We start from the raw sequence: 144,179 nt of genomic DNA on the forward strand, positions 1-144,179 counted from the left end.
ATACTGTATTAAATACTTGAAAGCTGCTAAGAGAGGAAATCTTAAATGTTCTCACTTGAAGAAAGAATAGTAATTAGGTAACATGATGAAAGTGTAGGCTAACCCCTGGTGGTAATCATTTTGCAATGTATCAAGTCAACATGTGTATACCTTAAACTTACCTAATGTTAATGTTATATGTCAGTTGTAGCTCAATAAAGCTGGGAGAAGAAAGAAATTTGTTTGACAAAGGAAGGCCCAGTAGCTAAAGCCCGATGTAGGGAAGAGTAGGAACACGTTTATATTTTAAGATCAAGAACAAGCAGAGTGAAAAGTTTGAAAATAAGAGATGGACTAGAATTTGGAGAAGTTTTAGGGGGAAACTGCACAGAAGTGACTTAAAACTGAGTTACAGAAACTAGCCTGAGAAAAAGAGACGGGATTTCCCTTCCTCTGACAAAGTAGAGAGGAGGAGACAAGGTTGAAAATAGCTACCGGGAGGAAGGGGAGAGAGAGCAGACCCGAGACTGGATGAGGCCTCCTACACATGGTTTACTGTCAAAGAGAGATTGTTCCAGCACCAATTTGCGAGAAAAGGGTAAATGGCTAGAGTGGCCTAGGATTGGGATCTGGTCAGCTGGTGTGGCAAGAAAACAGACTTTGGGCTTGCCCAGCCAAAACCACACAGTCGTGTAATTCCTTGAAAGAAATCTCTGTGTGTGGGGGTGTGGGGGTGTATCTCCTAGTGGTTCTGTTTCTCTAGTAGAACCCTGACTGATACAGACAGTAGGTAGCTTATTCTAGGCACACTGCTGGCAAGTGGTAGAGCCACTATCCTGACCTGGGTGGTTTGGGTCTGGAACCAATGCTCTTAACCTACAACACCACACAGCCCCTCCGGTAAATTCCAGTCATTAGCAGTCTAATTGAATATTCACAATATTCAGGACTTGACTCTGTGGGAGAAAGCAAAGAGAAAGAAAAACCAAACAAACATGAATGAAAATACAGTCTATAGGAGATCATTGTGTGTAGGGATATGCAGAATAAAGAGAATAGCAATAGTCCCTATAGTCTCAAAAGAGATTTTGAGTTACGTTAGGGAACAAAAATGAAGAATGCGTATTTCCTCAGAAGAAGAGCACTCCAAGTGAAATATATGACACGTGCAGAAGCCAAAGAAAACCACGTAGAATTTGAACATGGTGAGCCTCCAAAATGAAAGTCAGTGAGCAAAGAACTTGAAATCTGTTATTCCTTACCAGTTGCTGCATAACAAAGTGAGGGCTGGAATCAGCTTAAAACTCACTCATATGTCTGGCAGTAATGCTGGCTGTTGGGGTTGATGGCTTCTTTATGTGGTCTCCTCACATTTAATCTTCAAACTATGGTGGCTAGGTTGACAGATGAACGGATAAAGAAGATGTGGGGGCTTCCCTGGTGGCACAGTGGTTGAGAGTCCGCCTGCCGATGCAGGGGACACGGGTTCGTGCCCCGGTCTGGGAAGATCCCACATGCCGCGGAGCGGCTGGTCCCGTGAGCCATGGCCGCTGAGCCTGCGCATCCGGAGCCTGTGCTCCGCAGCGGGAGAGGCCACAACAGTGAGAGGCCCACGTACCAAAAAAAAAAAAAAAAAAAAAAAAGAAGATGTGGTACAGGTATACAATGGAATACTACTCAGCCATAAAAAAGAACGAAATAATGCCATTTGCAGCAACATGGATGCAACTAGAGTTTACCAGTGAAATAAGTCAGAAAGAGAAAGACAAATACCATGATATCACTTATATGTAGAATCTAAAATATGACAAAAATGAACCTATCTACAAAATAGAAACAGACTCACAGACATAGAGAACAGACTTGTGGTTGCCAAGGGTGGGGGGGAAAGGCATAGATGTGAGTTTGGGGTTAGTAGATGCAAACTAATATTTACAAAATGAATAAACAATAAGGTCCTACTGTATAGCACAGGGAACTATATTCAATATCCTGAGATAAACCTTGTGTGTATGTATTTATAACTGAGTCACTTTTCTGTACAGCAGAAATTAACACAACATTGTAAATCAACTACACCTCAATTAAAAAAAAAACATGGTGGCTAGATTCCAAGGCCTAGTATTGAGAGAGAGCGGGGGTGGGGATGGGAGGGACTGACTGTATCACCTTTTTATAATGTAGCTTCAGATGTTGGCCAACATCTCCTTGGATTCTATTTCCAATTTCAAGCAGAAAAGAATTACCCCTTTTCTTGGTGGGGAAAGGCAAAGTTCTGAAAAGCATGTGGAACTGGAGATACAGTCTGCCATACAATAGCTCATGGCAGGAGGCTCCCATTGTGAGCCAGGCCAGTGTCGCTTTGAAAAGCTTACTGGGGGAGGGAGAAGGGTGTATCACCCTTTTTTTTTTTCTTTTTTTTTCTTTTTTTTTTTTTTGCGGTACACGGGCCTCTCACTGTTGCGGCCTCTCCCGTTGCGGAGCATAGGCTCCGGATGCACAGGCTCAGCGGCCATGGCTTACGGGCACAGCCACTCCGCGGCATGTGGGATCTTCCCGGACCGAGGGACGAACCTGTATCCCCTGCACCGGCAGGCGGACTCTCAACCACTGTGCCACCAGGGAAGCCCTCACCCTCCCTTTTGCTTACAGCGCCTTTATTCAACATTCTTCTGTGGTCTGGCTTTTAAACCAAACCATTTAGCTTCACACCTCAAAACCTCGGAGATTTGTCAAATACACATGAGTAGTTTCTGTCGATGTTTTGTCATATCCTGAATAAAGGAGCGGAAAGCTGAGAGCTGAGCAAGTGAGCACAGCCCATTCCGTCAATACCCAGTTCTCAGCGGCTGGAATAGGAGCTACGATGAGGCAGGTAAGAGTGTTTTCATTCAAATGGAAAAAACAAAAACACTAATTCAAAAAGATACATGCACCCCAATGTTCTTAGCAGCATCATTTACAGTTGCCAAGATATGGAACCAACCTAAGTGTTCATCAACAGATGAATGGATAAAGATGTGGTACATATACACAATGGAATAGTACTCAGTCATAAAAAGGAATGACATTTTGCTATTTGCAGCAACATGGATGGACTTGGAGGGCATTATGCTATGTGAAGTAAGTCAGACAAGAAAGACAAATACCATATGATATAACCCGCACATGGAATCTAAAAAATACAACAAACTAATGACTGTAAGGAAAAAGAAGCAGACTCACAGATATAGAGAAAAAACTAGTAGTTACCAGTGGGGAGAGGGAAGGGAGGGAAGGGCAATATAGGGTTAGGGGAGGAAGAGGTACAAACTATTAGGTATAAAAATAAGTTACAAGGATATATTGTATGACACAGGGAATGTAGCCAATATTTTATAATAACTATAAATGGAGTATAACCTTTGAAAATAGTGAATCACTATATTGTACACCTGTAACTTCGATAATATTGCAGAGCAACTATACTCCAATTTTTTAAAAATATTGTTTTCATTCAACCTAGAAGATGACTTCCATTCACGGCAGAAGCATAAATAGAATCTGAACACACATATTAATTATTCTTGCTGTTGAGAGCATGTGAGCCCAGGTTTTCTACTCTCATTAAGTGGCACCATGATGGAGCGAGCTATTATCACCTTCATACAAGAGAGGCATAAAAACAGGACAGATTTTCCAATCTAAGGATGCGTGACTTTTCACTCTGGTTTGATGCTGTTGTCTAATGATTCACAAGTTTTCCCCTAAAAGCAGCTTCTTTACCTTCCACTAATTGAATCCGAGCTCACTGAGTCACTCTGTTCTACATCTGTACACCTTATGCTACCTTGATTCCAGAAGGACTGGGATAAAATCCTTTCTTCCAATCTGCCTTCTCTCACTGCAGCCACTGACTTTAAAAAATTTTCATTGGAGTATAGTTGCTTTACAATATTGTGTTACTTTATACTGTACAGCAAAGTGAATCAGCTATACGTATACATATATCCCCTTCTCATTTAGGTCACCACAGAGCACTGAGTAGAGTTCTCTGTGCTATACAGTAGGTTTTCATTAGTTATCGATTTTATTTTTTAATTTAATTTTATTTTTTAATATTTATTTATTTATTTGGTTGCATTGGGTCTTAGTTGCAGCACGTGGGATCTTTCATTGCAGCACATGGGCTCTTTGTTGCAGCACATGGGCTTCTCTCTGGTTGTGGCACATGGGCTCCAGAGTGCGTGGGCTCAGTAGTTGTGGTGTATGGGCTCTCTATTTGTGGTGTGCAGGCTCAATAGTTGCAGTGCTCGGGCTTAGTTGCCCCGTGGTATGTGGGATCTTAGTTTCCCCACCAGGGATCAAACCCACATCCCTTTCATTAGAAGACGGACTCTTAACCACTAGACCACCAGGGAAGTCCCAGTTATCTATTTTATACATAGTATCAATAGTGTATATATGTCAGTCTCAATCTCCCAATTCATCTCACCCACCCCTTTCCCCCTTGGTATCCATACGTTTGTTCTCTACTTCTGTGTCTCTATTTCTGCTTTGTAAATAAGATTGCCTATACCAATTTTTTTCAAATTCCACATATATTCATCAATATATGATATTTGTTTTTCTCTTTCTGATTTACTTCACTCTGTATGACAGTCTCTAGGTCCATCCATATCTCTACAAATGACCAAATTTCATTTCTTTTTATGGCTGAGTAATATTCCATTGTATATATGTACCACATCTTCCTTATCCATTCCTCTTGATGAACATTTAGGTTGCTTCCATGTCCTGGTTATTGTAAACAGTGCTGCAATGAGCATTGGGGTTCATGTGCCTTTTTGCCTCTTTGATTTCTTGTGATCTCTTGGTTATTTAGTAGTATATTGTTTAGTCTCCATGTGTTTGTGTTTTTTACAGTTTTTTTCCTGTAATTGATTTCTAATCTCACAGCATTGTGGTTGGAAAAGATGTTTGATACTATTTCAATTTTCTTAAATTTACCAAGGCTTGATTTGTGACCCAAGATGTGATCTATCCTGGAGAATGTTCCATGTGCACTTGAGAAGAAAATGTATTCTGCTGCTTTCAGATCGAATGTCCTATAAATATCATTTAAGTCTATCTGCTCTAATGTATCATTTAAGGCTTGTGTTTCCTAATTAATTTTCTGCCCAGATGACCTGTCCATTGGTGTAAGTGGAGTGCTAAGGTCCCCCACTATTATTGTGTTACTGTCAATTTCCCCTTTTATGACTGTTAGCATTTGCCTTATGTATTGAGGTGCTCCTATGTTGGGTGCATATATATTTACAATTGTTATATCTTCTTCTTGGATTGACCCCTTGATCACTATGTAGTGTCCTTCCTTGTCACTTATGACAGTCTTTATTTTAAAGTCTATTTTGTCTGATATGAGTATTGCTACTACTCCAGCTTTCTTTTGACTTCCATTTGCATGGAATATCATTTTCCATCCCCTCACTTTCATTCTGTATGTGTCCCTGGGTCTGAAGTGCCACTGACTTTTTCATGTATTTCCTGACAGCAAATAAACACGCTTTTCCCATCTTTTGCTGTACTTTTTCAGTGGCACCAACATGCCACACTGATTCACTCGTTTACACTATCAATTAATTCTACTGAAAGTAATTGATATACTTTATATATCAATATATTAATAATCTAATATCAAGTATAGGAGAGTTTTTAGAAAACTGGTAGAAACTGATAGAAAGTTTCTGGAAACAAGATAGAAATCAAAAAAAAAAGGTAAAGGTACTTTGAAAACTATAAAGCACTGCTATTTAAATAATTATATATATATATGTACACCTATATATATATTTTTTGTAGACCTGTATAAATACTTATGAAACACTGAACAAGAGATATTGTAGCCACCTTAAAGCAGAGGAAGCTGGGATGTCTGGGAGACAGCGGTAAGAACTGCCATCCGAGAGGGTGGAAGGGGACAATTCATAAAGAATCTTGCAGGAATTTAATTGCATTCTAAATGAATGAGACTTCAAGGCAGAGTGATGGGGTTAATGGAGAGAGCTTGACTTGAAATGCTCTGTTTTCTAGGTGTCACTAATACAGTCGTGCCTGGTTTGCTATTATTGTTGAAGTTTTCTCTATGGTCGTTCTGTATGTGATAATATGTCAGGCCTTCCCAGGGTTTTTGAACACTTATACATGAGATGAGTTTTGAATATCCTTCCCTAAAAGCTGTAGCAAAGAATAAACTTAATGGACAGCAGACTGGTCTGGGTACAGTAAGTCCCCTACATAGGAACAAGTCCCATCCTGAGAGCAGGTTCGTAAGTCCAATTTGTTTGTTAAGTCCAACAAAGTTAGCCTAGATACCCAACTAACACAGTCAGCTATATAGTACTGTACCGTAGTAGGTTTATAATACTTTTCACACAAATAATACATAAAAAACAAACAAACACAAAAAATAAAGAAAACATTTTTAATCTTACAGCACAGTACCTTGAAAAGTACAGCAGTACAGTCCAACAGCTGGCATACAGGGGCTGGCATCGAGTGAACAGGCAGGAAGAGTTACTGACTGGAGGAGGGAGAGGAGGCGGGAGATGGTAGAGCTGAAGGATCGTCAGCAACAGGAGACGGAGGGCAGGCTGCAATTTCACTCACGCCTGACGTTGATGGCACAGGGTCTGGTTCCTCGCTGGATTGAATTCTATCTACCCTCGTGAAAAAATGATCCAGTGATGTCTGGGTAGTAGCTCTTTTTTTCTCGTCACAGATGACATGGTAGCACTGGATTGCATTCTGAACGGCTGCTGCAACCTTCATGTACAGTTCTGTGTTCCGGTCCTGTGCCTCAAATACTAACAGTGCCTCCTCAAATAAAGAAAATCCCCTTGCCATTTCCTGCACTGTGAATCTCTTCAGTTCTTCAGTTACTTCTTCCTCTTGTCTCTCTTCATCCTTTCTCTGGGCCTCCAGTTCCATCAGGTCTTCATTAGTTATCTCCTCGTGTTGCACACAAGGAGTTCAGTGAAGTCGTCCTCTTGCAGATCTAGCTCCAGCTACTCGCTGAGGGTCACTGAGTTGCTGAAGACCTCTTTGGACTCCTCATCCACCTTCTCAAATCCACAAAAATCGTGAACAAACAGCAAGGAAAGGTTCTTCCAAACCCCATTCACGGTGATGGCCGTAACCTCATGCCAAGCAAAGTCAATGTTTTTTATGGCATTGTAGATGTTATAGTCCTTCCAAAACTGTCAAAATGTTGTTCCTGATTCGTCACTTGCGTTTACTGCCTGATGAAAAGTGTGACATAAATATTTCTTGAAAGTCGCTATAATTCCCTGGTCCATAGGTCGGATGAGGGACATAGTATTCGGTGGCAGACGCACTACTTTGATATTGGGATGAAAGTCGTCCTTGAGCGGGGAGTGGTCCAGAGCACTGTCGAGCAGCAAAAGAATGTTGAATGGGATGTCATTCTCCAAGCAATATTTCTCTACCTCTGGGATAAAGTGGTGGAAAAACCAGTACTGGAAACTGGTCTGTGTAACTCAGGTTTTGGGGTTACTCTTCCACTCAACAGGAAGAGAGCCCTTGGCTATGATTTTAAGGGTCCTTGTGTTCTCTGAAAAACTGAGAGGCTTCAGCTTCATATCGCCGGAAGCATTGCCACCAAGCAAGAGTTAGCCTATCCTTTGTTGCTTTATAGCCTGGCATCAACTTTTCCTCCTTACTGATGTAACTTCGGTTTGGCATCCTCTTCCAGTATAGTCCTGTCTCAACCACATTAAAAACCTGCTTAGGGGCTTCCCTGGTGGCGCAGTGGTTGAGAGTCCGCCTGCCGATTCAGGGGACACGGGTTCGTGCCCCGGTCCGGGAAGATCCCACATGCCGCGGAGCGGCTGGGCCCGTGAGCCATGGCCGCTGAGCTTGCGCGTCCGGAGCCTGTGCTCCGCAACGGGAGAGGCCACAGCAGTGAGAGGCCCGCGTACCGGAAAAAAAAAAAAAAAAAAAAAAACTGCTCAGGTAAATACGTGCCTTCACCAATAATTTCTCAAAGCATTTCAGGAAATTCCCAGGCAGCTACCGTATCTGCAGTCTCTGCCTCACCACTCACTTTTACATTGCGAAGGCTGGCTCTAGCCTTGAACCAATGAAACCAGCCATGGCTGGCATTAAAAGATGAGCCCTCTGATTCTTGGCCATGTTCCTTCTTCAAGTCTTCATAAAGGCTTTTAGCTTTCTCTTGAATCAGCATTAAGCTGAGCGGGACTCGATGCTGATGCTGACCCTGCATCCACACACTGAGAAGTTTCTCCATCTCCTCCCTCACTTTCCCATGCTTCTTCAATATTACTGTCGACATCATTGGCACAGGAGACTTCACATGTTCCATGATTTTGTCTTTAGAATCGTGCTGATGGTTGAACAATTCTTGCTATAAGCAACGTCTACCTCTTTTAGCCTCGCCCCACTCTCTCGATTATTTCCACTTTTGCTTCCATTGTTATCGCTTGGCGCTTCTTAGCAGCACCAGCTACATCACGGCTGCTTTTACGCTTGCTTCCAGACATCCTGGCCTTGAGATAAAGACATTGTACTACTGTACTCTATACAGTCCTGTACAGTAAATACACAAAAGCACAACCATTTGTAGAGGATGCACGCATGTGAAAATGCACGCCAGACACGCGAGCTAACTTAACGTGATTGGACATGTTGAACGCACGTTCGCATCTTTGAAATTTCGAAACTTGAAGGTGCGTATGTAGGGGACTTACTGTAAACCCAAATTTACCATGCATATAATTCCATATACTATCCTTTGGGAAGCTTCCTTGTACGGGCAGCAGGGCACCTAGAAAAAGCATCCTACCTCATCCTCTCCGAGGTGTTGCCTGCAAACGGACAAGTGGTGTCTTTCACATCCTCAATAGGTAGACACATCTCTTATCACCTCCATTTCAGGCCTTAGCATCTGTACAGAATCATAAAGCAATAAAGACTTATATTTAAACAGTTGGCCCAGAACATAAATTTCTTACCCATCTTCCATTATACTTGTTTATCATGCATCTAATAATGAATTCTGTCAAATTCTTCGCTAGTCAAATTTCCCTAATTTTTTTAAGCTTTACCAAAAAATGTTCAGTGCCTTTATTATTAAAAAAATAAATAAATAAATAGTTGACCTGGAGTGAAAGATTGTTCAAAATGCTCATAATGTAAATTAGCATACGTGTGGTTTAAAATGTAGCAGGTAATTAGTTTTCTATAATGTAGGATTCTTGAGAGCTAGTCTATAATGAATAATATATCTGGAAGAGTGTGGCCATTATAGTCTGAACCTCTGGGGCTTTGCAGTTTCAAAGGAGAAAATATATTCTGTATATAATTACTTGGCATTTTCAGTGGCTACAGAAGTACCAATAACTAAATACTTTTGATTATAATATTAAGAAAAAATTTGGCAGGGTACTTAAAAAATTTTAGTAAATGTAATATATTCATAACTGGCAGGATATTATAAGTATTCTTGAAGTGGTCTTTAAATGTTGAAATGGACTTCTTTCTAATCCTTCTCTGATTCTGACCTGGAAGGAGAATTTCCAATTACGCTGAGAAGGAAGAAATCCCACGGCAGTAGGAGGCGTTAGCACCATGCCAAGTATATGAAGGTGTCTGTGAGGCAAGTTTAAGACAGCCTCTTTCTGTGTCTTGTAACCAAAATGGAATGTTTCCTGAGGCATCAAACTACGATAAATTATCTATTCCAGGATGGTAAAAAAATAAAAAAAAAAAGGAATGTGCTGATTTTAGTTAATAATGTACTTCTTTGTTGTTCCTCAGTTCTCTGGGGAGTATCTCATAACCTAGGGAAAGAAACAGGCAGGAAGCAATTAATTACAATAGTCGGATACTTTCAGTAATAGAAGAAACAAAGGAGAAACCAATCCCAGCTTTTCTTATTCTAGTTTCAATCCTCTCACTGATGTGCAGGAGGTCACTGTGTCTAAGATAGGATCTCCTGAAACATAGCGAGGTATACAGCAAGTTCAAGGCCATAGAGATTAATTGGTGTAGGTAGTCATGCCGGGCAGCGCCTATAGACATTTTTAGCTGGATGTTGTGCATACCTACATGGGTTATCTGGTGGTTCATGGAGTTGCTCCCCCAATTTGTAGGCATTGACTTCAGGCTTATAGAGAATTTTTTTTTTTTTTTTTTTGCAGTACGCAGGCCTCTCACTGCTGTGGCCTCTCCCGTTGCGGAGCACAGGCTCCGGACGCGCAGGCTCAGCGGCCATGGCTCACGGGCCCAGCCGCTCCGCGGCATGTGGGATCTTCCCAGACCGGGGCACGAACCCGTGTCCCCTGCATCGGCAGGCGGACTCTCAACCACTGCGCCACCAGGGAAGCCCTGACTTCAGGCTTATAAAGGAACAATTCTGTATCCACAAAGTGTCCATTCAGCCACATCTGGAGATACAAGACTCTGAGGGCTGTGTATAGAGAAAACCAAGACAAAACTTGACAACCAAGATTTTTAAAATTCTGCCCAATTGGGTCACCTGCAGTCGGGCCAGATAGTCCTCTTACCACAGCTGCAACCTGAGTCCTGCTCTCTGCTTGGCCCCTCCAAGTACTTTCTAACCTTGGCAAAGGGTCCAGAGGTCATCCCTTCCTTACATCTTAGGCCATGTAGAGGTTAAGCATACATTTATTTCTTCCTGTCTGTAAATCCTCTCAATGATTAGTTTTTCTCTCTAATGGCAGTACTCTGTGTGCTGTATACTCACTCACCAGCCACAACCAGGCACATAAAGGAAGGGGCCAGGGCTTCCCTGGTGGCGCAGTGGTTGGGGGTCCGCCTGCCGATGCAGGGGACACGGGTTCGCGCCCCGGTCCAGGAAGATCCCACATGCCGCGGAGCGGCTGGGCCCGTGAGCCATGGCCGCTGAGCCTGCGCTCCGCAACGGGAGAGGCGGCAGCAGTGAGAGGCCCGCATACCACAGGGAAGGAAGAAAGAAAAAAAAAAGAAAGAAAGGGGCCAGCTAAGTGTGGTGAGAATGCCCACACTCCACATACCTTATACCTTCTGAGCTGAGCTCTTGCATCGCCCATCAATTATCTGAAAGGACAGATAGGTGGGATTCTTACTGTTTGAACTGAAACCTCGAACCTTTGAAGACCATGTTGGACAGAGTATTTTTTAATGGTTCACCAACACTATACTGTCTTATACAGCTACAGCCCCTTACAAAGCACTTAACAATTTTTCTTTTAGCAAAAATGATCTTAGGGGGCTTCTAGTCTAACACCTTAATTTTCTAAATGAGAAAAATAAGGCTCAAGGAATAAACTGGCTTGCCCAAGGACAGAGAGAGTTGCCAAGAGTCATTTCTTTAAGTATTCAAAAATCATTTATTTATTGAGTATCTACAACCCTATTCTTGCAATGCATGGATGTACAGTTTCTCACATTTTGACCTCTCTGAAATCTGGGTGAGTCTTAGAGTTGCTGTCTGCCAGGCATTGACTTTCCACAAGCATCAAAACTTGCAGAGCGAGTGTCACCATCTGGGAAAAAAATCACGAAGACAATAATGGAGCAATCTTTTAAGAAATACTGCTTCACTGATGCACTTGATGACACAGACCATGATATTGTGTGGAAAAATGTATGTACTGGCAACTTTCACTGAAAATTTATACTGGAGATCTGGATTCTGAGTGAGAAGTTGTTTCAGGAATAGCTCAAGCAATTTATTTTTGCTATGTATGATAAATTTATGTTCTTTCTAAACAAATCTAAAAGAGCTCTTCTATATATTAAAATTAAACGCCTAAAGTGACAAGAAGGCATTGTCCCATAGCATAAATGGTGGCATTTTTTTTCATACGTATGTAAAATGATGGTGTATCTTACAGTTGATGTCATGCTAGTCAATGAGATATGGTATATTCCTGGCTCTCTTCTAGATGCCAGATCTTCAGCAAAGAAAAAAAGACATAAAGCTTCTGAAGCTTAAATTCCAGGAGGATAATCAAAAGAAACAAACAAGGAAAATATCAAGTAGTGGGTAGTAAGGGCTATGTGGAGAATTAGCATTAGGTGATGTTCAAGAGAGAGATTGGGTGGCTTCTTTAAGTGATCAAGTTTCTCACCCCATGGAGGTGACTTTAAGCGGAAGAAGTAATGATACTAGGTGGGTGGAAGATCCAGGACTAGAAGAGTCTCCTGAACACCAGCACCTTTGCCAACAAACCTCTGCAGGCTGATAGTATAATTACAGTGACAAAGCCTATTCACAGTTCTTTTTCACTCTGGAGGCACAATTCTTATTTCAAAGTGAATGTGGACTTTAGAGCAAACTACTCCTTCTTCTCGTCATTTTAAATGGAACTGTCTTAGATGGCTGGTGTTTTATGCATTAAAATACACTGGGAACTTCCCTCGTGGTCCAGTGGTTAAGACTCCGTACTCCCAATGCAGGGGGCCCAGGTTCGATTCCTGGTCGGGGAACTAGATCCCCCATGCATGCCACAACTAAAGGAGCCGCATGCCACAACTAAGACCCGACACAGCCAAATAAATAAATAAATATTTTAAAAATAATAATAAAATAAATACATTGAACTTTTTATGTAATAAGTGACCTTAGGAGAATGAATCTTGAAAATCCCTGTGAAATGCAAGAAGAAAGGAGGGAAGGAAAGAAGGAAGGAAGAATGGTGGGAGATGGAGAGAGAAAGAGAAGGAAAGAAAAAGAGGGAGGGAGGGAGGAAGGGAGAATAACACACTTAACATCAAATGTCCTGTCAAAACATTTGCCAAAGCTTTAAATAATTAGACAAAACCGATATCAGAATTGAAGACTATCAATTTGGAGTTTGGAAAGAAGAATAATTGACCTCATTGGCTTTTTATTCTTTTCTTGATTGATTGCTGTTTAGATGGTAGGTATTTAAAACCAGAATGTTTATAAAAGAATGACTGAAAGGTTCTTGGCCAGTAATTTAGTTTTAAAATATCAGAGATTCCAAAAACTGAAATCCCAAAAACAAGCCTACAAAAAAAAAGTGATAAAATAAAAGCTCCTGAAACATTGGGATTAAAAAATAATAAAATGTTAATAAAAAAGACAAACAAAGTAACTCCTAGGATAGATTAAAATTCAGACAGCATGACACTAAAATGGTAAAAGCTATTAGAGATACGTAAGCACTAAGAGAATTAACTGGTTTTTATCTTAAATAGCTTTATGCTTAAAAGTTTATCTTGAACCCTAAACAATGGCATTTCAATTTTTTTAAAGAAAAAACAAAAGTTTCATTCATTTTACCTGTAATAAATATTTACTCTGCCTTTATTATGTACTAAGAACTCTTTGTAATATGCCAAGAACTCTTGGTTGGTTGTAGAACTCATTGTAATATGCCAAGTTCAGCTGACACAAAATAAAAGCAATTGCAAACAGGTTATTAATAATTTAAGACCTAAAATCTGAGGGATAAAGTGGTACCTATGTCCTTCCCATTGAGCATCCAAGAAAATTGGTCTCGAGTTTCCCAACTACAGACATTAAGTGGCAGTCCCTTAGGTTCATGCCTCTGAAACATGATAAGAATAAATATGAAAGGGCTTTCTGGAAAATGCCCAAGGGTACAAACAGCAATCAATCCACTGAACACAGCTGCTCCCCACCTCCTTCCACCCATTACAAATTGATGCTTCAGCTTTTATTTCCATCATTATAACCACTTTGGTGAATGAGATATTTGTGCCAATGTGCGGAGGACAACCTTACGGGCTAATAAATGTTTCTGGGAGCCAGTGATGGCTGAGTACTTCATTTCAAAGCGGAGGACTAGGAGACTGATCAATTTATATTCTGGTGAAGGCCCATCAAACATAACTGTGTCCAAGCAAACACAGAAAGGACTCTTCCTCAATTTCCTCGATTTCAGAGAGTGAGAAAGAGATGGGAGTGTCTGTAAATAGACCCATTTCTCTAAATACACCTAGCAAATATCACCCAAGGCAGACAAGAATAATTCAACTAGATGACTCTGTTGTTAAAACATATATGTGTGCCTCTGTCTTATAAGGTATGAAATAGTTACCTTCATCCTTATGCCAAAAAGAATCCTTCTTGTTCCCTCAATCTGAAGCCTAGCAGTTTCCTTGAAAATCTTACCTGTGAGAATAAAATGCTGTGTGTGACTGACTGCAATGTAAATGGAGAAAAAGTGTTCTAACCACTGTCTGGGTCATCATTCATTCTAAGCTTCATCTGTCATCTTCTCTACAGATCTAATCAATTCCCTTAATCTCAGATAAATAATCTCCCGTCAAGAAAACATTACTGCTAGGAGTATCAAGTTTTCCAATTAACCTTGTATATGTAAAGTTACTTCAAAAACCATCACAATGAAAGCGCTACATTGATATACTGGAGGAGAATCTTCAACTATATAATATTTTTTGCTGTGGCAGTATACTTTTTGCTAATTGAGGTAATTAAATCTCACAGGTAAAAGTTACATCTGAGAGACATAATAAAATGATTCTCTTGTTTAGCAATGAAAAATAAACCAACCTTATCAAAACTTCTGAATCATTTGCAAGAGACATTATCAAGCTCAATAAGTGGATATAGATTTAAATCAGCATTTGGAAATGTTTCTCAATTGATATTAATTCTTTTACAATAAATAATTGATTGCTCAGAAACTGTAAAATTTTGTAATTAACAAAGATCTTAATTATTCCCACCACAAAAAAGAAATGGTGTTAGTTAACAGTATGGTGCTATTTCCTATTGCAATATATAAATGTATCAAATCAACATGTTGTACACCTTGAAGTTACACAAGGTTACATGTCAATTATATCAATAAATTAAATTAATTAATTAATTAATAATAAATATTTTAAAATTTAAAAAGCCAAACTCATAAAAAACGGAGCAGAATGGTGGTTACCAGGGCTTGGGATGAAGATGGGGTGGGCATTGGCAGGATGTTTTTTAAGGGTACAAACTTGCAAAGAGTAGATATGTAAGTCTTAGAGCTCTAACGCACAGCATGGTGACTATGGTCAACAATACTGTATTACAAGCTTCAAAGTTGCTAAGAGACTAGATCTTGTTATCACCACAAAAATATAACTGGAAAAATCCCTAAACAACACTCTTATAAATAACCCATTAGTCCGGAAGGAAATAAAACGGAAAATTGTAAAATACTTTGAATTTAATGAAAACAACATCTCAAAATTTGGGGAGCCTCTTAAAGTAGTGTATGTAGAGAAATGTGTCACATTCACTTTTTTTTTTTTTTTTTTGCGGTACGCGGGCCTCTCACTGTTGTGGCCTCTCCCGTTGTGGAGCACAGGCTCTGGACGCACAGGCTCAGCAGCCATGGCTCACGGGCCCAGCCGCTCCGCGGCATGTGGGATCTTCCCAGACTGGGGCACGAACCCATGTCCCCTGCATCGGCAGGCGGACTCTCAACTACTGCGCCACCAGGGAAGCCCCACATTCACTTTTATATATTAGAAAAGAAGAAAGGCCTCAAATCAATGATCTAAGCTTCCACCTTAGAAGAAACTAGAAAAATAAGAGCAAATTAAACCAAAACAAGTGTCAGGAAGGAAATATAAAGATAAGAGCAGACTCAAATAGCATTGACAACAGAGGAAAAAACAATAGAGAAAAATCAATAAAACCAAAAGCGGGTTCTTTGAAAAAGTCAATTAATGACATAAACTTCCAGCCAAGCTTATCAAGAAAAGAAGTGAGGAGCCGCAAATTACCGATATCAGGAATTAAAGAGGATACATCACTACAGTTCCCACAAATATTACAAAGATAAATAAGGAGCTAGTATTAATAACTTTATAGCAATAAACCACAAATCAGAAAAAACAAATTACTTAGACACAAACTACCAATGCTTACACAAGAAGAAAAAGATAACCTGAACAGCCCCATATCTATTAATAAATTCAATAAAATCAATTTATAGTTAAAGATATTTGAACAAAGAAAACTCAAGACTTAGATGGCTTCATAGGCAAATTCTATCACACATTTATGGAAAAAAATAGCATCAATTTTAGACAAACTTCTGGAAAATAAAAAAGGAGGGAACATTTTGTTTAACATTTGAAAATTTGGTTTTAACGTTTGAAAATCAATGTGTAATTCACCATATCAGGAAACTGAAGAAGAAAATTCATCTGATCATCTCAGTAGATGGAGAGTAAGCACTTGATAATATTCGGAGCATGTTGGAAAAACCCACAGATAACATCATACTTAATAGTGAATGCCTTCCCCCTGAGGTCTGGAACAGGCTAGAATATCCACCCTTATCACTCTACCTTATATTTACTTAATAATTTAATAAGGTAATAATTAATACGGCCAATTTAGTAAGGAACAAGGAAAATAAATATAAGCTATTTAGATTCAAAGGAATAAATAAAACTGTCCCCATGTACAATTATAAAATGACTGTCTACATGAAAACTCCAAAGAAACACGGAAAAATCTACTAGAATCAATACATGGCTGCAGGATGCAAGATCAATGTAAAAAATCAATTATACTTGTATATACTAAAAATCAATTTTCAACAAAGATGCCATGTCAATCCAATGTAGAAAAGCTAGTCAACATTGTCCATTGCTGGAGAAATTGGACATCCATATGCAAGCAAATGAATGAATGAATCCTTGACCCCTACCTCACACCATATAAAAATGTAACTTGAAATGATCATGTACCCAAATGTAAAGCCAAAAACTGTGAAATTTCTAGAAAATGTTTGTGAGGTTCATCAGGCAAAAATTTCTTAGATAGAACACAGCACAAACCAAAAAAGAAAAAAAAAGAATTAGACTTCATCAAAATTAAACACTTCTTTTCCTCAAAAGATAATGTTTAAGGAACACAAAATAAGCCACAGACTGAGGGGAAATATTTGCAAAATACGTATTTTTAAAAAAAACCTGACATCTAGAATATATAGCTCTCACAACTCAATTGACAGCTGCTGAGCACTAGGAACTGAAACTTGGCAGCCTTCCTCGAATGGAGTAGGCATGGAGGAAATTACCTGCTAAAGAATCCTGGAAACCTGTATGGGAGTCTTGGCCGGTTTGGCACCCTTGCTGCAGAAGACCATCTTCTACTGTGTGGAACCCATTCCAACAGCGACACCATGTGGCAGTGAGAAGCAAATGCAAACCAAAGAGGTTCTGGAAGCTGATTGAATATCTGGGGGACTGTTTCAAGCCCCCAGAATTGACGATGACTTCAAAGACTGGAGATTATGGATTTCTGCTAATTATTCAGATGTGTATTCCAATTAAAAAATTAATTGGAAAATAAAAGTTACAATTGTACCTTGAGTCTGCGAAGCATTTCATATTAGATGTTACCGTAAGTGGCATAACTATGGTAACTTGATACTTGAACTATATCTCTACAATTTAAACTTATGAGAACTTGTATTAGTTTTCCATTGCTACCATAACAAATGATCACAAACCGAGTGACTTAAGTTTATCTTACAGTTCCACAGGTCATAAGTCTGACGTGGGTCTCACCAGGCTAAAACCAAGCTGTTGGCTTCAGCCCTGTTCCTTTCTAGAGGCTCGAGGGGAGAATCTGTTTCCTCACCCATTTAAGCTGTTGGCAAAATTCAGTTCCTTGCAGTTGTAGAACTGAGAACCCCGTTTCCTTGCTGGCTGTCAGCATCCAGATGCCACCCACATTCCTTGGTTTGTAGCTCCCTTCTTCCTTCTTGAAAGCCAGCAGGTTGAGTTCACCTCTCATCGAATCTCTCTGACCTACTCTTCTACCCCTCCTTTCCACTTTTAAGGATTCAACTGATTAGATTCGAGGACCCTCGAAGATAACCTTGGATAATTTCCCCATCTCAAGGTCTTTAGCTTTGATCCTAACTTCAAAGTCCCTTTTGTCATCTAAGGTAATAGATTCACAGGCCCTGGAGATTCAGCTTTGCAGAGGGTGGCAGGAGGGCCATTATTCTGCCTACTATAAATATGTATTTTTTAAAGTTTAAAAGTCTAATCTTAAAAATGTCTTGACATTTCTACTGGAGAAAAGTCAAAACTTTTTAGGATAGGATTTACCCAATCCTTCCCAATATTTCCTTCAGCCTGGTTCCTTATTCCCCTCCATTCAGCCTATACTAGATTTAACTTGAGGTCAACGAAGGGTTTTTGATAAACCTCCTGAAGTAGTGGGCAAAATTTTACATGTATGCTTATTCTTCTGGAGACAAGGTACAGAGCTTAGATCAGATTCTCAAAGTACTCGTTGAAAGACCCTCCCCCTGAAAAAAGAAAAAGCTACAAAAGTGTTTGACAATAAATATGTTGCTTTCGCATAACATACATTTTCATGCTTCCACATTTTTCTGCATCTCGTTCAGTGTGGCTGGGGGCTATCGTGGGAAGACTGTGAATCTCTCAGGCGTCTGACTCAAGCTAAAACTGGTCAAGTGGTGATGGCATTTATCTAATAACAAATAATGAAGGTAGCAAGTCTGATGGGGAGCCACCAAGACGAAAGCAATTCAGGACAAGTTGCATGAACCCGCAAGACAGCCAAAAACTCGAGGGGAGGTCATCTTAACTCAGGGAATCTAAGGAACGAAAGTCATACTATCTATAATAAAATTACAAGTTTGGATATGATCAAAGTTGCCATAAGCTACATGGATGGACAGCAAAATCAGGGGAAGTTTTGTCACACATATGGCAGATTATCTATCAATAAGAAGAAGTCAACCCCATAGAACAGAAATCCTATTTTCACAGGAAAGTGTGAACTTAAATAAAAAGGTTTTATTCATAATAGGCAAAAATGTCCAAATGGGGATGCATCTAGAAAGTATTATACTAAGTGAAATTTACCAAGCACAAGATCCTATTTACATGGAAGGGGAAGTGAACTGACTGCAAAAGGGAACAGGGTGTGCTCTTCGGGGGACGAAATGTTCTTTATCTTGGTTACGCAACTGAACCTATTTGTCAAAACTTGTACACTTAAATTTTATTGAATGTAAATTATACCTTATTAGCATACTTTAATATGTAAGAAGGATACATACTAAGTTATTAACATGGATTGGGAGGGATGATATGGGGGAAGAGAAAGCTAGGTGTAAAGGTAAAAAATAAAACCACTTTTTAAAAATTATGTACATGATCCAATTTACGCATTTATGAAAAATTATATGTGTATGCATGAAAAAGCCTGTCAGCTATCTGACGCTGCAATATTGAAATCCAACACTTGCATCCTTGGCATGTTCAAATTTAGGGGTGGATCAGGTGATGGAAGCCAGATGGTGATGGATTACAGCAGAGTAGGAGGTGGAGGAAGTGGGACAGTGAGTCTAGCAAACTAACAAAGTATTGGTTAAATTGTGTAGTTAAGCTTTGTAATAAAGAATGAAAGAGAATAAATAATAAAGAATGAAATAAAGAATAAAGAATGAAAGAGATACTGTGAGGTGTGCTGTTAGATCCCATAACTGGCCTCAATATTTCCAAAAGATTAAGTCCCAGCACGTCTAAAATGATGTTTCTGAGGGAATCCACACACAGGGAACAGCAGCAACTCTTGGGGCATCAGGTAACATCAGCTTTTCTGGAAGGAGCCAATCTTGGCATGGGCTGACTGTACTTCACAGGTAACCCACACCGAGCAAACAGCCTGGGTCTGCAGACAGCAAGCCTGAGTACTGTAACTCTGGCTTTTCTAGAAATCAGCCTGTGCCTCTGTTGAGTATCCAAATATTCGGACCAAAATGGAGATAACGTCACCCAGCTAGTTTTATGTTTTAAGAATTAGTAACAATGCATATGCACAGGATGTGGCACAAAACAGGTACTCAATTAGTGATAATTACATTATGAATCCCCTGCCAAGAAAGGACTCAGAAACATACTCAGGAATCCCAAAATAGCTGCTGGCTGGCTGGCTGGATAAATAAAACTATGAATAAGTCAGTCAATTCCAGGGACCTGCCTATTTTTCTAGACTGAGCTTAAGTATCATTTCCTTGGGGAAGCTACCTTCACCCCAAGCTACACACATTTTCTCACTTAATAGTGTAGGTTTCCTACCAAAGGCAATGAGAGTAGCACAATTACATATGTATTTTTCCCCCAAATTAAGAACAGGGCCTTGCATATAGTATACGCACAACAGATGACTGTTGACTAAAGAAATGAATGGAGATGATCAGATGGAAAGTGATTTCTGACCACTGACAGTACTACATCAAAGAGGCAAAAAAAGAGATTTAGGAATATTCCAGTTTATAAACTTTTTATTTAAAAAATAAAATTATAAACAAGGTACAGAAAAATATTGACACCTGTGATAACAAGGAAATGACTCCTAATCTTTAGGGCAGTTGTTATCCTGGAAGCGCAAAATCATGAGTTTTATAAAGAAATTTTGTTGTGCAAAGGAGGAATGTACTTTTAAAGGTTCACTTGTAATAGGTATTTGGCATTGACAAAAAAAGTATTTCTATCCATATATTCAACATTCTGCAGCATATTTACATTCAAGTTACATTTCCAAACTCTATGCCAAATACAGTCTAACTCACCATCAAAAATCCCTAAGATATTACTAAAATTCTGTTTATTTGGTGGGAGTGCAGTATGACTTTATTAGAAAATAATTTTGTGTTCCTTCTAGATCAATTATATTTTAACTACTTCAACAAAATTCACTGGCCTTTTCTTCCCAGTTGAAGCCAAGCCTCTTCCAGACAAATTAAACACAAATTGAAACTTGGCTAGAGACGAAGTTATATAGTAATGTTTTTCCTCCTTCCTTATTTAAACTTCCAATGGAAGGACACTGGCTCTGATAAATTACTTTTCTTTTCCAGTAGTTAGGACATATTATGGATACAAGCTGCAGAATTTTAACTTCTTTTTCAAAGATGGCTGAAGCAATTTTCCCTTTCAGTTGTTACCAAATTCCTCATCAAAATAACATACTAAGAAACCCACATAGTTTTCTGAAAACTTTTCTCCATTTTCCCCATACATTCCTAGAATCAGATGACTTACTCATTAACAATTTGTTCATTTCTTGCATAGTTTCTCTAAATTACACTAGGAGAGCTATCCTAATTTCCTGATAATCTTACCATTTAATTTTCTAAATTATGATTTTATTAAAATCAACATAAATTATACATAGCTTCCATCTTTACTACAGTTCTCAGAGAAGTTTATCCGAACTTCCTGGGGGGGAGGTGCGGTCAAGGCTCCATGGGGCCTGTCCGTCTAGGCTGGCCAAACTAAAATGTCAAGATTTGAACATTCTCAGGCCTCCAAGTGATCCCAGACAAATCCAATATACTCATAATGTATCAATTCTTCCTCAATTCTCTCAAGTCCATTTTTTACATCTAGTAAGATAAATGAATGACAAAACAAAGGAGACCCATGAATGTCATTTAGTGAAGCTCATTCTTTCTAACTGACTTCAGGTTGTAACTTCTCCTCCAGTACATGAGGGCTGGCAGGTGGCAGCAGGTTGCTGAGTTGACACCACTTCTAATTCAGATTCACGAACAAAAACCACTGCATCACCACTTACGTTTATAAGACACTGTGCCTATAAGAACAACAGGACATGTTCAGTCACAAACTCAGCAACACGCTCATACTCTTCTGGCTACCCTGGGGGCAGTGCCATAGAGCTGAAGAAGCGTACAACCCAAGAGAAAAATGAGCAAAGGATAAGAAAGCAATTCACAGGAAACAAACAAACTCATTAATATAGTTATTTAATTTTTAAAGGGATTTTTAACAATTGTGAGTTATTAAAAAACTGATAAAAGAAATTTATTCTAAGATTTAACCTAAGCAACATTCCCTTGTCCCCATTAACAGAATTATATTACTTATTAGAAATAAACAAACAGTGTGGCCCCATCATGATGTACTCTTCACCAGCAGGGCGGTTAGAACTGGACAGCATCACATTCCAAACCAGAGGGCGTCTTTAACTGTCCTCCGTTAGCCATCACTGGATCCCAAAGACCCACCAAGAAGGTGGAGGAAACAGTAATTTAGGAGCAAAACTTCCAGAGGTATTTAAGAGTAATAACTAGTCACTGGGGATGTGAAAACAGCATCTGACCTATGCAAGACCATGGTTACCAACATATTCATTAAAACATGTTTTAAGCCTCTAGAATCAAAGAGCTTTGAAGAGCAATTCTCTTTTTCGGGGGAGGGTGGGAGGTGAAAAGGCCATGGGATACATTCACAGGTTCCCGCCATCAGAGGTTTTTAACCCTATCTCACCTGGTTTTTATTTGGATTCTCCATGAAGACACACTGCTTCATTATGTAGGAGACAACAGCGTTCCCTCCCAGCGCAGCCACGTGAGCTCTCACCATCGCAAACACTTCAGCAATAAAAGCATGGAGAAAACCACTGACACCTCCTTCCTAAATGATGACGCGCAAAAAACCAAACTGGATACATGTGTAAACTAATGTACATAAAACATCAAAGAATACATATTAAAACATCTTAGGTGATCTTAATATAACGGACGATCATTTTAATTCCCTCCATAACGGGGATTTGTTGCACGAATGAACAAACCAACCTTTACTGAGCACATGTCTACGACAGGGATCACTATCTTCGTTTTACAGGTGATGAAACTGAAGCTCAGCGAATCTGTGACGTGCCCATGACGAGCCAGGACCACAGAGCTAGTGGACAGACGGCTGAGCAAGAGTTCTAACTGTCCCTCCATCTTCAGCACCTCCCTCTACCAAGTCATTCCCATCATCATTCAAATAAACTGATGGTAAATAAAAACAATGAGACTTCCCGGCTATCCATATCTCCTATTCTGAAAATGAACCAGGTTCCAGTCGCACTTGTCTTTTTCAGTTTCTCAAAGGGGTGACATCTTTTCCTGCCTCGGGGTCATTGCACATGTAGGTTCCACACCCAATTTTCCACCAGGGTAACTTTTACTCAATTCTTCAGGTCCTGGTTTACATGTGACTTCCTCAGAGAAACCTTCCTTATCAGATCTAAATTAAGTTCTCCCATTATATTCTCTGACAGGCCCTGTTTTATTTCTTTATATGACTTACTATTACTAGGAGTTACCTATTAATCACATGATTATTTATTTACTGTCCACCATGCCCGAGTTCCACTAGACTAAATCCCATCAGGTCGGGAACTGACTCTGCTGTGCTCACAACTACATACGCTAACACTTACTTCAACAGATGTACGTACTAAGTGGTCCGTACATATTAGTTAGGGAATGAAATCCAATAGTTTGGGGAACTTTTTCAGTGTTCAAAAACAAACAAAACAGAAACCAAAGGCTAAATGAGAGCTTAAAATGCTTCTCAACCTAAGTTTTCCACAAATTTTACTGGATGTTATTTATAGTCTAGGAAGAAATTTCCAACTTTAAACTGGAGGTTAAGGGCAAAATTTAACACACTGTTAGAAGAACCACTCATCCAGGTCACATCTTTCTGAAAAGTCACAGGATGGTACATAAAGTTTTGTACAGGTATCTCTCTTTGTAATTAAGGAATTAAGTGAGTTGTGTCAGCCTGCCTCTGACTCAATCATCACCCGGGACAGTTTTTTCTTGTACTTTTATCAGTTTTCCTCCTCCATCTCAAATCAAGAAATTCTGATAGCAGAGTAAAAGAGACTACAGAGGGGTAATTTCTAAAAGACTATATAATTGTAAGCAAATAATTCATCAAGCAATGAATAAATTTGGGATATTATACCATACAGTTAATATTACAAATCTCTGTTGAAAGGAAATCTACTGTGAAGTAACATTTTGGGGTATGGTTGCTTAAGCAGTAGAGAAGGCACTTAGGAAATAAAAGTGTATGGATTCAATAGTACAATATCCATGTGCTAGTAAGAGCAACCGGAAAAGGCCAATTCACCAATCTATGCCAGCTTCTCACACCCAAATTTCTTCGTCAAACTTAACAAAAGTGTCTCCTATTTTAATTCTACACTAAAAGGTTTTTGAGAGCATCTTAAGATAGTTTCTTTCCCATCTCAACACAATTAGAATATGATTTTAAAAGTAATTTATCTTAAAGGAAACATCTATCTAATTAATCTGTCAGAAGTCACTCCCTCACTTACACAAAAACAACTTATGTTTACTCTGCACCAGGCACTGTGCTAGGTGCAGGAGGGTGAGCATGATATCAAAAATTAATAAGCAAGCTGTTATTTCCAAGAAAGTACAGAAACATTGCTAGTGAAGCAATGGGGAAAAAGCACAGTTAAGTCATGTTTATAATGAACACACTTTTTAAAAATACAAACTACCGCTGAAGTAAATTTTGAAGAGTTTATTGGGTTTCACACCTAAATAATTAAAAATTTTCCCCATTCACAGTAATTTGCTTAGCAGTCCTGCTCCAAAACATAAGACAAATAGAAATATAATCTTTTCTTGAGTTTAAATTCCTCTGTAATGCAAAATATAATAGGCTGACTCTGATTCTTAACTTTGACTACATCAAGTAGAAGATTAGAACTGCTGTTACTTAAAAAAACAAATTAAAGTTTAATGATACCCAGCCAGTGTGAGGTAAGAACTTGAACATTTTTACACACTGACGGCGAGAGGGGAAGAAAACAAGCGGCCTCAGTTTTTTTCAGAGGAAGAAAACGATAGAGCTAAATGACATAAACAATCCCCAAGACATCTCTCCATGATACAGTCCCTTACTATTTCTAAATGTAAACCCTTAAAAATTGCTATTTAAATATATCTCAGGCAAATACCTACTGAGAAGACTAAGCTGTTCTTTCAGGGCTGTTTTAAACCTCTAATCAAACACAGATACATTTATTTGTTTTAGTTACCACATGATAAGGACCTGGAGTTTCTAATAATAAATGGGATTAAACACAACACAACTCTTGTGATAATACTAGCTGCTAGAGACAATCCAGACAGGTTATGAAAAAAAGGGTGTGTGTGTGTGTGTGTGTGTGTGTGTGTGTGTGTGTGTGTGTGTGACTTCTGGCAAATAAACAACCAATTTGAAACTTGTTTGGTTTTGATACTAATATCTTCAACCACAGAAAACGCACAAAAACAATTAAATAACAACTATAAAATTACCTCACGAAGAGAAGTGGTTTCCCGAATAAAAAACATGTTAATTATCCCAAGATATTTCGTTATTTTTGCTCCAGGAATGAAGGAAAGAGGTGTCATCTTAACCACGCCAACTGTAGAATTTGCACAAGGTGGAGAAGAACGATTCCGGAAATTTCCTTCACCCACTGGACTTGCTTTTTCGACTGTCACAGCTAAAATTGGAGAAAGAAGAGAAAGCATCAAGATCATATGCTGGTGACTCAATTATTCCCTAAGGTTTCCAAATAAGTGGTGACAACATTCAGCTGTCTGTGAGGCTAAGCCATGTCATGAAAGAAAAGAAATTATCATGCACTGCATGCAATTAAAAATAGAGAGAGAAAGAAAAACATAAGAGGAAATGCTGGAATGGAATCTTTTGGAAGAAAAATGGCATTCCTGCAAAAGAAAATGTTGATGAGGTGGAGCTACACACACAATGATCGTTATAAAGTGAAGAAAAAGCGGTAGAGCATTAAAAATTATCTGCTGTAGGAACAAATTATTACAAGGAGAGTGTGAAAGTTGTTACATTTCCCAGTGCAGCTTTTTCCATCTTTTTTTCAGACAACTTCATCATTGTCAACTTGTAGATAAACCATATCTTAACTAGTTGTAGTAGGTTTCTTTTCCAAACCTTCTCGATCAAACTCATAATTTAAAAAATTCAACAAATGACCTTGGCTGTCTAAAAGTTGTTTGTTCATAAAATAACAAATAATAGCTACCACTTATCAAATAACTACTATAAACCAGACATATATACATATATATACACACACACACATATATGTATATATATAATCCTTACAACAACCCAGCAACGTAGGTGTTATCTCCATTTTACACGTGAGGAAACTGAGGTTCACAAAACTTAAATAACTTGCCCAAGGTCACACAGCTATTAAAATGGCACTACTAGGATTCAAAACCAGATCTGGCTGGTTCCATATCTTGTGATCTTCCCCCTAAAACACAGTTCCTTCCCTTTAATGTAAAATCTTTCACTCAAATACCTCAAAGTCTACCAAAACACATGGAGTATAGATAAAGAACATGTAAGTACTGATCCTGAGTCTAGCAGTGAGATAAGAGTTGACCACTTTCTCTCTGGAAATACCTCATTCTTTTATCACTCTGGATATCGCTCTTAGTAAACTGACAAATACCATACACTACCTAGTACCTTTGGTCCTGGAAGAGTGTCTCTTCAATAAGAGAGCTCATCATTTCCTTACACTAGATGATATAATATCTATATACTTTCAAGAATACCTTCACAAAAATAAAATACTAAAAACACAACCCTACAGTTAAAGTTAAAAAAATCTAAAGGCCCTTCAATAGCTTTTGCTAAATGACCTTTAGAGTCTGCAGCTTTCACACTCCAATGCATGATTGATTGGCAATGTTATTACTGAGTAGTCAGGTCTAGCCTTCACCACTGGGAAATCAAGGATATGCTTCTCAGATTGTAACATGGTAGAAACATCCGCCTACTTGTCTTAATTGATCCACGCCTTATGGTCTGAGCTTTCAGTTTAATGAGCTCTATCCAGCTGCTGCATCTGTCTGCAAAGGAACTGTAATCAACTGACGTTGCTGAAAACACAGACAGAAAACAAAAGAAAAAACAAAGAAAAAATATGGATGACGTCTCTTACTCGTCAAAACACTCCTTCCGATGACGTAATTTAACTGTAACTTAGGGGAAAAAGTGGTCCTTTTCAAGTCAGGTAAGAGAGATAGTAAAGAGTCAAGCTTTAGACACTGATTTGTCCAAAACCAAGTTCTTGGCTGGCTGAGCATCTTTGGTGATGTCACAGCTGTGTGGTCTCTTAGGGGGAATGGAAGCGGGTCTAACAGAGAGATCAGGGAAAGGACCATACGCTGTGTTTTAACTCACTTCATTTCCCATTCTTTTTACTTCACACTGTTTTAGCTGTTTACATTCAGGGCTTTAATTTACAATCAGAACTTTGTGAATAATTCCTTGCCCTAATTTTACCCTGAAATCAAAAATAAAAATAATGAGAATCAAACGGTGAAGAATACATGAAAAAAAATCACTAGTTAACTTATCTTTTATTAAAATATCTTCTTTCTACCAATAGCAACAGGAAAGCCAAAGGGTCATTTTTGTCAATATTCTATTTCCATGTCTGATTTTGGCGACAAAGCTTCTGATAACATGGGGTGAGGGGCAAGTGTGAGCCTAACAAGTTCTCATTTTAAAAAGAATAACTTTTACCACTGCTGAGCTAAAAAACAATGTTAAAAAGCTAAAGCTTTAGTTTTAGAAAGTGGGACACTATTAAAATGCTAAAAATGTGAATATTTGTTTAATTACTATTTTGTAAGACACATTCTAACTACAATAAAGCCACATTTTGGTGTCTATTCCATCGTCCATGTAGTGCATTTCTCTGATGTCTGTACGCTCATGAATCACCACACTAGAATTTCACACCTTTGGAGACTATTTGCTTGATTAGACAAACTCACCTCTCTGTGCAGCTGGTATACCTGAGTTAGAACTTGCACTCTCCAGGTGTTCTAATAAGACAATATGAACAACATTAGCTTGGGTGCTAAGTATAAGCCAGTATCTCTTCTTTGCTCTTGGTTAATACTCTCTAAAAGCCAGACAAATAGGAGGGAATCTTTATGGCTTCATTATAAAAGTAAACCAAATAGAAGTATTTAGGTTTAAAACACAGTTTCTATTGATATATGAAAACTAGCTTCATTAATAAATACCATGCCAAGAAAGACTACTTGTTACTATAACACAAAAAAGGTTTCAGAAACTCTACACACAAAATATCAACACAGTAACAAATGTTAGTGGGATGGAAGCGGGACGTGAGAAAACTGAACAGAGAAAAGGGTCAACCTACTGGGAAGAAAATCTGAAATGAAAAACAGAAGGGAAATGTTTGTGGCGGAAGAGCCAGTAAGATTAAAAATTACAGACAAGGCAATGACCTATGTCTCACAGATAAACATAAACCTCAGCCTGACCTGCCCCCTCACCACCAACCCCTTCATTCAAGGCCTTCGCTTTCAACAGCTCCTTCTGGAGCTATCAAGACTTTGTGGAACTAAAAGGTGACCGCTCTCCACGGAAATAACTAGGAATCCCAAACTAGAATCCCCTTTACAGTAAGCTCATAAAAGCAGCATCCTGCATTCTCCCTGATAGTTTATATTTTTACTATAGATATTTAAGTCATTGTACAAATTTAAACAGTACTATAAAAAAAAGAAAACTTCATAATCCATTTCTAATGTTCAGGCTCTATCCACACTGGCATTATCTGAATTTTTGTTTCAAAGAATTTCAGAACTGAGAATATAGTGTGGCCAAGATAGAAATAACACATAAAGACACTAAGAATAACTTGGGTCAGCCAGTCTTTTTTTTAATTATAAACTAAGTAAATATATGTATTTTTGTCTCTGCTTAATGTGTTGACCTTCTGGTAATATTCTTAAATTAGCAAAAGTTATACTTTTCAAAAATTGGATTTATAGAATGTTTCTGTTAATTGGGTGCAATGGAAGTATCTCCCGCACCCACCCCACCCCCCAGTTTTTAAGGCAATGACCACAAGCTAATACTGGAGAGTGTACAGTGGCTGACAATCCTCTTACAATACAGAACTGTCCGATAAAAGGGATCACTAGGTGAGGTCCATACAATGGCTATGAGGAGATCACGCTGGATGCGCCCTGACCATCATGCCCTCAGACTGTAGTTCTAGAGGGAGTATCCTCCTGATTCAGGATCCTGAGGGGCAATGGAAGCCCAGGAAGCGACGGGACCTACAGGAGGAAGACCAGAACAGAACTGACATTCAGAGGCTTACCAGATCTCTAGGGACAGCTCAGCCTGGAAACAGACCCAGTGCAGAAGCTGGGACAGTAAATAGCCCACCCCAGGCTCATACATCCCAGGAGTGTCCTAGAGCTCTCGTATGTCCTGTGCAGTATAGCCTCGGTAAGTATAGACACAGAAAATATAGTCGGCATTAGGTATTCTGTGAAAGTTTTTAAAATGTGCGGATGGGAAGGAAACTAAAAGAAAAAGTGAAAATTACTAAAATTGTCCTCTATACCTTGATATTATCTTGGTAATACGGAATTCTCCAGTAGCAACTGTATATAATTTAATGGCAAGTACCCATGAAAAGAGCTTAAACATGTAGAAGGTATCTGTTCCCATCTCTAAATATGTCAGGTGGAAAAAAACAGAGGTATACAATGATCTGTAGAATATTAGTGTTTTTAAAAAAGGATAGAGTATCTTTGTAAAGACAGACAGTAACCTGTTAAAGAGTATCTGCCTCTTGGGAAGGAAAACGAAGGGAGAAGGAAGCTTTATTTTGGACAATGTGATTTTTTTTGTAGTATTTGAATTTTTCACCATGTACACTTAGTACACTTACTACTTTTCCAAAAAAAATTTTATGAAAGGTAGGGAAGAGGAGAAACAAGTGAGGGAAAATATTTATTCCCTGCCCTCAAATATGAATGTGTTTGAATTAAAATTTTAAAAGAACAAAACTTTTAAATTAGAGACATGGCTGAGCGACAAGATTTTTGACCTCACTGAAGGAGAGCAGGTTCGTCTCCTAACATGCTTGCCAGGATGCTCATGTTTTCTCTCAGAGAAAAGGCCCAAGAGGAGCTGGTCCTGGCAGCAGCTGGACGTCAGCAACTCGGACTGGTCTGAACACCTCAAATATCTAATGACCTCAGATTCTCGGTCACTCTGCTCCTTCCAATTACAGTTTGGCTTCCCAGGTAATAACAGGCTTTTCACAAGAGAAGGAACTGCAGATATTAGCTGTCTGGCTCACTGACAAAGCAGTAATTCTGCTTAAGAATAAATAAATCCGTATGCAATCTCTAAGCCAATACTTAAAAAAAGACAACATATTTCATACTCAGGGGTAAAAACCTTATTAAAAGTCCTTTGGGCTTTGTCGAGGGGCTGGCACCCAGTTCTGGCTATTTGCACATCTCTGTGGAAGAGTTTGACACAAATACTTCGTATGCGAGGCCCCACTGTAGCTGCAAAGACAGTCTACAGCAAGCCACCCAGCAGCCCACTTCTCTTAGCATTTCCTTCCCCACTGAATACAATTTTGCTTTTTTAAAAAGTCACCAGTTACTGATAATCCCGCTATCCCTCAAAAAACAACCCTAGAAAGTTACTGAGGCAAACAGAACATGCAGATTGACTATTTTCTTACTACACTTGAGCAATTTTTAACAGGCCTTAGCGGAGTGGGGAGGGGGATTAACCTAGATTAAAGCAGTTTAGTGGAAATGAGCATATAGATGAAAAACAGAAAAAGAAATGTTGCAAGAATTCCTCCTCCCTCAATTATACACCTGCCAGTGCTTCCGAAGTTTGAGATGCTTCCATTCTCCTAAATAACCAATGACAAAGGTATGGGTTAGCTATGATAAAGTTTTACACTGACTAGTCTTCTAACAACTTACTTTCTACCATTAAAATTTACAGATCACCTTTGCTTTGAATAACTAAAAAGTATTTGAGATAATCTTTTCCAGTCACCCTAAGAAAATTACAAAATTTGAAAAACCTCCTGCAAATTCTGAAAAGGTTCTCTGGCAGATTAAAATATATGCAATCTGGAGTCTCTAAACTGTATGTTTTATTTTCCTGTTTAACTATTCTTAGTTTTAAATGATTATGATCAAAATTTGGTTTTATGTCCCTTTAAGCACTTCCATCAATCTATAATGCATGGATCAGCTATGTCTTGTAACTATAAAATCTGGCTTAATGACTGAGTTAAACAAATGATGTACATAAACATTCAGTATAAATCTGGTCCATAATGGTCTTTAAATATTGGTGGATTGATAATGAAATTGCCGTATTAGTTAAAAATTACTAAGGCATACAGAAAGACACAAATTGCTTCGATCTGGATATTCCACTAGTAAAAAAAAAAATTCAACTACATAGCTACACAGGTAATACGTACAGTAGATGACAAAAGCCAATTAGCTGCCCTATTTGAGTCATTAAAGCTTCCAACCCCAGGTGTGCAACATTCTAACTCACTTGCTTTTCTTCTTCAATCCCCATCATTCACTCTTCCTCTCACTCCCATCCTTTGTATCCTTTTTTCCAAATAATCCTTGTTTTGGGTCAGTAACCCAATTCAATTTTCTTTGCTTTTCACTCCCTCTTCCTCTGACTCTGGATTTCACTGCCCCCGAGCTCTTGGAGAAGCTAAGATTCCTTATCTCTACTTCTCCATCAACTCTTTCTCTCCTTCCCACTTCTTGGATGAGGTTTTCACATTTTCCACTCTTTAGTTTCTGTTTTCCTCTCATTCTCCTTCCCCTCAGCATTTTTCTCCTTTCAGGAGCCCTCACTCACTGCTGTGGCCACAGATAACATGAAGAACTTCAGCATTTTTTATAGTTGCTACCATTTGGTCACAGTGACAAAATATATCTTAAAAAAAATAAGAGAGAAAACAGACATGGAATGAACTCTTAATACATAAAAACATTTTTAGTTAGCATAAAGAATTATATATACTTGTAAGAATTCAGAACCATTAGTTGGCAGGAAAAAGGAAGAGCTAACTTTTGTAGGTCTTATAGATTTATATTTCTAATTACAAGTTAAAATAATGTGAGGCAAGTCATTTAAGTTTAAAAAATTAAACTATCTTTTAAAATCAAATTTGGTTTAACAAAAAGTAATTCTGATAGCCTACCATAAAAATAAAGAAAAAAGCTTCAAATGTGGATACCTAATTATGGAGTATAATATATTGAGGGTGTAAGCAAACTTGTTTTCTTTTTTACTGAAATCCAGAATTTGACCTATATTTGTCTTATTCATCAGCAACTGCTCAGTGAAAAAAGAACTTCTCCCAGGCTACAGCTAATGCCACTGAACATGAGGATACCACCATCACCCCGGCATAAAGCAAAATGGGACACAGAAACAAGGGTGACATAAAAAACTTTTCCTCTATACAGTTTCATCCAACAGTATATAAATACTAAAACTGACTTAATTAAACCCTTTTATAGCCTTAAACTCTCAGAATTTTAATGAAAGCAATTATCCTATTATAGATTAGATTTATAAAGCATTTGAGATCTATTTATAGTGGTATATAATTCAAACACTTTTGTCTAATATAAGTTCTTAAGTCCCTCAATATGGTTTCAAATATCTCAAGATTCAGGTCTTTACACATGTATCTAAAGTAACATGCCAACCTTTTATAAAAAGTACATGCATAAAATTTTTAAGATTAATTACAGTTCATGAGAAATATCTTATTGATTTTTTAAAAATTTTCACCCAGATTACATTCACTCAGATTCCCTATTTTTACTATATTTGCTCCATCTTTTTTCATTTTCATTTCATAAAAATATATATCATTTTTAAAGCCTCTTAAAAAACCATTTCAGAGTGAAGTGACAGATATTCAGAAAGCTGACATGTAGATATTAATGAGGAGGAAAAAACATTATGAAAGTGGTATAAAAAATTTGCTATAGTCCTCTTTTTTAACACAGCTTCATTAAAAAAAGGAATTTATACTGATGCCACATCATCTCTGTTCCTCACAGTATTCATCAAAGAATTTTGATGACCTTCACATGATAATGTCCTTTAAGAAATTACTTAGGCTCAGCACGTTTTAATATTTCAAATCGGAAAAATCATGGTAACTATCAAGGTAACACCAAATCAACCACAAATTTGAGACATACATCAAAGTATTCTGTTACCTTGAGAAAAAAAATATGTAACAAATGTAACAAAAGATGGAAGGAAAAAAAATTAAGCATGGATGGACAATTCAGGCCCAAGCTTACTCTACACTGTCAATTAGGAAACATGTTATTGAAGCATCTTTTCTTCACATAATACTCACTCATTTTCAATAACACAAAAAGATAAGGAAAGGTTTATCTACAAGTGAAAAGATGGAAGTGTTAATAAACACTGTGCATAGCTCTTGAGACTACTCTGTCAACATAAAAGGAAATAAAAAATTTTAATAAATTATCCCATTTGTGATAAGAACATGAAAAATAAATTAGTATTCAAAGTTTTCAGAATTAAAAAAGATAAATCTCGATCAGCTTAGCTAACTAACCTAACAAAACTATAAAAACTATATATTTATTTACTTATCAGTATTAGTAGTTAACTTTTAAACCTCTTGTGGTTGCAGATAAGAAAGTAGAGAAGTTCTCTGAGCATTTATTCCTCACCCTCACCTTTCTCTCCCACCTATTTCCTCTAAACTGCTAAGCTTAGCTTTTCCCAGATATTTCTATTCTCTATTCAAAGCCTTCCTTCATGTTACAATGTTCAATTACTACATTCATGATATAACACTCTATTATTACACTTTTCAGACCTTTTCAAAACCCGTCCTATCCTCAAATTATCCAAAACACTTCGAGATAACTTTTTCTAATATATACATCATAGCCCATGTTCTCCTGGCAAGACATGAGGACGCAAAGACAATACATAAGGATGCAACGTAAACCACAATTTACACGACTTTAAAAAAAGTAAACAGATAAACTTTTTAGTGTTCACTGATGATTTTAAAATGTAACATTCAAGGAGAGGCACATAGGTTTTATAGTTAAGCACTTAGTATTAAAGTTTTATATATATTAGTATTAGACGTGATGATATTGATCATTATGAAGCTGACAATGGTGACGGTGACGATGATGATAAGGGTGGCATGATCTGATTCAGTGATTTTCAAACTTTTTGAAACCCTTTCTTCCAACAAAATCATATATAGAAAGCTGATACATAAAGCGTAGTGCATTGAAGCTGCTCTAGTTCAGAAGTAGGGGGTCTAGAGACCTATCTTCTCACCCCGCCGGCACCTTGCCTCCTGGAAGGCCATGAGGCACCTCTGAAGAAACTCTATGGTCTGGAGGAACAGAGTTTAAAAATCATTGGTTTAACTGATTTGAAGTTATTTGGAAAATTAATTAACAGAAGCTCAGTGAGACCTCAGGCATAATTTAGCTTTTACGTTTTTAATAATAGAGACATGTTAATAATTGAAGAACCATAAACTATAGAAACTCAAGAAATCAGAGAAATTTAAAGGCTAGAGAGAATCTTAATCCTTTCACATTTTACAAATGAGGAACTAAAAGTGGCTTAATTAGAGGTTACCTGGCCCAAGTTCTCACACTTTATCAGTAGCAGAACTGAGAAGAAAAGCCAGGTCTCTTGGTTTATTACTCCACCTATGGCCCCTCTCCATGCTCCTTAAAATAAATTGCAAATATTTTAGGGACTGTTCAGATATGACTTATTCTACTCAAATTCTTCTTTCCTTGTTTTTAAGTTCAGAGTATCATCTGTACAAAATATACTAGTGACTTCAAAAAGCACTAGTTCTCACTACCTTTGAAAATATTTTGAAAGCTATCGCAGAAACTGTAAGTTATCAATATAGATATGGCCAATTTACAGAGTTTATATCTAATCTTCTGCAGAATTCAGTAGCTATTAACAACATGGTAAAGTTGGGCTAACAGGGACCCCAAATCCACAAATAAGTATCTGTATAGGTTAGCAATTGATCAAACCTTTTCGTCATTGCTGACTGGGTTTTTGGTTTTGGTTTCCCCCTAGCCACCACTGCTGGGTAAGGATAAATGAAGTGATACCTAAAAGTGGTTTGGAACTAACCCTGTGTTAAATATAAGTTTCTGTAGAAAATACGTGTTTAAAAAAAAATCCTATCTAGTCAGTTCAAGGAAGATTCTAGATTGTTCGGCTTTTTGTTCTGAAAGCTATGTTTAAGTTATAAATCTGAACTCAGATTGTCTTTGGATTTGATTTTTCCTCTCTATTCTTTCAAGAAATTCTCTATGGAGTTCTAAATTAGAATTTTAATTTAGACAAAAAGGAAAAAGAGCCACAGTTACCATGTTAGAAAGTTCAGAATCTGAAAGTAGCTTCTTTTCAGCTTCAAAATATGAGACAATATCTATTTATCTACACAGGCCTTGCACTGATTTAGTACTCTATGGACATATAGGCAATGTGAATATAAAACTATGCTGTATTATAACTAATACGGTATCAGATAAAGTAACTGATAAGTAGAAACCATAAAATAATGTCACTTGTATTATAAAACAGAAAAATTAGAAATGCCAATTTGGTTTTAAATAACAAAAGCATCATTTCTAAGAATAAAGAACTTAGGAAAAAACAAACTACATTTATTGTGTATGTAATGCTACAAGATAAGGTACAGTAATTCTGAAATTTTTATAATAAAAATTACACTGAAATCAGAAGAGAAATGGAAAAAACCACCTCCCACTTTTCTCCAAAGATTGTACAGATCTAAGTAGATCTACTGCTATTGAATTAAGGGACAATCATTTTGCATTTGAAAAAATGTTCCTCAAATATAACCAAGACACCCAAAAGACAGAAAGCTCATCCCTTTCTCACTTGTACTAACCTCCACCCAAAACCTCTCCACATAGCTTCTGAAGAAAATAAGTATTCTGTTTGTCTATGAAAATCTAAAAATTTTTGCAGAAGGTTAGTGTTGCTAGAAAAAAATTTACCAGATATAATATAAATATCAAAATATACCATATGTGAATAGTTACTTTGGGAAATCCAAATCTCTGAAAATAAAACTTTAATACATTTGAGTTACAAGAATGGAATATCACACAAAAAATTACCTTAATAAGTCATGATGAGATTACTTGAGAAATTAAAATAAAAGGAACATTACTCTCTCGCCTTTATGAACATGAAGAAACATACAATGAGGAAATGAAGAATAAATCTCCATCTCAAAATTAAGTTAAGATTACCTACAGTGAAGAGGCAAGTAAAAGGATCTAGAAACTAGTATTTGTGCTTGCATTTCCCTTACTTAACCAACCTTTAGCCGGTGGAAAAGGATGAGAAGGAAGTGAATCTGAACAGAGTTCGAGGGGAAACTGCAGAAGTTCTTCATTATCTGTAGAGGCTTGAGAGGCAGGAAAAACACAAGTTAATTAGTAATGATCTCTTACTAATTTTTTAAAAATTACTCTGGGATAACATATAAATTTCCCCCCAACTCAGTTAATTCTGGTTGTTTTGTCCTTGCTTTCTTCCATGGGGGTCCTTCACCTGCAGACATTGAGAGTGGTTGCTATCTTCTCTGGTGGGGCTGTTGTGAGATTTAGAAAGAGTAATGTATATAAATCTCTTAGCACAGTGCCTGGCAAAGAATAAGCACTCACTAATGATTATTATTATCCTACTTTTTGTACTATACTAGTTCTGTGACACTTAAACCAGTTATTATCTATATTTTTTGATAAATATCTGAACACATAATCATTTAATACATCTATCTGACATTAATTCAATGCTATATGTAGGATATATTCAACTTAAAAAATATTAATCATGAATATTTATTTAGCCAGTAAGTCATTAAACTTTAGAAAGTATACTATTTCCCTCTTCTTTTTTTTCAGAACACACAAATGGTTTCTAAGATTTTGCATTTCTTTGGAATATATTAAGCATGGTACTTCCTAGATTTTACTGGATAAAGAACAACTCTGAAAATCTGCTGAACACTATGGGACCTTTCCTGAGAAAAATCCATGGTGCTTGCTACATCAGTTGGTTCTCAGATGCCTTGAGGACCTCCCCAGAGTTCCTAGGATAGGAGCCTCTAAATTACTGCAGAACTAATGTTATAAGCTAACTCTAAAAAACAGCAGCATTTTCTATGTAAATAGCAGCCAACCACCTATTCATGTGTGAAAAATATCGTCAGCCATATGCTTATCCACACAGCTATCTTGATAAAGAAAACAGAAAAAGTGACAGTATCTTGTCAAGAAACACGTCATTTATTTATTCTACCTATCCTCTATATTTTATCACTGAATTATAACACAGACAAACATGAACTATGCTGCCATCTACCATAGGTTTACCTCTTTGCAATGACTTCTCAGCATGTGTTTTTGTGGTCTGTAAAGCCTGATTTTTGTCAAAAGTTATTGCAACTGCTGTGACTGTAACCTAGAATCACAGAAACAATATGATTAGAAAAACAATCATTCCCCAAAAAAGTTTCTTATAATTCTTTTTCAGTACCATGGAACAACTTATGCAAACTGGCTAATTTGCCTTTCCTGGTTAAGATTCTCAACCAGAACTGCACCTAAACTCAGACATTCAGACTACAACTAAGCCCAACATGTATACCTAAACGTACGTATTCCAGAAAGAGCTCAAAAACCTTCTCTAAAAGATGGGGTCTAGAGAAGTCGCACAGAAGCACACCTTCTAGTGTACATACGCTGGAACACACATATGAGTACACCTTCAGATAACTAGAGTTCACAAAAGTGAAACAGACAGACAAGGTCTGCCTCATACTAGTACATTTAAAAATATTTTGAAGTAAAGCAGCTTATACTTCTTTAATTATGGCAAATGTATAATATTAAAACAGACCAAAGTTAGAAATCTTCTTTAATAACAGACTGAACCTTAGTTACCTGAATTAATTCATCTTCAGGGAGAGATACTGTAAAATTTACATGGCAAAGGCAGCAGGGGATCATAGACCGTAGTTTAAAATACAGGCTCTACACAAAAGAAAATATTAGTAATATCATTTCTTTTAATTTAAAAATTTATAAAAACTGATCTTTTAATGTATATTATACTATGGCAAATAAAGTTGAGAAGATTAAAACACTTCTGTTTCATCTATTCTTTCATTAAGAATACATTTTTAATATCTAAGCAGACAATAAGATTTAATCATACTTCTAAGTCATAAAAAAATAAGGCGTTTTTTAAATTTACAAATATAGATTTTTATGAAGTTTAACGCTATGAAATAACTTAAAATATATTCCTTTTATAGTGTGGCATATTAAGATGGAGAGGACATCTTTAGCATTTTACTTGATGGCAGGTTAAGACTGATAAGTAAATTAAAATAATTCGGCCTGCAACTGTGTAAGGTATTCCAGACAATATAAATACTTTTCTTCTTTAATTTCATGATCCTGAGGAGTTTTAGCTAAAGTATAGTTAGTCAAAAGGTTCCTACCTTGAGCAAGTTTTCACAGAGATCATTAAAATTCTTATTGAGGGCTTGATTAGTTAGATTAAGGCTGCTTAATCGGATTACTCTTACTGATGTAAACATCTAAATATGGGGAGATATAATGGCATGTCATTTCATTATTTTGAACTAAATACTGTAACAAAATAAACAATCATAACTACTGTGGCATTTTTTTTAAAGATAAGATTTTAACTGCAGTAAAGAGGCCGAAAAGAAAACATATATTAAGAAAAAACTTGCTAAAATCACATATGCTATATTTGCTTAAAATAAAGAATAAAAGGTTTACCTGTATTTCAGATGTCCAATTATTTATACCAGGCATAATTTCTGTATTACAACTATAAAAGCCTGTCAAAATAAATTATAGGGAAAACATATGATAACATTTCATTTATTTTTGTGTTAAAGAATAACATTTTTCGGGGCTTCCCTGATGACACAGTGGTTAAGAGTCTGCCTGCCAACGCAGGGGACACGGGTTCGAGCCCTGGTCTGGGAAGATCCTACATGCTGTGGAGCAACTAAGCCCGTGCACCACAAGTACTGAGCCTGCACTCTAGAGCCGTGAGCCACAACTACTGAAGCCCACGTGCCTAGAGCCCGAGCTCCGCAACAAGAGAAGCCACCGCAATGAGAACCCCATGCACTGCAACGACGAGTAGCCCCCACTCGCTGCAACTAGAGAAAGCCACGTGCAGCAACGAAGACCCAATGCAGCCAAAAATGAATAATAAATAAAGTTTTTAAAAAAAGAATAACATTTTTCAATTATTACATGAAGTTCTAACTAAGATCCATTCATTCTTTTTTTCTAAAACTCTATACCTCTGGGAAATTTTAGACCATGTTAATAAATTACCATGTTTTTTTTGTAATGCATAAACAAAAAGATTAAAAATCAGTTCACCTAAGTTCTAATGTAAATATTTTTAAACGATGTTTTCAATCTTGGAGCAGCAAAGAACGTGACACAAAGTAACACTGATAAAGCTGTTAAAATAAAGTTAGTGCTATAATAATTATGAACTGAAATACTGATATGCAAAACTAGTCTCATCTCCAGGTAATTTTTCTCTGTTCACCTGAAGGAGGCGGAACATCAGTGAGTAGAGAATGTACGTCTTCCATAGCATCTGTGTCATCGATCTGAAAATGAAAGATTGAACCTATCACATAAGTAGTAAATATATAATTGTTTCAAATTTTTAAAAATCGTTTTTATTATTTATTAAATAGAAAACATAAGAGTCAAGGAAAAGTAGGGCCATTTTTCCCTAAGTTAAAATATAAAACTTGAAAAAATTTTTGTAGTATCTATAAATTTTTCCACAATAATTATAAATACTTCTAAATGAAATATTTTACATTATAAAGTATATTGAGTTTAAAAAAAATCGAGCCTTTTCTCAAGTCTTTATGAGGGCATGTTCCAAAAGATTTACAAAGATAACAAGCAATCATTATCTCTATTTGTTTAAATTAATAAAGTGCAATTTAAAAAAACCTTTTGACGAAATACAGAACTGCTTTAAAGTAAAATTACATAGGGGTAAATTTAAAGGCATGTCTTAAAAGAATAAGTACAAATTACATTTTTCCTACATCACAATATTCTGTTGTGAATTATAAGTAATGAACATATCCAACTGGACATATATTGACATTCATCTGTACATTGGGGATCTAAGTCCTGACTTACACCCGAGATGTCAAGAACCACTTTCACTTCCACTTTGCTTTAGCCATTCACAGTCATGGCCATAACTCGATTGTGGTATTCCCCAAAACATTCTACACTCAGATCTCCAGCATTCTCCAACTATAACCCCCATCTCTCTTACTGAATCTACACCTTGCCCTCTTCTGCCCATACTCCAAGCACTTCTGTTCTCTACTTAGCCAGGATCCCTGGATCAGAAAATATGAAAAATGCTCTGGATCGAAGTGAAAGTAACGCTCATCTGGAGGGTTTGTTAAGCAGATTCCTGGGCCCCACTTTGAAATTTTCATTTACTAGGTCTGAAGTAGGGGCCCCAGAGTTTGCATTTCTTACAAGCTCCCAGCTGTTGCTGATGCCACCATCACAGGGCACTTTGAGTACAACTGCTCTAAACTGTACCCTGGAACTTTTTACTCCTTAACCTTTTACCAACCTCCATTTTTTTCCTCCATTCTCAGACTGTAGAGATTATGAGAAAGAGGCACAAATTCATATGGTTTGAGTTTTCTACAAGGTAACAGTCTCACCTCAGTTAAGCCTTGAGCATCTCCCACAGCTGACATCCTGATCACATTCAAGGGCAATATTCTAGACTCTTCAAACCTCCAATCCCATCCCAATACAACTCTACTGTCACCTTCCTGCTTTACTGAGATCCAGGCATCTGATTTTTTCTCTTAGCTGGCACCTTACCAGAAAACATTTCTAAGTATCCTCATTTATTTTCCTTTCCTTCAATATCAAAGGAAGATCGTCTATCCTTTCAAAGCTAACCATTCTACAGGGGAGTGCATGGGAAGAAGATCTGTGAGGGCACAGGCTCCATAAACCTTTCATGTCACATTTATTCTCCAAGAAAGTTATTAGTTCATTCTGGATGCGTTTTTACAATGAAAGTTCAATTACACCCTCTGAATTCAGTAAAAAAAACACTACACTCAGAATTCACAGTGCTTATATTATTGTGTTACATGTAAAAATGTTATAATTATAGTAACATGTTATGACATATAAAGCAGGTAATAATTATAGTAAGTGAAAGAAGAGAACCTTATTGAAATTAATCCAAGTTTACCAAAAAAGCTCCAACAGTTTAATATTTTAATTATATTTCAACCCAAACACTAATTTTTCCGAAACTAATTTTCCAAAACAAAGTTTTCCAAAACTTTTTTAACTTTTGTTAAACAAAAGATATGTTACCAAGTCTGTTGTAATTTCTATAATAAAATATTCTTTTGATATTTTTAACAGTTGTAATGATACAAAAATATTACACCAATTTAGGACCTGACTGTAAAAATATATATCTTATCTTCCAAAAACGTTAAGAAATTAGTCCAATGTAATAATACCTCCAAAACAAATGCATCTTTTTTCCCATGTGAAAGGTCCAATTCTGTAACTTCATCAGAGCTTTCTGATTGAGATCTCAAAAGTCTTGAGCGTTGTCTAGGTTCTGGAATAGGTGATCCTATAATCTCTTCACATATCTCCTAAAAGAAATATAATTGCTTTATATCATATGACTGTCTTTTTCTGTTTGGGGGTTTTTTGTAAACTGCAGTCTTTTCTTTTTTTATTGAGGTACAACTGACATGTAACCTATTAGTTTCAGGTGTTCAACATAATGATTTGATATTGTATGCTTCAGTCTGGTTTTACATTTTTATATTAACAGAAAACTACCAGGGGGGGGAGTGGAGTATGTAAAATGTATTCATAGTCCATATTTAATTATCACCTTTATGACTAATTAACCTTTTATAGAGTACATAGCTATTTCCTTTAATTGATAATAGCAACCTTCATACACTAATCCAGAAACTGTCACAGACACAGCAAGACAACACTGACATCTAGTGTAAAAAGAGGACACAACAATTAGTAGGGAATTGGCGGTCCTTCCAGCTCAGAAGGTATTTTCTACTCAGCATTTAGAAGTCCTAACAACCTATGAAGAATTAAAGATTTATGTACCCAAATAAGATTCTAATCTTTTATATCTTATGCAGTGGTAATTTTTCAAAGCCTCACGTAGTAAAATGTGGAATATGATATATGTATCTATGTATGTGTATATTTATATAATACACATATCATACATGTATTTGCTATGCAACTTATTTAGCTAAATAAACTTTGATAGTTACAATAATGATCTTTTTGAGGTCAGTGTAGGCTACAATCTTGTATGGGTTAGTAAGCTTTCACCCATTTTTTAGCCAAAGATCACAGCTAATCAGAGGTTCTAAATATCCGCTGGCCACAAGGAATATCAAGAGAATGTGGGTATGTAAGCACAAATGTAAAAGACACAGCCTGTTGTTGGTGTAACGGAACTATCTTTAAAAAAAAAAAGGATTATTTTAAAAAAGGTTTTTCAAAAATGTTTTCAATGTTCATTGCTAGGGCATACCTTGCGTAAGGCTGCAACCACACAGTTTCATAACACAGCTACCTCTGCAGCACCTTCACATCCATTTATCTTACTTACACTCCACATTAACCTGCCCTAGATAAATCTGACAGGGTACCTATTACAGTGACTACAAAATGAGAAAGAAAAGACTCTGTATTCTTGAACATATTTACCACAGATAAGCAATCTTTCTTTTTACTAAAAAAGAACATTTTAGGCCATTTCTTTAGGCATTCAACAAGTATTTATCAGGTGGCTACTACCAGGAGGAACTGGTCTAGCCATTAGGAATACAGCCCTGATGGAGCTTCATTCTATTGGGAGTATCAAGCAGTAGACAAAAATCAAAAACATATTTCACACACAAAGATACACACAGGTAAGAGAAACAGAAAACAATAAAACACAGAAGGAGGATAGGAAGTACCAAAAACTGACAGGAGAGTTAATTTTTTAAATAGGGTGGTCAAAGTCAGCCTCCCTAAAAAATAAGACATTTGAGCATGGATGTAAAGGGAGGTGAAAGAATGAGCAATGAGGAGAGCAAATCTAGACAGTGGCGGAAAAATCTTTAAGAGAACCTAAAAATATACTAAAATCTAAACAGCAACTTATATATTCACAGTGGAGATGTATTTCACTTACCGGAGGATTGATTTCATATAATTCTTTATTCTTAGCAATCGTGTCATTTATCTTCTTCTGCATATGAGATATATGCTGCTCGTATGAGCCATCATTAGGAGTCTTCCCAGCAATCTGAATACCACCAGGCGTTGGTAAAGCTGCTAAATACACACCTGTGGCTGACTGGTAAAAATAATGGGGAAATAATCAGAAAAAAATACCTAAAGAATAATAGCCCTTAAGTTTTCATATTCAGGAATGTGGTCCTTGCCCTGAAGGAAAAAGATAATTAGCATCAGTGCTTGCATAGGACATATGTGGAAGGGCACAGAAAATCAGAACTGGTAACAGGGGTTGGTTACTTCAGCAAGAACTCTGGGTAGGTCGGGGACAGCAGTGAAAGGATGATTTACTTTTCACTGCATACCCAACTGGACTTTAAAGTTTTTTGTTATGATTGTAAAAATCTGCACTGAAAAAAACAGCTTATAAAAATATGAAGGGCTTCCCTGGTGGCGCAGTGGTTGAGAGTCCGCCTGCCGATGCAGGGGATACGGGTTCGTGCCCCAGTCCGGGAAGATCCCACATGCCGCGGAGCGGCTGGGCCCGTGAGCCATGGCCGCTGAGCCTGCGCGTCCGGAGCCTGTGCTCCACAGCGGGAGAGGCCACAACAGTGAGAGGCCTGCGTACCGCAAAAAAAAAAAAAAAAGAAAAATATGATTGAAAGTTGTTGAAAAGTAAATTTTTCATGAATGAGTAGCTTACATTTAAAGTGGCAAAAGTAAAAGGGAAACATGCAAAGCAAGTAAAGAAACTGAGTTCAGAAAGGACAGGAAACTTAACCAAGATCACACTGTCAATAAATGTGGGGAAGAGACTTGAATCTGTTTCCGACTCCAAATACCAAGAACTTTTCACTATACCATCCTGCCTCCATAATCACCAAGAGAGAAAACTTGATACAGACTTATTTTAAATATTTAATTAAATTACTACTAAATTGTGACTTTGTAAAAGTACTACATGCCGTTAGTACTGAAAAACTATTAGGGGAAATACAAAACAAGATAAAACACACACACACACACACCTATGTACATTTATGTTTAAATATGCTTCTGTAAGGAAAGCAAAGCAAAAAAAAAAATGTATAAAAGTACAAACATCAAATTGTTACCATCAAAGGAGTAGAATGGAGAAAAGAGAAGACAATTCTTTTAACTCTGGATATTTGTGTATTTTGAATTGTTAGAGTTGTTGTTGTTGTTATTGTTATTACACAATTGCCAATTTTGTAAAAGTCTTTCCTAGAAAGGTTATAGTACTCTATGATGAAGTCTGTGCACCAGATGAAACTGATCCCCAGAAGCTCTTTCTCCTGGGTTGTTCATGTGTCCATGACTGCACTCACCACCCAGTCTCTGATGCTCAAGCTCAGAACACCTTCTGCGCCATAGTGCCCCATCTCTGACACTTTCTTAACTGCATTCACTAATGAGGCAACAGCCCAGAATGGCTGAGAACACAAACTCCGGAACTAGACAGGCCTGGGTTTGAAACTGAGTTCCGGTACATGTAACCATATCACTTTGGACAAGTCTCAACCTATCACAGCATCCGTTTCCTCGTCTTATAAAGTGAAGATAATATTACATTCTTTCTGGAGCAGCCCAGTGCCAGACACCCAGGAGGCACTCGTCGGAGATTAGCTATCATGGAGGCTACTTGAGATTTAGTAGCTCAGGAGGACCTTGAGATTTAACTGCACAGGCTAAAACAGCACAAAGATCAAAAGCTCAAACAGTTATAATGAGTGCCACTAGTGATCAGGAAGAAAAGGTTAGTAAGAATCAGAAAAGGCAGTATTTGAGGCAGGCATTGAAGAATTATACCAGGGTCACAAACTAGTTTCCTGGGGCTCAACCATCAAAAGTGTTTGCTACAATTGGCACAATGTTCTTTAAACTTCTGAATCTAAACCAAGCTCTTAGTTCCCAAGACACCCACCAATAGCTACAGTTCTGTATTCAGCCTGACTACACATTTATGTTATGCCCTCGCTAAGCTTGTTAGTTTTTAGATGGGTGAATTATAACTAACACTCTTTTCCCCAAGTTAATCTAAATATCAAGTATTTTAATATGAATCAGATTACCTTTATTAATCACTGCAAATTCATCTTGTTAAAAAAGTGAGATTTCCTAATTAATCATCAACACACAATTATCCCCTACATACATAAATTTGCATATTTGCTTTTATAGAAAGAACAGATGAAGCAGGAAACGATTTAGCATTTTATCTACAAATGCATACTGAGAAAAAGAAACCAAATTCCATAAATTTCTTTTATTTATTTATTTTGGCTGCACTGGGTCTTCCTTGAGGCATGCTGACTTCTTAGTTGTGGCATGTGGCATCTAGTTCCCAACCAGGGATCAAACCTGGGCCCTGTGCATTGGGAGTGCGGAGTCTTACCCACTGAGGCAAAACGGAAGTCCCCCATAAATTTCTTAAAATTAAATTTCTATGCGTGTCTCAGAAAGATGACAGAGAATTCCAATTTGAAAAGTACTGGTGACATAGACGAAAATTCTGGCTGGCAAAGTGTGGAGAATATGAGAGAATTTCCATAAATATTTTGCAGGTATCTAGTTCTCTGGCTACTTAAAAAGGCAGTTCTCACTTTCCCCACTGATAACTTTCTAGTTGGAACTTATTTTCTAATAAGCCAAGGTGAACATGAAGGTGAGATAAAGAGCTTTTCACTGCCTCACAATTTATTAGCATTTCAGAAACACACGTATTTTATTGCACAATCCACTGCTGAGCGCTGGTGCACATGTCTCTCATGTATTGATTTCCTCCATTAAAACTAAAGATTATTTTGGCACAGTGGTCCTCCCCGCTCAGGAGTGATTTTGTCCCCCAAAGGACATCTGGTAACATCTGGGGACAGTTTTGGTTGTCACACTGTGGGGAAGCTGTTAGCATCTAGTGGACAGAGGCCAGGGATGCTGCTAAACATTCTACAATGAACAAGACAGCTCCATATAACGGAGTTATCCAGCCCCAAATGTCAATAGTGCCAAGAAGGAGAAACCCTGTTTTAGCAATGTACAAACAATAATAAAGTTCAGAACAGTGGTGGCCAACTTACAAAACAAGCTATACATGGCAATTCTTAGAAATCTGACCATAGGAATTATGATCAGAATACAAAAATATAATAATAGTATAAAATATAAATAAATTTATATAATAGTTTATTAATTTAATTTCAAATAATAATCTTATAAATATAAAAACATTTGAAAGCCTATCACTAGGCTTTGTTTTACTTCTTATAATGTCCCTAAAGCCTTAAAAGCCTTAATGCCAGATCTTTAGATAAGTCTTTTTAGGAGACTCTTTGAATCACATAAAACAGAATCTACAACTACAGGAATCACAAGACAAAACCAAAACATCGAAACTCACCGCTAAGCCCATCAACATATTTTCACCCACTGAGATCTGAATTCTCAGTCCAAATAAAGCGTTCATTCCTTTGAGTTTTAGTTTATTCATTAGCTGAGTATGCACTTCATATTCCATAAATGGCAACAGATTACTGATAGCTGTGGCATTTGCTTCTGCTTGTGCCTTCTTTTTTAAGCGACACAACCTGTTAAGGAAAATAATTTAGTCAGTGGAGAGTGTTCTTGGTACAATCTTAAGAAATGTCCCATTTTTTTAAAGTTTCTAAAAGTGTGCTTGATAAAACATTTACTTGTTTCAAACGGACTTCTTAAGTTTTATCAATAATCTTTTCTGTCACTTTTTTCACTGTACATACTTTTGCTAAAAGTCCTGTTTGAATAAAAAGGAAAAAAATCTCAAAATCTCTAGAAATGAAATAAATACTGATCAAAATCACCAGAGAATATAATTTTGCATCTTAGGTTTCATAACTCCCTGTGATCATATAATGGGTGGATAGCAAAGGAAAAAATTTAATTTACTCATTAAAAGAATACAAAGCCTACTTGAGTGTACACCATGTGCCAGGCACTGTTGTAGGTGGTGAGCACTGATCAATGAATAAAACACAAAGTCCCTGTTCATGCTCATATTCCAGTGGGGGCAGAGGGGAGAGGAGTAGGAATAAACAAAGAAACAAGGCAACCACAGATAATGCTTAAGAATCCAGTCTGTGCAGAAAATAAACCAGGTGAAGAAAAGTGAGAATAACTCGACATAAGGCCTCACAGCAGAGACAACACCTGAACTGGGATCTTAAAAGCACGATGGAATTGAGAGTGCTGGAAAAAGACAATGACGGAATGAAGCTGGCATATTAGAAGAACCAAAAGGAGACCACTGTAGGTCAAGTGAAGTGAGCAAGGGTGAGGGCAGCACAGATGAGGGTGCAGCTAAGCATGGGCATGAGCATGTTAGAGGCTTCGGGTCATGGTGAGGAGCTTGATTTTATTCTGCCAGCAATGGGAACCCCCACATAGGTTTTACGTAGTAACACAATCCAAAGTATATTTTAGGACATCGTTTATACTGCTACACAGAGAATGGAGTAAAGATAAGAGAACTGATGTGGGGATGGCAGACAAAAGGCTTAAATTTAGGTAAGAGACAATGAGAGCTTAGACTAAAACAGGTAGCTGTGAAGATGAAGGAAAGATCCCCAAACTGGCAAGCCAGGCTACTTAGGCCAATAGTTCTCAAACTCTGCCTCGCATCAGAACCACCTGGAGGGCTTGTTAAAAAACAATTACCATCCCCAGAGTTTCCAATTCAACAGGTCTGGCACGTGACCTGAGAATCTGCATTTCTATACGGTCCCCCAAAGATGGTGATGCTATTGGTCTAGGTACCACACTCTGAGAACTGCTGATGAAGACTAATCCCTCTTACCTAAAACAGAAAAAAAAATAAAAACTGAATAAACTATATCTTTAAAAATCTTCCTAAAAGCATCACAGGACCAGGGCAAGGAGCAATGCCGGGTACAAACTTAAGGAGGTAGCATAAGGAAATTCTTTTGTGGTGGTGGGACACTTCTGTATCTTGACTGCGGTGGTGGTTTACACAAATCTATTTGTGGGATAAAACTGCATAGACCTATACATATATATACAAATACATAAATGAATGCAAGTTTAAAGAAGTGTAAAACTGAATAAGGTCTGTAGCATAGTTAACAGTATTATAACAATGTCAATTTCCTAGTTGATACTATACTACAGCTGTATGAGATGTCACCAATGGGGGAAGCTCACTGAAGGGTACACAGGACTCTGTACAATTTTTGCAACTTTCTGTGAGTCAAAGCAAGTAAAACACAATGAACAATAACCAGCAGAAACAACAGAAAAAAAAGATTTTAGATATTAAAATCATCAGTTACAGAATCAATCAAAGACTACAGTATATGATATATCTGAAAAAGAACAAAATAAAACTTCTGGGAATAAAAATAATCAAAATTAAAAGCACAATTATTAGGTGTAATAGCATATTAAAGACAGCTGAAGAGAAAATTAAAGAATTGAAAGATAAATAAGAAAATATCCAAAATATAACATAAAGAAACGAAAAGATTTAAAAACATAAGACAAGAAAATAACAGACATAGAGGAGGCAGTGAGAAAGTCTAACATACTTTTAATTGGAGTATCAAGAAGAGAGAACAGATGAAACACAGAACTAATCTAAAATTTTTTTTTAATTCATGAAAGACACCAATCTACAGATTCAAGAAGCCCAAGGTATAACAATTAGGATAAAGAGAACTCCATACCTAACACTTCATAGGGAAACTGCAGAAACCAAAGACAAATAAAATAGCTCACACACAGCCTGAGGGGAAAAAATAGACAAAGTTCAAAGGAACAACATTTAGTCTAATAGGTTATTTCTCAACAGTCGCAATGAAAGCCAGAAGGCAGTGGAAGGGTATCTTCAGTGTGCTTAAAGAAAATAACTGCCAGCCCAAAATATCTTTTAAAGATAAAAGAGACTCATTTGCAGACATGTAAAAATAGTTCACCACCAGCAGATCCACCAAGAAAAAATACTCAAGGAGATAACTCAAGCAAAAGAAAAACAATCCTAAATGGAAGGTCTAAGATGCAACAGGGAATGAAAGCAAAAGTAAATGGATTAGAAACATACTTTAGAAGAAGATGTAACATGTCTTTGTAATAACTTTGATATGGGGAGGTAGAATACCATATCTGGAAGAAAGAACTGGATACAGCAAGTATCACTTATTAAAACAGAAAAGACCAAAGAAAGAAATGGAGAAAATCAGCAGTTCAATTTGGAACAAGTATGAGATGCCTAAGAAAATGATGTGTAAAGCAGACAGGAAAGTATATGGGTCTGAAACTCAGAAGAAAGTTCTGGACTAGAGCTATAAATTTGGGAGTCCTAGACTTACAGACAGCATACAGACTTATAGGGGTTGACGAGTTCAACTAGGGAGAAAGCTTTGAAAGGGGGTCCAAACTCACGGCTCTCAAGGAACAAGAAATGAGGAGGAATCAACAAGGAGACTGAAGACTATACATAAAGGTAGGAAAAAGGAGGAGGTGTGGCATTGTGAAGTCAAAAGTTTCAAGAAGGAGAAAATGATCAAGTGTGTGATTATTGCTGAGATGTTAAGTAAAATGAGGACAGATATGCTCAATGGATTTGGTAGCCTGGTAGTTGTTGGTGACCTAGATAGCTGCAGCTGTTTCCTGTGTGCCAACCACAATTTAGCATTTCCTATTCCAGTACACTTTAAAAGGAATTCTTAACAGCTAACTGAAGTTGTAAAGGAAACACCACATAGCACTGTTCTTAAAAAGACGAAAAAGTCAATTTCCACAATGTATTAGATATTTAATGTCATTAAAGCATACTGAGTCACACCCCCAGCCTGCAACAGGTTAATTAATAATCCTCATAATAATACACATTTGTACAGAATTTAAATGTTTAAAACTGCTTTTGCATATAAACTTATCTGAGTTTCATAAAGAGGATATTTTTCCCCCATATTTTCCATACAGTAAAATAAGAGGTTCAGATAGAATTGCCAAGCCTGCCCAGGATCACACAAGTAGGAAGGAGCAGATATATGAAAATACGTCTATTTGACTCCATACCCTATACTCCTTCAAGGACCCCAAATACCGTCTTCACAAACATACCTTGCTTGAATGAGACAACCTTTTCCAATAACTGCTGCATCCATTGGGAGGTCTATAGTTGTAAAGAGAACATCGGGAACTTTTTGTTTCCTGCAGTTATAGCAATATGTGAGATGGGCTGGAAATGGCATATTCAGTTCATCATACGGTATATGGCAAAATCCACAGCCTGCAGGCAAATTTTCTTCTAGCCTATTAAGAATACATTAAGAAAAAAAAAGTTATTCTTGAAAATTCTATGCATTTTTTCAAAAACATATATTACATATCCAGTACTTGTATACAAACTACACCACAACTTCAACCATAGTTAAGTACCACTATGACTGATAAGAAATGACCAGGAAATCAGAACCATGCACTGTGCTATGAAAGAAGAGGCTTATACAAGTAGAGTCATTTTGCATCAATTCTTATGTTTGATGACTTATCACCTGACAAAAACCACTACCATTCCAATGGTTTTTCCTTTGGGATACAACATAAAAACAAATAAGCGTGACATTTTTTTACTGTGTGACAAAGATAACACAAATAAAATCACAAAATAATTCCTAAGAAAAAAAGCTTTTTAACCAACCTAACAATTTGAAAAAAATCTATGGTTAAAAACAAATCTATTTAAGAGGAAAAAATGTAAGTTAAAGCTAGGCATATTCTAAAGTTTCTATTTATGATGTCTGTTTTAGCATTTCTGTGAAACCAAAACACCTGTGTTTCAGAAATGAATATCCATCATACATAAAGCACAAATGAACAACCCACAACCTCCCCATTCATTGTAAAATGTCTGTTGTATTGTGCTGTTTATGAAATCATTTTAGAATGATTAAGTATTTATTCAGTCATTAAATATGAGGAAATGAGGAGAACAGGAAGGGAAACAGAGGGAAGCTCCATGGAGAAATCCCAGCTTTCACACAGCCACATCTTCTATGGCTCTGGTAAGATGTGGGTTCTCAAATCCCTTTCATCTAAAGCAACCCTTTAAAAGTTGAAATTTGGCAAGTAGACACATTAAAAAGGGAAAAGAAAACTCATACAACACCTACCAGGAGTCAGACTTTCTGTATTCTTTGTATACATTATTTTACTGAATTTTCACAATAACCCTCTAAATCAAATTAAGCTTCTCCCAGATATTATTCTTTTATTGTTGAGATGGCATTCTCGCCTATTAGAAGTAACAGGGGAATCAGACAGATCTGGGCAGAGCCGTGTGACTCTGAGCAAGTCATTTAACCTCTCAGAGCCTCCTCTATAAAAGTGCAACAACAATATCTACCTAGAAAGGGTCTTTTTTGGTTTTTTTTGAAGATTAAGTTAAGAAAACTATAGCTAAATACTCACACCCAACAGAGGGCAACAAAAACTAGTTCCACTTGGCCTGAAACCAAGCTGAGATATTAAGTAACTTGCTCAGTCACACTAAGTACTAAGTAGCAGACCTCAGATTTTTATGCCAGTTTGTTTGAATCCAAAGCCCATGTGTTACAAGGGGGCACAGAAAGATGAAAACTGGGGCAATTTTTAACTAAACACCTCACAGAAATTTGAACATAAGTGGTGTAACATCATAAGGCATAAAAAATAAAAGTGCTAAAATTTATGAAAGCATTTGAAATATGAAATGTACAAAAGGCATTATCTTTGAATACTCATACCCTAGGGAATTTTTTCTTCCTTCTACTCTCCTACATTTTTCGAATTTTCTCTAGTAAGCACTAGTAATTTCATAGCAGAAAGAAAAAGACATTTTCCACTTTTACAAGTAGGGATGGTATCTGTTGCATCAGTCTGCCATTCAAGAGAGCTCACTGTGTCCATCCAAGCCACAATACCGAAACAACCAAGCTGGATGGGAAAGGCTGTTTGTTTAATTAGGCTTCTATCTAGTGAAGAATGGCATCTATTAACACAGGTGAGAACTATATGACAGGACTGGGACAACTCACTGGCAAAGTCAGTTTTCTCAAAGGAATATTCCAATTGTTCAATATACTTCAAAATGTCCCACCTCCACTTTCCTATTTACCATGACTTCTAATGCTCAGAAATATATTATGGTCAAAACCCATTTTTAATACTGACAAAAGAAGAAACTAACCAAGGTCTTCTGTGTGCTTACCAGAGCTAGCATATCTTTCTTTGCTATACAGAGACTTGCAAATTTATTCTAAATTTGATCACATACAGAATTTTTTTTGCTTTTTTCCTTAATATACACTAATACATTAATACCGGGGGAAAATAAATATGCATAGTGTAGAGCAAGGGGTATTTAAAATTTATATTATTTGGGCAAACTCTGGTACCAAACTAATAGTTTTTTGTATATATATTTGATAACTTCATCGTTTTATGGAAAATACTTATGACATTTATGGAAGCTAACAGATTAAAGGGACCAATAATCAAATAAACCAAAAAGTAATCTCATTTTACCTAATGCTTTCATTTTTGCTTTCTCTTTCACATCTATTAAAGTTATATTTCATGAAGCTTTTATAACATAATTGAAGCTTTTATACATAATTTTCGGATAACATAGTATTTTGATTGTTTTGTAAATTAAGAATTTTATGAAAATTGTTTCATGACCTTTTCCTGTTTTGGAGGTAAGAGAAAGGAAAAGGAAAGGAAGAGAAAACTCAAATAAAATAAATTATTTCTATACTGTAGCAAACAAAAAAATGTATACTTGAAATCCTTCGATTGGTAATCATATGTGTAATTTATCAAGATAATAGAAATAATGATGTGTCATACAGTGCAGAACCCAACACTTCTTTGTTGCTATGGATTAAGTAAAAATCAGTAAAGTGCCTGGTCCTGATTTCAAAATTGCACACCTATAACCCACCCTCGTAGAGAAGGACTAGCCCAGCTCTGAGAGGAAGGAAGTCAACCTCTCCCTCCTCTGCCCTTAAGGAAAATAAGCCAGGCTGTCATGACAACCTCTGTTCCAAACAGCCCTCCACGGTGCCATCCTGCAGAAATCTAGGGTTCAGTACAGCTGCTGTGCCGGATGCAGATAATATACAGACCTCCTCACTACAAAAGAAAAAACATAAACAAGTTAACATTTTCAGGGAATCTAACTTTGGAAAATGTTAACTATCAAAGTGATACAAGGGTGACAATTTAAATTTAAAGTTAGACTCTACTAAATATTAATATCACAGGATTACCTCCTAAACCTAGAATAGAAAACAGAAATAATGTTGTTAAAATGGAAAGGATAAGAATTCTTTCTTATTTAAAAATTGTAAAAGATAAAGCATAATATTAATGCCAACTGATTCCTTTATTTTGTTTTTTGTTTGTTTTTTATTTTTTTATTTTTCCATGGAAAGGCATTTTATTTCTAATATAGCAGTGTGACTCCTTTAAAACATGGTAAAGCTGATAAAGACTGGAATGTTTCAAAATATAAGTAGTAATAAACTATATTGCTGAATCCAGCAATAACCCATCAAACTGTATTAAAATACCCTTTAAATGTATACTGAATTTTATTAAAATTATTCTAAAGGCACAACTATGTAAATATCTATATTGTTATAGCTTAATTCAAACTTAATAATAAAAAGATATCTGAAACAAATAAAATACAAAATAAACTAAACAGAGCTTTTGGTACATCATTATACGTACGATAAAAACTGATTTTCAAAAGAATTCTTTGAAACTCTTGATTACATACCACCCAGCTTGAAAGCCAAAAAAATTAAACAATCAACATAATTATTGAATGAGATCACCCAAAGCTAGTGAGAAAAGTAGCAGCCTCGGGACGAAATGCTGGAAACAAAGAGTAAATGGACCAGAAGAAAGGATATAAAAGAAATGGTCTGTAAGAGGCCAGGCTTACAATGTTTAAGTGGGCACTGAGAACGTCAGAAAAAGTAACGGGGAGCCACAGAAGGCGTCAAATCAAGGAGCTACAAGAGCAGGTGTGCATTTCAAGGTATGCGTCTCAGGGAACTGAATCCAATAATAGTAAGTAGGACGGGTTAGAACAGAAAAAACTGGTAAAGACCCGATTTAAAGACAAAGACATTTTGAGGTCTAGAGGGAAAAGAGAAATTTGTATCAGGTGAATGCAAACTTCTAAGTAAATTAATTGAACTCATTTCTATAGACTCCTGCAACTGTGATTCATCTCCAGCCACTGATCTACACCTCTGGCCTTCTCCACATGCTAGTCTTTTCGCCTTGAAAACCCTCCCTATGCCTTTTCTCTTCACTGATATAACTCATGCTCATCTCCCAAGATTCAGTTCAAGCTTCAGTTACTTCCTTAACACTTTCTTCCAATCCTACTTCTAACCTCCAGCCTTCTGAGATCCTAAAGCATCCTAGGATGTCTCTATCATAAAATATATTATACTTGTCATAATTCTCCAGGAGAATGTGAATCTGATGGCAAGAACTATGTCTTTTAAAACCATATCCCTAAGACCGGAGAGTGCATGACACGAAATCCATGAATAAGCAAGACTACCTGGGGAGTAAGGCAGGATAAGCATAACAAAGTTAGTCGTTTAACAAAAGGAGAACAGCTACTATGGGAATAGAGCAGTTCAAGGGTATCATACGTGGTCTGCAAAGGAAAAGAAAGGGTCCTCAGAAGATGAAATAGCATGGCTCTGTAACATCCTCACTTACTACAGTCTAATCATTTTTTCTCCAACAAAAATGATCGCCACCACCACAAGAGAGTTATCCATGTAATAGCTGGCAGTGAGAATTATCCAACACAAGGTGGAAAAATAAGACAGCAGAAGGTCACACAGTTTCTAGATGATATCCAACACAAACTTCTGAACGAGCGGAAAGTAGGGTTCAAGGATGGCAGATAGCAAGTAAAGTCAGAACCTATGTAAGGAACTGGGAAAACTCTTGGTTAGGATAAGGGTCAAAACAAACTAGGTGTAAATGAGCAAATGGGATGGGTCGAAAAGTATTAAGTTGTGATCCAAGAGGGAAATTTTATGGTTTCAATTTTTTGTTTGTTTTTTGTTTGTTTTTTTGAAGATGTTGGGGGTAGGAGTTTATTAATTAATTAATTTATTTTTGCTGTGTTGGGTCTTCATTTCTGTGCGAGGGCTTTCTCCAGTTGTGGCAAGGGGGGGCCACTCTTCATCGCGGTGCACGGGGCTCTCACTGTCACGGCCTTTCTTGTTGCGGAGCACAGGCTCCAGTCGCGCAGGCTCAGTAGTTGTGGCTCACGGGCCCAGTTGCTCCGCGGCACGTGGGATCTTCCCAGACCAGGGCTCGAACCCGTGTCCCCTGCATTGGCAGGCAGATTCTCAACCACTGCACCACCAGGGAAGCCCTATGGTTTCAAATTTTTAAAGAGAAGCAGTTTCAAGCGACAATGAGGTCCAAAATAAGGCTGAAAGTCACGTGGGGATAGAGGATTTGAGAATGAGAAAGTACAATGCCAGGCTGTTAGAAGAGAGATAACCTTGTTTAACTGGAGGAGATTGGCCAAGCAGTAATGAACAAGGCAGAAGAAAGTTTTGGAGGTAGAAAATTCTAAACTGTGGAATGTCATGGATGTTAAGGAGGAGAGGCTCTCCAAATGAAAGGTAGGAGAAAAGTGGATTGAGAACTAGGAGTATGGAAGTCCCCTCCTAACTGGGTAGAGTTAGAAAGGATGATTTGTTGGCAGGAGAAAGTTAAGTTACAGTTAGTAAAAAAAAAAGGCAGAAAGAGTTTACAATGAACTTTAAAGACACATGGCAAGTTCATTTACAATAGATCAAGGGTTCCAAAATCCCAAAGGAAGGAGTTAGTGGAGTCACAAACTGGAGTAAAGTAGGCCTAGAGTTAATACTTGCTATGTGCCAGTATTATATTCTCATTTAATCCCTCAATAACCTTAACTGATAGGCAGTTATTATCTCCACTTCAGTGTACAAACTGAGGCTCACAGGAGTAGAGTAACTTTCCCAAAGTTTCACATTAATTAAGTAGCAAAAATGGCATATGAACCTCGGTGTGATATACTCTAAAAAAGCCCATGCTCCTGGACCACTCCACTATTCTTTTTTTCCCTGTATCTGCATAAAGCTTTCCCCCTTTCAGATGACAATCTGTAACCTACAGCATCTAGAAAATCAAGTTGTTTTCATTTACCAGATGCTAGTTGATTCACTGTAGCCCACTACAGCATGACAGCCTAATGCTTTGGCATGTGATTTTATTTCTTGTCTGATTTCTGCCCACCACGCATCTCGAGTTTCTGGTTCATCTGAAAAATAAATTTTAAATCAGTTCACTACTCAATAGCACATTGTCTATCTGAACAAGAAATGGTTAAAGTAAGCACACTCTGGAAGGCAAAGAAGTACTATTCTACAACAGTTTTTAAAACTTCACATCTTTAAAATGCTACTTCTCAAAAAGCTTATTAACATTTTAATTTAATGCTACTTCTCAAAAAGTTTAACATTTTAAACTCGATTGCTAGAAGATAAACCACCTAGTTCTATTTGCTTTATTACTTTAAGGGACATCTATAGGGAGGTATTTTATTATATACAACTTGAAAGGTAGACCCAGAGTTTCCAGATTCCAATCTTAACCTAAAAGGACATCCTATGTCTCACCTCCCTGAGTGGATACCTTATGAGTTATATCCATAAATTTAACTTAAATTCTGATTTCATTTCCTGGTACCTATTTTTTATAATGCGCTATATTCTGGGTTCTTTCCAAAGCAAAGATCTGTCAATGTGAAAAAGCAGAAAGCCATCTGTAGCCATTCTTCTAAAGAGATGTGGGTCCTGAAGCAAAGTGGCAAGAAATAAAGGGACTGGCCAATGCAAAATAAGGAAAGCAAATACATTTAAAAGATTAATACAAAGAATCTGGTTAATGTTTATAAGGACAAATTTCAGATAGAACACTGTAACTCCATAAATGGCTCTTTAGAATCACAGAATTGCATTTTATTACCATAAGGAGTCCAATATTGCTTGTAATGGAGCATTATAGATGGAGCATCTGTCACACATACTTCCTAATCACTTGCATTTAGCTGCAAACTGCTGATGAACAGCAGCTGCATATATAGTAACTTTTTAAGTGCAAAGATGTTTAAAAAAGAAACGGTCTATGATCAGCATATCCTAATTTGTTTCTTTTTGTGGCAATTCCGTTTGGGAACAATTTGGAATAGAGAAAACAACTCTAAATAATATGCTAAGTTCTTACTGTAAATTTTCCACATAAAAGGCACTATTAAGACTGAAAATCAAACAATCCAAAAGCCTTCTTTTTGAATTTCACTACTTACGCAGTTTTCAAATACGTTTTTCAAAATAAGTAGAATAAGCAGAATCATACTCACTAGTGAAATACTGAAGACAGCAAAGTAAAGAAAGGTTAAAAGGCTTGGTATAGCTCACATTCCTATGATCTCCTCCACAGGGAGGAGATCAGCAAAGGGGAGAAATGAGGAGATAAAAGCCAGAACTACAAATGATGCCAGCCAGTTCTTGATTTAAAGTTTTGGATCCAATACAGAGCTACCTTAAAACTTTCTTTCAGAAGAAAAGAAAGAAAGGCAAACTCCAGGAAACTCAGGAAAAGATCAGAGTACGAGATAAAATAAAGAAGGAAAAGAAACAGAAACTACTACAATATGGTGTCAGCAATCAATATTATGAATTAAGAAATGTGTGAGACAATTAGGCGGCCCTATTTTGCACATACGCTACTATGCTAAAGAACTGCTTCATATTCCTAACTGACATGTAGACGCCAACAGCACAAATACACTTTCAAATCCATTCTTTTTAGGACATACATGTTTTCAGACCAATTTGGATATCTATTTAACATCATCCTTTCCTAAAAGGGAAATTTTATACCACTAAGATGAACTATTATTCAAGTAGTTGCTCAATCTATCAAAGTACTTATGATTCTTTGAAAATAGGTATCACAAATAAGAGAAACATATCTCAGTTTAGAAAATAATTATTTTCCTGAAAAACTATGTAAAACAACAAGTCTAACTTTTCTAAAATTTAATAGTAGAACATGCTATTTACTTTTTACATCATCCCAGTATTTACAATACTACTTGCTAAACCAAATAATCGTACACTACATTTTTAGATTTCTCGCATTAGGTTTGCCTACATATTGCTGCAAGTAATACACGGTAGCTTTTCTGTTTTAAAAATGAATTTTACAGGAATTAATCCTCAATATTGTTGTTTAAATTAATGAAAAATGGAGGAAGTTACTTATTTTAAGTTCAAGATCTATTTGTTTAGAAAGGCCAGCATGCCTAAATGGAAAAATATGTAATAATAATTACTATGAGATACATGTAACCACAGAGAATACAAAGTTTTTTTACATCAAACTTACCTTGGTATAATACATAAAATAATCAGATAATTAAACCAAACACTATGAAAGAATAAGTGGCTGATTAAAAAAAAAAAAAAAACCAAGAAAAAATGCTGAATGCAGCGCAAGTAGAGCATTCATTCTCTTCTGACAAGTTCACAAGCAGCCTTTATTTTTGACACATGAGCCACACAATTACACATGGGGATGCCACTGTTGTACTTAATAAAGTATTTACAAGCTTAATAAAAGCTAAAGAGTTACATAACAGGGGGGCTAAGGAAGCAAATGGCATATGTCCACACTCCAAAGAATTTCTTAAATTTGGTTTTTGGCTAAAGCAAAAGCTCAAAGAACGAAGGGTTTTGCAAAGCAGATTCAGCAGACAAGAGCCAGAAACAGTGGATGTTTTGGCGCATGCTTGGATCAGGTGACAGTACAGACTGAAAACTATGGCAGCTCACTGAAATGGTTACAGAAAGTAATGGCCCTAGATTCTAGGTGAAAGCAAGGCAAGCATACAGTAGGAAGCACTTAATCACAAACTAGTAATTGGATTAACAATAATTACCTACAACTGTAAGCAAGAAGTCAAAGGAACTTTTTGGCTATTAAATTTAGGGGTTAATTAAGATAAAATTAGGATAAATCAATTTATTTAATATTACAGAAAAATTAAATTTATCTTCAAAGCCTGTTTTATACTTAATGCCAGAGATGAGCCAGAGAAAATTCAAGTAGTAATCATAACTCAGCCTAACTTATTACCACTGAAAATTCAGAAATATCATAGTTGCCTAACTTATTACCACTGAAAATTCAGAAATATCATAGTATTTAATCCCTATTAATGGAATTTTTAAAGCTTAGAAACAGCTAATTACATTTCTTACAGGAAACACACTAGTGAATTTGAAGTGTTTTACTCACCCTACAAAAGTAAAAACTAAGGATTTAGCATACTAATATAAAAGGCAAAACAAAGAGTCCAGCTTAAAAATTTGCTGGCAACTATACATGCCATATATGAAACTGGATACAATCTGGTCACTTGAAGGATATACAGCTGAGATGCGAGGGTTGCAAATAAACATTTCAGAGATGTCAAGAAAAAAATATTTTCACTTTAAATACCATGCTCCTCCCAATAATTTATAGAATTACTTATAATTATAAAAAGATTATCATTTTAGGAGATATTAAAAGTTATATATTTATACAAACTATATTTCATACTATTTTGTGTTTTTCTTCTAAGGGTCAAAACTCTTCATTGCTAATATCACAAATCTTTTACTATATCCTTTTAATTGTAGGCATGAACTGAGCTCTAGACCTCACTGATGCCTTTTTTAGGGGTAATGTCTTCATGCCTGGGTTGACACCACAGTCAATTCATTTTACTACTGTTACTTGTCTAGAGCATGGCCATAGCTTGATATCTTGCCATCGTTTTAGCATTTTATCTTGTTTTTGAAGTACAGGTGACACTGGTAAAGATTCTTAAAATGACAGTAATAGTTTACACCTCAAAAAGTAAAGAAATGAACAACTCAACATAACACGCTTTTATAAAATGAATCCCTTTGAGATTTTAGGCAATTACACACTTGCAACTAAGAAACGCTGACTACCTAAAGTGTTCAATTTAGTTCTATTTTTATATAGCTCTAGAAGAGAATAACTCTGTCCTTGGGAATCTTTTAATCTAGTTGAAAGAAAAACAGGAAATGGATAGTTATTCAATCTAATTTTTAAATAAGCAAGAAAGATGAAGTGTTAGGTAGGATTTTCAGTACAATGATAGTGTACCTTGTTAACGGACAGCACAAAAAGCTACATTCTCAAATACCTGAAATTAATATTCCAACCCAAAACAACCTTTTGAAGAAGATATATTTCCCCTAATGAAATAGAAATTAGAGAGTTCAGGTTCAAGGGAGTATACAACCTTAAACTGGATGGTGATTCAGTAAAGACTAAAAAGAAGAGTCTCATTATAGAAGAAGTGATGTGCAAAGTCAGAGAAAACTTCAAGACATAGTAATTTAGAATGTTAGGATGGTGGCTGGGATACAATCCATGTTGGATCAAACTGGAGTCTTTATTATTTGTAAAAAAAAAAAAAAAAAAAAAAAGTCAAATATGTAATCTACTCCTTGATTGTGAAATTTCACTCTTTATACATAATGTAACTGGCGACCAGTTACATTATTTTATACAGAGAGAGAATGATATATTACATTTACATGTTACATTAAAATAATGTAACAGAATATCCAGTTACACTTTACATATACATATATATGAAAAGAGTGAAATTTCACACTTAAGGAGATTACCCATCTGACTTTTTTTTTAACAGTAAAGAATGAAAAGTAATGAATATCGTTACATTATGTATAGAGGGAAAATTATGTATTACAGTTATATGTCACATTATAAAGAAAAGCTCACATGTCACGCATGCTATATTTATGCCTTCTTGAACTCTATATATCTATTTCCTGAAAACCTTATTAAAATACTGAAAACCAAAAACTGCTTAACTACTTTAGGCTTAGTTTGCACAGCTGCTCATGAGTGTCTCTCAGACATAGAAAAATAATAATTGCTGAGATTATCAGCAGAATTCAAGTTCCAAGAAAGCCTATCTCCATTTAACTAACACACACACACACACACACACACACACACACACTCACAGAGCAAAATAGTATAACAAAAAGCCTTGACCAGGTATGTAAAAAGGATGAGGATTTACACTGGATGAACACTGGTGTTCCCAATCCCCAGCATTGTGCTCAAGACATGGTGGGCACTCCACAAACAACCACTGAAGAAATATTTGCATGATCAGACTGATATGTATATTCTATAAATATTTCCTTATATATCAGCTGACTCATATTTTGTTAAAATTAAATATTTTTAAAGCAGTAACTATACATTTCTTAGGTTTTAACTATTATTTTTTGCCCCCAAAATAAAGTGAAATTTCTGAACAACTACAGTTCTAAAAACTAACAAAAAAGAGTAATATTTTCTAAATTCAGACCACTAATCTAGAGCTTGCATTATCACTAGCCAAAGTTCATTTACTATAAGATTGAGAAAATTTTCAGCCTAATGTCTTAAAATCTACAATCTGTCTAAAACTTAAAAAAAAGAAAACTTTTTAGAATATTCTCAGAAACAAAAGAAAAGTTAGTTTCAAACACCTTGTTTTACTAACTCAGGACTTAAAAACACTCTTAAAAATACTGTCTAAGTTTATAAGCTATTTCAAACTAGTACTTTTCAAACCACATTATATAACTACTTTATATTTCCTCTTGTCACTTCCTGAAAAAATTATCTAAGCTGACAGGCATCCTACACAAGAAAAAATAACAAATTTCACTCAACTCACTGAGACTATTACTAATTAAGAAACATGTATGTGTGAGCTATTCAGAAATAATTTTAGTGGTAAACTCAGAAGAAAAAAAAAGATCATAGCCATCTGAGAAACAATAAGCTCAGGCTATGAAAATTTACTCTTAAAAGTTTACAACTGAACTTTCAAATAGACTTGAGTTTCCACATGCCCCCTGGGATGTCAGACTTCTAGACATGTGGAATAACCTTAATCTATCTTTCTCTCTCAGCTGAAAGTTGCCAAGAGCCTGTTTCACTCACCACATCCTACTAATCACCAAGTCCTGTGGATTTTACATTATAAATAGTTCGTAAATTTATGGTTACGAGTTTAAGTCCTGAAGCCAAAGTAGTAAGGTTGAAACTCTGGCTCAGTCACTTTCTATTTTACTTTGGGGAAACTGCTACATTTCATATTGCTCATCTACAAAATAGGAATAATGCCTATGTCAGGGTTGTGTTTTGAGGATTAAATGATCTACTACCATAAAGCACTTAGAAGAGTATGTAGTACATAGTAAGTGCACTATAAACCTTTAGCTCTCCTGTTACCACCAAATCCTAGGTCACTTATCTGGCCAGTACCACTGCAGTCTACTAACTGGGCTCCCTGTCTCTAGTCTCGCTGCTTTTAAATCCATTCTCCAACCTCTAGTCAATGATTTAATGCAAATGTGGTCATGGGCTACCCTGTCTTATTCCTATGCACCTCCTGCTCCTGGCATGTCACATACAGATCCGCAAATGTTACATCCTCCTTCCTAGCAGCAAGATTCATCTTGTCTTTCTCAAAGTCTGTTACCAGGCCAAGAAAATAAGAAACAAGGTAAGAAAAGGTAATAATTTTTAAATAAATTATCAGATAATGAGTTCCCTTCTTCCTGCTCTATAAAAATATTTTCTATCACTTGTAGTTAACACAAACTAAGACAACAAAGCAGGAGAAAAGGGGGCAGGAAAAAAAAGGTAAACTAACAAAGACATTCTAAATTAATGGCAAAAAACTTAAAATAAGTATGAAGTAGCTATGTAATAAACATCATCAAATGAGTAACGGCTAGGATATTGTTTTGCACATGCTTGAAGTTTCAGAACTACATTCAAAGAATGTATTAACATGGCTCCAAATACACTGTCTGAAATATAAATCTGCGTGAATCTCCCATATACCATCCAACACTGAGCTCAAGAATTACCACCTCTATAAGCTTCCCTGCCACATAGCGTTAATCCTGCCTTCCTCTTTAACTCTGTATCTTGTATCACTCCATAACACACAGTAATCCATTTACATATTCTTCTATCCTCCCAGAATATGAGCTTTCTGAAAATAGGAGGACTGGCACCTTTGCACACCTATTATCTAGTGAACTGTATGGCACAAAATAAATTCTAATAAATGTGTGCATGATATATCGTATTTCATGAAATACTATTGTGTGATATAAAATGTTCTCCTATATTTTTCCACATTTTAATGTTTCTGAAATAGGAATGTCTAATAATTAGTAAGTATGTTTGACTACCATGTGTTCCCTTCTCTTTTCTCTTGGAAGGCATCTAACACCTGGTATTCAGAGGGTCTAGAAAATACAATATTGATGAACAGTTTCTAGCATTAATAGAAACTGTATCAACAACTACTTTTCTTACTGATGTGGTCAATGCTCGATTTTCTATGGTAATACAGGACAGGAGTGGCTAAATATTCCCTAATGATGGAGAAAAATATATAAATGATTTGAATATATTTACCAAATAAATCACTTTTTTTCAGAATTATCAAGTTATTTTTCTGAAACTAGTATCTGAAAAAACCTGGTTTCTGAATATGTGCCAACTATTGGAATCAAAAGATTCTAACACCTCAATCAAAAGCATACAACTATGAGCGCATTAAACTAAAAGCGTCATCTTTTAATACGCTATAACATATCCACCTTTTCTTTCTTATACTTACTACTGGACTTTATTTTAAATGATGGCAAGATATACTGCTTCCTCAACCATGTTTTTCCTCGCCAGATTCTGTAATTCTGCTTACATGGGACAAAGTCTTTATTATGTCTACAAGATTTAACTTTTGCCTTTTCCACTTTTCCAAAACTGTTCTATCATTTAATACATCTCTCATTCTAAACATATTTGCCCTCACAAGGTTTCAGGCTCCTTAAATTATTAGTGATTTATGCCCTCAATGTCCTGTTCTCATGTAATTAGCCTTTTTCTCTGCCCACTACCCTAATCTGCCTATGTTTTAAAAATATATTCTTATTTTTATTAAATGAATCCAGCAGGGTATTTTTAATTTCTCACTAAAAATTAAGTATAAAGCATGACATTACAAATGATTAATTCTAATCAATGTGATAACATGCTGGCAAAAACGTGGATAGAAAATAGAGGTAATTTCCCCAAAGATTTACCAATTGATGTCGGTCTAAATCTGCAAAGGTTGGACTTGATCAGATTGTGTGCTAGACTGACTTTAGGTAAATCTACATGATGAACATGAGTTACTTCATAGTCAAACATGCACTACTTACATCAGAACTTACATCCTGGACTCCTAAGAACAAAAAAAGTTTACAATATTGAAAAGATTATGGGATATTATCTCAAATGCTAAGCCTCCTGGTGTTTCTGTTTTTCTGTAAATAGATGTACTTTCTGACGCAATTAACTGAAAAAGTTCTATAGGAAAATACCAGTTTCTGATACTAAATCAAAATGGCTCTAGTACTTAATTTAAATCTAAAATAGAAATAACATAAAAATATAGATATTTATATTAACAGAACATGCTTTTAACAAAAAGAAAAATTGCCTTTGACTCTAAACCACATCATCAGCTGTAAAGCTATCTTAGTTTAGTTTCTTTAAAAGCTACAAACTATATTCATATGTAAAATTACTTAAAAAGAAAAAATATATTCTCATGTCGAAGGGGAAGGAGGAAAGCTTATGAAAGCTGTTAATCCCCCCAAAATCTGCTCTTACTTACCAAATTTTGGAACACTCTAGAATTATAAATAAAAATGCTAAGCTATACTTTTATAATATTTATAGAACACTAAATATATTATAATCCAATCTCAATTGAAGTTTAAATATACTTTACAATTATTAAACTAGTCATTTAATACTTATACATTTAACAATTAATATTTCCTTAATCACAAACCTAATGCCAGTGTCATTTACCTGATATGAAAAAACTGTCCAAAATGTAATAAATATAATTTAAAGTTATCATTCTGAAAGTTAATCACCTAACAGAAGTCATTCATAATTTATGGTATTTCTATGGTTTTAATTCATTTTAGTTAACACATTTTTATGTTTGCCATTTCCATGGAGATTACAAAAGTTATCACATATGTATTGCAAAATGTATCTGTATAACTGAATTGACATTAAGCCTATTTAATCTAGAACATTTCTAAAAACTTCACTGAGCTGCCATAATTTTTGTCAGCATATGTAGTACTGAATGACCATTAAAATACCTGAATTGAAACTATTCCAGTCTAGCAGTTTGTAAGATCTTGTGTTACCCATAATTCCGACAAAGGCTGAGTTCAAAACAGCAAATTAGTAGATCAGTTTTAGGTGCAGAATAGTAAGAAAAAAACAAAAAACACTACAAATAAGAACACAATTGACAACACCACTTGACAGGAACTAGAAAGACACAGACAGCAGAGTTAATAAGAAGTAGAAATAGAGAAGAAGGAACATGCTATCATAATCTAACATTAACTAAAGTCTAATTAAAGATAATTACCTTTTCAAAACCACCCCACTCTTTCCCTTATTGTATGACCCTGTTTGCTTAATATTTAAAAAGAGGAAGTTCCAAAAGAAATAACTCCAAAATACAACCCATAGAGTTAGTAGGTGGTTGTGATTTTAAAATAAGACTTTTCCTTTTACACTCAGTGTGAAAAGAAAATTTCCCATATTCACTAGTCAAAAAATAGCTGCAAGATTCATCTGAGAGTCCAATACAGCACTTTTAACATTAGCACATGCACCTCATCCATCATAATTTTCTCTCGGCAGAGTAACTCAGTGTCATAAAATTAATACATCATCATTATGGTAGATGTTAACTGAGTTTTGTTTTAACATTCAGCTCTTTTCAAAATTAAAATTTTTTTCATAAATAATTATTTAAGGGGCCTGGAGATTAAGAAAATGTTAAGCAAATGTTCCTTTTTAATGCATAATACACATACAAAAAACACAATGCAAAGAATGTGATAACTATATCAAAATAATATAATAACTCGACCATTAGACTATGTAATTGATTTGTGTTTAACTGAAAATAAAACAAAACTGAAATACAACTTACATAACATTAAAGTATTTATATGTATATGCCCACAATCTTCTGGGAAATAAAACATTAGTAACTGAGAATTTCTCCATGTGAACTGAAAAAATATTCTGATAGAGAAGGAAAGGAAGAGAATGGATGAGCTGTAGTTACAATACACAAAATATATTCTGTAATAAGGAAGGATTCGTGTTTTCTTCCCTGGGTCTGGATTCTTACATTTCTTACACAGCTAGAATAAACTGGCAAGTATGGAAAACCCCCAAAAGCAGTTGTTGTTGTTTTTAAGTAATGCCATGTAAAATATGGCTCTCTACTTAAACTTAGTTAAGTAACCTTCATTTGTTCTCCCAGACTCTACAGCTTACTCAGAGTATGTGGAAGCAATGATGACATCAAAATGTTTTCAATAAACAGAAGACATCACCAACAACTGAATACATTCCTGAATTTTTGGAGCTATTAGATCCATGGGTGGGTGCCATCTATCAAAATATTTGAGTCAAGGGTCCACAGAAACACAGGTAACTTGGCCTTGGGTCACCCAGTTAATGTCAAGTATTAACTCAGTATTTCCTTGCACTTTCCAAATAATTCAAGTTCCTAAACACATAGATATGAAACTTGGCATAGTCCTCAAGGTCTCAATCCAGGTAAGCTGGCCTCAGTCTAAACATGCCTTTTAATTACTGCAGAATACGCAAATACTACATGAAGATAAGATCTTAGATTGACTCAAAAAGTAAGGAACAGGGAAAAAAAAATAAACCAGAGAAGAAAAAGAGAAGACTGGTGCTTAAAAGATGTATTTGCTCAGCTTTAGAGTTAAATAATCCTAGCTAGTCTTGTTTTTCTGAAATCCTGTTCAGGGTCTAGAAAAATTCCATTCTGCTTAACTCAAATGACATCAAACCATAGGACACAGATTAAATTTCTTAAAAATCTAAAAGAATGGTAATGCTCTGTATCCTCAAAATCACTATTTGTGTTTTGCATACAATAATTTCAAAGCATTTTTCTCTTTTATATAGCTGTCGGTACAAGCCCCAGGAAGAGGTTACTGGAAGTGACAATTTAAAATTTTCAAAAACATATCTGATATGTGCCAAGTAAGAATATTAATATAACTTCAGGTTTAAGGTATGTCATCAAAATAATAAGTGATTTGAGCAAGTTACTGGGCATCTAGTCAATGAGAGATGTGAGAACAGAGTCCATAGGAAAGTTCCTACCATACTTATCATGCTTATTTTAGGTTTAGAAAAATCATCAAAGCATTTTTAGTCCAAGGGCTTGAAATTACTAGGACTTCCATGCCTCTTCTCTTTTATAATCAAGACCCCGTGTTTTAAAGAAGTGAGCTGTTATTTTTTCTTGTTCACTTATATGGAACAAATAGCTACATAAAAGAAACCAAGGACCTGAAGAGAACAGTTGCCTTTTTTAAACTCTTAAGGTACTCTACACAATGTTTACAATTACATTTTAAAAGAATACTTCTTTTATGAATAAGGAAATTACTCAAAATCCATAAAGAATTATTGCTAGTGAAAAGAATTAACACCTTAAGCCAATGGCCACAATGATCAAATTGTAAAATTTGTTATCTGCATGGGTCAAAGAAAATAATAGCTGACTCAAAAGTGACTTAAGGATTCCCTCAAAGTGATACACCTTGGCCAAAGATGAATCAAGATTTGTTCTGTATACAAACGTAACTAAAATATATACTTCTACTTAGTTTAATTATTTTTAATTAAGATTACTGCAAATATTTTAGAGCAACGTGTGTCAGTTCATACTTTCTTTGTCATTCTTCTTTCTGGATAGATTTGGCTTAAAAAATTATAAAAATCAATGTTAATAATCACAATGTAAGTAAATGAAACATCGAAAACAAACTTCTAAAGAACATACCAGGATTGTGGATACGATCCAAAAGCTTCACAGAGCGTGCACTAACAACTCCCCCGACATGCACGAGGAATCCAGGAGGAAACGCCGTCAAGGTAAAAAATGGAAATTCCTAGTAGAAAGAACGGGGGAAGAAAACAACTGACCATGTGTGAAGTACAAAAAATGTGCTTATTAAAAAGCTTGTCATAAGGAAATGAATTCTACCCCTTACAAAAGGCTACCAATTATGCATTACAGATGCTTTGTAATTAAAAGTTTTCTTGGATGTTAGAGCTCTAAATCCATTTTCCCACATGTTATACAAAGTCCGAACACTCTTTTTATCAATTCTAAATGAGAAAAAAAACGTTCTCAGAGTTCTAAATTAAGATATTTGAACAGGGGGCTTCCGTGGCGGCCCAGTGGGTGGGACTCCTCGCTCTCACTGCTGAGGGCCCGGGTTCAATCCCTCGTTGGGGAACTAAGATCCCACAAGCCACACGGCGTGGCCCAAAAAAAAAGGTATTTGAACACACTCTTCCTTCCTCGCAATCTCCTATTCTGATGCAAGGTGGCAATGAGACAGGAGGGCGCGGGGAGGGGGGGGGGAATTTGCCTGCCCCGCTACCCCACACTTACTTCTCAGTGGGCGTAGACTATCCCTCAACACACATACCCTATCCCGGGCTACCAGTAAAGACTCTGAAGGTCTGGGGCAGGAGATGGAAAAGAATGTGGGACTCGGGGAGGAGGAGACAGAGATGAGCAGATCAGGTTAAGAGCTACATAGAAAGGTGAAGAGAAGAGCCAATGTCAAGTTCAGGTGGGCAGAGAATCATTGTGTGAGATTATTTACTCTATTAACATGGGGGCAGCAGGAAAAAAATGTAAAAACATAAATGCGTATTGAGAAAGGGGAGAGGTATGCAGATGACAGTAAGGCGAGCAATAAAATTCTACAAGTTCTTTTAGGCTTTATTCTCCCCTTCTCTCTCAAGGATATCAAACTTGTCAATTTAGAGACAAAGAGAAGCATGCGAGAGAGAAATGGTAAAGCAGAGAAAGGAAATTCATTGAAACAACACCCAGAAAGAAAGGGGAGTTCCTGTGGTTGCCCAAATACAGAAGCCTCTCGCGTTGTACAAATTGGATGCAAGTAAGGGAAACTTATTATCCAACCTGTCTAGCTGCAAGATTAATGTGACTCACTTAACCAGAAGTCACTTACCAGTAGCCTCAGCTATTCAGAACATAACTGAGAACTGGAAAATAAGCAAAACAGGGCCCTCAACAGTCAAAAGAACTGTTATAGTTCCAAGTACTAAACTTCAGGTACTTCATTCGTAAGAGATCCCCACAGACCATATTCATATGATGATATATGGTAATTATAAATGTATAATGTTAGGAACATATTCTAAAATCTATTGGTATCTTTTTTTCTGGACCCAGAGCAGATTAAATGCAGCAAATAAAAGCTGGGAGATAAAGAATATTACTAGAAGCAGGCACATTAAAAACAGCAAGATTACTGATTGTCTGCTTAAAGCATGGAGAATACGAACTGACCAAAGCATAATTCACACAGCATAGCAACTTGGAGCCATTTACCACAGAGGCAAACAGTGCTGCACACCTCAATAACTCATGAGATACAGTATTAAAAAATATGTGTGTGCATGTGTGTGTATACATACACACACATACATATTTAGAAATAAATTCATTTGAATTTAAAAGTAATCTTTAACAAGGGCAAGAAAAACCTAGGCTATACAAAAAGGAGTAAAAAAACAGTCAATGGAAGTGGACAGGTTTGGTCCAGCTGATAGGAAGAGGAAAAGGAAGAGAAGGGAGACGACGGGAGGAGAATTTTACTTAAAAGTGTTATAAAATGGTTAGTCAAGATAGCTCCTTATTTCCATCTAAATTTTTTAAAATATAAGTTTTAAATGAGGAATGTACAGGTAAGCTTATGTTACTGGAAACTTTAGTATTTTACCTAATAAGTTAGATCTCTAAGGTTTTTCAATTTTAAGAATACGGAAGTTTTTAAATTTCCTCAAACTACTGTGGCCAAGTATAAAAAAACACTTTACACTTAATCTTGATAGTTAACATTTTAAATATTCTGGGTAAGAGACACTGAAAATGAAAATTTTGTAAGCTAAATGGAAAACAGTACTTCCACCAAAAATTGAGAAATAAATTAGGTAAATTCCATGCTGGAAACCATCTGCATATAAGATTTCAGATAAGTATGAAAAAAATGAACCTAAATGATTTCTCTATTCAGGATTCTTTGACTCTTCTCCCCAGATTTCAGAAGATGGGATAAAGGGACAGGAGGGAAAGCATCACTCTAGAGCCGGTCACAGCAGAAAATGTAGGGGAATGGCTGCCCAAAGAGGCGGAGACCCACGCTACCAACTTAAACTCTGTCCTAACTGTCCCCAGTTCATCCAGCACACTCCCTCAGTTTAACACACAAAATTTAACCTACAATTAAAATGACATCGTTAATCAACCCAAACTAGCATCTTCAGACAATTCTCTCAGAAGAGCTACTGCCAGTATCTCAGCTGACTGTTAAATACCTATCCTCCCACTACCATCACCAATGACTACTATGGAGCACTTACAGTGTGCCAGTCCTACACACAGTAGCTTAAAACTATGCTTCACAATCTTTCCCACACCCTGAGACAGAGGTACCATCATCTCCGTGTTTCAGGTCAAAAACTGAGATGAAGAGGGCTTAGGTTCTCTCTGAACCACAGACTTTATCACTTGGCTTCTTGCCATTTCTGGTTAAAACACTGAGTTAAAGAATTGATTTTAATCTCTAGTCCGTTGCTATACCTGATGAATCTATAGGTTCTCTTTCACTGAAAAGGACAGCCTCCTTAAGATCAGCCCAAGCACACCCTGCTTTCAATGTCCAGATGGGAATGCCAGGGACTACAGAAGACATTTTCTCTGGAAAGCCCTTATATTAAAAGTATCCTGGTGGTTAAGAATCCGCCTGCCAATGCAAGGGACACGGGTTCGAGCCCTGGTCCGGGAAGATCCCACATGCCACAGAGCAACTAAGCCCCTGTGCCACAACTACTGAGCCTGTGCTCTAGAGCCCGCGAGCCACAACTACTAAGCCTGCGTGCCACAACTACTGAAGCCCGCGCGCCTAGAGCCCGTGCTGCACAACAAGAGAAGCCACCACAATAAGAAGCCCACACACCGCAACCAAGAGTAGCCCCTCAGTCTCTTCAATAAGTGATGCTGGGAAAACCGGATACCTACATGCAAAAGAAGGAAATTAGAACATTCTCTAACACCATACACAAAAATAAACTCAAAATGGATTAAAGACCTAAATGTAAGGCTGGATACTATACAACTCTTAGAGGAAAACGTAGGCATAATACGCTATGACATAAATCACAGCAAGATCTTTTTCGATCCACCTCCTTGAGAAATGGAAATAAAAACAAAAATAAACAAATGGGACCTAATGAAACTTAAAAGCTTTTGCAGAGCAAAGGAAACGATAAACAAAACGAAAAGACAGCCCTCAGAATAAGAGAAAATATTTGCAAATGAAGCAACCGACAAGGGATTAACCTCCAAAATATACAAACAGCTCATGCAGCTCAGTATTAAAAAAACAAAAACAAAAAACCCAATGAAAAAATGGGTGGAAGATCTAAATAGACATTTCTCCAAAGAAGACATACAGATGGTTAAAAAGCACATGAAAAGATGCTCAACATCACTAGTTATTAGAGAAATGCAAATCAAAACTATAATGAGGTGTCACCTCACACAGGTCAGAACGACCATCATCAAAAAATCTACAAACAATAAATGCTGGAGAAGGTGTGGGGAAAAGGGAACCCTCTTGCACTGTTGGTGGGAATGTAAACTGATACAGCCACTATGGATAATAGTATGGAGGTTCCTTAAAAAACTAAATATAGAAGTACCATATGATCCAGCAATCCCACTCCTGGGCATATACCCAGAGAAAACCGTAATTCGAAAAGCTACATGCAACCCAGTGGTAATTGCAGTGGTATTTACAATAGCCAAGACATGGAAGCGACCTAAATGTCCATTGATAGAGGAATGGATAAAGAAGATGTGGTATATATATACAATGAAATATTACTCCACCATAGAAAAGAACAAAATAATGCCATTTGCAGCAACATGGATGGACCTAGAGATTGTTATACTGGGTGAAGTAAGTCAGACAGAGAAAGGCAAATATCATATGATATTGCTTATACATGGAATCTAAAAAAAGGCTACAAATGAACTTATCTACAAAGCCGAAATAGAGTTACAGATGTATAAAATAAACATGGTTTACCGGGCGGTAAGGGAGGGGGGAGGTTTAAATTGGGAGATTGGGATTGACAGATATACACTACTGTATATAAATCAGATAACTAATAAGGACCTACTGTATAGCACAGGGAACTCTACTCAATACTCTGTAATGGCTTATATGGGAAAAGAATCTAAGAGTGGATATAGGTATATGGATAACTGATTCACTTTGCTGTACAGCAGAAACTAACACAACATTGTAAATCAATTATACCCCAATAAATATTTAAAAAAAAAAAAAAAAAGAGTAGCCCCTGCTCACTGCAACTAGAGAAAGCCCGTGTGCAGCAACGAAGACCCAACACAGCCATAAATAAATAAATAAACACATACATACATACATACATTTTAAAAAAAAATCTTGCCCTGTGGAGCCTAGATAAGACTTCATATGTTGATACTTTGACATAAGCCAAGTACATGCAGCATAAATCATTTAATAGCATGTGCTCAAAGACAGGCTAGTTGAAAATTCTGAGAACAAAATGGATTTTTTTTTAAGATTTAAATAGGATTTTTCTTAGAAGATAGTTAAGCAATTTTTTTTGAAATCAAAGATTCTTTTTATTATCTCAAGACACCACAGTAAACTTTCTAGATATAAAACTCCATGCCAGGTTCCTACTATGACTTATTATATAATTTTATCCCCACTTCTAAAATGATAATTTGTCAAAAGACTTTGCTTTATATATCTAAGTTTCCCAAAGTTAAAGGAAGTTTCTTTCTTTAAATGGAAGACTCCATGGTAAAATATATTTGGGAAATACTAGGTTAAACTAAGTCAATTAGGTTTCTTTATTGAAGAAAAATATACATCCCGGAATCTAAAAAGTAACTTCATTTTTCTTACAAGTGAAAAAAAAAATATTGAAAAAATAAATCTATTTGCTTTACAGCAAACAGTTTATAGGCAGAACCTAAATCTAAATAAAAGTTTTATCTCTATTTCTCATCTCCCAATAATCTGATACCTGTTACCAAGGTCTTGTCAACTTATTTTTTAATGCTTTTGTGAGAGAAAAAAAATAACACTTTCATTTTTGAGAACTGCTACTTGAATAACTCATAAAATAAAAAATGATGGACAAATAAAGCTTCTCTTTTCCATAAGAAAAAAAAGCCATATAATTTATTAAAGGTAGCGAGGGGTAGAAATGAGTATTTTAAAATGAATATATAAAATGATAAGTAGATCATGTGTGCAATTTGATCGAGTGTTCAACTTGGCAGAGTTAAGGCGTATCTGTACACATACAGGGAGAACTCTTCATACTTCTGTACATATTTTTCCCATACTAATGGCAACCACAGGTAAATGGGAAAGCCAAACAAGATAATGCTTTTTCTATTTATTACGTACACAGGGTAGAGAGGGAGGCTCACAAATTCAAGTAACTGCCACTGCAAGGTTCGGTAATGTAAATATATTGCCAATTGAGGCTTTATAAAGTTGTAAATGAAAACTGTAGTTCTCCACACCTTTGCTGTTAATGCCACGAGGATTATCTAGTAATGTATGCCCAATGTGTTAATGTGTCCAAAATTTTAAGAATTTTTGAAAGCATATTTGAAAACATAAATATTATCCAAACTAAATCCAAAACAATTTTCATTGATTAGTATTTTTTTTTCTTTTAAAGCTAGGTGCTCTTCAAACTTCTTAGTACAGAGAGTAAAGTCATGGGCTTAACATACAAGCAAAATCTCATTATAGCAAATGTCAAGGCAACCCAAGTTTTTCTGTTCCTGTGAATTCTAGAATGGTAACTAGATTACAGGAAATATTCCTAGTGTACAGGACTCGAGAGAGTGTAAAACTGGGAGTAGGGAGGCGGTAAGAGCTCTCTGGCCTAAAAACTGTAAGTGACACACACCTTTATTTGACCTTCTTCCCCATGCTGTTAGTCTATGTTTGGTTTCAATGCACAGTCTGAAAGTTTAGGTGGGCTACTTGATGGCCTGGTTGGTATGCCTGCCAAATGTGAGAGTAGCTGAAAGGCAACTGCTGCCTAACTGCTGCCTGACAGAGCATAAGGCAAAGAACTAGGTATTGCTAAAGTCCCATCGCTCTGTTTGTTCAGCTCTGTTCTCTGGAGCCTCGTCTAAAAGGCAAACAGTGCGTACACAGATACTTTCAGCACTAGGAAAGAAAGTCTAAAAAAATTACTTATTGTACTGTTTATAATAATAGGATCTGAAAAACACTCTTCTCAAAAGTCAACCTCTAGAAAAGAAATACCTTTGGTTTATAAAATACATCCTTTTACAGCCATTCACTATGTTTCTTTTTCTTTTAATTTAATGCGAGTATAAAATGGAACATGTAAAAGAAAATTCTGTAAACGCTTATAACTTCCAAATCAGACATAATGAAAGCTATGGAACTGTGCCTTAAAATAACTGACATGACATATAAAATCATGCACTGTATAAGTAGGAAAAAAAATGAGCCTCATAGTGCTATTAAAATAAGAAACTTTGCATTATGAAAAGGAAAAAAGCTGGCAACATTTGTTAACAGCTTAAATAAAATTTAAATGATCAAGATTCAAACTACAAAAGCTACCAATACATGAAATAGGTTCTCACACAGGTTCAGAAACATACCCGCCTCCTACAGAACCTATGAGGTGATCCTCCCTTAGCAATGAAGTTTATACAAAAAAATAAAAAGAGAAAATCATCCCAAAACTTTAACTATTCATTGTTCCATACAACATATTTAATAAAACAAATTTATAGTAATTAAAAGTGATGTATTCACATACTGAACAACCACATTATCTATGTTAATCTGTAGAAATATGGATTCTGCATTTCTTAACCCCAAGGACATTGGCCAGTGATAAAAATCATCTCAGAAAATAAATATATTAATATACTAAAGAATTATTTTTAATATATCAATAAAATTTTTTCTAGAAAATTATCTATTTTCTTTTACATACTATAACTTTAATGTAAAATCAGAAATGATTTCATCATTCAGTGGATATTTCCAAATAGATTATTTCTAATATAATATTGGAAGACAAAACAAAAATATTTATAGAATTATTCCAAATTAAAAGTAATTATTCATAAATGAATTACTCTGATACCTTAAATATATTTTGGATTGAAATTACAGTATTATAGATACATGACCAAAACTAGTTTATAAAAATAAGTTTATAAAATAAACTTATTATAAAATTATAAAAATAAGTTATAAGTACATGGAAGCATGATAATAAAATCATATTAACAGTGTAAGAATAAAGAATGTTGAGTGACTCTTACCCTCTGTTCCAATGCTGACTGAGTCTGCTGTCTTAATAGAGCTTTAAAGGGCCCCCCTTCTTTTCCAGCACTACCACTTCCCATTCCTACAGAACATCAGTACATAAATAACAACCAAAAAACAACTAGAGAAACAGACAGTTTAATTGCATTCATCTTCATAAATATCATGAGTCAAAATCTGTTAAAAACAATCCAAACATTTAAAGTATTTGTGATGGCAACTAAGCACATATTTTACTTTTTTTATTCACAAAGTTTTCTTTAGAAGCAAGATGCCAAAGTCCTACTGATCACAGCAAGCTTTGGACTTAATTTGTTCTAAAAATCATTTATAAAATTATATTAAGGTGATAAATTTTTATGTAATATTCAATTTTGAAAGTTGAACCTTCTAATAAAAAATAATCAATATAATACCAATTATTTATACCATGCTAACAATTTAAGAGTACTAAAAGAAATAAGAGAAAATTAAATGTTTGTTTAAAAGTAAATATATAGAGAGAAAAAGCACTAATTGGGCTTATCTAAAATATTCTAAAATTCTCTAAAGAGCATGAATAATTTCAGGCAATTCTGAAATATAGTCACATCTATTTTCTGATAATTTCCCATTCCTAAACATAACATTCATGACAAAACAGTATTAATAGTCATATCATAGTTTTCAACACTCGTTTGCAAAAATTAACATAAAGAGTTTTTTTTAAAAACCAGAGGCATATAATAGACACCTCACAAATGTACACAGTCATGGATGAAAGAATTACATTTCCCAAGCTCTTAGATGTATTTTTTTAAAGGCTTAATTTTAAATTTCTTTCCCTATCTTAGTTTATTCTTTTGATAATACTAATAGACCAATTATGGTCAAAGAATTATAGAAAGCAGGGGACAGGTGAGAAGCCAGTACTCTACAAACTAGAGTTTATAGTTTAGTCCCACCTTTTAAAACTGAAGATACATGCAGGCAGATTTACTACGTACGATGACTTAAAAAAGGAACTAATTTACTTTTACATTTTTAGCTGTTCTTGGATAAGGAAACAAAAGTTAGCATGTGTATAGTCCCATTCTGTTGTTTAAAAATAAAAAAGAAATGTATTTTTCTTGTAGTAACCTAAATGTAATTTTTAGAGACTATACAATACTAAACACAGAAATGAAACTAAGATTTTTATATGAAGCATACTGAAAGCCATAAAATAAAACGTAATTTTGTAGAGATAAATGAAATATCAGAAAATAGAGCAGAATAACTTGAAAATTAATGCAATGGACAGAAGAAAAATGGATAATGAAAGAATATCACCAAAATGAGACTTAAACTGATTCAAACAGAATAATTTACTAATGTAACCATATGGTTTAGCAACATGATGGTACAGGTCCAACATGAATGGAGTTGGTATGAAGGGAAAGAAAGTAAAGCATCTAAAACAGAAACTCTGGTAATGAGAATCTAAAAATTATTGGAAATATGCAGATCTACGTGTCCTTAGACATAATTTTTAATACATAAAATTCTTTTAGCAGAATATTCATAATTATCCATCAAGTAATCCTCAATCATGTCCTCATAATAATGTTAACCATTAAACTCTGTCTGCCAATAAGAAAAATAAGAGTACATCCTGTGTAAAATACCCAATACTTCTATATGGTATGAAATAATTAATTTTTTTCAAAGATGATTTAAAATAAAGGGATTAAAAAGCTGACATAATATGATCCTACCAGAAGCAGCCAGGAACAGCTCTTCACTGAAAGAAACACTTTTCCTCAGAACTGGGCTGACAAGGCTAGAAGGATGAGGGGGAAGGCTAGATTCCGAGAGGAGAAGACAGGACTTTTTAAGATGAAGGGAACCACAAGAGAGAGAGGGGGAGCTGGGACACAGGTAAATCCTAGCCCCCTGTGGGTAAGGTGCTGTGGAGGAAAGTAGCAGAGAAAAGTTGCAGATTCAGAAGATGACCAGAAAAGGCAGGATAAGGAAAGCAATGATGAAGCAAAACATAACAGTAGAAATGAACTGTAAAATGCATACACAAATCAAGTAAGCATATGAAGTCATCAGCAAGATCATCTATTCAACATAATATAAATAAAAGGCAGAGTCTAAAATTCAACAAAACCTTTACAAACTCTGCACTCATTAAAAATTTTTAAATCACTAACATAGGATTTTATGCCATTCTAATTACTTTTAGCTGACTTTCCTGCCATTTTTTGCTTAAGGCTGTGTAAAGCTAAAATGTGCCACATTTTTTAAAGCCAGAAATTTGTTGTCTCAAATATAAAAACTTATTCAAAGTGGTAAAAGTGTAGTTCTTCAAATGTTATTAACTAAAACATACCACGTATGAGTATTTTAATTGAATACCCATCAAAACAAATCAACACTTGCTGCCACATTAGGCAGATAGTCGCCATTAAGTTTAAATAAATAAAATATTAACTTCTTTCTGTCCATCTTTGAGATGTACATTAATGATTTTCTTTTTCCTCTAAAATTTTAAATACGCAAATGCTATCACAGTACTGTTTATATTTACAAAGATTTGAGTACCTAAGAGCCAAAGAAATACCCTCTGGATCACAAAAAACATACATGGCAAAAAGCCTGACCAAAAAAAGTAAAAACTGGCTTAGTCAGGTGTCACATCAATATCCTAACACTAGAATTCTAAAATGCCACTCCTACTAGTTGAATACTTGCAAAAAAAATGAAAATAAAACCTTGTAAAATGTCAAAAATTAGACTCTATAAAAACATTTAAATCAATATGAAATTTTTTAAAAACCCATCTGAAGACCCATCTGAAGGTGGGTGATAGCTTTAACTACAAACAGAAAAACAACTTTCTCAGTCTAAGTTTTATTAACTTTATTCTATTTTTTTTGGCTCTCCAATTTACCTATAATAAATCAATCATAAACAACTAATCTATCATGAAATACATGCTGAACTACAGCTCTAGGAACTTTAGAACATTCATAATTTTGCCACTTTAAATCTCCATGAGAAATAACAATGCTCCTCAGGAGTATTCAAAGATATTTTTGGGACCCATGATAAGGCCAAACAACTAAAAATTGTTAATATGCTATAAATATGCCATTGAGGTATTGAATAGTTATAGTAAAACAAAATGATTAATTTAGCGACAGCTTATAAATGTAGAAATACATGAGAATAATAGCTCTTTTGTAAGTTAATTTTTAAAAACTAAAAATTTGGAGCTAGAAAATAAAATGCAAAAAAGTTTTCATTGATAGTACAATTGATTGCCTACTAGAAAGCTAAGGGAAGAGAAGTCTCTTTCAGTTAATTTATTACTTGACAATCTTCTTTAGACTTGGCTTTTCTGGTGAATGAAAAAAAAGAAACAGAAAGACCAAGGAAATACTTTCAAAAATGTGTCTGTAGTATGGCAAAAAAAAGGAAGGTAAGAAATACTGAAAAGTGACCTGGAATACACAAATAAACAACCAGTGGACAAAGCCTCAAAAATATGTTTAAGAAAACTTACTCTTCAAATGCTATCCTAGGTCTTTATTGTTTTCATTGTTATGAATTTCAAGGCCAGAACCTCAGCCTTTACTTAAAAACAAAACAAAACAGAAAACCCACTTCACTACAATTTCAATGGTTCAGTTTTTATGACACAAATATGGTGAAGATGCCATATTCCAAAGCATCCATTACTATCAAATATCACATTATTTTAAGTTGTTATTTATAATTATACATGTAAAAATAAAGCAATTATTTTCAAAGAATTAGGTGTTAATAATTATCTTCTTTACATTTTGTGACTAAATTTATAAAAATAGATATTATATCTACAGGATTTTTTAAAATGCCCTTTACTTTGGAAGTAGTGCTGGTTCTTTTCATTGTTTTCGTAAAATCTGGGGTCATTTTCTAAATCTCTTGTCGAACACAAAAATAAAGTTACTAAAGATGATAAATTAAAAATAATGCAAATAAACTAGGCAAAATGTTTTCATCAATCTGGCAAGGAAACTCCCAGACAAAAATGCTATTTGCAAAAATTGCAAACTATTAACTTTTAAATGTTTTATTTATTTTTTATTTTTCTTAAGAATAATAATTCAATGACTTAAATAAGCTAATTCTATTTTAAGGAGTAAGAAACTAATTTGATTTTTTTAATCAGTTTTTATCATATAACATATTCACAAAAACTCAGAGATTAACAAAATACAAATAGGAGAGGGAAAAATTATAAATTTCATACCCTGGCAAATATGCAAGAATAAGTAAAGCAAAAATGCTATTTTCTAACCTAGAGAGTAAGACTAGCAAAACCAAATATTTTAAATAATAAGCTAATAAATAAGATATATGTACTCCAAAATAACCAAATCAGTTGTAAGATTTTTTTCTTAATAAAATCTTAGAATTAAATTCCAAAATAGAAACAATGAATTCAAAAATGCTTATACTGCATGAGGAATTGGATTGCAAGCTACTAGTGTTACTTTCTATCCAAATGCTTTACGATGTTATTCCTCTTAATTTGAGCATGAAATGGAAAATGACTACATGCAAAAATAAATTCTGGCCTTCTTATCTACGCTATGATTAAATCAACAAAATGTCACTCTCTGAACAAGGTAACTTCTGAACTACACAAAATTTTCACATTTTAATCGTAGTAACTGAAAATGATCAGTATTCACATTATCTTTTAACTTAAATGCCAAAAACAGGAAGAAAGGCTTGGATGGAAAGCTAATAAGGAACATAAACAAATTTGGAAACAAAAGAGAAAAAGTGAGTGGAAGTGCCTTACCAGTTTTGGGTGTCAAACTCAAATCTGTATCAGAAGAAGAGGACTGTCGACTGTAGGACTTGGAAGGTGAAAAGGAATAAGTTTGGTTTTTCAGAGGGGTTGAGGGTCCTGATGAGTGAGTATTGGGATTGGGATCTTCATTGAAGGGAATCCTGCCAGAAGAAGGTGGAGAAATATTAAGTAATCATGTGCCAAAGGACTTGACGGAGGCAGCATGATCTAAACACCAGGAAAATATTGGGGCAGGGCCAGCAGTCATTTCTTAAGTGTGGAGCTGGGTATGAGGCCAAAGACATCCAATTGCTGTTTAACCATTCATCATTCTCCAGATAAGTAATTATCTGCCTTGAAACAGTTAATAAGCCAAGTAAAAAAGCAAAACAGCATGAAATGGCAGACTAAGGGGGTAAAAAAACATTAAAAGAAGAAATAAACAAAAACAATAAATACATGAATAAAAATATTTTCACACAAACAATGCTTTTTTAAGTTACGAAAGAAAAAATGATGACTGCAAATGGTGTGTGTAAATATTCACAATATTTTTTATATTTGCACACACAGATATCTTGAAAAGAAAAACATGTTTCCTTATCCTATAGCATCAAGAGTGCCACAGCTAAAAACACAGCAGAGTGGAAAATGAATATAGGCTACACAGAAACATTGCATTTTATGCAGAAGAGTCGCTTACCTGTTTTCCAACAGCTCTCTTCCACAGAATGAAACAGACCCTACTGTTACAAGTTTTGTATATAAAGAAAATAAGCAAATCAGAAGCTTTGGCAGCTATTTCACTTAGAGTCCAATCATCAATTTTATTTCTAACCAAATGCAGAAATAATGGAAAAATACATACTGGAGGATTCTCCTAAAAACTCACAGTATACATATACAAGATAGGGTTCTTAGAGGATCTATGGAAGAGACTTTGGAAGCTGGAAGAACACTTTCACTTCCATGTAGTTAGAGCCTCTGCGGCGGCTAAATACAGGATTTCTTCAGTGCCACTGGACTACGAGTGAGAAAAGGAGGAAGCAAAGACTTGTGGCACCTGCCTACGCTACCTGCCTGCCTGCCCTCTGCAGCCACTCTGCCCGTGGCCTGCTTCCCCAGCTCTGGAGTCTGAGCAGTCTCGTACCAGTATAGATGAGAGTGGGAACAGACACAGAGAAGTTCTGGGTAAGTCGTGAGCCAGTAGCAGTGTGAATTGGGCTGTTGTGAGTCGAGCGGCATCCATGGCTTGGAGGATGAACCAGCGGAGACCTGAGGGAATTTGTGGTCAAAGTGGAAGAAAAGAAAACAATACATACAAGAGATAGCAAAGTTATGTTAAAATAATTTCAAAGGAGCTTGTAGTTAGGGGACAGGAATTATTTTTTAATCCCTAGCATGCACAAAACAAGTTGAGATAAAAAAGAAGAGCTAAATATTAATTTGTTAAGAAATAGTTACAAAGAATCAGGTTAATAAATTAGGAATGTGAATAAGAAAAATAGCAAGCAGAACTGCCAGTGGAATTAAATAAGAAAAAGATTAAAATTTGGATTTTCAGTTACTTTAAAATGTTTGCTATTATTTTGATCACCACAGAGCTTACTAAACAATATTTCAGGAAGAAAACACACATAAAAATGAAAAGCCAAATATGATGTTCTTATACTACTTTGAAACTGAGATATGAATAACTGCTGATATATTTTTCTACAAAGGAAGTTTAACTAACAGAACTGTTTCTGTCTAGCATATCAAGACAGAGTTATATAAGAATATGAAAATGACAGCATAAAGAGAAATGAGTGAATTGAATTAATATAAGTAGATCCAATTATTCCATATTTCAGCACCCCAAGTATATAGCTTAAAACCAGGTTACACTGGGAACAAAACAAAGCAAAGGGACACCGCTTTAAAAAAAAAAACCATTAAGCAATATAATGACTTTTGTGTAGCTTTCAAACAGAATAGATTATTAAACTTAAACAGAATTTAGTTAAACTACATTCTAAACTGAAGTTGTGTAAGATATCAACTAACATCCTGCAATAGATCACATCTATGCACATGTAAAGGATACTTAGACCAGATACACTTAGACCAGAAACATACATCTATGGCACTTAAATTTTCACAAAGAAATTTAGCTGAAAGAGCATAGTTATAGTGGATGGGGAAAAAAAGGTATATTATATAATTAAGAATCCTAGACTTCATATTAGCAACTATTTCATTGTGCAATGCCTTCCCTTATGCACAATGAGGGGAAATGAATTAAGTCACTACACTCTGAAAAACTATCATACTCCCATTTTTTAGAATTCAAATTAAAAGTAATCGAGAGCCCAACTTTTCCTGGCCTTTTTTCCTTTTCCGCTGCCCAGTGAACATTCCCAATAATCACAATTTACCAAGATCCAAACATGAGTTTTCGTTAACTGGCAATAATGGTCTTTTAAAGACCATCTACTTTCTGAAAATATCACTGCTTTTACTATAGGACAAATGTTTCTGCTTTTGTTGCTAATTTAATTTTTTAAAGTGTTTAACTGGTAAAAATCAAATATCTCACTGGTGACTAATTTCTACACAAGCAACTGGGTGAGGTTTTATTTTTGTTTTTTCTTTCTCTGTTGAAGTAAGTGGCTAATGGAGTTAAAAAGTCTAAGAATCGGTGCCGTACAGAGGAGAAACTATGACTAATGTCTCCTAGAAAGTACTTTTTTTTTTAATTAGAGAATCAATAAACCATATTTCAATGCACTTTCTACCATCAAGATAGTTCAGCTAGGAAACACCAAAGAGCTTTATACTCCATAATACACTAAATATCTAAAAGGAAAACACAAACTGATGGAGCAGAACACACCATTAATAAAAGTAAAATAAAATGAACATCATTAAGTGTTCAAATTATGACATCAAATTAAAATCCAAGTACAATGGAGAGAGCATCACCATAATGTATTCTTTGAGTCCTAATTCTTATCAATCTCCTTGCATGAAAGGTTGCCTTACAAGAATACCCTAGTGGTATTTCTAACATTAAATCTATTCGGGCAGGAACATAATCCAAACTACCTTATCAAATCCCTGTCTAGAATCAACAATGTTAAAATTAAAAACCAAAATAATTATAATCAGGTGACTCATAAAACAATTTTAAACTAGTGCCCAAATTGATTCATTAACAAAAATACAAAGAAGCTGGTTGAAATAAAGCAGCCTGAGGTTTTGTTTTTGTTTTTTTAAATAACATGACTTATGCAGTAATATGCCATTAGGAAATCTTAATGAAGCCACTTAAATTCTTCATGGTGTGAATAGCTGACAACTTAAGGCAAATGGCTACAACAAAATTAGAAAAAGAAAACTTAGACAAGCTCAGATTTACATTAATGGAGCTCTTCCTGAATGAAGGCGAAATGTATTCCCCTACCATCCATATGTCACTTTAAGGCACCAACAGGTACTGCAGCTTTCTTTCCACTAAGTAATTCAGTGAAAAGAGGAAAACTTCAGACATCACAATTGCAAAGGCCAGGCCCCTTCAGGCAGTACAGATAAAGCTGGAGGGTGGCAGAAGGAAGAGGGACCCAGCTCTTTACTTAAATTTGCTACAGAAAGAGAAAAAAAAACTAAATCCCTCAAAAAGTTATACCTGCAATCTGACTTTACCTGTAGCAGAAGGCAGTTCATACCTTTTTTAAGACAGATTTTAAATGGAAGATAAAGCAAATTCACTCAATAAATCATTTAAAACATTTCACTTATCAATATATTTCCAAATAAAATTAGGCAATATATGTAATACTGTGCTCCCTCTTGTGACTAAAATTTAACCCAAATAACTAAAGGCCAGCAGAAAGGAACAATTAAACAAAAAGAAAAAGTTGATAAAGAATCTCACTTTTACATAGACTGTTTGAAAAAAAAAATTGTGATTGCTTTCTAGGCAACCTCTCTTGACTATTGCTGAACTGGGAAACATTTTGGGTTTTCTGACTACAGAACTCTGACCTCCTGATGATAAAAGACAGAGGTCGGCACACTATATACAGTACAGGCCAAAATCCATCCTGCCATCTGTTTCGAAAATAATTAAGTTTTATTGGAACAAAGACACACTCATTTATTTGCATACTATTGACGGCTGCTTTCATGCAACATCTGCAGACCTGAGTCCTTGCTATTTCCATTCCGGTAATTACCAAAGAAGTTTGTTGACCCTTGATCTAGAAGAATCTCTAGAGCAATGGTTCTCAATGGAAGTACCATCGGCATTTAGTATGGAACAAGTCTTTGTTGTACAGAGTTGTCCCTAGCTGTGCGGGACAGTCAGCATTTCTGGTCCCCAATAGAATCATCCTGCTCACCCCAAGCATTACGACAGAAAATTTTCATTTCAAGCATTCTTTGTTGATAGCACCACCAACACCATGTTGAGAATCTCTGCCTTAGGCACAAATGATGACACATTAGCCAAATGGAGCCAACAGAAATGTTCTGTTGGATCACAAATACTTTTTTAAAAAAATGTAAGAGTTTAAATTCCTTTAGATCAAGATTGGCAAACTCCTTTTTTTTTTTTTGGTAAACAAACATGAAAACTATATGGCCAGTGCTTGAAATATTAACTATCTGGCCTTTTACAGAAAAAGTCTGCCAACATCTGCTTTATGCAGTACCCAGTATTCTCCATTATACCCAATTATTTTATTTATATAAACTGCTTGGCCTCTGTAGACACTGGAGTTTGAGACCCCTGCACAGGTCAATCTTTCCTGCTTTCTATACTATGTTGCTAATAATAGGCATAATTGGATTATCAGATATAGGGTATTAAGCATTCCCCAGACAACAAGTAAAATTCTTCAGAATGCATAAGCTTTAGATATACAGTGTCTAAAGATGTGGAACAAGTTTAATTTTACATTACTTAATTTGAATTTCATGACAGTATAAATAAAATATTAGGAATATCTAAATAGTTTTAAGCTTCAAATTTTGATAGTCATCTCTGATAAGAAAACTGCTGCAGGAAAAAATGTATGTTGAACAACTCTACTAAAATGTTTCAAATCAGGGCTTCCCTGGTGGCGCAGTGGTTGAGAGTCCGCCTGCCGATGCAGGGGACACGGGTTCGTGCCCTGGTCTGGGAAGATCCCACATGCCGTGGAGCGACTGGGCCCATGAGCCATGGCCGCTGAGCCTGCGCGTCCGGAGCCTGTGCTCCACAGGGGGAGAGGCCACAACAGTGAGAGGCCCGCGTACCGCAAAAAAAAAAAAAAAAATTTTTCAAATCAAATGAAAATATGTAGACAAAAGATAAAAAGCTCCATAAGAACAATTCATCGATTCATACTTACTCCTTCATTTCTTTGGACGGGGAATTACATGCAGGAAGGAATGCTGCTGGGCTACTTAATTTATCCAGTGTACACGCTGTTCCTATGGCTCGTACCACTAACCCAGATTCGCCTTCCAGATCAAAGCACTGTAAGTACCCGACAACTGCATTTCCTCTCATTTCAAGTACTTTCAAGCCAATCTTCCTCTGCAGTTCACCTACGAAAAAAGGAAGAAAACACAGTCGGCCTCTTATCTGCATGTTGCATAATACAAAGCTGGACATGGTGGCAATAGGAAAGAGTCCAGAAAATCATAGATTATTTAATATATTAAGTGTAACATTATGTTAAATATAACATTTGTATGTATTAATAAATATTAAATATAATTAACATGTTAATATAAGTATAAATATATTTCTATTTTCTATTTAAATACATAAATTTATTATAAACGTAACATTTGTACTTATTAAATATAACATATTTATTATCTGATATATCTGTGTGAGAGTGTGTGTGTGTATGTATGCATGCGCGAGTGTATATATACACTCACGCATATGTACATAATAAATACAAACTTTAGATGGAAATAAGTTCTTCAAAGGAAAATAAAGAAAAGTAATGGGGTAAGAGTGGCGGGGGAGTAGGGGTAAAAGGAGGTACAAGTTGTCAGAGAAGGACTATGAAAAGGCAACATTTAAACAAAACACCTTAGAGAGATTACCTAAGCTCTGACAACAAATAAACACTCCAAGGAGGAAAACTAGAACTCAGTTTCCTACCTCCTTGCTCAGGGCATTTTCTACCATGCCACTTCATAAGCCCAATTTCCTTTTACTACCTAGTTAAGAAGTAACTATAAGCTTCTGATTCAGATTTCGTCTTGTTATAAGATGGCAATGCACATGTGAGGACGGGGCCAGGGATAGGGAATCAGTCAGTTAACAATTCATAGTCTTCATTGTAAAGTTTTAGTAGCATGTCAAAAGGAAGTGAAGAATTTTGGTGGATTAAGTCAATCAGCCATGAAGTTTTTTGTTTTTTTTTTTAATACCTGACATTAAAGAAATGAGTCTCTGTCTGGCCTCGTTTGATGCCCTTGGTGTGCGAATTCGATCAATCCATTGATATTCTGGGTCTTCGTTGACCACAAGTTCTTCTACAAATCCATGAATTATTACAGCTCTATAGCACTTTGGAATAGATGTCGCTGTTAAAAAAAATTATCTATTATGCTTCTCTTTATCACAAGGCTAAATTTAACTTGTTAAAAATGTACAACTAAGTTCTTACCTTTTGGATACATAGTACAAGAACATCTTTTACTGTGATAACCTCAATGCAATCATAATAATACTTTCAATCAAACAGTCTTCTAAGTTCCATTTTATTCTTAGAAATAATCATTTTCCTTCATGAGGCCTCTTGCCTTTCTCAAGTAAGCATAGTAAGATATAAACTGTATTTTTATAATTTAGAAAACAGCTACAGACCATCTTAAATAGCATTCAATACGAAGTGTAAAAAAGTCAAAATTAAAGTGAGCTAGCTGATATTATATAAAAAATCAGAAAGCAGATAATGAATACCAAAACACTCTAATCATTGGAAGCCCTTTGAAAAAGTTCTGCACACCACACACTGCAGCCTTAAAAACCAAGCCATTACCTTTCTGACATAATCTGAGAAGTCATACAGGCCTGTAGTTTCCAATAATCCATGGTTATAAGGCCAATTGGTTCAGTAGTCACTATACTACTTAATAGACTCATTCAATACATAGAACAACAAACGTCACTGGATTTATTAAAAACGGGAGAATGTGAGAACATCTATACCAAACTATATGCATGCCTTGAAACTAACTCCACTACATAGGAGTTTTCAACCCTATTAGTCCAGGCTGGCTATGAATTGCCCGGATCTGTTTAATTGTGACCCATATTTCATGGCATCCGCAGGGCTCCATACCTGTAGATGCTTATGTCACTATGGATAGTACCACAGTGCCACCTCTAGTGCTCCACTCCTATCTTTTAGCATCCTATACCAGCATAAAATGCCACTGGCTTTTTCTTTTTTTGACAGTTATTCAAAGCTTAATTATAGTCAGATCTTTTACACATTTGACAAAAGTAATTTGTTCTAACTTTTGAAAGAAATGTAATGGGCAATAAAATATTAACCTTTATAAAGTAAGACAAATACGTGAAAATTATTTTAACCTTTGTTGACCTACTGGTACAAGAGTAAAATCTACGTTAGATGATTAACTTGCAATCTTCTCTATAAATTAGTGTCCAGTAATTATGCTTTTTAAATAATTCTGCTTTTTAAAGCCATTTGAGACTTCTGCAAGATATACACGTCCATCCACCACAAATGGCTCCACGTCTGTATGGCCCGGTTTCGAAGAGCCCATTTGAATTAAGTCTGAATATGCCACACGTGTAGCCTCATCAAATTTGTTTCCCAAATGTAGACATTAATGGGATTTGTTTTCATTGGCTGAGAAAGTGTGACAAGTCCTCTCCCCCTATGTTGTCGCTAACCTCTGACAACCTGCTGACATCAAAGTAGCATAGGCTACTGTTCAGATACAGTGTATCATCTGTTTCATATCACAATGTTTCATATTATGCAGACACATACCTAGTTTAACAATGCAGTGATTTTCTTTCAACATGTGGCCTAAATGAATTGTGGACTCTTTCTGTATAGGTCCGTTTGGGTTTATTCCCTTAATTGTTGGGTTTTGAGTTAGGACTGTAGCAAATGCACAGTTCACCTACAAATGCACACTTTGCATTCCCATATCTAATTTCTCTAAGGATGAATTAAATTGTTGCATTGCAGGAAAAAACATTCCACCTTTATTTTCAATCTTGTTTCCAGTCATTCTTAAGTATTTCAGAGCTGTAATCTTATGTAGTGCTTTAACAATTAATTCTCCACCTCAGACTCAATATCAGTAAACATAAGGTTTATGTAAATATTGTCTCATTAATATATGGATTCTTCTTTAAAAATTCTGAAAAAGATCCAAAAATCTTCACCTGTTACCCTTTCTACTGGAGTTAAGTGACTGTAACCAGCAATGATTAATGTGATTCCTTCTAATCACACTCTTGTGGGCAGAGGCTGGCACAGAGACTAGAGAAGGGGGGATGTGGGGAACAGCCAGAGGCAGCCTCCCTGTGGGCCACAGTGTCACTGTCATGATGACCGCATGCACACACATGCCCCACTGGATTTTTCTAAAAAAACTTTCTATGAACTTGTGAAAAATTAGATATCATTTACTTTAAAATCAGATAAACAGTTCCCAGAGCTACAGTAATTACTTCTGAAAAATTCACAATTTTCTCTCTGGCATTAAGACCAAGGTATAATACGTTTTCCATTAGACTTCTGAAACATTAATTTGATTTCTCATATTTAACAATTATTAAATTTCCTGTCAAATGAGTAATAAAATATATTTACTTACTGCAAAAGAATTTGACTCCACATGACGACTGCCTAAATCGATTTAAATCATTGAAGAGGTCTACTTTGACAACTACATTGATTTCCCCACGGATACCTATAATTTCAAAAGGAAAAACAAGTTTCTACCTTAAGAAAATAAAGTATAATTAAATAATCAGGCAAATAATGATTTAAAAATAATGTATCAATCATAACAGCAATGCTAACTTTGTTTCCTAATTATTTCCATTCTATAGATGCTCTAATTTATTTAAGTAAATCCTGTTCTCCAATTTATTTTACCATTTTAAACATCAATGAATAATATAGAATATGAATGTTACAATACACATAAATCTCATCAAACATCTTATCTTCTTATAACAAACTACTACCAATGGAATTGCCAGGTCAAAAATGTAAAATAGACAGAAAAATGCAAGACTGTAGGCAGGAGCATCTGCCAGTTCCTTATGCCCATAATGGTCCCTCTGCCATTTTAAAGAGATGACATATTTTTAGGCTAGTGGCTCTCAGACTTTTTGATTGCAGGACCCTTCTACAATCTCAAAAATTACTGAAGATCTCAAAGAATCTTTGTCTATGCGGGTCAAAACCTTCAATATTTACCATATTATAAATTTAAATTGACAATTTAGACAAATATTTACTTATTACTTCATTTAAAGTAGCAGTAAATCGATTTATGTCAAAATAAACACTTTTATAAAAACAACTATTTTGAAAAACAAAAGAAATTTTAGTGATAAGAGTGGCATTACATTACATTTTTGCCAATCTCTACAGTGTGTAGCTTAATGAAATAGTTAGATTCTAATTTCTGCTCTACATTCAATGTGTGGTAACATCATACATCATAAAACCTCTGAAAACTCCATTGTACAACTTGTAAGAAAGTGAGACTAAAAATGGCAAATGTCATATAAGTATTATCCTGAAAACAGTTCTCATCTCACTTCACAGAGCCTGTGAAAGTATCTCATGGACCCACAGATGTCCCCAGGCCATACTTTGAGAACTTTGCTTTAGGCAACAAAAAGCCTTTGAAGAATTTTTTTTTCCTTTCAAGAATTTTTAAGTAGAAAAGTTTCAAGATTATTCATTTTAAAATGTGTTTTAGAAACAGAGTAGCAATATTAGATGATTTTCAAATGATACATTTGCTTACTATATTGTACAAATTTAGCAGGCATTATTTCAAATTATGGTCAGAAAAGTTACAATTCTACCAACAATACAGACTACCACATGTCTATTAAAAGAGAAGACATCTTTTGAAGATATGTATTTTAAAAATACCAGGCACGGGGCTTCCCTGGTGGTACAGTGGTTGGGAGTCCGCCTGTCGATGCAGGGGACGCGGGTTCATGCCCTGGTCTGGGAAGATCCCACATGCCACGGAGCAGCTGGGCCCGTGAGCCATGGCCGCTGAGCCTGCGCGTCCGGAGCCTGTGCTCCGCAACGGGAGAGTCCACAACAGTGAGAGGCCCGCGTACGGCGCAAAAAAAAAAAAAAAATACCAGGCACAACACAAAAGTCTTTAAGGATAAATTAAAAGACTGTGACTTATTTTCTTAAAATGTGTTGCTTACCATGAATGGTATCATAAATTGGAAACCATCCTGAGATGACTGTTGCAGCCTCACTGTAGAGTAAAGGATCAATGTCAATGTACACTTTACCAATGGCATCATTTGCACTATATGTATCATGGTCAAGAACTGTGATCTGGAGAGGTTCATCTTGTAAATCTTCATCATCCACCTAAAAAAGTATATCTTAAAAATTAAATCTTATAATTTAAAAATCTTCATTACCATAAATGTATACATATACCAAATGTAAAAGATTACTTATTTCCAGGAAAAGAAATCTTATAGATTTATCTCTAAGCAAAGGTAGAGAGATAAGTCATTAGGGAAATGCAAATCAAAACCAATTAGATAACACCTCACATCTACATTCTTTGTATTAAACTGGTCATCAAGTCTGGTGAAGTCAACCTCCGAAACCTAAATACCTTCTTCAGGTGGTTTAAATATGAGACAGTTCAAAGTAAAAGAATGCAGATGGTCCTTAGCCATAGGAAATCAAACTCACCTCATTCATAATAAAAGTACACATTAAAATTATACTGTGAATACCACTTCAGACCTACTAGGATGGCTTACATTTTAAAAATAAAATAAAATAACAAGTATTGACAAGGATATGGAAAAACCAAAACTCTCACACATGCTGGTAGGAATGTAAGATGATGCAACCACTGTGGAAAAGTTTGGCAGTTCCTTAAAAAGCTTAACACAGAAATTACTGTGTGACTCAGCCATTCCACTTCTAGGTATAGACCCAAAAGAACTGAAAACAGGGAGTCAAACAGATACTGGTACACCAAAGTTCACTGCAGCATTATTCACCATAGCCAAAAGGCAGAAACAAACCCAAGTGTGCATCAACAGATAGAGGATAAACAAAATATGGTATATTCATACAATGGACTATCATTCAGCCATAAAAAGGAATGAAATTCTGATACATGCTAAACATGGATGAACCTTGAAAACATTATGCTAAGTGAAAGACACCATACACAAGAGGACAAATACTTATGATTCTACTTATATGAAATGCTCATATAGGCAAATTCAGAGTCAGAAAGTAGATTAGAGGTTACGAGGGGCTGGAGAGAGGAGGGCATGGGGAGTCATTGCTGAATGAGTATTTTCTCTTTGGAGGGATGAAAAAATTTTGGAAATAGTGGTGATGGTTGCACAACATTGTATGTATGTGAATGCAATTAATGCTACTGTATTGTACACTTAAAAATGGCTAAAATGGCAATATTTATGATACGTATTTTTATCACAATTCAAAAAGATGTTTAATCTGTACATTATTCTTAAGTGATTTTTGGTATATGCTAAAATCCAGAGAAAATTACTATATAATAATATAATACCTTTTTAATCTGGGTTCTCCTATTCATATATGATATTTTCTGAACTGTAACATAATTTTTTGAAAACTCAATATTCTTAGGAAATATTTTTATGGTGTAGGAAAACTACTATACCTGAAATAAAACGTAGTCCAATCATTCCTGCGAAAAAAGGGTCACCTCAAAAATGCACACGCAAAAATGCTGACATTTAAAAACTTACCTCAAATTTAAACCATTCTGAGTTCCACTGAGGGTTGAGGGACTTGAGATACACATCTGTTTTAAAGGTGGTATTACCAAATTTTACCTAAAAACAAGTAAGAACAGTTCAAATAAAAATATTAAAAATGTGAATAAAATTAAAATTTAACATCAGCTAAACAATTGGAGGATTAACCATGAAGGGGATAAAAGACAACTATCCCCTGAGACAAAAGGCAAGAAAGTATGGATGGGTCCAGGCAAGTTTATAAACTACACCTGGAACAAGGGATCACCCACTGTTCTGCCTGACTAGCTCTACAGGGAAATTAAAATCAGACCATTATGTCAGTGTGGAGAAAGTAATCACATGGCCTTCACTAAACAGGAGCTCAGACAAAAGGGGAAAGTCTTAAGGGTGGAGGACCAGCAAAATACAATCAGAAGGTAGAAAGGACAAATGACTCTTACCATCTCATCAAGGGAATCCAGAACTACAGCCCATTATTATAAGAACTTAGTAACATATCCTCATATTTTCTCACTTCCTCAGTATTTGTTACTTTTTAAATTCTTACCTGTGCATACACAGTGATCAGCAATAAACTATGGTCATTAAGGGTTTTATGTTTCTATCTTCAGGGACAATAAAAGGGGTTGGAATGGGGAGACTACCCTGTTTCATAGCCAGTCTTGGCAGATACTAAATCAAAATGCAAAAGTAAATAAGAAGAAAAGGAAGAAGGCAGAAAGGAGGCTAAATCCCTGGGACTTGCTTCTAAGAAAGGATGGAGATTGTGAAACCTCAGGCTGGACTTGAGAAGCGGTCAGGAAGCTTAAGAGCAAAACAGTTAAGAAACTACTCCCTAGATTGTTTCACCTTTCCTAAACTTGATCTCTCTAAGCTCTTCCCTAATTCTATCAGTTATCACCATTAAGTATCTTTTCTAACCTCAAAATTCATTAAAGGTTTATCCCGATACCCAGTAAAGAGTTTTGCATGTTGTAGATACTTAGGAAATGCTGGTTTAATCAGATAATCTATGAAATCTCCTTTCCTTCTTGACCTACAACCCTACTATTGGTATTATAATACTTGTAGATATTAATGTTTAATCAGTCCAGAAAATGTTCTAAAAGCAAAATACCCAAACCTATAGTTATTATCTTCTGTACATTTTTCTAGTTATTTTATCATGCAATTTGAATTATCAAGGAATGATACCAACCATTTGGTACCTAGGCAGTTTGGTCAGAGGGTTGAAAAGGTTTAAGAAATTACATAAAAATAATGAGTTCCTGCATGGTAAGGAATATGATAAAGTCAAAGATAAACAAGAAAGTGAGAAAAAGGATTTGCCAAATATGTCACAAACAGCTAATTTCTTCAATTTCTAACAAGTTCCTACAAAGCAATAAGAAAAAGATCAACAAACCAACCAAAAAAAGGAAATTCAAAGAAATGGAAATATAGATGCCTTTTAAGTATATCAAGAGCTGAAAACCTCATTCATACTAAGAGAAATCAAACTAAACCGACATTTTTACTACTCAGGTTGGCAAAGATCAAAAAGTTTGAAAACACAGTGTGAATGAGGCACTCTCATACTCTGTTGCTGTGAATGCAAATTAGAACAATCTTCACAAAGTGCAGTCTGACAACACTTATCGAAATTGTAAATGCCTATACCCTTTAAATTCATACACAGGTGCACAATGACATATATAAGCAGCATATAGTAGCAAAAGACTGGAAATAACCTAGAAGTCCATCAATCAGGAGCTGGCTAAATTAAGTATGGGAAAGCCACACAATGCAGTGCTATACAGAAGACAGAAGCAGTTCTCCGTGCACTAGTATGGAACAATGTCCAAGATACATCCCTCTACTGCAGAGCAGTGTGTACGGCATTCTTTGTGGAGGAAAAAAAATGACGAAATGTTATAAGGCATATGATATATGCCTATATATGCACAGATTGTTTCTGGAAGGATATACAACAAATGTTAACAGTGGCCACTAAACGAAACAAGACAGATCGGTTAAAGGAAAGGCCATGAGAGGCTGACTCATTCTGTACATTTTGAATTTTGAGCCATGCACATATATTACCTATTTTTTAAATGGATTATTTAAAATTCAAAAACATCAAAAATTAAAATAAAATTCAAATGGCAAAAACTGTTTTGATTCAGTTATAAAATTCTGGATTCACTGCCGGGAATTTCTCCTGAAGTACTTTCACATATGGCCCCTTCCCAAAAGATATACAAAAACCTAGTGACAACAAGAAAACGACTAAATAAATCACATGCTCCCTACTAAAGAATGGAGTTGATTACATGTACTGTCAGGGGATGATGTCAATGGCATAATAACTGAAAAAACCAAGTAGTAGAATATAAAAGTATGATTACATTTGTTTTTAAAAATATGATATGTAAAAGTTTTTGTTTTTGTTTTTAAAGCCAAGGAGTAGATGAATACATGCCAAAGAAGTGACAGCAATTATCTCTGAAGGGACTGATAAGGGTGTAGACAACACAGTATAGTGTTGTAAGTAAGAAGTAAGGGGCTTTCAAGTTTTACTTGAGTATTTGAATCTTTTCTAACAGGAGCTATTCATGTACGGTCATCCCTCAGTACCCACGGGTATTGGTTCCAGGACTCCTCCCACCCATCCCCCCACCCCACAGATACCCAAATCTGTGGATGCTCAAGTCCCTCATATAAAATGGCACAGTACCTGCACATAACCTATGCACAACCTCCCATACACTTTAAATCATCTCTTTAGCACCTAACACAATGTAAATGCTATGTAAATAGTTGTAAATACCATGTGAATACTATGTAAACAGCGATCACACACAACAAATTCCAGTTTTGCTTTTTGGAACTTTCTGGAATTTTTTTCCAAATATTTCCTACCTGCAGTTGGTTGAATCTGAGGAAGTGGAACCCAGGGATACGAAGGGCCAAATGTATTACTTGCATCATTTTTTTTTTTTTACTTTTAAATCACAAATGTTAAAGAAATGAAACAAGGAAAAAGAAACCTGGGAAGAAATCTGCTCATACTTAAGAAATCTTACTTATCTAGTTTTCATTACATTTCAATATTCAAAATATCAAAGAAATACTTATTGTTTAATTTACCTAAAAACTGCTTTATTTGAAGTAAAATGTCATTAGGATTCATAAACGCATTCAAAACCATTCAAAAGCCAAATGTACTTAAGGAGTTTGGCTCAACTGCCAAAAACAGCATATCATTTCTTAAGCTATGATTTCAGAGCCCTCTTCAGTTTTGTCCCATTATAATGTAGTGCTATACTGTGATTTTTTTTTTTTTTTTTGGTCAACTGTCCATTCTAGATATAGTAAAAATCTGATAGTCCCCACACTATACTAAACAAACAAGCAAAAGACAAGATTTTAGAAGAAGAAAAAGGCTAGAGTGTATGTTTTGCCAACATTGTGGTGATTCCCCTTCTACTAAAGAAGAATCAGAGTTCATTTGGCCTTATTTAATTCGAAGGAGATTTTATTACTCAGCAATTAAATGAATGCCTTACAATTTAGTTAAAGAACATCAGGGATTTTAACAAGATTCCCTAGTAAGGTAAACGCTTTCTCTTTCCCCACTCATTAGCTAAATTACCTTGAGAAAGTTATTTAACCTGTTATTTAAAGCAGCTTCCTCCTCTGAAAAGGGGAGTTGCTGTGAGCATTAAACAGGATAATGTATGTAGAGACTTAGCAAAATGTCTGGTAGAAAATGCTCATTAAATATTAATTTCCTTTCCTCTCCCTGTTCCCTCAAAGGCTCCTGGATAAACACAAAACGATAATGTAGTTTAGCGGAACAGTTAGTAACATGCACATTAATATTGGGATATATTTTGATTAATACTCCCCTGGTACAGAATCCCATCCTGTTCATCCTGGAGATTCCCACAATAATCATCCTTAAGTACTACTTGGTCTTCACTGGCTTCCTAAACTCCTCACATCATATATAGTAGAAATTCCCTCAACCCCAACGCAATCAGGACCAATATCTGATTAGTCAATCAAATAATCTGGTTAGATCAGATAGTCATTAAAAATGATACAAACAGTAAACATTTTCAAATAAAACATATAAATAAATATTCATTCCTCTATCTTTTATCGTAAGACTGAGGCCTCTTCTTTGAGTAAGGGTCCACCGTTGACAGTTCTGTGTCATCTTTTTTGCATAAACCAAAACATATCATCTGTGTTTGCCAGTCTCTCATAACATATCATCTGTGTTTGCCAGTCTGGGTTTCTTTAAAATGTGGTAAAACTTAAAATCACTGGTAAAATAACTATGGATAGAGAATCCTAGATTTTTTACAATCTTCATCTAATTCAAGAGCAATTTTTAGCAACTGTATCCATAATGCTTTACACAGCATTATCAACTTCATTATCCCACTTATTTCACTGATTTGTATAAGATTTAAATAAATAACAATAACAAATAGTGTTGGCATAAATAGGTTAGGGAATAAACGCAACTGCCTCTTGGTAAAGCATATCAGCCAACTGATGGGAGAAGCAGGCACACTGGAGTATAAGCTAACGGTATGGGGTATTCAAGAATGTGTTTATGGCAGAAATGCAGAGCACTGGGCACTGTAATGAGGCAGTTAATAGAAACTGGTTAAGAGAGCATCTGCTGTACAGACTTCTCCCCATCGTTTTCAGACCACTTAGTAATCCACATCCTCTCTACCCAGCCAAATTTTATTTCCCACTTCTATTTAACAAGAACCCTCCCTTCAATTACATGTGCTATATTCCCTCCTTTTGCTTTTATCATTCATCCTCTTCATCCAAAAAATGCCCCCTTTTCCTCTCTGCCTATGGAAATGGCACCATCTTTCAAGCCCAGCACAAAGATAGAAATCTTTCATATCACATAATTTATCCCTTTATTTTTTATCCCTTTATTTTTTATTTTATCCCTTTATTTATCACATATTTATCCCTTTATCCCATATCACAAAATTTATCCCTTTATTATATTGTAATCCTTCGTTATCCCCTTTTTCATGCATTAATCTTTCCCTTTCTGCTGGATTATTCCTATTAGCACACAAATATGTTCTAATATCTTCCACCTTATTTTTTTTTAAGTACTAAAAACTGCATACTCCCCCCCGAATAACACACTATTTCTTCTCTCCCTTCACAGCCATATTTCCTGAAACAATTGCCTATTCACGCCTCTCCTACTTCCTTACTCCCATGTACTTTAACCCTCTAAATCACTACAGTATGGGCTTCCGTCCTTGACACTCCTCAAGCCAGGACCCTTAACATCCTTATGTTGTCCAATCCAGTGATTTCTCTGTCCCCTTACCTGACCTCTCAGTGCCATTTGACAGTTGAGGATTTCCTCTTTCTAGAAACTTCCTCTCTTGCCTTCTGAGACATTACTTTTTGGATTTTTCTCCCACCCACTGGCTAACAATCTCAGTTTCCTTCCCCTAGTCCTCTACCTCTAATAAATTCTTAATGTCATGTTCATTCAAGGATCCATCCGTCTTCTCGCTCCCTCTTCTCTCCCCTAAGTCAATGGTTCGCAAAAGGGACAGAACCAACTTCTAAAGAAACTTTACAAATTTAGGGACGAATAATTTCTAAATTTCAAAAATTTCGTTTTTGGGACGAATAATAATAGTATTTAGTAAGGAAGACCAGAGATGCTAGGTGTCCTGCAATTCAAGAGACAGTCCCCAACAATGAAGACTTGTCTCATGTCATGACTTTCAAATATCCACACCAGATAGCCACATGGGTGAAAAACCTACCTAGACCCTAACTCAGGTTTATAGATAGAATATTATGATGGGTTTTAATACACATTAACTGTCAAGAAATGCAACCACTGTGAAAATTAATGGACAACTCTTTTTTCCCATGAGCTGACTATAGTGTATTTTGGGAAATCAGATAACCAATGGCAGTGAAGGCCCATCCGAGATGCCAAAACTACACAACTGTCTCACTATGTGAGAGGAGCAGTCATGTTCACGTGATTTTACAGGGAGGTGAGGTACTTCCTATCCTGAATTCTGCTTTATTTTCTCCACATGGGGAGCTTCTCACCATCTAGCATACTTTATCTCTTACTTAGCTATTTTTTTGATTAACTCCTTCCTCCACTAGAACCTAAGTTCAGTGACTACAGAAACTTTCATTTTGCTCACTGCTCTATCCCCAGCATGCTGCACAACAGCCAGTATAGTATCTGATATAGACAAAGGCTCAGTAAATATCATGGGTGCAACCTGATTACTTCATGTCTTCTGTGGTCATTAACAAGCACTTCCATATTGAAACACATTAAAAAATACTTTTATTTCTCTATCATATTACAGTTAGAGCATTATATTGATATTTTTAAACTGTGGGCATAGATAGGTTATATTAGCTATAGATATCATGCCAAGATAGTAAAGGGAAGATTTCAAAACACCTGCCATATAAAGGCAGGACCGGGTCTCACAAAGTTGAGAAGCACTGGCCTGTGTGAGCTTATTTTTAACTCATACCTCTCTTCGAAACACCACACTCACAAATCCAACTTTCTCCTTGACAACTCCAATTAAAGGAACCAAAGACATCTCAAATTTAACATGCCCAAATGGAAGGTGAGTCTCAACCCACTCAATCTCTCTCAACCCTATGGAGAGTGAGAAAATTGCCCCAGTGACTCCAGAAAGCTAGGAATCACCTTTCAGTCTCCCTTTCCCTGAGCCCTACTCCAGTCTACCAACAAATCCCCTACTGTCTATCTTCAAAGCATATCTGGAATCCATCCATTCTACTAGCAAAACCGTCACCTTGACCCTCACTGCCTCTTTTCTGAACTATAATGGAATCTCCTAACTAGTTGCCTGCTTCAGCTCTTTCCCCTCTGCAGTTCATTCTGCAAACAGCAACAGTGCTCATCTCAACAAGTGCTTCCCTCTGAACTGAGAATAAAATCCAACCTTCAGTCATGGCCTCTAGGATCCTGCACAGCTGGCTCCCTGATTAACTCTCCAACGTTACCTTACAGCACTCTCCCCTTCACTTACTACATGCCAGCACACACATCTTCCTTCACTTCTTAAAACAAAGCAAACCCTCAGGATCTTCCCTCTGCTGAGACTCTCCTATCCTCCAGCCTCTTTTGCCCGGCCCCTCCCCTACACAGACAGACACACACACACACACACACACACACACACACACAAACACACCTTGAGCAGCTAGCTCCTTCTCGTCCACAGGTCTCTGCCTAACTGGCACTTTCTCGGAGGCCTCCCCTGATAATTCAACCTAAAGTTCCTGAGATTCTCTATCGTTTTCTTTCATGGCACTCATCACAACCTGTAATTATAAATGTACTCTTGGGACTTCCCTGGTGGCGCAGTGATTAAGAATCCACCTGCCAATGCAGGGGAAACAGGTTTGATCCCTGGTCCAGGAAGATCCCAGGTGCTGTGGAGCAACTAAGCCTGTGCGCCACAACTGCTAAGCCTGCGCTCTATAGAGCCCATGAGCCGTAACTACTGATAGTGAAGCCCGCGCTCCCTAGAGCCCATGCTCCGCAACAAGAGAAGCCACTGCAATGAGAAGCCCATGCACCACGATGAAGAGTAGCCCCGGCTCGCCACAACTAGAGAAAGTCCGCGCGCAACAACGAATACCCAACACAGCCAATAAATAAATATACTCTTTCTTTACTTTTTAATGTCTGGCTCTCCCACCAAAATATACACTCCATAAACACAGGAACCAAGTCTATTTTGTTCACCGTCACATATGCATCAGCTAGATCGGTGACTAGCATGGGGCTTGGCAAAGAGCAGACACTCAGTAACTATTTGCTGAAAGAAGGAATTAATGAGTCACCCTTTAATCCAACCCCTCCCTCACCAGCAAAAGCCATTTGTTACCAAGGCCTGAGAATTTTACCTAAGAAATGTCCCTCAAATCTTTCCCCTTTAATCCATTCCCATTGCCATTCTAAACGTGCACATATTGTCTGGGTAATTTTACCACCTTCTTAACTGATCTTGCCTCATCTCTCATCTATCCAGTCCATCGATAACATCACCATTCAAGTCATTCTACAAAGAAACAACCTAATCCAAACATGATCTTACTTCATTTCTGCTTGAAGAACTTCCCCCGTTTACCCTCTATTTACAAAAAACACAGAAAAGGGCGCTGGTGCCAACCTACATTCCCAGCCTTATCCCTCACAACCTCCACTACGCACACATCCGCTTTGACTCCAGACACATCCCAAACTAAGATCGTTTCCTAACACACCACGTATGCCACTCTGTGCCTCTGATGTTCCCTCTGCCTGGTAAAATCCTGGGTACCCTACAAGGCCCAGTTCAAATGTCACTGTTTTTAGGAAGCCTCCCTAAACCTTCAGAGACAGAATTAAGTTTCCACAGTCTACAGAAACACTCATCACCTTGTCTGGAGAGGCAGTATTTGCACCGTGTATTAACAAACCACTAGGCTTTGGAGATTTACAAGGTTAAGGCACCTTGGGCAAATTATTTACTGTTCCTAGGGTTTTTTAAGTTATAAAATATTTTTAATTGTAAAAACAGTCAATAGAGGTTGACGACACAAATGTTATCTCAGAACATTTTCCCTTGTTTCCTGAATATGCTAGGCTCCTATGTACCAGCAAGTCCCCATAGCAGTTCTCAGGTTTCGTGGTTCCTTTCAGATATGTTTTAATTGATTACATGTATATATTGCTTGGAAACAAAAGTCCATGTGATATTAAAACAAACAAACAAAAAACTTGTGTCTTTCAGGTACTTCAATTACAATATAAGAAAATAATACAAGAGCAGGACTGTTATAAGGACTAAGAATTGAAAAAAACTTAGCACAGACCTGGCAATAATGAGATTCAATACATATTAGCTATTATTTATTAACCTAAACTGTGTGGGTCAGTCTCTGAGATACCGGAAAGCAAAGACTAGGCTTTGGCAATCTGTGTATCCCCATTACCTATCATCTGGCCCAATAACACACCCAGTAACTGTTTCTCACATAAAAATGAAGTTGAGCTTGAGTATTGCCATGGCAATGTCTGATTAGGTCAGAGAATCTTTAGGGAATATCAACAATATTTTATATTGATATGGAATCAGGCTGTATATTATCATGCATCTATCAACTCCAAACATTAATAGCCCAAATGATTATCGTTCTAATGCTCTGGCTCATCATGACAATTTTTTTTTTTAAACATCATCTCCATCACTCTAGCATTAAAAGCTAGCTACCCTCCCCCCGCCAACGAAGGGTGTGTGTGTGTGTGTGTGTGTGTGTGTGTTTCAGTGGCCGCGTGGTCACACCTTGGGATGTCCTGACTGGCAGGTGGCCTGTTAGGAGTCCTGACATCACGGTCACCCTGCAGGCAGAGCAGTAACAGCCTCCCCGCGCGGCACAGCGCGCCGCGGACGCCTGCGAGCAGTGCTCCTATCACATGGGCTGCAGTCTCGGCAGTCAGCCCTCCAGGGAGGGCTGTACAAACACTGCACCCAGCAGGGCGGTCGACAGGGGAATAGGCTGAGAGGCTGCGGGCGAGGTGACTAAGATCCTTCACAGGGCTCGGCGCTCCCTGTGTTTGGAGGGGCAGGACCTTGCACCAACCTCCACGAAGGCATCAGTCAGGTCACTAGCTCGGTCCATCACCGGCAAATGGCGCCCGGCCACGATTTTCACCTTCAGCTTCCCAGGCATCGTCTCGGCTTCGGCCTCTCCTTGGGCTCCTGCAGAAATAAACAAGCGAGTCTGAGCCGAGCGCCCAGCGGGGCGGGGGAGGGACGGGGGCGCGCGGGGTAACTGACAGCGCAGGGCGCGCAGCGGCGCCGCCACTTACTCTCGGAAGAAAAAGGGAGCCGTCCTGCGCGGGAACTGAGGCCTCATTCCGGAGAGGCAGCCGGAGGAGCGACCCCGGTGGAGGATTCTGCCCCGGCTCCACAGCGCAGGAAAGAAAAGCAGAAGCCAGTCAACATCCCACTGACCCGCAGCCGCCCATACGAGTGTTTCTCCTCCCCCCAAAATGGCGGCTCCCAGGGCGGGGAGGAGGCATCGATCGCTCGGCGCTCGGCCCACTTCTCCTGGGAGGCACTAAATTCGCGGAGAGCAGATAAAGGAGGCGGGACGGACTTCGAGGAAGCTGGTAGGCAGGGAAACGGGTCGAGCCCCGCATCATCCACCGAGTCTGGGGCTGTAGTTTGGCGCCTTGCTGCTTACCAGGAAGAAAACCTGCCCACCCTCTGGGAATGAACCGCAGCTGCGGCTCGGTAACTTCTGCAATGCATTTGCAAAAGGCTGGGACAGAAGGAGAAGCAGCGGAGACTGCTAGAGGAGCGATTTCAGTCTGCCTTTAACAACCCACTAGTAGTTTGTGAAATCAGCTTAACTGGTTTCCACCTGGAAAGGGTACAGTTTTTTTATATCTGAAACAGAGTGAAAAATTTCAGGAACATCTTGGATAGTCGAGTAAGTATTCTGCAGTAACACTGTTTATTCAGTCATACACACGTGTACTGGGTGACAGAGGTTAACGTAGATCTTTGGGGGAAAAAAAAACAAAAAATTTCGAAATCCAAAGCCACTGCTTGAAAGAAATTGCCCTGCACTCTTAGATCATCTCAGTGTGGTTATTAAACATCTGCAAACCTAAAGATAAGACCTGGCAGTAGTTCAGGACCTCCTATCATAGGAAATTGTGTTCAACTAATTGGACCAGATAAGCTTGATTAAACATCTTGAAGAATCGACCTAATTGTATATATACATAAACATGCTAAAATGAGGCCTAATTTATAAGCTCAGACCATCAGAAAAAATTTAGGGAAGTTGAAACACACATACGCAAGAGGCAACACAAATGACTCCATACCACGCATCAAAAGTAGAAATAACAATAAGTGCCATATCAAATACTAAAATCAGCACTAACCATTCCAGTAAAAAGATTATACCACTGGATTCATCAGGAGTGGCAAATTCCCAAATGAAGATATCAGGATGATATTTTTAACTTTAAAAATAAAGGCATCCAAATTGGAAGGAAAGAAGTAAAACTGTCACTATTTACAGATGACATAATACTGTATAAAGAAAGACTCCATGGAAAAATAGTTAGAACTCATAAATGAATTCACTATAGTTGCAGGATACAAAATCAATGTATAGAAACCTGTTGCTTTCTTTAAACTAATAACCAACTATCAGAAGGAGAAATTAAGAAAATAATCCCATTTATAATTGTATCCAAAAGAATAAAATACCTAGGAATAAATTAATACAAGGTGAAAGACTTGTATACTGAAAACTATAAGACATTGGTGAAAGAAATAAGACACAAAATACTGAAAAATATTCCATGCTCCTGGATTGGAAGAATTAATATTGTTAAAATGTCCATATTACCCAAAGCATTCTACAGATTCAATGAAATCCCTATCAAAAATTACAATGCCATTTTTCGAGGACTAGAACAAACAATACTAAAATTTGTATGAAACCACAAAAGACCACAAATGGCCAAAGCAATCCTGAGAAAGAAGAACAAAACTGGAGGTATCACAGTCCATGATTTCAAACTATACTGCAAAGCTATAGTATCAAAACAGTATGATATTGTCATAAAAATAGGCACACAGATAAGTGGAACAGAATAGGGAGCCCAGAAATAGACCCACAAATATATGGTCAATTAACAACAAGGGAGCCAAGAATATACAGTGGGAAACTGGATAGCTACATCAAAAGAATGAAACTAGACTACTATCTTATACCATAGGCAAAAATTAACTCAAAATGGATTAAAGACTTGAGTGTAAGACCTGAAACCATAAAACTCCTAGAAGAAAACATAGGCAGTAAGATCCTTGACATAGGTCTTGGCATTGAAATTTTGGACTGACTCCAAAAGCAAAGGTAACCAAAGCAAAAATAAGTGGGACTACATCAAACTTAAAAGCTTCTGCATAGCAAAGGAAACCATCAACAAAATTAAAAGACAACTTACTGAATGGGAATACAAATCATATATCTGATAAGGGGTTAATACCCAAAAGGTATAAAGAATTCAAACAACTAAATAGTAAAAAAATCAAACAATCTGATTTTAAAATGAGCTGAGGATCTAAATAGATATTTTTCTAGGGAAGACATACAGATGGCCAACAGGCACATGAAAAGGTGTTCAGCATCACTAATTATCATGGAAATGCAAATCAAAACTGCAATGAGATAGCAACTCACACCCATCAGGATGACTACTATCAAAAAGACAAAATTTAACAAGTGTTGGAAAGGATGTGGAGAAAAGAGAACACTTGTACATTGTTGGGGGGAGTGTAAATTGGTGCAGCCACTATGGAAAACATTATGGAGGTTCCTCAAAAAATTAAAAATAGAACTACTATATGGTCCAGCTCTTCCACTTGTTGGTATTTGCTGAACACAAAAACACTAATTTGAAAAGATGTATGCATTTGAATTGCAACATTATTTACAAAATAGCCAAGATATGGAAGCAACCTAAGTGTCCCTTGATAGGTGAATGGATAAAGAAGATGTGGTGTATGTATATACAGTGGAATACTACTTAGCCATAAAAAAACAAGGAAATCTTGCCATTTGTGACAACATGGATGGAACTTGAGGGTATCATGATAAGTGATATAAGTCAGAGAAAGACAAATACCATATGATTTCACTTACATGTGGAATCTAAAGAAGAAAACAAATGAACAGACAAAACGAAACTAAACTCATAGATACAGAGAAAAGATTGGTGGTTACCAGAGGAGAAGACAGTTGGGGGTGGGCAAAATGGGTGAAAGTGGTCAATTGTATGGATGGTAACTAGAATTACTGTGTTGATCACTTTGTGGTGTATACATATATCAAATCACTATGTCGTACACCTGAAATTAATGTAATGTTACATACCAATCTTACCTCAATAAAAAAAAAAAAAAGGGGCTTCCCTGGTGGCACAGTGGTTAAGAATCCGCCTGCCAATGCAGGGGACACGGGTTCAAGCCCTGCTCCGGGTGGATCCCACATGCTGCGGAGCAACTAAGCCCCTGTGCCACAACTACTGAGCCTGCTCCCTAGAGCCCACGAGCCACAACTACTGAGCCCATGTGCCTAGATCCTGTGCTCCATAACAAGAGAAGCCACCACAATGAGAAGCCCACACACCGCAGCGAGGAATAGCCCCCGCTCACTGCAACTGGAGAAAGCCCATGCACAGTAACAAAGACCCAACATAGCCAAAAATAAATAAATAGATTTGTTTAAAAAGTAATAATAATAGGGCTTCCCTGGTGGCACAGTGGTTGAGAGTCCGCCTGCCGATGCAGGGGATGCGTGTTTGTGCCCCGGTCCAGGAAGATCCCACATGGGCCGGTGAGCCATGGCCACTGAGCCTGCGCATCTGGAGCCTGTGCTCCGCAACGGGAGAGGCTGCAACAGTGAGAGGCCCGCGTACTGCAGAAAGGAAAAATAATAATAAAATAAATAAATAAAAATTTTAAAAAAATTACTCAATGGGTTAAATTAAGTACTCTAGGCAGTGGTGACCCAGAATTACCTTTTCAAAGCAAAAATTTCTTTTACAGAAGGAATATTGCTTACATAAGTGAGAAGTTGAACTACCTCAAAATAAAAATCTAAAAGAGAAACCACTGACTTTTTGGACTAGGGAAACCTTTATCCATCCAAACTATGACAAAAGGATAGAGACCACAGTTCCAATGCAAATTTCCTTAGATCTACCTGCAGTTTTTTTATGGAGTCTAACCCTACACTTAAAAATGCCCTTGCCAGGGCTTCCCTGGTGGCGCAGTGGTTGAGAGTCTGCCTGCCGATGCAGGGGACATGAGTTCGTGCCCCGGCCCTGGAGGATCCCACACGGAGCGGCTGGGTCTGTGAGCCATGGCCGCTGAGCCTGCGCGTCCGGAGCCTGTGCTCCGCAATGGGAGAGGCCACAACAGTGAGAGGCCCGCGTACCACAAAAAAAAAAATGCCCTTATCATACTCTCGAGGTCAGCTATAGTACATGATCAGCTAATCCTAGTGTGTTTTGTTTTGTTTTGGTGGTAGAGGTGAAAGAGCTTTTTTACTGAAATCAAAGCGTTGCCATACTACCAGTTTTTCACTTTAGATACCAAAAAATATAAAGAGAAGAATTAGAAAACTGAAGTTTAGCAGCAATCTTAATGAAAAATAATACATTGTGTTACAAGATGTTGTAATGTAAAAAAAAAAAAAATTGCAAATTGCACAGTTAGAGGTTAGCAGTTCAGCCTCCTAATTAGTAGCCTGAGAGGTACTTGTACATAGCTGTTGCCTTAGGCTTCATCAACAGGAGATTATAATTAAGATGTTTCCTGAAGATTTTTTTTTTTTTGGTAGAATTAAGCCTGACTTCAGTTTGTCTTCTAATAATTGCACCAGTTTCTTTTCATTAGTGCTGGGAACAATGCTGAATTTCCTGACAAATCCACCATGATCTGGTTCCTGATTACCTTCTTTAGCTTCATACCTTGCCACACTTTTTGCATTTTAGATCCTACAGTAATAACAAGAGCTAATGTATATTGAATATTTACTGTGTACCAGCTGCTGAATTCAGTGCATCTCAGCTTTTATGCCTCCCGAAAAATCTGACATAGGAATTATCAGCTTTCATTTTATAGATGAGGATGTTGAGGCTTGGCAAAGGTATGGTCATTACCCAAAGTCACAGAGCTGGTAATTTTGGAGACAGGGTTTATATCTAGACAATGCCATTCCAAGAACCCATATTCTTTAAAGGCTGTATGCAGTTTTCCGGTAAATGATGCTTATCTCTCTGCCTGGGATACCTTTCTCATAGTCATCCGAGAAAACAATTAAGAATTCATAACTCAGTTTAAACGTGACTTCAAATGTCTTCCCTATTCTCCTTCGTAATAAACATACTATGCTACCACTGTGTCTAGCACATGTGTTACTGCACTGTCCTTATACATTATTATTTAGCTGTCTCTCCCCTATTCAACTTTGAGCACCTTGAGGGGAAGGACTGCTTTCTACTCTCTCATCTTGCAATTCTCAGTTCCCCGCCCTGTGCCCCTCATGCGATCAACAAATGTTTGTGGAATTAAATTTACGTAACATTTAGCACATATACTATTACTACTTTGCTCTCTCTTCTTTCCTGGCTTCCTAAAATCTGTTAATCTCTCTCCATCTTCTCAAAGTTAAGCTTCTCAAGGGTTGTCTATATTTGGTGTCCTCTCCTCATGTCCCAGGCACTCCTAAAACTATTTCTATCTGGCTTTAGCTACCACTGCTATACCAAAACAGCTTTCGCTTAAGCCCATCAATAAACTTTGCTCGCTAAATCCAGTGGACAGTTTGCATTTTACAGGACTCTCAATAGCATTGGACAGTTGATCACGTTCCTTTGAAACAGTCTCCCAAGCTTCTCTTCCCTATTCCGCTATATACATCTGTCTTCTCAGCCCGCTCTCTGTCCTTGACAAATAACGTGTTTCTCTCAGAGTCCCGTTCTTGCTCCTCTTCTAACTATACTCTCTCCCTAGGCGATCTCATTCATGTTCATAATTTCCATTTCTATCTGTTTGGCTAAGGATTCTCACTTTTTTTTTTTTTTTTGCGGTACGCGGGCCTCTCACTGTTGTGGTGTCTCCCGTTGCGGAGCACAGGCTCCGGACGCGCAGGCTCAGCAGCCATGGCTCACGGGCCCAGCCGCTCCGCGGCATGTGGGATCCTCCCAGACCGACCGGGGCACGAACCCGTGTCCCCTGCATAGGCAAGCGGACTCTCAACCACTGCGCCACCAGGGAAGCCCAGGGTTCTCACATTTTTATCTTTAGCCCACAACTTTCTTCTGGGATCTGGACCCATATATACAACTGTCTAGTTCCTATTTCCATTTGGAATATCAAAGCAACCTTAAAGCCAACATATCCAAAACGGAATTTATTTTCTTTACCTCTCACACAGCTGCAGCAACAGCAGTTACAACAACAGCAGCAAAATAAAAGGCCCAGTCCTCCTCCACTGTGGTCCCCATCTCAAACAGTAGCGTAACCAGATGCCTAGTCAACTGCTCAAGCCGGAGACTCACTGGTTTAAGATTGAGGGTAGATACAAATGACAACTTGAACTCGGTTCAGTTACTTTTGCATTGATTCACTTCTAAAGCAGCAAATCAGCTGCATAAAGGATAAAAATGAGCCAAATAGGCAGCTAGGTAGGCTCATCCTCCCATTGGTTTCCTTGAATCTCATAAAGCCAAGCCCAGTGGATGGTGGGCATCCTCACCACATTGAGTACGATGTGCTCCAGATTGTTAGATTATTAAAGCGGAACCCATTGCTTTGTGTCAGTAACCAACAATGCACTCAGTGAGCCATGTCACGCAAGTGTAAAAAGCAGGGTAAGGCCTTGACTTTCTTACCGTGCCAGCACCAGGACAAGCTCCCTTTATTAGTGTCTGTACTGCAAAGCTGAGAGATTTTCCATTTATGTGTACTTAAGGTCTATCTGGAAAAGTCTAGCCACAGTTGGCAATTACCTTTGACTCTTCCTCTTCCTTACCATTGACAAACCAAGTCCCATGGGTTATAACTCCTAAACATCTCTCAAATCCATCTACTTTCCTCCATTGTTTATCACCTGGATGACTGGTATCCCCACTTCCACTCTTGCTTTCCTCTAATCCATTCACCGTGAAGCAGCCAAAGTGATGTTTTTAAATAGTGAATATATTTGCATCACTCTATTTTAGGGGAATTTTTTGCCAAAGACCAGGTGACGCCCCTTTATTCTTGTCAGACCCTTTTCTTCATAAGAAAGTAAGAATGTTCAGAACTTAAAGAGAAGGGCATCAGTCAGAAGTGGGTTTTTTATTTAATTTTTGCCTTGCTGGGTTTGTTTCAAGTCAAACCATGATGCTCCACCTGTGTTAACCCTATCACCTAGTGCTAGACTGTTCCATTTCAAGGGGATTGTTTTTCGAATGAATTGTTTCATTTCAGCATATACAAACTGAAATAGATCCCAATTCACCTCAGTTCATTACAAGTTATAAACCTGACCCTTAAAAGTTTTAACTCAACACTGTATTTACGTTATTTTTCCTTTGTCAGTTAGCTGGCACTAAGAGAGTTTTTAGGATCCTATAGGCCAGGCGTCCCCAACCCCCGGGCTGCAGACCGGTACCAGTCCGAGGTCTGTTAGGAACCCGGCCACACAGCGGGAGGTGAGCGGCAGGCCAGCGAGAGAAGCTTCATCTGCCACTGCCCATCGCTCCCCATCGCTCACATTACAGCCTGAACCATCCCACCCCACCACCCCCTGTCCGTGGAAAAGCTGTCTTCCACGAAACCGGTCCCTGGTGCCAAAATTGTTGGGGACCGCTGCTATGTAACAATGACTGGATTACACTGATACATAATTTCCCACCCCCTTTGTTAACTTCCAATATTTTCATCTTGTTAGAGGGGCTGTCCAATAATGTATACAATGTACCTTAAAGAGTAAAGCTAGGGCTTCCCTGGTGGTGCAGTGGTTGAGAGTCCGCCTGCCGATGCAGGGGACGCCGGTTCGTTCCCCGGTCCGGGAAGATCCCACATGCCGCGGAGCAGCTGGGCCCGTGAGCCATGGGCGCTGAGCCTGCGCGTCCGGAGCCTGTGCTCCGTAACGGGAGAGGCCACAACAGTGAGAGGCCCGCGTACCGCAAAAAAAAAAAAAAAAAAAAAAAAAAGTAAAGCTATAGATATATATTTACTAAATGTGTCTTGAGCAAGATTCAGCTTCCAAGCTGAACTCACTGTGGACTATTTAGAGGAGGGGTGCTAACAAGCCGGGCAGTTAGTAATTCCTGCAATTGATGGGAAGAACAGAAGTGAGCCGAATCTATGGCTAGTATCCCTGTACAGCCCACTGTGATACGATGCCTATGCACTCTGTTCCAGACAGTTGCATAAGGGATTTCTAGACCTGCTGTAGGTTGAGTTGCTTCCCGCAGGAGGGAGTAGCTTCACACATTACAGGCACCATCCATGCAGACAGCTACTGCAATTCAGATGCGGCCAGTTGAAATTTTAGCAATACCTATGGGAACCATATTGGAACAAGAAAAGTCAACTACATGTCTTTTAATACTAAATATGTTGGGATTTGAATAAATATTCCAAGTATAAATTCAGCTACATACCTCGGGACCTTTGCTACTACTTAACCTCTGTGGCTTGTCTTGCCTTCAACTTGGGTAAAGAAATTGATCCACTGCCACCACCCCCAGCCAAGGGTAGCTTGCTCAAACACCCCCACAGCAGTGTCTATCTACTGCTACCAAGATAAAATTGAAAATTTCTAATCTGTATTGTAAAATTTTATATAATCTACCCCGTACCAAGTTTATTAGCTTTATTTTCATGACTCTCCCACTGACCTATTCCAACTACATTCGTCCCCTTTCAGCTGCAAAACAATGCCATGTTCCATTTCTTAATGACTGATGTTGGGATAACTGAATAGCTGTATGGAAAAGGAAAAATCGTACATGTTCCTCACATAATAATAGTTGGAACTTGTATCACAAAGGAGCACTATCCCTGATGTGTAAAGAACATCTAAAAGAGCTTTTGAAAAATGGTTAAGAAATATAAACAGATGGTTCACAAAAAAATCACATGATCCTTGACCATATAGAAAGCTGCTCATAATTTTAAAAAAAGATGCAAATTAATACCATTATGAGTTGCCATTTCTTGCATATCAGATGGAGAAAAACCCACAAGCTTGACAGCATACTCTGTTGGCAAGGCTGTGGGGAAACAGATATTACCATACATTGCTGGTGGGAATGCAAAATTACGTAACCGACATGGAGGAGAACGTGGTGATATTCAGGACAAGTACAAATGCATTTGTGTTGACCCAAAACTCTCACTTCCAGAAACCTATCCCAAAGAAACACTAACAAAAACACAGAAAGTTGAATGCACAAGGCTATAAATGATAGCACTCTTTGTAACAGCAAAAGACTAAGAACAACATATATGCCCATCTTGAAAAGACAGGCTGAATAAACTACTATGTTATTTTGCACATTTAAATAGTACACAACTGTAAAATGAATAAAGACAGTATCTGTATACTACTGTGGAGTAATTACCAGGATATACTGGCTAAGCATGAAAAACAAGCATGTTTAGAAAACAAACATGTTTAGGAAAAAAAAAAAAAAACACCAGGTATCTTTTATCTAAGGAAGGGGAGGAATAATAATATAGAGAAATGTATTCACATATATTATTTTTAAATGAAGAATAAATGAAAACTAATAAAAATGGTTAGCCATGAGGGGATAGAGAAGACAGAGTGTGTGAGATAGGAAAAAAGCTAATCTTTTCAAAAAGGTACCTTGTTTTGTAGCATAGACTTTGGAAATATGTAAGTTTAAAGCAAAGTAAAATTTAAAAAATAATTGAAATAAAATAAGTAAACCTAATTATGTAGAAAAATGACAGATTAATCACATAGAAAAAAATTATTCCAAATGTCTTTACAACATAGGAATTTATCTATGTATCCCCACTGGGAAGTATCCTAAGGACAAAAATAACTGCAAAGAAATCTTAATCTGTTTTCTGTGATCAAATTGTTAGTAATAATATTGGTGTTGTATACATGTGTGTAATATACATACATTTATTCTTGGACCACATCAATGTATGTATACTTTTATTGGAACATTTAAAATTTGTAAAAGTCATATTGATATTTACAACAATAGAATAAAAAGCCTCGTTGTTCCCTTTGGAGAATGCTAGGAAACCAACACATTATTCTGAAGACAGAAACTAAACAAAGAATGAATGAAGCATTTATCTTGCCTTTCCTAGAAGAATTGCACCTCAGGATAACCTGAGGGAATAGTTTATAAGGGAAAGTTTCTCTATATAGATGTATTCCAGTTCATAATTGAAGACGGAATAGTAATATTAAAATATTACCAGTCTGCACCGTATAGCACAGGGAACTATATTCAATGTCTTGTAATAAACTATAATGGAAAAGAATATATATAAATTCTTTATATTCTTTATATGTATATATTCTTTTCCATTATAGTTTATATATATATATAAACTATATATGAATCACTTTGCTGAACACCAGAAACTAATACAACATTGTAAATCAACTATATTTCAATTTAAAAAAAACCACAACGAGATATAACCTCACACCTGTCAGAATGTGTATCAACAAATAGAACACAAATAACAAATGTAGATGAGGTAGTGGAGAAAGGGAAGCCTTGTACACTGTTGGTGGGAATGTATCAATAAACTGGTATAGCCACTGTGGAACAGTATGGAGGTTTCTCAAAAAACTAAAAATTGAACTGTCAATATGACCCAGCAATTCCACTCTTGGGTATACACCAGAAAAAAACAAAAACTCTAATTTGAAAAGATACATGCACCCCAATGTTCATAACAATATTTACAATTGCCAAGCTATGGAAGCGATCTAAGTGTCCAAAAGATGCATGGATAAAGAATATGTGTGTGTGTGTGTGTGTGTGTGTGTGTGTGTGTATATATATACACATACACAATGGAAAACTACGCAGCCATAAAAAGAATGAAATTTTGTCATTTGCAGCAACATGGATGGACTTGGAAGGCATTGTGCTAAGTGAAATAAGTCAGACAGAGAAAGACAAATGCTGTATGATATCTCTTATATGTGGAATCTAAAAAATACAACAAACTAGTGAGTATAACCAAAAAGAAGCAGACTCACAGATATAGAGAACAAACTGGTGGTTACCAGTGGGGAGAGGATAGAGAGGAAGAACTATATAAGGGTAGGGGATTAAGAGGTACACACTACTAGGTATAAGGTAATCTACAAGGACATATTCCACAACATGGGGGATATAGCCAATATTTTATAATAACTATAAATGGAGTATAACTTTAAAAATTGTGAATCACTATATTGTACACATGTAACATACAGTATTTTACATCAACTATACTTCAATTTTAAAAAGTTAAAAAACAACAACAAAAATATTACCAGACTGCAAACCCTAATGAAATCCTGGATTTATGCAGTGGTGATCAATGGCTCCTGACATCACAAAAGGAGAGAAAATTAGGCTTATATGTCTCCTGATTTGATACCATAGGATGTGTACAACACCTGTGAAGTATTACTGCCAAAAGAAATTGAACCTGAATCTGATCAAATCTCTATACCTAATTACCAGTTTTACAGAAAATGCAGGGGACAAAGGAACATGTTAAATAACATCATGGGGCTGCAATCAGGAAAATCCGAAATTAAGGGCAAGTCTATAGAACAATTTCTCCAACAAACATACTGTTTAAAAAAAAAAAAGGTGACAAAATGTTACCTACTTTAAACGATTTAAGAAGCAATTCTACCAAATGTAGTGTATGAATCTTAATTGGATCCTTATGTTAACAAATCAACTGCAAGAACGTTTCTGAAACAATCAGGAAAATTTTAACTTTGACCAGAAATTTGATAATATTATCATGTTTCTTAGGCATAATAACAGTGTCACAGCTATTCTAACTCTTTGCATTTTGGAGTGAAGGGAAGCAGAACACACCACCCCAAAATATGTCCCTCTGCACACGTGGATTATTTTGAGCTGAAGGCAATCAAGACCCAGCAGATTCAAGAAAAACTTTTCTCTCTCTCTTAACTGTCTAAAAGAATTTAGACAGGGGGCTTGGCCCAGAGAGAGAGCTATTACCAGAGGTAACTTTTCTATCTGAAAGATTTACCTTCATGGTGGGGCAAATATCTGATTACCAAACAAATATTAATGCATATATGTGGAACCTAGAAAAATGGTACAGATGAACTGTTTTGCAGGGCAGAAATTGAGGCAAAGATGCAGAGAACAAACGTATGGACACCAGGCGGGGAAAGCAGCGGGGGCTGGTGGTGGCGGTGTGATGAATTGGGCGATTGGGATTGACATGTATATACTGATGTGGATAAAATTCATGACTATTAAGAACCTGCCGTATAAAAAAAAAAGTGATCAAATGTATTCTATTGGAAAGAAGCAAAAATAGACCATATTTACTGTCTAAATTACAGAATAATTTAATGAAAAGAAAAAGAATAATAGGGAGGCATTATTTTAAATAGAATAACTTGAAACTAGCTCTCTAAGAAGATAATATCAGGAAGAAAGAAGAGGAATACGCAATGCAAAGATTTAGGGAGAGAAGGGATGGTAAAGAAATTAGCTTCTCCACAATAATCTATTAAGAATGTGGATTTATTTATTTTCCATTACAGTTCGGTCAACTTTTTTGCTTTATATGTATTGAGGCTGTTATTCAGAGGATACAGAAACAAAATTGTGATGTCTTCCTCATGATCATTTCAACATTACAAGTGAACTACTAGTAATATTTTCTTGTATGAAAGTGTATTTCATTTATATTAATATTGCTAGACCAGTTTTCTTTTGATCAGTATTCTCATGGTATATATATTTCCCTACTCTTTCATAAAACTTCTGTGTATATGATTTTTGTATATTGTTAATTGTGAGGCATGTTTCCTCTAGAACAGTGTTTATCTCAAATATTCTCTAGTACTCAGAGAATATCTGTCGAATAAATGAGTTTGTTGAATGGTTACAGCACTTCATATCAGTTGTTAGAGAAGTTAAGGGCTTGTGTAAATGGTGGTTCCTGAGTGTTTTACTGGACCACCTGTGTGACCCTCTCGAATACATGCAGATAGGGACTTCCCTGGAGGTCCAGCGGTTAAGACTCTGCCCTTCCACTGCAGGGGGCATGGGTTCGATCCCCGGTTGGGGAACTAGGATCCCTCATGCTGCGCAGCGTGGCCAAAAAATTTAAAAATTTTTAAAAATTAAAAACTAAAAAAACCCTCAAATGTATGCAAGCAGTGCCCGTTTTAAAGAGCTCTCAGGAACTTTTGACTACAGGACCCTCCCTTCCGCCACCCTGCTGGGTGTAGGAGGCATTTCCCCCCTGCTAACCACAAGGCAACCCTGGAGGATGGCGGGGGCGGGGGAGTTGGATAAAATAGATCCTGTAATTTTGTATGTTAAGGAACTGGGGTACGGTGGTAATTTGCCTACAGTTCGTGAACCCTCCCCCTCTTTCCTTCCTGTAACACGGCTCTTGCAAACAACAAAGTAATTTTAAAATTCTATTTTGGTGATTATATTTTCCACAACAAGTGTAAAAGTCCTGAGGCAAAAATGACCACCCTTGTGCCTTGGAGAAAAGTAAGCAAGGGGAAGAAGAATAGCTGAGCCCTGCTTTTGTTGTTGTTGTTAAGGAATTAAATTGACCCTTTATTTGATATCATATTTCCAGTCTCTGGAACAAGCGGTGCATTTTCTCTTGTTCCTCTTGTTCCTCTCAAATGCCCTTTCTCTGCCCACCTACCCAAATCTGACTGCTTCCTTCAGTATCAGTTACTCTTTACTGATCACTCTTTACTCTGACAACACTTTATCCTTATACAGGGTCTGAGGTATGCACCTTGATCTCCAGAAGTTAGCAGTTTAGGTGTGTGGTTAGAACATATATTACATATGAAAAATGTAACTATAATAAATGCCTATATAGTGGGTGTTAATTGCATGGTTTGGACAAAATATTAAAGGAGTTAAAAAAGAATCTGAGAATGGTCAGGGAAGAGCAAAAGTACTGAAGAAAGAATACTTATGGAATAGTGTAGAAATAATAACTACTGTTATTGGGCCGGAATTGGGGGTTTTGGAGAAAAGTGATAGCTTGGAAGAAAGATAGGTTATGCTCAGGACTACACATGGCAACCAGAATTGGGAGGGAGGTGGTTCAATCAATAAAGTGAAGGAGTAAGAACAGTGTTGTGTCAGCAAAGGAAGCCATTTAAGGGCTTTTTGGAGGAAAGAAGCATAATTAGAGCAATATTTTATTACAATGACAGCTCCATGAGGATTCAGGATAAACTGAACTGCTAAAGATCAAAAACAAAGAATCATTGCTGTGCTTTAGTTATTAAATTAACATAAACATGGCAACAGTGTTAAAAGAAGGGAAAACGGAGAAGGAAATTATTAAGGAAGAATTCATGAGACCTACACGCTGTGCATTAGAGAGGGAAATAAAGAAAACGAAGGAAAAAGTATGCCTCTGTTTCAAGACACAATGGAATAGAAATGAAGGCACTATTACTAGACAAAGTGGACTCTGAAAGTCAAGAAAATTGAGTTTAGTTTTGTACATGTTGTTAAACAACAAAAATTCAATGGAGTCAATTTAAGGATCAAATTAGCTTTATTAAACAGTTCGTAATCAAGCAGCATCCACCTAGCAAATAGATAGGAGCTCCCTTGAGTTACGGAAAAGGAAAGGTTATTAAAGGCAAAAAGGGGGGCAGAAACAAAATTATTAACAAAGAATGCAGTTTCAGGCAGAGTCACCTTCCTAATGGGAAAGAAAGTACCTATTGGGCAAATTACCTCGATTAGTGCTGACAGGCAATTCCAGGTTGACTCGTTAAAGGTCACGTTCTGAGGGGGCTGAGATAGCAATTAGGTTAGGTATTAAGTCTTGGTTTGGTGATGTGGACTTAGCATAAATGACTCCATTTGGGGCCTGTTGTTTCTTTTTAGCTGAGTTTCATGATGTCTTCCTCAACTGTTCCAATCTGTTTTGACCACCCCAAAACTTGGTGACTTAACAGCAAGGATTCCTTATGCCAGTTCTGGGGGTTGGTTGGATGGCCCCTCTGTCAGTTTTGCTGGGCCCACTCATGTAGCTGCATATAGGTTGGCCAGGGGGGAATGTGGCCTTACAAGATGGACAGTTTGGCACTGGCTGTCAGCGATAGGTCTCAGGTCTCCTGAGATGGCCTGCCATCCTATGGCGGGTTAGATTAGCTCTAACATGGTAGTCTCAGGCAGAATTCCAGTAGGGCAAAAGCTACCTGCTGCTGACATTTCTTGCCTTAACTGCCTCCAAAGTTTGAAAAGTCCATCTATGGTTAGGACCCATTGTCATGACCTAGTTGCCTCTTTCCTTGTAAAGTGACCTTGATGCCTAAAGTGACACCAAATTAAAACATTTTATTTTTTTATATTTAGGGCCTTGAAAGGTGGGCTTCTTTTAACTGAAGCATTACATGTGTTGGGGTTCAGAGTAGGCCGCCCCAAAATGTACCTCAATGGCATATTGATAATTTTGAATTAAAGCTACTTAAGAAACAGCCAATGCAATAGGGCCACTCTGACCCTCCTCTCTGTCTCCCTGAAAGCAGGTAATAAATGGCTCATGTGAAAGGTGCCCTCTTTTCATCTGGAGGTAGAAGGACACCCTTAACACCAGAGACAGGGAATTGGGGCTGAGAAACCTGTGTAAACAAACCTGGCAACGTCTTTAATTTACTACCCCCAGCCCAAATTCTGGTTAGATTCCTAATTGGGCACCCCAAACCTAAGTTTCTTTGTCCAGTCAATTCCTCACAAATTTATTGTTTCTTTGTCTAAAAAATATAAAAGCTGCCTCCTTTGGTCACTTCTTAGGTCCCATTTCTATGGGTCCACCATATGCATGAATTAAATTTTGTTTCCTTTTCTCCTATTAATCAGTCTTGTGTCAATTTTATTATTAGTCCCGCCACAAGAATGCAAAAAGTGTAGAGGGGGAAATTTCCCCCTCCTCAACACATGTACACAAACATTCTCATAACAAAGAGAAAGATACAAAGACAAAAACATCCTTCATACTCTTTCCCTAGATCTTGTTTTAGTTTTTAAAAGTTATGTATTGAGAATAATCCTAGCTTTGGGGCACCTTGAATTTCCAATGACAGAGTATCAAATCTATCTCTTTCCAGGTAAAGGAGAGATTGTCACATGGCCCATGTTAAAGTCTAATGTTCCAAGAGTCCTTGTCATCCATATCTTTCTCCACTTTTTGTTTTTCTGACTCAGAAATAGAAATGATGGTTTGAGATATTCCCTGAAGATTAGTAATTTGGGAAAAAATTAGTGGGGATTAGCAGAGTGAGGACATCTTCGTCAATGACCTCAATTATTACAGGCTTGGAGTAATGAGGCATGAGGATTTAATAAGGAAGATGTGAGGAGAAAATAGCTGGTGAACAGCATCTGGAACTTGCCTGGAAAATTTTTGCTTGGGGTCAAATTAAATAAATAAGTTAGAGATTGATGTCGATGTCAGAATATGATGCTTTTGTTTAGATGTTTCATTAAGTAACAAGCTAAAACTTAATAGTTCTTTTAAATACTTTTTACAGTAGCAATCATAATTAACTGAATCAAAGGCTCATTTCAGCTCTCTTCTCTTCTCGCCTAGAGTGTAGCCTATCCACAGAGAAGAATACATTTTTGGGCTTATCACATGGTGATGGTAACTGAAACCACAGAAACAGTATCTAGGAGAAAATAGGTACCTTGCTCTTTGGGTGCTTTACACTTTTTTTTTATATTGTTCTGTATTGTGTGGTCACAAAAGTCACAACGGTTTTGCTTAAAAATTCTGGTTCTCTGCATAATATAAAGGAAACTTTGGGAAATCTTTGGATTTCTAATCTTCTAAACAACGCACAAATTCCAAAGCATGAATAGATAATTTACCCGCTCTGTGAAATCTAGAAACTCAGCTGACTTGAGCTGAGGAAGAGCCTATATAGCTAGAGCTTTTGCTCATCTCTCATTGAGCTCTTATCAGGTTCTTCACTTTGGGTAAAGAACACTTTGCTTCACTTTAGCTATCTGAGAGGCTGTCTCCCAGGCTATTGTCTTCAGTAAGTTCCCCAAATAAAGCTTAACTCACAATTTTTTATTTTATTTTTTTTGCGGTACGCGGGCCTCTCACTGTTGTGACCTCTCCCGTTGCGGAGCACAGGCTCCGGACACGCAGGCTTAGCGGCCATGGCTCACGGGCCCAGCTGCTCCACGGCATATGGGATCTTCCCGGACCGGGGCATGAACCCGTGTCCCCTGCATCAGCAGGTGGACTCTCAACCACTGCGCCACCAGGGGAGCCCTTAACTCACAATTTTTATGTTTTATTTTATTTTATTTTCTTGAAGTATAGTTGATTTACAATGTTGTGTTAATTTCTGCTGTACAGCAAAGTGATTCAGTTATACATATATACATATACATACATATATGCATACATATATTCCATATTCTTTTCCATTATGTTTTATCACAGGATATTGAACATAGCTCCCTGTGCTATACAGTAGAACCTTGTTGTTTATCCAGTGGTGTGTGTTTTTATTTCAGTTGACACGTAATCTCAGCCCTCTTTGATTGAGAAGTCACATTCATTCACTCACTCAACAAATCTCTTGAGTTGCAGTTGTGTATATGTAAGTTAGGCTCTGGGGATACAAAGGAGTGGCATGATCTCTTTTGAAGGGATTTACAGTCTAGAGTTAGAGATGGTCCCCTGTGGGGCAGGAAGAAAATTTTCCTCTACTCTTCTAGGTTCTTCTGGCTGGTCCAAGAATTAAATTGACATGAGACAGATTAATAGGAGAAAAATCAAACAAAAGTTTAATAACATGTATATGAGGGTGAAACCCAGGAAAACAGAGTAACCCACCCAAATAGCTGAAACCCTCACCTGAAATGTCATCTTCAGCTAAAGACAAAAGAGGATGTTGTGGGGAGTGGTTTGGGACGTCAAAGTGGAGGAAGGCAATTTACACAGAGATGGAAAAGCAACTGTTTGGTAAACAAATGTTTACTGGGTCATGCAGAGACAATGAGACCCAGAGAGAAATTTTAACAGACTTTGCTACGTTCCTCTCTGTCTACACAAATAGCTCATACTATAGTTATCTATGACGATAGCTTCCTTCCTGAAACAGGTTCTCTATCTAATTCTTTTAGGCAGTTGTGGGAAGGTCAAAGTTTCTTCCTGAGTCTTGTGGGCCTTGATTGTTTTCATGCCAAAGAGACATTTGTGGATAGCAAGGCTTGCTCCTCTATACTCCTAGCCCAGAAATGCAGTGCAGCAAGGCAAGTACTACAAGAAAGGCAAGGCCAGGGAGGGGAGAGAACATTGAGGAGAAACATCTAACTCAGTTTGGGGGCATCAAAAAATGCTTCCCTGTGGAAGTGTTTCCTATTGCTGCTGTAACAAGTTGCCACAAACTTAGTACCTTAAAACCACACACATTTGTACAGCGTGGCAACAATAGTTAATGATACCGTATTGCATATTTGGAAATTGTTAAGAAAGTAAATCTTAAAAGTTCTCATCACAGGAAAAAAGATTGTAACATGTGGTGATGGATGTTAACTAGACTTACTGTGGTGATCATTTTGCATTATATACAAATATTGAATCATTTTATATATATATATATTTTTTTTTTTTACTGGGGTATAGTTGATTTACAATGTTGTGTTAGTTTTTGGTGTACAGCAAAGTGGTTCAGTTATACATATATGTCTCTTCTTTTTCGGATCCTTTTCCTTTAAAGGTTATTACAAAATATTGAGTGGAATTCCCTGTGCTCTACAGTAGGTCCTTGTTGGTTTTCTATTTTACATATAGTAGTGTGTTTATGTTAATCCCAAATTCTTAATTTATCCCTCCCCCACTTTCCCCTTTGGTAACCATAAGTTTGTTTTCTATGTCTGTGGGTCTATTTGTGTTTTGTATATAAGTTCATTTGTATCACTTTTCTTAGATTCCACATACAAGTAGTATCATATGGTATTTGTCTTTCTCTTTCTGACTTGCTTCACTTAATATGATAATCTCTAGATGCATCCACGTTTTTACAAATGGCATTATTTCATTCTTTTTAATGGCTGAATAATAGTCCATTGTATAAATATACCAATCTTCTTTATTGTACACCTGAAACTAATACAATGTTCTATGTCAATTACATCTCAGTTTTAAAAACCCATGATTTTATTATCTTGCAGTTCTGGACATTGGAGGTCCAAAGTCAAGGTGTCAGCAGGGCTGTATTCCTTCTGGATGCTCTAGGGGAGAATTGGTTCCTTGTCTTTTCCTATATCTGTAGCCCACCTGCATTGCTTGGCTCACGTCCCCCTTCTAGCAATGGCATCACTTTAACCACTACTTCTATGTCACATTCTCTCCCACTCTGATCCTCCTGCCTCCTTCTTGTAAGGGCCTTTGTGATTCCATTGGAGCCACCCAGATAATCCAGATAATTTCCCCACCTCAAAATTCTTAATATAGTCACATCCTCAGGGTGTCTTTTCTTTTCTTCTTTCTTTTATTTATTTATTCTATTTATTTATTTTTGGCTGCATTGGCTCTCTTGCTGTGTGCAGGCGTTCTCTAGTTGTGGCGAGCGGGGCCTACTCTTTGTTGTGGTGCGTGGGCTTCTCATTACAGTGGCTTGTCTTGTCACAGAGCACGGGCTCTGGGTGCGTGGGCTTCAGTAGTTGTGGCACGTGGGCTCACTAGTTGTGGCTCACGGGCTCTAGAGCGCAGGCTCAGTAGTTGTGGCACGTGGGCTTAGTTGCTCCACGGCACGTGGGATCTTCCCGGACCAGGGCTTGGACCCGTGTCCCCTGTATTATCAGGCAAATTCTTAACCACTGCACCACCAGGGAAGCCCCTCAGAGTGTCTTTTGCCATGTCAAGTAACAGGTTCTGGGGGCTGGGCTGTGGATGTCTTTGGGAAGCCATTATTTAGTCTACCAGAGGAAGTAACCATAAAAGGAGATTGGAGAGCCTTCCAGGCAGTGGAAACATGTGGAAAAGGCTTAAAAAAACCTAGAGGAAGGGAGGTGTGGAAGTTTATAGCTCAGTGTCTTTGGGTACAATATAATACATAAATAAATAATATAATGTAAAAGTATTTACCCTACCTCATTATATAGAGTGAGATAATACATGGAAAGCTTTAAGAACAACTTGTTCATTCTGTACTGAGACATAATGTCAGCCATCGTGATGATGAGAAAAGGAGGAGGAAATCTAGAAAAGAGGCTAAAATAGTAAGTGGGAATTGGAAAAAGACTGAGCTTATTGAGGTCTTGTCGAATTAGCCTGAGAGGAATCCCTTGAAGAACTTTAAGTAGAAATGTGACATGATTACATATGTATTTAAGTTGGCTGCCCTCGCTAAATGGAAAACAGATTGTGGGAGACAAGAACAGAGATATTAAGTAGGGCTGGGACAAGGGTGAAGCGAGTGAAGCACTTCCTTTGTGTGCACCATTTAAGGAGGCCCCCAAAAACTCAGTCAACAAGATCAATATTCTAATGCAATACTTTCAAAAATCAAAAACAATGCAAAAAATCCATGATGAACAATATATGAAAATTTTAAATAAAGGCAGAGTTATTAGGGAGATCATTGAAAGGATGTTGTCATCATCCAGGTAAGAGATGATGAGAGCCTAAAGCAGAAGAGTAGCAATGGATCTCAACACAGTTGGGGATTAAGGAGAACCAAGAAAGGAGCTGTGGCAGGGGAGGGTTGGTGATGTCTTTCACTAATAGTGCATACTCAAGGGAGGCAAATTTTAGGTAAGGGGAGCTGGGAGACTGTGTCAAGGAGAAAATTAAATTCTGTTTGGGCATATACTTAGTTTAAGAAGCCTCTGATACTTTCAGCTGGAGCACCGGTAGTAATTGAAATATATGAATATAATGAAGCAAAACATGTTACCCAGCTTTCCCACTCCCTCACCTTTTAGCCTCTAAGTTTCTTCACTGCTGTTTTTCTGCCAGACAAATTCTTGGGGAGGAAAAAAATGGATCTTGAAGGACTTAATTCCTTGGGATGCTGGAACAAAAATTTGGGAGCTAATTTTTGGAAGGGAGATGGTCAGGGACTATCAGGCATACGATAGAGCAACTGATGGATTTCTCTCTGGCTCTGAACCATTTTCAGGTCATTACACTTTCACCCTCACTATTCCTTTATGGTTCATGTTATCAGCTGTAGCAAACTCTAACCTTTGTTTGTACATTCACTTATTGACAACTTCTTCATTCCTTCTTTCTCATCACAGACTTTGACCCCTGGATGAGCCACATACATCCTGTTATTATCTGAAAACCTTTCACTCTAAAACCTTGAACTCAAACACACCACTCTAGGACTTTCATCTTCCTTCCAACTCTTCCTTTCACCATTCCTACTACATCAGTTCCTTGGGCTCATCAAGACTTAAGGGCCCTTGACCCACTTGCCTGGGTGTCTATCAGCCCCTTTCCACCTTCACTTCCACTCCTATTCAGCTTACACTACAGTGACACATCACTTCAGCCATTGTTGTGCTGATATCCTTAATTCCTATGCTTTGTTTCCTGTTGTCATGTCATTGGGTAGACTCTAACTCCGTGAGCACCATCACATACATAGGTGCATTTGTGTACTGTACAAGTGCACCCTACAAATGGAAGCCAACCCTGGCACTACTCAAAGTTCTGGGACAGTTCTTCTTCAAGGGTGCAACTTTTTCTAATCTGTCACATTGTCTAGTGTAGGGGCTCACAAACTCTGGCCCCTACAGACCAAATCCACTCGTTGCCTGTTTTTGTATGGCCCACAAGCTAATATTTACTTGTACAGTTTAAAGCAGTTGAAAAAAATCAAAAGAAGAATAATAGTTTGCAATATATAAAAACTAATTTAGGGACTTCACTGGTGGTCCAGTGGTTAAGACTCTGTGCTTCCACTGCAGGGGGTGCAGGTTCGATCCCTGGTCAGAGAACTAAGATCCCACATGCCACATGGTGTGACAAAAAAAATTAATTAATTAATTTTTAAAAACGGATTTAAATAAATAAATACAAAAAATATATATTAAATTCAAATTTTAGTGTCCATAAATAGTTTTATTGGAACACAACAATGCTCATTCATTTATATATTGTCTATGACAGATTTCACAATACAAAGACAGAGTTGAATAGCTGTGATGGAGACCATATGACCCAAACTCCTAAAATATGTACTATCAGGCTCTTTACAGAAAAAGTTTACCTATCACTGGTCCAGCCATTCTGTTGTCTGTCTTCTCTATCCCAACACCTGAGCTGTTAAATATTTGCTAGAGAAAATCCATCAATTACATCAATTGGTGAATTAGATGATACATTCATATCTCTAACCCCTAACGTGGAAATTCAACATTACCTGCTTAGCCTTCTCATTCCTCTAGTCAGCTATCTTCTCACCTTTCACTTTTTCCACTCTCTAAGCCTCCAAACACATCACAACCTCATCCTAACAGATGTCTCACTTCTAACCTCTCGGTGAAAATAGAAGCCCTTCGATTGGCACTCCTTCAGTTTCCTGCTCCTGCATCTACAAATTTGCCAGTAGTTGCCCTCATCCTTCATTTACTACCTCTTGTTTCTGTAGAAGTGGGGACTTTTCACTCATTTAAGGCAAATTCTTCAACCAGTGCTCTGGATGCCATCACCTTCTTCTTCTTCAGTGTTCTACCACAAATAATTGGCCCTCCTTTCCCTTGAAGCTCCACAATTTCTTGTCTACTGTGTCCTTATCATTAGAATTTTGACAATCATTTGGCACAATTACCCTCACCCCCTCCTTGAAACAATTTCTTCACTTGGCTTCCAGGACATCACATTTCTGGTTTTCCTCTTTCCTCATGAGCTGGTCCTCTTTGGTACCATTTTCTGGTTCCTACTCAAGTCCCCAACTTCTAAAGCAGTACTTCCGTCAAACATTGTGGACTCCCTTTATACTCTTCAAAATTATTGAGAACCGCAAAGAGATTTTGGTTATGTGGCTTATATCTATTAATATTTACTCCCCTAAAAATTAAAGTTGAGACTTAGAAAATCTATTAATTCATTTACAATGATAATTAAAAACCCATTACATGTTAACATAAATACTTAAAAATTATTTTTATTAAAATTTTTATTGGGCTTCCCTGGTGCTGCAGTGGTTGAGAATCTGCCTGCCAATGCAGGGGACACAGGTTCGAGCCCTGGTCTGGGAAGATCCCACATGCCGCGGAGCAACTAGGCCCATGAGCCACAACTAGTGAGCCTGCGCGTCTGGAGCCTGTGCTCCGCAACAAGAGAGGCTGCGATAGTGAGAGGCCCGCGCACCGCGATGAAGAGTGGCCCCCGCTTGCCGCAACTAGAGAAAGCCCTTGCACAGAATCGAAGACCCAACACAGCCAAAAATAAATAAATAAAAAATAAAAATAAAGGAATTCCCTTAAAAAAATTTCTTTTTATTGAGATATAATTGACATATATTAGTTTCAGGTGTACAACATAATCATTTAATATTTGTATATATTGCAAAACGATCACCACAATAAGTCTAGTTACTAGGTATGTAACCTCACATAGTTACAAAAAATTTTTCTCGTGATAAGAACTTTTTTTTTTTTTTTTTTGCAGTACGCAGGCCTCTCACTGTTGTGGTCTCTCCCGTCGCGGAGCACAGGCTCCGGACGTGCAGGCTCAGCGGCCATGGCTCACGGGCCCAGCCACTCCACAGCATATGGGATCTTCCCGGACCGGGGCACAAACCTGCATCCCCTGCATCGGCAGGCGGACTCTCAACCACTGCGCCACCAGGGAAGCCTGATAAGAACTTTTAAGAATCTACTGCCTTAGCAACTTTGAAATATGCAATACTGTATTATTAACTACAGTTGCCATGCTATACGTTACATCCCCATGATATGTATTTTATGACTAGGACTTTCCCCCCTTCACTCATTTCACCAACCTCCACCCCCTGTCTCTGGCAACCATCAATCTATTCTCTGTATCTATGAGCTCATTTTTTTTTTAAGATTCCACATATATGTGAGATTATATAGCATTTGTCTTTCTTTACCTGACTTATTTCACTTAACATAATGCCTTCAAGGGCCATTCATATTGGCAAGATTTTCTCCTTTTTTATGGCTGAATAATATTCCACTGTGTGTGTGTGTGTGTGTGTGTGTGTGTGTGTGTGTGTGTGTCTGTGTGTATCACATCTTCATTATTCATTTATCCGTCAATGGACACTTAGGTTGTTTCCTTGTCTAGGCTATTATAGATAATGTGGCAATGAACATGGTGGTACATATGGCCTTCAAGTTAATGTTTTCAGTTTCTTCAGATAAATACCCAGAAGTGGTATTGCTGGATCACATCATACTGTTTTCCATAGTGACTGCACCAATTTACATTCCCATCAGCAGTGTACAAGGGCATGTTTTTAATGAAAGAAAAACGAAACAAAACTGTATTCTTCAAAAGAAATTAGTGAAAAAACTGACATTGTTTTACACTTTTGAAAATCTCTTTACTGTCCATTTTAGAGGTCCAGAAGTCCACAAACTATGTCCTACAAGCCAAATTCAGCCCACTGCCTATTTTTGTAAATACAAATTTACTGGAACATAGCCATGCTCATTCACTTTCATACTGTTTATGGCAGCTTTCCCGCTACAATGGAAGAGTTGCATTTTTGTGACAGAGACCATATGGCCTGCAAATCCTAAAATATTAACTATCTGGACTTTTATAGAAAAAGTTTGCCCATTCCTGGTCTAGTTTGTCTAGTTTAATAGGAGCCAGCTGGATTCTGATTTCTGCTTCTTACTCAATCCTTTGGAATTATGTTGTTTTGGTTGAAGAGTTACCAAGTCTAAGCTCATACTGCTTGCTGCGCAATAGGCCAATAAATTGAGAGACTTGTTGTTGGGACAAGGGATAGCGATTTTTTTCAGAAAGCCAGCAGACCAAGAAGATTAATGTCCCAAAGAACCATCTTACTCGAGTTAGAATTCAGGCTTCTTTTATACTAAAACAGGAAGAAGTGTGGCTGGTTGTTGCAAACTTCTTGGTGCCAGAATCCTTTGTTTTTGCAGTTGTCCACATAGGTCTGGTCACAACGTTCTTACAAAACTCCAACAAGACGAATGTTATTCTCTGTTCTGCAACTTTTTATATCTATATGGAAAATTGTTATACTTTTCCAGGTCAGAGCCTTAAGGATAGGCTCTCCTGCATATTTCAGGCTATAGGCAACATTCTTTTGCAAAAGGTGCAGAGCCAGCATGATAAGCACAGGTAACAGAGCACAAGGGTTAGAACTCAAGCAATAGATTCAATATGGAGTCAGATTTGTTCTTCTGTGTTACATCATGACTTTAAAAATTATTTAAATGCTCACGACTCCTAAATTTATATCTACAGCCTGAATCATTCTCCTGCAGATTGGATGTGTATAGGTATTTCAAACTTAACATTCTCAGATAGAATTCCTGATCTTACTAGTAAGTCTTCGCCTAAATTACTGCTTGCATTCTTCTCTATCTCATTAATTGTTCTCATCACCTGTCCACTTGCTCAGGCAAAAAACTTTTGAGCCATCCTTGATTCCCTCTTTCTTTTGTCCATCACATTTAATTTGTCAGCACACTTTGTAGCTTCAGAAACCAGATTCTTACCATTTCTCACCATCTGCTAGCTACTATCCAAGTGGTTCGAGCCACCATCATATCTCATGTATATTATTCCACCACATTTCTAACTGGTCTTCCTGTTTCTTCCCTTAGCTACCTATGGTTGTCTAGGTTTTCTCCACATAGCAGCCAGAATAGTCCCCATAAAAGGTCAGATTATGTCACTCCTTGTCTCAAGGTAGTCCTCCTATCTGTATTAGCTTGGGCAATCTTAACAAAATACTATAGATAGGGTAACTTAACAGAAATTTATTTTTTTCACAATTCTGGAGACTAGAAGTCCAAGATCAGGGTGCCAATATAACTGGGTTCTGGTGAGAGCTCTTTGGTGACAGCTACCTTCTCATTGTGTCCTCACATGTTGAAGAGAAAGTAAGCATGCTCTCTGGCATTTCTTCTTATAAGGACACTAATCCTATTGGATCAGAGCCCCACCCTTATGATCTCATGATCTTATAGCTCCATAAAGGCCCTATCTCCAACACAGTCATATGGGGAATTAGGATGTCAACATATATGAATTTTCAGGAAAACAATACAATTCAACCCATAACATGCATGTTTAATGAAAAATTATGTACTGTGTTTCCATTTCTTAAGAACATTGATGATAGAAGTGTTGCTTGCACAATATATTTGCCACTATTTATATCTACCATGGGGACAACAGTAATAACTACTAAATGACTGCTAAAAATCCAGAAGACACAAATCAATGGAAGAAACATGGGTGTATACTTGAAAAGTAAGTGCTTATTTTAAAAAGACTATGCCCAAAGACCAAAAATTTAACATGTGCAGGTGTAGAAAACCCATTAACATATCACTTTGTGATGCATTAGGTCAAACGGCTGTTTCCATTAATTTCACTCATCTTTTATTGAACGTTTTCTTGTGCTCTTATGAAAAGTGGAGCAAGAGTTGTTAATGTGTCGGCTCCATTAGCAGAATAAGAGCTTTGCAAATAGTTAAATGGTGCCTGTTTTCATGTCAGTGTTATCCGATGCTTCAAATTAAAAACTCAGTTCATTTCAATAGTTTTTAATACAATTCATGCAATCAAAATTAAGTTTTTGAGAGTCATTCTGTCAAAGGTAAAACATCTAAACGTCTAACATGATTGTGAAGGTTACTGTAAATTCCATTTAAAGATATCAGCATTGAAACTTAATTTTTGCAAAGTTTATTCAAATACAAACTACTGATGAATCACAGCATCACGGTAAAAACAGTAATCCTAACAAACTAAGAAATCTGTGGAGCAAAAATTGGTTTTGTATACTAATATTCATAATTGTGTGCAAATGCATACTTCACAAGACCTGAAGGCGTCAAATAAGTCTGTGAAAAGAAGTTCAATATCATTAATCACTAGGGAAATACAAATTAAAACCACATGAAAGGGACTTCCCTGGCGGCGCAGTGGTTAAGAATCCGCCTGCCAGTGCAAGGGACACAGGCTTGATCCCTGGTCCCAGAAGATCCCACATGCCGTGGAGCAACTAAACCCGTGCTCCACCACTACTGAGCCTGCTCTCTAGAGCCTGTGAGCCACAACTACTGAAGCCTGCGAGACTAGAACCTGTGCTCTGCAACAAGAGGAGCCACCGCAGTGAGAAGCCCAGGCACCACAACGAAGAGTAGCCCCCGCTCACTACAACTAGAGAAAGCCCGTGGGCAGCAACGAAGACCCAACGCAGCCAAAAATAAATAAATAAATTTTAACCACTCTAGTGGATGGGGAGCGGTGTCTCACTGCGGTTTTAATTTGTATTTCCCTCATGACTTATGACACTGAGTAATTTTTTTTTTCGGTGTTCGTTTTTTAAAAATAGACTTTTTGAAAGAGCAGTTTTAGGCACACAGCCTTCCCTGGACTCTCAGTATCCTCTCCTGATGTCTTAGATATTGAATCTCTGAGGCTCTCTCCCCTAGGCTCTCTTCTCTCTAAAATCTTTTCAGATCAAGCTCCTTTACTCCTAGGGCTTCAGATACCGTGTAGATGTTAATGATTTTATAGTGTTCAGTGGTAATAAATATGAATATTTAATAAGCAAAATGTCTCATCTCTACTACTACATTATGATACTCCTAGAAAGAGGAAGAATGTTCACCTTAGAATCGCCACATTGCCTAGCAAAAAATAAGTAGACATCCGCTCAGCCTGTGAAGTTGAATATTATACGCTTCCTACCTTCAATACGTGACATTACACTCCATTAGAAAAATACAATTGGGAATTCCCTGGTGGTCCAGTGGTTAGGACTCCGCAATTTCACTGCCGAGGGTGCGGGTTCAATCCCTGGTGGGGGAACTAAGATTCCACAAGCCACACAGTATGGCCAAATTAAAAAATATATATAAAATAATTCAAGGAAATAACAAAAAGTATGAGCTAAATAATCCGATGATCACTAAATGCTTTCAGACTAAAGAAGACTTCAGATGAAGTTGAACACCCACATGAAAGCTCTAGGAAGTGATAGCTCTTGAACATGGACTTAGAGGGGAAGTGCCCTTCCAATATGCAGTGTATTCCAGGCACGGGGCAGGCTGTGTGCTCATGATTATGGAGCAATGACTAAGTGATGGGTACAATAGCACCTCTCTTCTGAACTTTAAAGATCCTTTCACGTCCACTTGGCTAAACAACAAAATAACTTTGTCAGGTTGGCAGAGTAAGCTGTATGATCTCTGCTTTACCTGGGATCTCAAGTGAAGTCACATGGCAGGAAAAAGGCAGAGCAGAGCCAGGACCAAAACCCCAACCTCTAGAGTCTTCTTTGTAAAACTACTTATCACTCGGGAGCATGTGCAGAAACCAAAGCTCATATTCTTAGATGTTTTTTTCTTGAAGATAGGTTTTTTTCTTTCAAGATAGGTTTTCTCTTGAAGATCTTGTATTTACTAAAAAGGGCACGTTAACCACATAGATGAAAAAGGGTTGTATAGTGCAAAAACACATAATTTACAGCAATATCCTCTTTTATTCCTAAAACATTTTTCACATCTGTTGTAATTTGCTCATAGGAATGACACTTTCTAATTTAATTATTTCAAGTGTCTTTCTAAGCTTTCTTACATTCCACTTGCACATAATTGTGACTGCAGGGCTGTATCTTACACTTCCTTTGTATTTGAGCAGGATAAAATTTCAAATTAATTTCTTCCATTGCTGCATGTGAAAGAGATGTAAAGTAATAGCACTGAATCAGCACACAAACAGCAGAACTTAAGAAGAGGGTCAAAGTGAATTCCACAGTGTCACATGATATGGTTAAGGAGTAAGATTTATTGGGGAAATAAAAATGAAAGTTATCAAAAGGAGACTGTAAACTTCAGGCCCCACAAATCCTAGATCTAGCCCTTTCTGGAGATCTTTCAACCCATGGAAAATTGTAACCCTCCTGCTAGGTAGAAGAAGCCACCAGCTGATGGATAGCTGAGGTCAACGGCAGCCCCACCCCCTGGGAGATAGCTGCTTTTTGTCTGGGAAAACTGCAGTGAGTTCTCTGGGCCATTTTTAAACAATTCTGCTCCTCACGGTGTAGTACTCAAGAAAAGAAAAGAAAAATCTCTTTCTTAGCAGTTTATTACTTGAAATACTTAAACATTCAAACTAAATTTTAGAAATGTAAATTTTAGCCGTTAAACAAATAGAAAAACAAAGCGAAAGAACACACATACACGGTAGCATTTATTCCTTTTCAACAAAGACTGCACCTAACATTGATAAACTCTCGATCTGCATTATGCCAATGAGAATATTTTGGGGTCCTTGACAATGACTCCAAAAGATTAGTTGAGGTTATTAAAATTAATGTTTGATTTATTAAAGTTATAAGTTAAAAAGCTTATTTGTTCTTGTTTGTTTGTTTGTTTTTGCGGTACGCGGGCCTCTCACTGTTGTGGCCTGTCCTGTTGCGGAGCACAGGCTCCAGACGCGCAGGCTCAGCGGCCATGGCTCACGGGCCTAGCCGCTCCGCGGCGGGGCACAAACCCGTGTCTCCTGCATCGGCAGGCGGACTCCCAACCACTGCGCCACCAGGGAAGCCCCTCAACTTATTTGTTCTTAAGCTTTTAATTTCACTTACTAAATTAGTAATTTATAAATCTGAAAAAATTTAACAATTACTTTTAAGAGGCTTTTGATTAATATTCGGTCACATTTATTGTTTTAGTTAATAGTTCAATTGTCTGATCGGCAAAACTCCCCAAGTACGTAAATAACTCCTAAATCTAGAAAATTAAATATGTGTATATATTTATATTGAATCTTAAGTTATTTTAAAAGTTATAATGCTATTTATAAAGCCTAATAACTTTGTCTTATGCCTTTCAACTTGAAACTGCAAACATAAATCAATGAAATTTTTATATTGGAATCATAAAGATAATCTGTAAAATATTAAATACGCCATACTCCTCAAAGCAGCAAAACACAAAACATTAAAATATACCAATGACAAACAACTTATTCTCAAACCTACCATGAAAATATTAATACTGTAATTTTGCTTTCCTTCATCACTTTAATATGCGTTTCTTAAATAGAATTCTGCTTTCTCATCATGGAAGGGCCATAATTTTTATATAAATTAAAATGATATTCTAATAAATCTTAGTACATCTGTCAGAATTTGACCTATGGCTTATCTTTCTTGTAAGATACTACTGATATCAAGGCTGTTGGGAAAGGAGAGAGAGCCACAAATACATACAAAAATATTCTCAAAATTGCTAACTGGCTAAGTTAACTTAAGACATCTTGAAACATTTACATTGTCTTTCAACCCCTAGCAGAATGCCTGGAACATAACAGATACCAGTAAATCGTTGTTAAATCAATCAGTACTTAAATTATTTTATAAATATATAATCCTGTTTTATTCTTCTTTAAGGTGTTATAAATTTGACAGCAGAACATTTCTGTTTATATATCCCACTCTGATCTCAAATTCAACATATTTGAATCCCTAATTATTAAACCATTGTTTCCCTAAATGTGTTCCACCATCCCCAAAAATGTTCTTAGGCACCCTGTTTTAGTTATTTATTTTTGCATAACAAATCAGTCCAATAATTTAGTGGCTTTTAAAAATGATCACTTATTTGTTCATGATTCTGCAGTTTGAGCAGGGCTCAGTGGCAATGGCTTATCTCTGTTTCATATAGTGCCAGCTGAAGTCATTCATGCATCTAAGAGCTAAGCTGGATGGAAATACCCAGGACAACTTCCCTTATAAGTCTGGGGCCTTAGCAGGGAGCACTGACAGCCAGGGCTTTTCTTTTCTTTTCTTTTTTTTTTTTTTTTTTGCGGTACATTGGCCTCTCACTGTTGCGGCCTCTCCCGTTGCGGAGCACAGGCTCCGGACGTGCAGGCTCAGCGGCCATGGCTCACGGGCCCAGCCACACCGCGACATGTGGGATATTCCTGGACCGGGGCACAAACCCGTGTCGTCTGCATCGGCAGGCGGACTCTGAACCACTGTGCCACCAGGGAAGCCCAGGGCTTTTCTTTTGAAGTGCATGGTCTCTCACTATTCAGTGGTCTAGCCCAAGCTTATTTATATTGCTGCTGGATCCCAAAAATGTAGAAACCTCTTTGTGTGTATGTGTGTGTTTGTGTGTGTGTATTTCCAGAATCATGATTTAATTAAGGGAGCATATTCATTGTAGAGAATATATTGTTGATTGTAAATGTGACTCCTCATTATAGCCTTAAAATTTTTGAAACACCAAAGCACAAAGCTGTCAATTATACATCCAAACTACAGGTCCAAAACAAGTACATGTATTTTCCATGCTCCAAAATTGAGTACACATTGTACTGTCATAGGGAAGGGGTTTACCAATGAAGACCTGACAATAAAGTACTCAAGATTGAGAAACCAAAATAAAATATAAGATAGGAGTTTATAAAAACAAGTTTGACAATAGCAGAGAGGACCCTTTTCATTTCTGAGCAAAAGTGCATTTCGTTATACATACTCTCTCCTAAAATGAATAAACCGGTCACTTGAGAATGCTCTGTTTATTTCCTCTATTATACTACAACATTCTCCATGCCTTTGGGAAAAAAAATATTGTGCGGGAACTGTGGAATAAGCATGCATGTAGATGGAACAGCACAATTGCACTGGTTCTTACAACTCACTTCTGGATAAGCAGAAAGTGTTATTCATTAGTATGGCCCAGTCTTAGCCAATATTCAGTTTGGAAAGACACTGGGGTAAGGTCAGAATGCTCTGAAATTCCAGGTTCTAGAATTGATGATTTTATATGCCATTGTATTAGTCAGGCTTCTTTTCCTTTCTTTTTCTTTTTAAATTTTTATTGGAGTATAGTTCATCCACAATGTTGTGTTAGTTTCTACTGTACAGCAAAGTGAATTGGACACACATACACATATATCTACTCTTCTTTACATTCCCCTCCCATACAGGTCATTATAGAGTATTGAGAAGAGCTCCCCGAGCTACACAACAGGTTCCTATTAGTTATCTACCCTTCCATACAGTAGTATGTATATGTCAATCCCAATGTCCCAATCCATCTCCCCCCACTGCCCCTTCCCCACCCACGCCCCCACTAGCAACCACAAGTTTGCCCTCCACATCTGTGACTCTACCTCTGCTCTGCAAACAAGCTCTAGTCAGACTTCTTCAGTCACTAATTACAACTCAATTCAAATAGGCTGGAACATATACACACTACTATACATAAACTAGATAACTAACAAGGACCTACAGTGCTGCACAGGGAGCTATACTCAACATTTTGTAATAACCTATATATATATATATATATATATATATCACTTTGCTGTGCACCTGAAACTAACACAACATTGTAAATCAACTATACTTCAATTAAAAAACTCAAAAAAAACCCTAAAAAATAGGCTGAAGAACATTTTTTGTTTATTAAGACTTAATAATGATATAATATATAACAATGAAAATAATTATCAAGAACTAATAATGTATCAAGAAAAAGGATTGTTACTGACTGATACACATAACTGAAAAGCCCAAGTATGGCTAGATTCCAAGACTCAGATGATGCTATCAGGATTCTGCTTCCCTCCATCCCTCGGTTTGGCTCTATTCCCTCTAGGATTCACTTTCATGCAGACTCTCCACACATGTGGTAATAAAAGTGGCATTCAGCAGCTCTAAGCTTAAATCTACCAGCAGTAACTCTGAGACAAATAGCTTCTCTTTTTAAAGGGTTCCAATACATTGACTAATTGGCCTGATCCGGTTCATGCACCAACCTCGGAATCAGTCTTTCCGGGCAGGGAAAGTGTGATGCATCAAACCTGGGCAGGGTCACGTCCCACAGTAACCACACTGCCGATTTATAAAGGCTTCATTTCCCCTAAGAAAATTTCAGATACTGTTGCCAGTTGAATAGGGTAGATTCTGGGAAGAAAACAGTAGCAGGTATTCATTACTCTTACCTTAAGACCATAACCACTTAACCATATTTCTCAGATAAAGGGGTTTACTGAGATAGCTATGTGTGTGGTAGTTAAACTATTACTTTAAAAAGGGACATTGAGTGATTAAGTCTACACCAATGTATTCATGCAGGTAGTCTCAAATGCCCACAAACAATACTGAACACAAGAACAAATGCTCAACTTTGGCTTGTCACAATAATAATGACAATAAAAAACTTACAAAGGACCAAGAGCAGAGATTTGAGGCCTAAAATCCATATCTGTACTATAATTTAAAAGTAGAAACCTCTTGAGGCCACCTGTGCTTGGATGTTCTAGAATCTGAGTTCTTTTTTTTTTTGAAGTATATTTGAATTACAATATTGTGTTAGTTTCAGGTATACAGTAAAGTGATTCAATGATATATGTATTTTTTCAGATTATTTTCCTTTATAGTTTATTACGAGATATTGAGTATATTTCCCTGTGCTACAAAGTAAATGAGTATTGCTTATCTATTTTATGTATAGTAGTTTGTATCTGTTAATCCTACACTCCCAATTTATCCTTCCTCTCCCTCTCTTTCCCCTTTGGTAACCACAAGTTTGCTTTCTATGTCTGTGAGTCTGTTTCTGTTTTGTATATAGATTCATTTGTATTACTTTTTAGATTCCACATATAAGTGATATCATATATTTGTCTTTCGCTGACTTACTTCACTTTGTATGTTCTTTAGGTCCATCCATGTTGCTGAAATGGCATTATTTCATTCTTTTTTATGAATGTGTACTATTTCATTGTATATATATTCCACATCTTCTTAAATCAATCATCTGTTGATGGGCACTTGGGTTGTTTCCACATCTTGGCTATTTTAAATAGCGCTGCTGTGCATGTATCTTTTTGAATTAGTGTTTTTGTTTTTTCTGGATATGTACCCAGGAGTGGAATTGCTAGATCATATGGTAGTCCTATTTTTAGTTTTTAAAGGAAACTCCATACTGTTTTCCACAGTGGCTGCACCAATTTACATTCCCACCAACAATGCAGGAGGGTTCCCTTTTCTCCACATCCTCTCCAGCATTTATTATTTGTAGACTTTTTTATAATGGCCATTCTGACAGGTGTGAGGTGACACCTCATTGTGGTTTTGATCTGCATTTCTCTAATAACTTAGAACATCACTTCTAATACATTCTATCGGTCCATGTAAATTGTAATCCAACCCATATTCTGGGGGAGGGAAATTAGAATCTACCTTTGGATTGGTGAAGTAACCTGCACATTCAGAGATGGGAGGAATTGTTGGCTCAGTTGTTTCTTAAGATAGCTATCTTGAGAAACAATCTACCACAGTCTAGCCTCCAGCAACACAATTTACCTTCCATCCATATGCAAAATACATTCATCTCTCCCTCTCCCCCAAATCTCATCCCGTTATGCTGCTAGCAAAAAGTCCACGATCTTGTCACCTGTATTAGATCCAGATGTGGATGAGATCCCTCAGGTTCATTTCATCTTTACCTGGAGACCTGTGAGTTAAAAATACCTGTCTACCCATCCCCACTCCCTACTCCCCGACATACCAGTATACATTGGTGAGAAAAGGATAAGATAACTGCAAGAGGAACTCAAGTTCTAAAAAAGGACATGAAAGATACATGTAAGTCACTGATCCATAGCAATCTGAAATCAGCTTGTGACCCAGTCCTCAGACCCCATGGATGGGTCCCAATTCTGATCCCTGGGAGTTTTCCATATTCATTGTCTAATTGATTCTTGGTTTAGCCTCTGTGGGATCTTTGCTTCACCTGTGTTATCATTCCTTTTCCATAAGTCATTCTCGCAGCCTGCTTTCTACCATTAGAATTTTGGGGCATGTGTTTCTATTTGGGGCATATTAGGCTGCCATGGTCAGATGCCCTTATGTTTCTTAGAAGCCCTTCTGTGTAAATCTTAGGATCCACAAGACACTTCCTTAATCATTCTGAGGTCTTAACAAAGGGTCTTACAGCTGCACCCTTGACTTGCTCTTGACTGTGTTTTACTGGCAGAACTCTGAATTTTAACTTTGCTCTGAGGCTACTTCTTAGCTTTGAGACTTCTTTGCTTGGTGGAAAGACCGTCCTGGGCCCTTTATATGTCCTCTAAATTCTGCTTGAAAACGGAACAATCCCCTTTTTTAACTCTCACTTTTCTCTTGTAATACCTTATCATATGTTGTTGTCAGTAGAAACCAATTGGCACTTTCAATGTTCTGCCTGGAAAACTCCATAAAGAAATTTATAGGTTCACCAAGTACTTCTTCTCTTCCAAGTTACTACAGCTATCAGGTTTGCTAATTGTTCTGCCACCACGTACTTCGACTTCCTCTTTCCTAGTCCCCAGTAGTAATTTCCTCATTGCCTTTCCAGTCTCCATGAAGTGTTATTCTTGCAATTTCTCCAGCCTTTATTGACAGCTTCTTCCCTGATTCTCCAGCCTCCCCCAACAGTCTCCTTGCATCGTTCCCTCCTCTGTCCACCACCCAATCCCAAAGCCAATGCTGTGTATCTTAAGGTATTTGTTGTGACTGGACTCCACGCCCAGTACCAATTTCTCTTTGAGTTATCTATTACTGAGTACCAAACTATCCCAAAACTTAATGGCTTAAAACAATAACTATAATTTATCATGATTCTGTGACTCCACTAGGTTCAGCTGAATGGTAGCTCTGCCAACCTGGTGTTGACTAGGGTTACCCTTATAGCTACAGCCAGCTGGGAGCTCAGCTAGGGCTGAAAAGTTCAAGATCACTCCTTGAAGGAAAGGCCCATAACTGCCCGGTAAAACTGTACAATATACCTTTTGCCATATTTCATTGGTCAAAACAAGTCATAAGGCAGTCTGAATGAGAGGAGCAGCATGTGTTGTACAGGATGGACAGGAATTGCTGGCAGTCATTTTTGGAGATTATCTCTCAAACCCCTCACAACTTATTTGCTTTTGTTGACTGTACTATTCAAGAAGTCACATAGGCTTGTGTACATAAGTATCTTACATTCTTCCATCTCCTTTAAACCTAATCCAATTATTGACTATCCTAATTTATGTAAAATAGTTTAAAATATATTTTACAATTTCTATTCTCTTAGTTTCTATCCTAGTTTAGATCATGCATACCTCTAATTATGAGCAAAAAATCAGATTGCATGCCAAAAATATATAAATACTCATTCTATAAATTTTCTACTATAACTAAAATAACACAATTTGACGTATTCAATGTTTGTGATCGTTATTGTACATAAGGATTGTGAATCATAAAGGCTAAGCAGCTCACACAAATAGCTGTAATTCATCATACACAATCAAAAATAATTTTTTTCCCTCTTATTTCTGGATTCTTCCTCTCTCTCCCCAGCATCAGTGTCTATGACTTTTTGTGATACCTATAGCATCATCATCATTTCATCACCATTACCATCACACGCCACATCATAGGTCCTCCACATTAATTCTTGATATTTGATGTCTGGGGAGCTGTTTCTCCTTTTCCATCTCTAATGTTGAGACCCAGGGTAGGCTGTTCCCAAATATGTCTCAATGGCATATTGATTGTTTTAAATTAAAGTTTCTTAAGAAACTGCCAATGAAAGAGGGAAACTCTGACCCTCCTTTCTGTCAAGCAAAAAATACATGTCTCGTGTGCAAGGTGCATTCCCAGCCTCTGGAGGAGGACGTCCTTATTGACAGAGGTAGGAAATTTAGGCTGAAAAGCCTCTATAAACCAACCTTGTTACTACTTTTTTTCCTTTTTTATTTTTATTTATTTATTTTTTTTTGAGGTACGCGGGCCTCCTCTCACTGTTGTGGCCTCTCCCGTTGCGGAGCACAGGCTCCGGACGCGCAGGCTCAGTGGCCATGGTTCACGGGCCCAGCCACTCCGCGTCATGTGGGATCTTCCCGGACCGGGGCACGAACACGTGTCCCCTGCATCGGCAGGCAGACTCTCAACCACTGCGCCACCAGGGAAGCCCGTCCTTTTTTAAATTATTCCAGTTCTATTGATATATAATTGAAAACCTTGTTACTTATTTAATTAATTACCCCAAGACTAAACTATTTAGATTCTTCACCAATTAAGCATCCCAAACATAAGTTTCTTTGTCTTGTCAATTCCTCACAGTTTTACTGTTTCTTTGTCTAAAAAGTATAAAAGCTGCCTCCTCTGTCCACTTCTTAGGTCACATTTCTATGAGACCTCTGTGAATCAACATTTGTTCCTTTTACTCCTGTTAATCTGACTTTTGTCAGTTTTACTCTTAGTCCAGCCACGAGAACCCAAGAAGGGTAGAGGGGTAAATTTCCCCCTTCCCAACACCAATTGTGGCCAGAGCTAAGCTTCTCTGTGTCCTGCCCTTTGAAGCCTATGCTTTCTATCCTCTTCTGTGTCCATATTCCTGGAAATCTTAGTGTAATAGATAAAATAAATGTTTCACAAATATTCACTCTACCCCTCTTCCAACTTGGACTCTATTTTCCTGCTTCACTGATTTGGGGCTTGGCCATGTGATTTGCTTTGGCCAACAGAATATAATATGATAGGAAATTGTGTGAGCACATGTTTTATGTGTGCTCACAGTTTGTCTTTTCTTCTTGTGCTTTGGTGATTTGACCTGGGTAGCTGCTGTAGAAACACATAGAGTATACCTGCACCCAACCTGCAACCTGGAACATTTGCCTTTCCATCTCCATGTCAGTTGCCTTCCTCCTCTTTGAAGTCCCAAACCACTACCCCCAACATCCTCTTTCGTCTTTAGCTGAAAATGGTATCTCAGGTGAGGATGTCAGCCATTTTTGTGAGTTACTCAGTTTTCTTGGGGCTCTCCCATTTATGCATGCTATTAAATTTTTGTTTGATTTTCTCCTGTTAATCCATCCCATGCCAATTTAATTCTTGGAGCAGGCAGAAGAACTTAGAAGGACAGAGGAAAATTTCTTCCTCCCAGACATCTGTGACTAACATTCAATTTGTTTAGAAAAAAATATATATATATAATATATAATATATATATAATATTAAATAAAGAAAGAAGGATAAGGCAAATATTTACAATTAACAATTATTGAATCTAGATGGAGGGTATACAGATATTCATTTGCACTATTTTTTCAACTTTTCTGTACGTTTGAAAATTTTCAAAATAAAATATTGGAAATTAAGATTGAAAGATGAGATTCATAAAATGGGAGAGAAGTGGAGAGGATATTTGAAAAAAATGGATAAGAATGAGAATGTTATCATGACTGAAATAAATCTTACCTAATTCACCACTTTGTGGTGAGCTAATTCCCTGGTTCTACCCTAACTTAGGTTATTTGCTATAGGTTTGCGATGTGAAACTATATTTCATCTAACTAAACTATACAAAAGTACTTATGAAGTTTATGCCTCAAAGAAATGATCAGCTAAACCCACTTTCTCATTTATCTGTTCTATAAGTCAAAATTTGTAAAAACTATTTTTTCTTACAAGAGCGTGGAGGAGATTGCTAGCTGCTTACTAAAATTCATGTAACATAGTTATATTTGGACATGCAGCTACCCAGCTGAAGACTACATTTCCTACCTTCTGTTGTAGCTAAATGTGGCCACTGACTAAGTCCTTTTGAGCAGAAGTAATATATGCCACTTCCAGAGTAGAACCTTAAAACACTGAGTGTGAACTTATTTGTACTCTTCCCCTTTCTGTAAGCGACAACACTGAGCTGCCTAGGACTCAACTTCAAGCCAAAGAGATACCCTAGAGCAGGGGTTCTTAACCTTAGGTTCATGAACATGAATGGGAAAACATTACATCCTTGTCTTAACTAGCCATTAGCTAAAATTAATATTTTCAGTTATGGGTATAGACCACAAACCACAGTGTGATATTGATTCCTATGAATTGGCCACCCAAAAGAATATTTTCATATCACATGATCATTTTTTCAGATTTTCCTAAATAGTATTTAAATATCATAACTCAGTCCTACTTCATAGTTATGGTTGTGATTAGACCCATTGATCATGTTGGGTTAATGAATTAACAAGTATATGTTTTTGGAAATTCCCTGGTGGTCGGGGGATTAGGGCTCTGCGCTTTCACTGCTGAGGACCTGTGTTCAATCCCTGGTTGGGAAACTAAGAACCTGCAAGCCGCATAGCCAAAAAAAAAAAAAAAAAAAAAGAAGAAGAAAAGTATGTTTTATTGTATCACAATTTAGGACACTATTTTGTTAACCGTAATCCAGTATAATTGGTTTCCTTTGACTCCAAGTGCATTTCATTTTACACACTAAAAAACATTATTCTGGGACTTCCCTGGAGGTCCAGTGGTTAAGACTCCACGCCTCCGCTGCAGGGGGTGCAGATTCGATCCCTGGTTGAGGAACTAAGATCCTGCGTGCCTTGTGGCTGGCCAAGAAATAAAAAACAAAAGAAGGGCTTCCCTGGTGGCGCAGTGGTTGAGAGTCCGCCTGCCGATGCAGGGGACACGGGTTCGTGTCCCAGTCCGGGAAGATCCCACATGCCGTGGAGAGGCTGGGCCCGTGAGCCACGGCCGCTGAGCCTGCGCGTCCGGAGCCTATGCTTCGCAACGGGAGAGGCCACAACAGTGAGAGGCCCGCGTACTGCAAAAAAAACAAAAACAAATACAAAAAACATTATTCTGAGAGAAAGTCCATATGCTTGAGTAGAGTGCCAAAGGAGTTCACGGCACAAAAATGATTAAGAACTCTCACCCTAGGCAATGGTGGAGATGCAGGCTGAGGGAAACAGGTTCATTTAATGACTTGTTGTGGAGCAGAACCGTCCAGAAAACGTGGCCCAACCACCCCAGGGTTTTTACATATGAGAGCACTAAATAATGACATTTTAAAGCCACTGTATATTGGGGTGTCTTTTTTTTTTTTTAACAAAAGCTTACCTTAAAAACACAGGGCATAGGTTTTGCTACTAACTGAAATGATACTTTTGCAATTTTGATATCTGTGTAATTAAGTGGCATAATCAGTAAGCAATAAGAGGAGTTTCAAAAAAAGAGATGGCATGGTGGGAACTAGTATTTGAAGAGATAATAAATAAGATACTCCAGACTTAAAGAAAGCCATAAATCTTGAAAATCAGGGAGTATACCAAAGTCCAAAATAAAATATTATAAAATAAAGTAATCCACATAGACCAATCATAATGAAAGCAAACTTAGATCATCTTAAAAGTAAAAAAGGAATTCAATGTATCTGTTAAAAAAAAAATTCTGTTAACATAGAACAATCTCCAAGATATATCATTAATGAAAAGTCAAGGTCAAAATAGTACATAAAAATGTTACCATTTGTGTAGTATGTGTGTGTGTAATTGTATTTAACAGCCAGCCGACAGATTTCATAGAAGTTAACAAATGGCTCTTCTGGGCCAGTATAAATTGGCTCCAGCATACCATTAATTATAACCTTTAAAATAAAATACAAATCCACAATGATGGCAAATACATGGTGTCTTTCCCATCATCACTTGTCCAACTCTACAACATCAACCAGGTGGCTACAATTCAACAATTCAGTTTGGACAGTAACTACCTAGTACTAATATTAGACTCCTCAGATTTAAGGGCTCAGTCCCACAAGACTGCCCTCACTGCAGATGTCAGTCACAAGTTACACCCAGGTTATCCACAGTTCTGTCCAATTTGGCCACAAAGTCAGTTTCTTTAAACCTTTCCTCAGTTTCAATAATTTGCTAGAACAACTTGCAGGACTCAAGAAATTGCTATACTTACTATTACAGTTTGTTATAAAGGATACAAATAAGTAGCTAGATGAAGAAGTACATAAGACAAGGTCCAGAAGGGTCCTGAACCCAGGAGACTGTGGAGCTGGGGTGTGCCACCCTCCTGGCACGTGGATATATTCACCGACTTGGGAGCTCCCTGGGCCCTGTCATTTGGGAGACTTAATGGAAGTTTCACTGTGTAGGCATGATTTTGGCCACTGGTGACTAGCTCAGTCTTTAGCCCCTCTTCTCTCACCTGAGGTTAGTGATGGGTGGGGCTGAACATTCCAAGCTTCTAATCAAAGTTTGGTCTTTCTGAGGACCAGCTGTCATCCTGAAACTATCTATGGGCCTGCCAAAACTCAGTGTATTAGAACAAAA

General features: G+C 37.0%; 1 protein-coding gene and 1 pseudogene across 8 annotated transcripts; both read right to left on the reverse strand.

The window, feature by feature from the left end:
* Positions 1 to 20,327: 20,327 nt before the first annotated feature.
* On the reverse strand, positions 20,328 to 103,031 carry C2CD5 (C2 calcium dependent domain containing 5). 8 transcript variants are annotated; one of them, XM_029204826.1, is made up of 27 exons: positions 102,860 to 103,031; positions 102,631 to 102,749; positions 92,929 to 93,015; positions 91,360 to 91,531; positions 89,766 to 89,861; positions 87,330 to 87,485; positions 86,288 to 86,486; positions 80,922 to 81,073; positions 76,096 to 76,181; positions 68,440 to 68,548; positions 56,529 to 56,643; positions 53,340 to 53,435; positions 50,382 to 50,573; positions 46,666 to 46,852; positions 43,204 to 43,368; positions 41,492 to 41,632; positions 39,499 to 39,562; positions 38,703 to 38,764; positions 38,396 to 38,494; positions 37,833 to 37,922; positions 37,263 to 37,350; positions 36,206 to 36,292; positions 27,726 to 27,776; positions 26,721 to 26,822; positions 25,203 to 25,393; positions 22,354 to 22,500; positions 20,328 to 21,658 (listed from the first exon to the last, which is right to left on the reverse strand). In XM_029204826.1, the coding sequence occupies exons 2-27, from the start codon at positions 102,718 to 102,720 to the stop codon at positions 21,527 to 21,529; spliced, it is 3,156 nt and encodes a 1,051-aa protein (XP_029060659.1). In that variant the 5' UTR covers positions 102,721 to 102,749; positions 102,860 to 103,031; the 3' UTR covers positions 20,328 to 21,526. The 8 variants fall into 8 exon arrangements, 6 of the variants coding, with proteins under 6 accessions (XP_029060659.1, XP_029060661.1, XP_029060660.1 ...); XR_003791046.1 differs by having other exon boundaries at positions 20,332 to 21,658; positions 22,354 to 22,457; positions 102,860 to 103,025; XM_029204828.1 differs by lacking the exon at positions 38,396 to 38,494 and having other exon boundaries at positions 20,332 to 21,658; positions 102,860 to 103,025.
* On the reverse strand, positions 88,569 to 89,695 carry LOC114885076 (annotated as a pseudogene).
* Positions 103,032 to 144,179: the final 41,148 nt, after the last annotated feature.

Source organism: Monodon monoceros, unplaced genomic scaffold (assembly GCF_005190385.1).
Source record: "Monodon monoceros isolate NGI ecotype Baffin Bay Population unplaced genomic scaffold, NGI_Narwhal_1 Super_Scaffold_6, whole genome shotgun sequence".
Lineage (NCBI taxonomy): Eukaryota > Metazoa > Chordata > Mammalia > Artiodactyla > Monodontidae > Monodon > Monodon monoceros.

What these genes read in the sequence shown, in the direction of transcription:
- C2CD5 (XM_029204826.1), bottom strand. Translation starts at nt 102,720, where the DNA reads ATGCCTGGGAAGCTGAAGGTGAAAATCGTGGCCGGGCGCCATTTGCCG. An exon ending in TGGAGTCAAATTCTTTTGCA is followed by an intron (nt 87,486 to 89,765) that starts GTAAGTAAATAT and finishes TTTTTTTAACAG; the next exon opens with CGACATCTATTCCAAAGTGC. An exon ending in GAGTTTGACACCCAAAACTG is followed by an intron (nt 76,182 to 80,921) that starts GTAAGGCACTTC and finishes GATGTTCTGTAG; the next exon opens with GAATGGGAAGTGGTAGTGCT.